This window comes from Acinonyx jubatus, chromosome D2 (genome assembly GCF_027475565.1).
Source record: "Acinonyx jubatus isolate Ajub_Pintada_27869175 chromosome D2, VMU_Ajub_asm_v1.0, whole genome shotgun sequence".
NCBI lineage: Eukaryota > Metazoa > Chordata > Mammalia > Carnivora > Felidae > Acinonyx > Acinonyx jubatus.
Window position 1 is genome coordinate 29,798,654 of NC_069393.1, and position 141,633 is coordinate 29,940,286.

General features: G+C 53.7%; 1 protein-coding gene across 1 annotated transcript; it reads left to right on the top strand.

Annotated features, from left to right (window-relative positions):
* Positions 1–31,060: 31,060 nt before the first annotated feature.
* LOC106967193 (collagen alpha-1(XIII) chain) lies at positions 31,061–110,624 on the top strand. The gene is made up of 38 exons (XM_053207058.1): positions 31,061–31,081; positions 33,849–33,884; positions 36,402–36,428; positions 37,991–38,041; positions 44,882–44,917; positions 45,723–45,749; positions 46,754–46,780; positions 51,300–51,326; positions 51,423–51,449; positions 52,246–52,272; positions 55,259–55,324; positions 58,893–59,000; positions 61,320–61,346; positions 61,958–61,993; positions 71,479–71,523; positions 72,390–72,422; positions 73,135–73,161; positions 75,647–75,700; positions 76,520–76,606; positions 78,215–78,268; positions 79,415–79,459; positions 79,838–79,903; positions 81,071–81,094; positions 82,785–82,847; positions 83,900–83,944; positions 84,326–84,478; positions 85,090–85,188; positions 86,702–86,746; positions 89,247–89,288; positions 90,202–90,228; positions 91,158–91,238; positions 94,726–94,761; positions 97,558–97,611; positions 98,627–98,680; positions 99,688–99,723; positions 105,555–105,632; positions 108,552–108,590; positions 110,489–110,624. Exons 4-38 carry the CDS (start codon positions 38,012–38,014, stop codon positions 110,489–110,491), a joined length of 1,728 nt encoding a protein of 575 aa, XP_053063033.1. The 5' UTR covers positions 31,061–31,081; positions 33,849–33,884; positions 36,402–36,428; positions 37,991–38,011; the 3' UTR covers positions 110,492–110,624.
* The last annotated feature ends 31,009 nt before the right edge of the window (positions 110,625–141,633 follow it).

Below are 141,633 nucleotides of genomic sequence, written 5' to 3' on the forward strand. Positions count from 1 at the left end.
CCCCACATAGAGGGCCTGGGTCAGGGGCAGGGAGAGACGGGCAGCCTGTCCTTAGGGTTGTGGGAGTACAGCGTGTTGGCTGATGAGATGCAAAGGGCCCCGGAGTCAAAGATGTCCTGAGTTCCCCTTCCCACCGCGGCAGCTCATGTGCGTTTCTTTCTCTTCCCACTCCCGAAATACGAGGATCATGGGCCCCCCTTTGAAACTTGAGCGAGGTAAGTTTAGGACAAATTAAAGGAAGTCCCGCTTCTCACAGTGACTCAGGAACTCAGGGGACCAGTTACCCCGCGAGGTGGTCCAGGCTGGGAACGTCACAGGATCCCAAAGGGATCTGGGTAAAAGGACAGATTGGAGCCCTAACTGCTCCTGAGAGGAAACCTGGGATCTGTGTGACCTTTGAGTTGACGTCGAGGCAACCAGTCCCCTGAGGCTTCTGCTGGCAGTGAAATCCGGAACCTTCCCAGCCTAGCCCCATGAGCCTCATACCCCCGGGCGCCGGAGCTGGAGGGCCCCCAAACTCAGTCCTCTCCTTTTACGCAGGACACTCCTCTGTCGCCCCTCTGCCTCAAGCCCCACAGTGGCGCCAGTGCCTTCACAACAAAGTCTGACTCGGCCGCCTGGCCCCTTCTCTCCCCACTGCTCCCCGTCTGCCTTGTGGCCTCACTGCTGCACAGCCGTCCTTGGGCTCTCCCCCTGCCGGACCTTTGCCCGTGCTCTGCCCTCGGCCAGCGGGCCCTCCAGCATAACCTTGAATCAGGGAAGTCCTCCCTGATTCCCAGCCTCACCCCCTCCAAATGCCTCTGTTAAACGCTTGTAGGTCTTGAGCAAAACCTTATCCTGCTGTGTCATCATGGCCTGTTTACTTGTCCGTCTTCCCTCTGGATAGTCAGTTCTGTGCCCTTCCCAGCACCTGGCATAGAGTAGATTCTCAACAAGTCGTAATTTAACGTATCGGTCTCAGAGAGCACAATTGCCTGGCACAAAATGACAGCAGCATCCTTTCATGCATTCGTGCAATTCATGTTACTGAGCACTTACTCCATGCCAGGCTTTGCGAGGTGCCGGGGACCCCACGGTGAGCAGACCATGACACCTGACCCTATGGCCCTTAAGGTTTAGTGGGGGAGGCAACCTGCATCGACTTGCACCAGCAAATGCACCATTGCCATGGTGACCAGCCCTACCGAAGGGAAATACGGGCTTCGTGAGAAACTAGAAAAAGTCCTTAAGGTCTCTGGGAAGGCTCCCTCTGGGAAGTGATCCTTGAGGAGGAGAAATTAACCGGGCAAAGAGGATCAGCTTGTGCAGGGGCCCTGGGGTGAGAAGGAACGTAGCAAGAGTGAGGCACAGAAGGAAGAGCAGGGTGGCCAGAGCCGAGAGCTAGGGAGAGAGTGGTGGGAGACAGGTGCCGAAGGTCAGCTTAGCTGGAAGGCACGGGCTTTGCAGGCCGTGTTAAGGTTTTGGTCTTTATCTTAAGAGCAACGGGGAGCCAGTGAAGTATAGTGAGAAGAACCCGTTCGGATTGGGGTCACGAGAAGCTCCCTGGCTTCTGTGCAGAGCAGGGATCAGAACCGGGTGTCCTTGCACCCAGGCCCCATGTGATGCTCATATCTGTAGCCCTCCCCCTCACCGCAGGCCACTGCTTCTCTAAGGACGGCATCCCACTCCCCCCCACCCCTGCGGCATTCATCTGTCCGGGCTCCTGCCGACACTAACGTCATCCCCACCCCAAACACTGGCTTCCAATGATGCCATAGTCTTCTCTACACCCTCGTCTCCAGCAGCCGGGACAGGCTGTGGGCCCCCAGACGCTGACCTCCACGTGCTGCTCCGGGGGTGCAAGGCAGTGTCAGCAACGGCACCCGCCAGGCAAGGACTGCTTCACTCTCGTTTGCTCCTGTGGGGACCAGGGATCCCAGCCCTGGGGGCCAAAGGCCTCTTGCAAAAAGACTGTGGCTTGTGGGATGTCAGCGAGGGAGGATGTGGGGTCATCTCCTCCGGGGCCCACTGTCACAGCAGGAAAGGGGACCCAGGAGGGTTCCATGGTCTCCCACAGGTCCGCCCCAGTCCACAAAGCATCCGAGGGCTCAACGGGAGGCCGCGGAGGTCGCGGAGGTCTAGCTCCTCCCCACTGTACCCACCGTCGAGGGGTGAGGCAAGGATAATGGAGGTACGGCATGGGGGGGGTCCAAGTCCGGGTGTCGGGGGTCCAACACCCCTGGGCACGAGTCCTACCTTTGTCATTCATCAGATGCAGGCTCTTGGACAAATTACCTAGCCTCTTGGGTCTCCCTTCATCTATGACATAACCACCATGTCTGTTATGACCACCCTTAGTGATCTGTGGCTCTATATTTAAATCAATTAAAATGAGATAAAATTTAGAATTTAGTTCCCGGGTCACAGCAGGCGTATTTCAGGTACTTGAGTGGCGAGGGGAAATTGTACTGCACAGCACAGACGTAGGACATTCCGTGACTGCAAAATGTGCCACCGGACAGCTCGGATCTGGAAAGCGAAGACCAGGGCAGGGCTTCCAGTGTGGATTGTGATGTGAGTGAGATGATGAATACACAGCAGGCCGCGTGGGGCCGGGCATATAGTAGGTACACGACTAACGTTTACCGGGACGGCGAAGGCGGTGACGAGGTTGATGACGGTGCGGTCACTTCCACCTGTGTCCTGCTGCGTCCACCACGAAGGCTGCGGTCAACCAGCACATCAACAAACCCGGATTTGTGCGTCAAAGGCGCCGAGCATGTGCTCTGGGCCAGGCACTGTGGCCGGTTTGTGACCGATCACAAACCTAGACGAGACGCGGTCCCCCTCCTCCAGGGGAGATGCCCACAGACACACAAGTGAGGTGAGAACATCCTGCCATCGAGAGCAGTCCCTTCACAAGTACAAGGCGGTCTGAACTTTGTGCTCAGTTCTCATCTGAAAAATTGGGAAATAACAAGGGCGCCTGGCTGGCTCAGTCGGTCAGGCGTCCGACTCTTGGCTTTGGCTCAGGTCGTGATCTCGAGGTCTTGTGAGTTCGAGCCCCGCATCAGGCTCCTCGCGGGCAGCACGTGAAGCCTCCTTGGGATTCTCTCTCTCTCCCTCTCTGTCTGCCCCTCCCCTACTCGCACTGTCCCTGTCTCTCTCAAAATAAATAAGTAAACTTCAAAAAATTGGGAAATAATAGTAGTCACTCCGTCGGGTCGTCATCAGGATTGAGCGGGTCAATGCATGTGGCGTGCCCAGCACGATAGCAGACACGAAGCAAACACTTTATATAAAAGGGTCAGCTGTCAACGTCGGCAGGATGAGAACAAAGATGGCCACTTTTGTCTTGGAGAAGGGAAGCGTCGGCTGACCTGTCTGATTCATCTGAGAAGGACTTAAATCCTTTAGGTTCCTAAAATCATGGCAGCCATGCCTTACCTACCTTAAGGGTGTTTGAAACCCTAAGTACGGACGCCAGGTGATCGCCCCCTCAGAGAGGAGTCCCCCAGACTGTCGATTACAGCGTGCTGGGGAAGCAGATGGGATTAAGTCTCCGTTCCTGAGTTGACATACTGGTTTTGTTCTGGAGCGCCTGGGTTTCATTTTGGGAATCCCAAGGGAAGTGACTTCATCTGGGTTTTGAGAGATGAGTAGGAGTTTACTGGAGAGGACTGCAAGAGAACCATGTCACCTAGTCACCTCATTAGTCATGTGATTCTCTGTCCCCCAGTTTCTTGATTTGCAGAAGAAGAAGTTTGGATGGTGCCTAAGATCCTTTCTGAGTAGTATCTTCTGTTTTATTCCATGGAAGGCTTAGGATTTCTCTGGAGGTTCGTCTCCCAGAAGGGACCAGCCTGGGGCAGGCCGCAGGCACTTTCCCCCTCCCATAACTTCTGGATCCAGTGGTACACGGGCGTCAGGGAGGATGGAGAAGTCACAGGTGGAACAGTGTGGGCCTGTGTTGGAAAGGAAGTAGGTGATGCCGAAGGGGCCACTGGCCCCTCTCGAGAGGAAGAGAGAGAGAGGGAGAGCGAGAGGGAGAGGGAGACAGAGAGAGAGAGAGAGAGAGATCACCTCCAGTCTCCAGCTCCCCATACCTTTCCAACATTCAGAGACCAGGACAAAGTCCCTGATTTCTGTACCCAAGAACCACTCGGTCCTGGAGGATCCGTGGGAAGTGGATGGGAGATCGCTCCACGCCCCTGATAACAGTCTGTCCTGTCTCATGGCTGAGCTCACGCCTACTCACTCCTCAGGCCTTAGATGAGAGTTTCCATGCAAGGGGAGCTGCCTTGAACCCTCACCCAGATTAGCTTAGGTCCCCTACGTTCTGGGCCTAGCACGATGTCCGGCACATAGTAGGCCATTAGCATATGATAAGTGCCGCAGCTGATGGGGGACCAAGGCCCTTGGTCCTCAGCACACATTCCCACTCAGCTGCAAGCAGGTCTTGGTGTGAACAGGGATGCGAGTGCATATCTCCGCACGGCTCTCCTTACGCCTAGAGAGGCCACGTGCACGCTATAGAGATGGGGTAACAGAGGGGTGGGCTGGCAGCCCCTCACAGGCCATGGGGTGAGGAGCGGAGATAGGGAGGAGGGAGAGTCCTAGGTCTCCTTAGGCGAGGCCCTGCACCTCCGCAGGCCTCAGTTTCCCCACCTGTAGCATGCCCAGAGTGCCTCTGAGACCTCGTCCTGTGCTCCCCTTCCCTGAGTCCGGGCCAGAGGCCAGGGCTCTGGGCGCTCCTTGGCCATGCCCTGCTGGGTCCCCGCTTCACACTTCATGTTCGGTGACATCTCTCTGTCACCTCCTTTCTCCTCTCTTCCAGGACCCTGTCTCTCCTGGGTTTGCTTGTGCCTCCCTCCTCAGTCCACTTTGCTGCCTCATCTCCCTGTGGTGTTGGGGTTCCTTGAACCCACCCTGGCCCCCCAAACCCTCCCGCTCGTGGCCTCATTCACTGCAGTGACTCCCCTTTCCACGGAGATCAGTGTTTCCCGAATCTCAGTCATAGCCTCTCAGCATACAGTCAATTTAGGGGGCTGTGACTGGCATTTTTTTCTGATGTAATGAAATCAAATAAAGAAAAATGAAGTCGAAAGTATCAAGTGCATTGCAGCTGGGAGGGGAACTACTGCTTCACAAAACTTTTTGCTTCTGCGGGGGACTGACCTTCTTATACTAGGTCCGTTGAAAATTCGAAAGCCACAACGACTTGGGCCCTGCGATCTCCAAATCCACACCTTTAGTCTGTTTGTCTTTCCCCGCTCTGGATCTGTAATGTCCCCTTACTTGCCTGTCCAGGGCCCGTCTCTCCCAGGAGGGCCCACAGAGAGCTCCCGGTTTCCGGGTCCAGAACCAAATGTCCCAACTTCCCCTTGAACCGGCCCATCCTCTCGTGTCCTCAGCCTCAGGGGGAAGCAGCCCTCTCCACCCACCTCTGAGACTAGAAACTTGAGAATCACTGTAGTTTCCTCCATGGCCCTCCCCCTCAGTCCACTAGGCACCGTGTCCTGTGGACTCAGCCTCCTTGGCATTCCCCGTGACTGTCCGCTCCCCCCCCCCCCGACCTCCTGCCACCCTCTTCCGCACCCCACTCTTGGCCCTCATTGAGATTCTTGCCCTGGCCTCCTAATAACTGCCCCCTCCCCCGTTCTGGCCCTCTCCACCCATGCGACTTTGCAGCTGGAATGTTCTCTAAACTGCAACCTCAAGCAAGACCTCCCTTGCCGAAGACATCAAACTCCCCCGGGGGGGGACTTCCATGATTTCACTTCTCGCTCAGCCTGGGCTTCTCCTGGGTTCCAGCCGCACCAACCTAGGCATTCTGCGACCCACCAGCCTGCTGCACCCCTCCTCTGCCTCAGCCTCCCCTTCCTCCCCAGCAGGAATCAGCTCAGGTTACCAGCTCTAGAAAGCCTCTCCTGTCTCCGGCACCCATCCCTACACCTCTTCTCGGCACTCCCCCCCCCCTCCCATCCCCTACATTTCAGCCTTCCTCCAGATCAACGCTGACATCCACCTGGATCAGTATCACCCGCTCTGCTTAAAAATGCAGATGCCCAGGTCCCACACCGGACCTCCAGCATCAGAATCTCCAAGGGTGTGGCCTAGAAAGCTGCATTTGGATAATCTTTCCAGGCCATCCTTTTCCTGTTGCTTTCTGAAAGCCACTGTTATATATACCTTTCATTTTTGCGCATTCTTTTTGTTCTTCTCTCTTCCTACCCCATCCCCACCCCTGGATGGCGAGTTCCCGGGGGCAGGACCTAAGGCAGGGACAGGAACAGTGCCTTGCTATCTGCTTCCCAGTGCCCAGCACAAGCCCTGGCACAGAGCCATGCCCAGGCTGTTCGGAATGAACCATTCCTGCACAGGGCACGGTTCCATGCCCCCCTCTTCCAGCCTGTGCCGGAAATAACCTTTTATGAAGGCCTTCCTGAGTGGTTTTCCATCTCTCTGGGAGGCCGGGCACGTTTCCCTTGGTTACAGGGGAACCTGGATGAAGAGTGGCCCAGCCCTTAGTGACAAGGGGCCCGAGGGTGGCCCCAGAACAGGGAGCCTGAATGAGGAGGGGGTCTGGTCAGGCTGGAGGGGTGCTGGGGGAGAGCGTCCTGGTTCCTAATCAACAGGAAGGGCCTTCTTCCTCCAGGATCACTTTTCAGCCCAGCTGCTTGGACATAACCTGAGCTGGGGTTGGGGCAGTGGGGGAGGGGCGACGACAGACAGACAGGCTGATGGGAAGGCCAGCGTCTGGACCCACGGCCAACCACCCCACACGCCTGCCCGGCTCCCACACACCCCCAGTGCCCGGGGAAGGCCTGTCCAGGGAGAAGTCTCAGCTGGTAAACACTTACCGCCCTCCTCTTCCCCTCCCCCAGTGCTTTTCTCCCCTCCTCTGCTCTCTCCAAGCTCAGGGACATTCAATCCTTCCTTTGATGGACAGCCAAGAAAAGACTTCTTCCACATCCTAAATTTGTTAGCACCAGCTAATCATCTTAACCTTCCTCCCTCCCGCGCTCCCAACAGGCGCCTCCTTAAAGACACAGGGTGCCTTTTTGGTTCTCAGCAAGGAGCCCCCCCCCCCCCCCGGGCGGGGCGGGGAACCAAATTCCCACCCCCTGAGGTCCCTCTGCAGTGATCAAGGAATTTGAGGAGGGGGCAGCAGTGACAGCTCTGCTGCTTGGAGCCCTCTGGTCCCCCCTCCATCATTCTTAGCTGGGGCCTTCCCAGCGGGATCTGCCACCTGCCATCACCTTTCCTTAGCGGCCCATCCCCAGGATGCTGCTAGAAAACGGAAGCGAGCCAAATTCCAGGTGGAGGCGAGCGATGAGCTCTCAAGCTCAGACACTCCACCTCACCCTCTGCTCTTTGTTCACCTTGTCTGTCACCCCCGTCTGCCCTAGCCTCTCCTCCTCACGACAGCCAGCCACCGTTGCGCTGCTCACGTGTGCATGCGAATGAGCGACCTATCGTAATCTGTTCCAGTAAACGCCTGTGAGCACCTCATCCAAGGCCAGGCACAGAGTAGGCCCTCGATACGTGAGTGCCCTCTCCCCCATCCCATCCCCTTATCTCTCTCTCTGCCCCTTCTCCTTCCCTCTCTGCTTACAACCCAGGTGAGAAGAGCCAGGGCAGAAGAGAATGTGGCCACAATCTCATCCTGGCCCTAAGCCTCTCAATAAATAACCGGTCTGTGTATAAACTTCTGGCTCTGCAGCATCTCAGCTTGGGAGGACAGGCGTTACGCAGGGAGGGATTAGGAGCCCTGGGAAGGAGGGACAGGGGCCTTTGGCCAAGGTGGGGGAGGGGCTCCTATTCCCCCTTTGCCTTCCCCATCTGCGACCCCCAAAAGCAATGAGGCAGGCCCCGCAAAATCAGCCAAGAAACTTAGAGAACGTTCAATAGCTTCTTCCCAGCAAGGTCCTCTGTGGGCGTGGGGCTGGCCCACCTGGGAGAGAGGGAGTGGGGGAGGGGACCCTCTCCCTGCACCAGGCTTGACGGAGAGGAACAGAGTCAGGAAGCACAGCCCCGTTCTTGCCCCCTGGCTTCCTCTACCCGCCTGTCTGTGTCCTTTAGTGGGTTATGTGGGTCCCTGGGACTCTAGGTGGGGGAGCCACGGGAACCAGCTGAGAGGAGGGGCTCCGGGGGAGAGGTGGCCAAGCAGATGGGATCAGCTGGCTGCGTGAGTGCCACGAAGCCATAGGCTGAGGCCACTGACAAAGTGCGAGCGAACTGTGCCTGAAAGAAATGAAAATCACCCTGTGGCGAACATCCTCAACCCACATGATGGCTTGCTAACAAGAAGCGAAGCTGGACTTTATTTTGAGTCCTTATGAAGTGCGAGACCTTTTACGTCCATTATGTCCTGCCCTCCCGATAGTTTTGCAAGCTGGTGCTGTTGGTCGGTTCTGTTTCATAAATAAGGAGACTGAGGCTCAGCGAAATTAAAAGGAACTTGCGGGGGGCTCCATAGCTCCTGAGTCGCTGGGATTTGAACCAGAGTCTGTTTGCTTCCAAAGCTTAGGTGCCTCTGAGGAAACGTCTGTTCTGGTATTGTCAGGGAGTGTAAACAAATCGCTGGGAGTGTAAACAAATCGCACTGTGAAAGGGAGGTCAGCCGGCAGGCGAGCACTGACTTTCTGTGTCTCTCAGATGGCATCTGACTCATCCTGCTTCCCTGTCCCGGACTCCTGTGGTGTCTCTTTTGGGAGACATATGGACAAGGATGATTCCTTGGACCAAAAAGGGACCCCCATCTCCTTATGAAAATAGAACGAGGGGCGCCCAGGTGGCTCAGTCAGTGAAGCGTCTGACTTCGGCTCAGGTCATGATCTCACGGTTCGTGGGTTCGAGCCCCGCCTCGGGCTCTGTGCTGACAGCCCGGAGCCTGGAGCCTGCTTCAGATTCTGTGTCTCCCCCTCTCTGCCCCTCCCCTGCTCATGCTCTGCCTCCCTCTGTCTCTCAAAAATGAATAAATGTTAAAAAATTTAAAAAAAAAAGAAAGAAAGAAAAGAGAATAGAACAAATCACCTCCCACTGAGAAAACAGCTGGCACTATCAGGAAACTTAAGGACGAGCAAAGCTGTGCCGTCACCCCTGATATCCCCTCTCTGACAGCTCACTTCTCCTGGAGTGCCATAGGCAGGCTGGACATTTGTCCAGCCAAGGGCTGCCACATCCAGCCAACATTTACTCCTGCAACACTGTCCCCAGGGGATTTCCCGCCGTTGCCACCAGGCCCAGCAGCCCTCAGTTCCTTGACCCCTTACAGCTATCGTCTCCACATTCTCTCCAGCTCAGATGGACTGGAATTGCCGTAATGGTTTTACCAAAACAAAGAGAAATATCAAAACCATTTTTTAAAACGTCTCAGAATTCCGACAGTGCTTTTTAACGTTTATTTATTTTTGAGGGGGGCGGAGAGAAAGAGAGAGAGAGAGACAGAGCGTGAGTGGGGGAGGGGCAGAGAAAGAGAGGGAGACACAGAATCCAAAGCAGGCCCCAGGCTCTGAACTCTCGGCACAGAGCCTGATGCGGGGCTCGAACTCAGACTCGTGACCTGCGAGATCGTGACCTGAGCCAAAGTTGGACGCTTACCCGACTGAGCCACCCAGGTGCGCCCCCCCCCCCCAAAAGGTTTTGAAATCACAGTGCTTACAAACAGTAGGTTTCTCCCATCCAAGTACTAACCAGGCCCGGCCCTGCCTAGCTTCCAAGATCCGATGTTCAGGATAATATGGCCATAGACTCAAGCAATAGTTTCTGGCTCTAAACCAAAGGAAGGTCATTTCCAGGCCTCAGCCCCATTCTCTGGTCCCAGCAGAGACAAGACAGAGTTTCCCTCCCCTGGAATCCCTTTCCCACTTCCTCTAAGAGGGCGGCTGGAGGCTGGTGTTGACGCCCTGGTGGCCTACCCAGACCCTCGAGGGGGACTCAGTAGGCAACGCCAACCTCGGCCCTTCCCTCTACCCCACCATGGAGGCCCATGGTTGGGACGAGGCTCAGCAGCCAGGTCAGTCCTCTCTCTGCCTGTCTTTGGGAAGGGCTGTGGGATGATTCCCTCGTGATGGCAGGTTTCTATTCTTATTTCTTTTTAATAAGAGGAAAGAATGTTGTTTCTCTTTTTTCTCATCTCCTTTTGATCCTGGCCCCAGCCCTTCCCATCACCGGGCCCCAATTCTGAGAACTTTATGACCCTAGTAGATGGGAGGAACTGTTTCCTCAGAAGCCTTGTGGAGCTTTTGCATAGTCTCGTGTCGTGTTCAGGGCCGGCAACAAGGGCAGTCAGTGTCTCTTGACATCTCCCCAGGCTGCCTCAACTGTCCCCAGGGCAGGCCACCACTGTCATCCCCAAGTGACTTTTTTATGGATGTTTTTTCCCATTTGCTGAAGTCACAAATGTTCCTGGCCCCTTTCCAGGCCTTGCCCACTGTGGGCGGCCTCGCGGATCGCAGCTTCCCTGAATTGTCCTGCCCCAGTACCTGGGATAGACAACGGTCCCAGAGCCAGCTCCTGAGTGAGGTCAGAGGTCAGGAGAGTAGCTTGGGTGGACCATCTTGGGTTCCACTGAATGATTTATTGGCCTCTGTCTCCGTTAGGGGCTGTTGGCACATCAAAGCAGTATTTGTAGAGCCTGGAAAAGTAGTGACTATGACAGACGGTAGCTGGTAGCTGTAGCCTCCCCATCAAGCCCACTCAGTGAGCAGGGGGTGAAGGGAAGAGAGTGTCTCACGGACTGTCTCAAAGCCTGGGCCTCGCTTCCGGCGGGGGGTCGATTGCAACACTGCTCCTAGAGGCCCGGGGAGGGGACCTGGACCCGCACGTGTAACCTGTGTGGCAGGGGGGACTCGGAACATAGGATTTCTCAGAGGAGGACGCCCCCTCTGGTCAGGGCTGGACTGGACTTCCTGCTGCCCTCGTGGCGACGACTTTGTGGTCCGACTCCTCAACTGTGTCCCGCCCGTGTGCTAAAAGACAGGCTGTTTTTCTGTGAGCTGAGGGGCTGAGGCGGACTGGGTGCCCTGGGAAGCTCATGTCAAATGTGCGAGGGGGAGGGAGGGAGCAGGAGCGGCTGAGCTGTGATGGAGCCTCAAGGAAGGCCTCCACCCACCCCAGGTAGCTCCTGAGCGGGGACTGTCCCAAGTCGGGCATGGGGTCCGGGCCACTGAGGGGGCCCTGAGACAAGGTGGCTCTCTTCAGCCAAGGCCGTTCCTGAAGGGAACTGCCGACAAAGGCTCTGTGCCGGCAACACTTTCAGGGTCCAGGGGACTGTCTTTCACCCTCCGAAGGGGCGTCTGGGGGGCACAGCACAGCTTCCACCACTGGGGCCTTTGTAAGGTGCCAGGACATAGCCAGGACCAGGAGCTCCACCTCTGCCTCCGCGAAGGGGAGTCACTCACCCCTTGGGAACATGCCAGCCGCCTGGAAGTTTCTGTGGCATTCCCGTTTACTCTTCAGAACTGGGAGGTTTCTCATACTCGGTGAACACATCTGTTCCCCTTCAGCTCTGACGTGGAAGGATTCCGCAGGCTCAGACACGTGGGAGAGTCAGCGGGTGCTCCTCCTCTTCCCCTAAGCCGAAGTCTGCACCCCCAAAAGTTTCCCAGTGCACTTGGGACGATCCGAGGCTCCTTGCTCTGGCCTCCCGGATCCTTTGAGGTCTGGCCCCTGCCCAGCCTTCCTGCCAAATCTTGTGTCAATCTTTCCTCTTCTCCCAAAGCTCTGAGGCAGAGCCGCTTAATAGAACTTTCTACAGTGATGAAAATGTTTCACACCTGTGCTGCCGAATATAGGCGCCATTAATCACAGGTGGCTATTAATGCTTGAAATGGGGCTGGTGAGACCGAGGAACTAAATTTTTATTTTATTTCATTTTAATATAAATGGCCTCAGGTAGCTACTGGCTACCATATTAGACATCACAGTTCCAGCCACACAGGCCTTTGTCTACTCTCCGGGGACCTTAAGCTTGTACTTGCCTCAGGGCCTTTGCACTTGCTGTGGTTTGTGTGGCACGATCAGCCCTTGGGTCCTCTCAAACCAGCTCCTTCTCATTTTGTAAGTTTCAACTCCAATCCCTTGCTCAGAAAGGCTTTTGCCTACCACCTAGGCTAAAGCATCTTCTCCAGCTCCAGGCCCCCTCCAGGGGGTACACCACGGACTTCTTCATGGCAGTTATCAATGCCTGAATGTTCTCAGTTAATTGTTTCTTTTTAACGTGTGTTGCTTGCAACCAGAAAGAGTAATAACGATCAATGTAGAACGCAGTAATTCACACGGACTTACTGTGTGCCAGGCACGGGCTTGAGCGCTTCACATACGTCACCTCACGTGGTTCCCACCACACCTCTCGGCGGCAGATGCTTGCGGCTTCATCCCCGTTTTACCGATGGGGACGCCAAAGCTCAGAGGCTGACTTGCCCGAGGTCACACGCCAGGACTCACTCTATCTTTTTCGCCTCTGCCGCTCCAGCAGCAGCTTAAGACAGTGCCAGGCACCCAAAGCAAGGGTTCCATAAGCATCTGTGACTATGGGCTGGCTAGGACTCTGCTAGGTGAGGAGGCTGGGCCCACGTGGGCCCAGGAAGGCCCTGCAGCTCTGCGGAACGCCAAGCTGGAACAAGGAGTTGGGGACAAGGTCCGGGGTGGCGCTGAGTATGACCTAGAGTGACGCTCATTCAATCCTAGGAGACCCCAGCAGGCGGAGTGGGGAGAGGAGTGCGGCCCGGAGGGCTAAACTGACAGACCTTTCTCCTGGGCAGTGAAGTGTGCTCTCAGTCAAGGGGGACCCTCAGTGGCTAAGGCTGGGCTGGGGCTGGGACTGGGGCAGCGGCAGGGGCAGGGGCAGAGGCAGGGGCTGGGCTGGGTCTGGGGCAGAGGCAGAGGTAAGGCTGGGGCAGGGGCTGGGACTGGGGCAGAGAGGCAGGGCTGGGGCGGAGTCAGGGGTTGGTCTGGGGCCGAGGCCGGCGCTGGGGCAGGGGTTGCTCGGTCTGTGTTTATTGTACTTTCCTGGTGCCTCGGGCAGAAAAGGACCAGAACTTGGGAGACCACCCAGCCTTTTCCTCTGTTCTCACACTCGCCTGCCCTCCCCACCAAAGCCCGAGCCTGGGGGCTGTCCAGCTGCAGGAAGGTGGGGTGGAGGGGCTCTGTGCAGAGATGCAGTGAGTAGAGCCTTCTCTGTTGTGAGCTCCTTCATGCGAATCAACACCTGATAACACAACCTGGTGTGCCAGGGTGACCCCGCCCCCCCAAAAGTGTTTTCTCTTAATTAAAAAGTCGTATGGGGGGTGGCACCTGGGTGGCTCAGTCGGCTGGGTGTCCGACTTCAGCTCAGGTCATGATCTCCCGGTTCATGAGTTCGAGCCCCGCATCGTGCTCTGCGCGGACAGCTAGGAGCCTGCTTCGGATTCTGTGTCTCCCTGTCTCTCTGCCCCTCTCCCGCTCCGAAAACTCTCAAGAGTTTGCACGCGTGAGGTCAAAAGCCAGTGCAAAAAGTCATAGCGATGCTCCTACGGAGTTTTCGCGCTGACCCCACAGCTCCACTTCCTTCGCTTGAAATAAAAATAATCTGTCAAAAGAAAAGTGCTCCGTGCACAGAGGTATTCGTTGTAGCGTAAAGCATAAAAAGCACAGAAACTTCCAGATCTAGCAGCCAACAGATCTAGGCAAATCATGATGTATTGTGCAGCCATTTGAAAACTGTCATCTGGAAGGGCTGCGCCGTGTGGGGATGTGTTTACCTTGTCACGTTTAAGCGAAAGAGGCAGTGCGCCCTATTGCGTGCGTGCTAATTTCCACCCTCTGCAAATGTACGTATGCACGCGGGGGAGGGCCGGAGGCAAGAACAGAAAATGGAAACAGTTGTGGGAGAGCAGGGCGCTGCGGGGTTAGGGACGATGCTTTTCTTTCACAAAAATGTCCTTCAATGTTCTTAAAGGGCTGTTTTAACAATAAATAAACGTCAGAAAAACAAACCGAACTATTTTTTAGAAAGCTAAGCCAAATGTGAGACCCAAAGCGTTCTCACTTTTCGCGGCTCAGATGTATCCAGTTCCTGGGCTCCTCGTTCACCCCAGCACCCCGCAGCCCCAACACGAACGCGCGGGGTCCCATGCCAGCCCTGCACCACCCCCCCCCCCAGCCTGTCCAGCCTGGCATATATGCTACAGGGCCTCACTTCACCCTCTCCTTTTCCTTCTGCCCCTTTTCCTGTCGCATGTCTAAGATGGCAGTTTCCGTCTGTCTCTGCTTGCCACTGGACTCTGGCTAGAGTTTCTACATCCTACGTTACGGAAATTCTTTTACTTGCTGTGCTGCTGAGACCCTGGCCAAGGAAGGCAAATATATTTCGTCATAGGTGCCAGCTCTAATTGATTGGTTATGGCTGCCAAAATTACAAGGGGCAGTGCTGAAATCGACTGGTTATGTCTGCCATGGGCCACGGATAGAAGTTCGTGGTATGTGTCTCAGGTATTTGCAGTCTGAGTACTAAAAATAGGGCTCCCACATCTGGGTTTCGTCTCAACCCTGCCAGTGGTTCCCTGGAGAATGGTGGATGCTGTAAGGAAGAGTGGAAACACCCGGTTCCCCAGGCAGTGCACTGGTGTGGAAAGAGGATAGGCTTTACAGTCTGATAGACCCAGGTGAGAATCCCAGCCCCACCATTTAGTAGCTATTTGATCTTGGACAATCACTTTAACTTTATCGAGCCCTTGTATTTCCATCTGTAAGTGAACATATTTGTAGAAAAGTTGTGTTATGAGAATTTTAAACTGGGAATGAAAAGTACCCAGTCTGCTGCCCGGCATGTAGTGGGTGTTTTCATGACCACCATGAGGTTCAAGGGCTGGACTGTGGTGGTGCTGTTCAGGCAGGTGGTATGGCAGATGATGCATCCAGGGTCTCCAGGCTGCTGCCCATGAGCCCATGTATTTCTTTATGGCTCCCTGGCCCATACCTGCACACACATGCCTTAACCATGGTCTTATGAGCAAATAACACAGCTAGCTGCTTAACACATAATTGGTGGAGAGACAGAGACAGGCAAATTTTTCACTTGATTATGCCCCTATAAATTAAAGCACTCTGTATTATGACCAAATGTTATCATTTATTAATTACTAATTATGGTATACATTTAAAAAAATTTTTTTTAAGTTTGTTTATTTTTGAGAGAGAGATGGAGAGAGTGAGTGGGGGAGGGGCAGAAAGAGAAGGAGAAAGAGAGAATCCCAAGCAGGCTCTGCACTGTCAGCACGGAGCCCGACGTGGGGCTCGAACTCGCAGACCGTGAGATCATGACCTGACCCGACACCAAGAGTCAAGATGCTCAACCGGCTGAGCCACCCAGGCACTCCTACGCTATATATTTTTAAATGTGTACAATGTAAAGTAAGGTTTAAGAAAAATGGATATCCAGGGCAGTTAAGTACCTAACTGATTGTTAATTTATCCCAGTCACTGCTCAACATAACCCTGCTTTCCCTCCAGGCCCGAGTAAGGTTCAGCCTTCTAACTCAGCTGACATCCGGAGACTGGGGCCTTGGTCATGCTGGTCTTCGGCTCTGGGCTTCCATGCGTGGTAGACGGAGGGCGAGGGATGTAAGCACGCTTGAAGGTGGCATAGCCGAGCCATTCCACACTGGGTTAAAACTCATGCTCAAACACAAGTTCAGTTTCCAGACTCCGTTACGACATCGTGTCTTCACAGCTCCCTAGCTCAGGTGCTAGCCAGCGGACCTACGTGTACTCATTCGTGAATTTGGCAAGGATTTACCGAGCCCACTTTCTGGGCCAGCACTTCTGGGCTGTGGAGTTGGAACACATCAGGCCTGGAGAGCCCCCCAGAGGCTGTGTGTTGTGAGTTGGCAACTTGAGGACCAAATGCAGCTTCCCTTTTGGCTTGCAGACTAGTTTCTCTATTTTCTGAAGCGAATAGGGACATATAGAAACCAGAGGATTTTGAATAAAATCTGCAATCTTTCTTGAATATTTTCAAGATCCAATAACAATGAGTCTGCATCCCAACCTGGCGGTATTTGGTTGGAGCTGACGAGTGGTAACTCCATTTTAGGCATGCAGTCTAGCCCTCAGCACTTTGCCACAGTCTCTATCCTGCCCTATCACCTGCTTCATTCATTGGTACTTCCTTGGCTCTTTGCAGGCACTGGGGTTTGCAGCCATCTAATCTCCCTCAACTCCTCTTGGAGTAGTGGCTAAAAGATAAATGACCACACCCATCAGAAATCTTACGTTCTAGCAGAAAAGACCCGAAAGGAAAGATAGGGAATTAACATCTGTACATAAAAATGAGAACGACAACTAACTGAATATTTGCAGGGCTTGGGAGAGATCCGAGCGTGGTACCACGGCATTGTGGTCAATCAAAGCCGACTGCTTGGAAGAGGTGATGTGCCCCTGCCCTATTTCTGCTGCCACTTTTGCCGGAGAACCGTTCCTGGCAGGGGAGCCCCGTTTATTTGTTCAATGGCTGACTTCCTCAGCTTCTCACTTCCTGGGAAGGACCTGAGGTGAGGGGTGGGGGTGGGGCAGGAAGTGACTCTCCTTGAGAGATATCTCCAGGTCATTCGGGCCGACGTCACTGCTTCTTGGAGATTCCGTCAAAGGTGACAAGTTCAAGTGAGACTCCAGATCCTTATCAAAATAGAGTCGGGGCGGGGCGGGGGGGGGGGGGGGGGTGGGGGTGGTGGTCAGAGCCACCAGATCTTGATGGGAGCCTCATCCTTGATTCCTTGATTGACCTCCACTCTGACTACCCCGGGGGTGATTTGATGGAGAGCCTCTCCCCAACCCCCTGCCCACTGCCCTCATCTGCACTCAGGCAGCTGGACCCCTCTGCCCTGAGCCTGAGGCTGTTCCGGGAAACCAGCCAGAAAACAATGCCTGCCGCCCCTCTTCCTGAATCTGCAGAATTGGTCCTGTAATCTCCACCCCCAAGACCTACCCTCCAGATTTCCTTACTCAGGACTTCTGATTCTGACCCCAACTTGGAAGTGTCAGGGGCCCAAGGAAGCAAGAAAATGCGTACGCAATTCGTCCCACTAGTTCAGAGCTGGTGACTTTAACCTGTACTATTTTGGTCAAATGGTCACCCGACTCCATGCTGCTCTGCTTATCTCCACACCCTCTGACCCCTGCCTGTTTGTTCTCCGTGGTTTCCGGGGTTTCGGGGGCTCGTCTGAGAGGCAGTGAGTGCGACCAACAGACTAACAGCCTGGGCCCTGGAGTCAGCGTGCTGCAGCCTGTGACCCCAAGCAGGAGATACTGTGCCTCAGTGTTCTCGTCTGTAAAATGAGAGTGATGAAGGTGTCCATCTGATAAGGCTTAGTTAGGGTTGAATATGATAATAGCCCTAAAACGTTAAGAACAGAGGTCTCATCTACTGAGTGCTTACTCCAAGCCAGGAACGCTGCTAAACCCTTTACCAGAAGTCTCTCATTTACTCCTTGAACTCCAATGAGGTTGGCCCTACCATTACCCCGTTTTACAGAAAAGGACACTGGCCCTCAGAGAAGTTAAGCAACTTGCTCAAGGTCACCCAGCTCACAAAGAGCACACTTGGGATTTGAGCCAGTGGCCGTTTGTCTCCAAAACCAATGCTCTTACCCACCGTTCTGGGAGGGAGACCAGTTTGATAAGCAAAAGACCCAAGGTGTCAAGTCAGGCTTCTGTTCCATTACTTCTAAGCAAAAGAAGGAACAGAGAAACCATGAGACCATGTATGAGTGTGGCTGGGCCTAGTTCCCCCTCAGATGCGCATCGTCTGGGTGGCGCTGGCAATCAGTCCTCAGTGGGAGGGCTCAGGGAGCTGGACTTGAGAGATGACAGTGGTCTGACATAAGCCCGTGGGTGAGGTCGCGAAGTTCTCAAAGGGACTAGAAACGACCTACTGCCGATTATCTTTCTCTACCGTCTGCCCTTCTGGCCCCATCATCTAAGTTCTGTTGACTCTTACTTGCTTCTACAGTTGAAGCAATAAATACGGAAGTTAAAAAGAAAAGCGTTAAGGGTGCCTGGGTGGCTCAGTCAGTTAAGCATCCGACTTCAGCTCAGGTCATGATCTCACGGTTCGTGGGTTCGAGCCCCAAGTCGGGCTCTGTCCAGCTCAGAGCCTGGAGCCTGCTTCAGATTCTGTGTCTCCCTCTCTCTGTGCCCCTCCCCCGCTCATGGTCTGCCTCTCAAAAATAAATAACCATTTAAAAAAATATTTTAAAAAAAGAAAAGAAAAGGATAAAGCCCTTTCCCCAGGAGGTTAAGATAAGACCTACGGAGCCTGTGGCCTGTCCTGGGCCTCTGAGGGAAGCTCCTGTCCTATGTGGGGGCAGGAGGGGGAGTCCTTCACAAGGGTCCTGGCCCCCCCATGGGGGGTCTGGCCAGGACCGCGAGCCCTGGCCAGGCCCCCCGCTCCTCTCCTTCCAGCAGTGGCCTGGTGGGGCCCTGCCAGGGGAGCGGTGACGTTTGAGCTGCCCCAAGCAGGGCCTTCCACGGGAACATCGGATACAGTGGCAAGATCCGGTGTCAGGAAGAAGGACCAGGGTCAGAGGTGTGGTGCCTCGGAGGCTTATCCTCCTGCGGGGACCCACGTGACACCCCAGGGAAGAAAGTAAGCCCTGGCTCGGGGCTGGGAGTGGAGGTGGAGGGTCTTGTGAGGACCCTGGCCCTGCGGTGCAGGCCGATCCTCACGAGGCCGTGGGCAGCACGTCCCCTGCCTGTACCTTGGTTCGCCACCCAGAAGGGGGCTGCTTTTACCCAGAAGGGGGCCACCAGCTCTCAGGGGTGTGTGTGTGTGTGTGTGTGTGTGTGTGTATCAAAGGAGGAAAGGTGAAACAAGAGCCTGGAGAAGGCAAAATCCAGCCACATAGCACGACGGGCAGGAGCTCCCCAGGGAGTGGGCAAGCCAGACCCACAGCACATCTAGGCCTAATCTGGATGGCACTCAGGGCTTAGGGCTGAAGCGGGGGCACAGCGCAGGGGCCCCGGTCTGATTTGGGTTTCTGGGCTCGGTCTCGGAGGTCTGCGGGAGGCAGTAGGTAGGGTGACCGGCAGGCGGCCTGCGCCGGAGGGAGAAGCTGGCCGGAAGCTCAAGCCCGGAGACGGAGTGTCGGGGGTGGGGGTAGGGGGGGAGTCACTTGGGGTGGGGAGGCATCTCCTGAACTAGAGAGGAAGTCCCCCAAGAACAGCGACAGTGTCTGACTCTTAGCACCCCCGGCACAGCTGGCCACGGGGCTGGCGTTGAGCAGCTGTCTGCGATAACAAACATTTGTGCAGCGAGCACGGTGGGGACGCGGCTCCGGTGAGCCAAGGCATACTTTCCCTTCACCCTCCTCGTACTGCGCTCGGGCTGCCCTCAAGCCTCTGCCTGTGCGGAGGGCGGGAAGACCAACCGGGCCTAACTCAGCCACTTCCTGCCCTTGCCAAGCCTTCCCGGCACCCTGCTCTCTCGGGCTCCCAGCATCGCAGCTGTGGTTGCACTGTTGTGGACGGGGACACAAGTGTGGCCGGGGGCCAGCTCTGGTCTGAACTGTTGTCCCTCCTGCCTGAGACTGAGCACTGCCCTCTGCCCCTGGGCAGGACCCCCACGGCCAGGTCCTCCCTTCTTCTCCTCCCTGCTGCAACCTGTGGCCACCCTCTCAGCCACCCCCCAGGGCCTTGGGGCTACTTCCCCGGTGACAGGGGAACAGATCCCCTGTCCCTTGGTGTCCTCAGCCGTGGCTTTCCCCCTTGGCCTGTTCATACTGACCCCACCAGAGCCATCTTCACAAGGGTCCTGGCCCCAGGGACAGGGGCCCCTCGCCCCTTCCTAGTGCTTGGCCTGGGGTTGGCTTCCCTGCAGACATGGGGCCGTGTGGAGAATGGCAGAGACCTGAGGAAAACAGGGATCACGTTGGGAAGGAGGAAGGGAGAACAAATGTGGGGCACACAACCGAGAGAGTCTGCTACCCAGGTGTGCACTCGGTGTCCAGAAGTGCCAGGCGAGGCTCTGAGCCCCCCCTCGTCCCACCACCCTCTGCCTGTCCCCACGCACTCACCAAAGATGGGAAGGAAGGACACGAGAGAGCACAGCCTCCAGATCGAAAGGAAGGGTTTGCCAAGGGCAGAGTGTTCCAGAAACCTCTGGAGTTGGCCTGAGGCCCCGCCAGGGACAAAGGCCACTTCCATGGTGTCTGCAGGAAGGTGGCCACTTGAATTGCCCTCTGATAGCTCCAGATGGGGCAGCATTAGGTCCCGGGGCCCGGGGACATCCTGGGGCCAGAGCATGAAGTGAACTGGGGGTGGGGGGGGATCTCACTGGCTGCTCCTTTCCCTGCTCAGGCTCCCCACTCCCAATGCCATTCTAGACAGCTGGGTGGGGGTGGGGAAGAGGGCTGCCGTTAATGCTACTCTCTACCCCAAGTGTGCGGCGTGTGTAGGGGTCCTGGAAACCCAGCCTCTCCTCCTCCATCTCGGCTATGCCCCAAGGCTAGACCCAGCTCACCTGAAAAGGCAGAAAAGGACCCTCAGCTTCTCCTACTTGCCTCCCTGTGTCTCAGCCCCCAGGTGGCTCTAGTTCCAAGATGACTAATAGGTTCCATCTCCCATGCCAGTTCCTGCTGATTTATAGTGGTTGTGTTGGAAAGAATTCCGAAGCCTTGTCAAGGCTCATTGGGGAAAGACTAGCTGTGATTGATTAGCAATGTCTGCAGTGAGTGTGGAAGTAAAGCATGTGGCGTGTGTGATTTTAACTGCTGCCCACTCCTCCCAGGACCTGTTACTCTCCACCAGCCCCAACTGGAAAGGTCTGTGGATGTCTTGTGGCCAAGAGATATCATGGGACAGATCTGAGCTGCACCGTGCTGGGAAATGATTAACAGATGGCTCTTGGGGTGGGGGTGGGGGGGGTGGGGCTGCTTTGTAGCTTTTGCCAATTTCTGTGGTGTGAATACTCCCATAATGGCCAATTTCCAGCTGCCAATGTGAAGTCCCTGAACAGAGTTGGAAAGAGATGCACACGGCCGGCTCTCACAAGGCCGTAGGATGAGCTGGCTTCAGCACAACCCCGTCTGAGTGGTTGTGTACTTTTTGGAAGAGACGGAAAGCCTCCTTCCTCCGCCTCAAAGCTCTGCCAGTAGTAGGCTGCTGTGGGAATAGCACTGGAGTAGGAGTCGGGATCACTTACCTGCCACCACCCACAGTCAAGTTATGTCCCCTCTGAGCCTCAGCGTCCTCATCTGTAAAATGGGAGCTGGGTTGTGGTAGAGCTCAGTGAGCATGCTCCCAGTCATAAAGTTTGACTTGTCAGACACACTCCCAGAGCACGGCACCCGGAGCGTCTGCCCAGAAATCTGCCTTGGCCCTCTCTGTCAAGTCCGTGTTCCTGCCGCGGGGCTGTGAAAGGAGACAGCCTTGTTGTTCATTTTGATGTCAGCCTCAAAGGACAGAGGCTGCCGGGAGGCTCCTTCAGTTTCCCTTAACCGGCCATCACGCCCGTCACTGATGAATTTCTCGTAATGGTTTTGGAAGCTACTCGTGTTTCCCTCCTTGGCCACTCCTTAAGACAGAAGGGGCTCCATTTATTTCCCACGCGTGTACCTTCCGCAAGCTTCAGGGACCCCCCGGTCCTGCAAGGCTGCACCAAGCTGTGCTCGTGCCGCGGTGGTGCCGGGAAGATCCGTGTGGGAGGGCCAGCTCAGGCATGCGTTAGCTCTGGACCGTGAGCATAGGTCTTAAGCTCTTCCTGGGCCACAGCTTTCTCATCTGTAGAATGGGAAGAAGAAGAATAGTATCTATTTCACTGGGTTGTTGGGCGGACTGAGTGCAATAAACTATGTAAAGTTCTTTGCATAGTACCAGGCACAGAGTAAATGCTCAATAAATGAATTATTTGTCCTAACAAGGTCTTGCGTGGAGGTAGAACAGGCCAGCCTTCAGAAGAACGGGATCCCCAAAGCTGGCAAAGCGCCAGGTTGAGGGAAGGCTGCAGCCTCGACATAGGGCCACAGGCGGGACTGTAGGCACACTGGGAGCCCCAAGGCAGGACTGGTCCCTTTAGTCTGGGGCAAGTTTTCTCACCCGCAGCGGAATTGACATTCTTTGCTGTAGGAAGCTGCAGGAGACCAGAAGCAGATTGTTGTAACAATCACAAATGTCTCCAGATATGTCCAACTACTCCCCTGGGGTGCAAAACTGCCCCCCGCTGGAGAAACCCTGCTCCAGCTGGCACGGCATGACCAGCAGGGGTCAGGACCAGGACCTCAGCTGCTGGGAGCACAGCAGTCCCGCAGGATCAGATCATGGCTCATAGGACGTTGAACCTGGGCTCACCCTGTGGCTCTTGGCTTCCCCATCCAGGACCAGGACTGGACCTAGGGTCTGGGCGGGGCCAAACCCTCCGGAAAGGGGGAGGGGGCTTACCCGCCCACATGAGAAAGGTGTGGGGCTGAGGGCCGGGCTGTGCTACCCCTGATGACTTTCGTGACCACTGGCTGGAGAGCACAGGCTTCTGGGTAAGAGAGACCTGGTTCAAATCTAGGCTCTGCTGGACAGAAATTAAACCTAACACACACACACACACACACACACACACACACCCCAGACACCGCAAGAAGACCACCTTAGGCACCACAGCAGGCACTCAGTAAATGTTGTCGACTGATTAAATGAATGGATCCTGTGGCAAACCTCTGTCCTGAAATCCTTGTGTTCATTTTCTCTTGTCTGGAATTTTGCCAGCTTTCTAACACAGGAAACTGTTGACTTCTCAAGGGGAGGAAATGAGTGATTCATCTCCATATCACTAGAGCTTAGCCTGGGGCCTGGTGGATATTAGGTGCTTAGCTAATGAAGTTTTCCTTCCTCAAAGGGTGATGACTATGCCTTCTCTTTCTGGACAGAGCCACAGCCCGACACAGCAAATGACATATGGCAGGCAACTGTCAAATGTTTGTTGAATGAATGAATGAATGAATGAATGAATGAATGAATATACAAAAAATGGTTGAAGAAAGGCATGACCTAGAACACTACCCCAGGATTCTTCTTAGAAGTTCATTGCTACAGGTCCATTCAAGAGGAGCATTGCTGTTTACTTGAAGTAGGTCAGCCACACCCTGGAGAGGACAGCAGTGTCTTCACAGAGGTGGTGGGTGACAGAAATCAGGCGGGAGGAGGAGGGTCTCTGCCGTGGACCTACCCTGGGAACCTCACCACAGGCTGCTGGGCTCACCCCAGGACCTTGGCACAATCTTCATAATCCTCCCTGCTGCAAAAGGCCCAGGGATGGAGTCAGGTGATTTCCCCCTCCCTCCGGCTGTGGTAGTGTGAGCGTGGGATTTATTAGGAAGACCCCTGGCTGGGGAGTCAGGAGACCTGGGTTCTGGCCCCATCACGATCATCTACCCACACAGTGACTGCATGGTCACTACCTTCCCTGGGCCTCTGTTTTCCCATCTGTACAATGAGGACTTGGGGTTGCCTTGGGGTGACCCTGTCCTGTGGTGCCTGGGCCGTGGAACAGGTCAGTCGGCATCGGTGTTACTGAGGAATGGCCAAGCGGCCACCTGGGAGGCCCATCTATAACCGCAAGGCACTGCTGGATCTCGCAAAGCCGTAGGCTCCCAAGCCACCTTCTGACTGCTGGGCACCGAATGGAGCACTCGCGGAAGCTGCTGCTCTGAAATCCAGTGCTGGCGGGGGCAGGGCCGCAGTGAGGTTTTCCCAGGGCCTGAAGAGTTCAGGGGAAACACTTAAGGATCATCACTGACCGGAGAAACATGTCATTTTTATACAACTCCCCTAACCTCTTTCCCTTCCTAAGGTACAGAATCGAGTGACAAACCTGGGTTCTTCCCATTCCTGAAGCCTCGGGTGGGGGAGTGGTGGTCGTGGAAGAGATTGACCCAGCCAGCTTCCTTTCTTGCATAAGAAAAAGGAGCCCAAAACAGAGAGATGGGAGGATCTAAAGAGGGGAGACAGAGGCTGAAAAAAAGCTGGGCATGCGGCTGAGGGAGAGGTGTGGAGAGGGGCACTGTAGTGAAGGGCCTGGGTGGAGTAGCTCTGACTTGCTGTGACTCAGTTTCTTTATCTGCCAAGTGGGGGTTATAGAACCTTCTCCATAATGGGGAACACTTAGAATTGTGCCTGGCACCGAGGGAGGACCATGGAGGCGTGTGCCGTGATGATGGCAATGAGGATGATATAAAAACTCCTAGGGCGCCTGGGTGGCTCAGTCGGTTGAGCGTCCGGCTTCTGCTCAGGTCACGATCTCACGGTTTGTGAGTTCGAGCCCCGCTTCGGGCTCAGTGCTGACAGCTCAGAGTCTGGAGCCTGCTTCGAATTCTGTGTCTCCCTCTCTCTCTGCTCCTCCCCGCTTGTGCTCTGTCTCTCTCTCTCCTTCAAAAATAAATAAAAACACTAAAAAAAAAAAAAAAAATTAAAATAAATAAATAAAAATTCCTGAAATCTTTTCTTTTTTAATTTTTTTTTAATGTTTGCTTATTTTGGGGAGAGAGAGAGACACACACAGAGTGTGAGCAGGGAGGGGCAGAGAGAGGGAGACACAGAATCCAAAGCAGGCTCCACGTGCTGAGCTGTCAGCACAGGGCCCGACGCGGGGCTCAGACTCATGAACCATGAGATCATGACCTGAGCCAACGTCAGACACTTAACTGACTGAGCCACCCAGGCACCCCCAAAACTCGCGGAATCTTTAATAGAATTTCTATCGCTCCGGGGTGGACCCAACAAATGGCTCTCCCGGGAGCTGGCTGAGTGCCAGCCTCATCGGGCCTGCCTCATGGGGCATACACATGCAGCAGAAAGCCTGCTAGCAGCGGGCTGGGCCTTCGCCGGAGCCTGCAGCGCTGGGAGCTGGGGCCCTGTCAGGCCCGGAGGGTGCGGGGCATCTGCCCTCCATGTGGCTAAACCATCCCCAAATTGCCGTGTACTGAACTTTGTCACCAGCCTGCTTCTCATGAGAATGCTTCCCCCAGCCAGGAGGCACGGACTTTCCAGCTGGGCTGGCCCCTCTGGCAAACTGCACTCAGGGGATATTTTCAGATTCTGGGTGACATTCCCCTGCCCCTCTGCCTAATAGGTCCCAGACGCTCCCCTCCTCCCTCAACCTCCCTCCCTCTCGCTGTTCTCAACCACCCCGGCCTGCCTTGGGCCTCTCCGCCCGGTCACTACTCCTCTTGACTTATTATTTTCCTAATTTAAAACATTTTGTTCCCCCTTAACGGGATGGCTTGACAGGGGCCAGGATGAAAGAGACTGTATCCTCCTGGCCCGACGGACAGGCAGGCAGATGAAGGCAGAGAGAAGGAAGCCGGCTTTGGGAATGTGAGGAGCAAGGGGAAACTTAAGGAGTCTTTCTTGGCCCAGCATAAAAGACGCAACAGAGTAGCAGCTGTGTTAACGTGGCCAGGTCGCTAGGGGCCCGGCGGACACACCAGGCCCAGCTGCGGATCCCACCGGCCCTGGGGGTCTCATGACTCATGTTCGGCAGACATGCTTTTAGCTCCCTAACTTGCTGCTGCCTCTTCCCCACCTTTCCTCCGCACCCATCCTGCCCCCTCTGTGAATTTGCAATTCTTGGCTGGCATGGGCTATTGCTGAGGGGGGGGGGGGAGGGGGCGGACAGGAGAAGGAGACAAGAGATAAGTGCAGAGGGAGGGAGACCCCCGGGCACGGGAGGGCGGGGAGGAGGAGGGAGCGGGCAGCAGACCCAGGAGGGTAGAAACGCCTGACTCACCCGCTTAACAGAAACCAGGCCAGAGAGACATCAGGCAGGGAACCTAGCGAGAAATGTCGTTCGCCCCTGCTGCTTCCTGCTTGTTGTCCCTTGCATTTCATGGGAGGGTGGAGAGGACAAGGAGCCTGCTAATAACCATCATCTCCTGAGGTTCTGTCGCACAGCTGGCGTTTGGCCGTGTTGCCTTGGTGCCCACGGCCCTGTGTCCTGGAAAGCAGCCGCGTACCCAGGTTGGGGCGGGAAGCGAGAGGGGACTATTCTCGGGAAGTTAGGGCCCCAGCCGGGCTGCGCCTGGGGCCCAGACCTCTGGATTTCTCATCCAATAATGCAAATATGGAGATGAAATAAAGGGGGAAGAGATTATATCGGTGAAAGTGGGCCAGGAAAATACAAACTCCAAAGACCAGATGGAATCCCCTCGGCCGAAGAATTTTTGGATGCTGCTTCTAAGGCAGCTCTGCCTGTCCTTCCAGCAGTGACACTGACCCTGGCCTTTTCTCTGTCTCTTTCAGGACCTCCTGTAAGTAACTCCAGCCGCCGCCCGGTCTTGCACATCTGAAAGGCCCTGCTCCCTGCTGGTAACCCGGGCCCCGGGTGGGGGAACCGACAGCCGGCCCCACTGTCTTCCAGGGGCGCCCCTGGATCTTCCTCTGCAGAAGCCTGCGGGGTCCCTCCAGAATGTTGACACAGGGAAGGAGGCCGCCATTTTGCCTTCCAACCACTTCTGCACCTCTCAGGGCGAGACAATGGCGGCTCCGGGGGCAAAGTAGGTCCCAATTTCAATCTGAAAGGCTGGCTTGCCCCATTGTCAGCCCAGCTCCTTTGTCCCCAGAAGAAGCAACTGGACTCAAAGAAGCTCCAGGTATTAGCAAGAAGAAAGAGATAATCTCTTCTCAGTTCTGGTCCTTGAAAGGTCTCCCGGCCTTTCGGTAAACAGGCCAGCGCGTGGCTCTGAGCGTGGACTTCTCCTGAGGACGTGCTGTCCACGCTGCTGTGTGGCAGCTCCATTCTGGCCCACTTACCTTGCGCGGGTGGTCGTGGCTGTTGGTGGTGGTGTTTTGATGTAGGGGATCAATTTCAGTGGGCTGGGTTGGGAGACAATACCAGTTCCAGCTTGTCAGGCTTCTTCCCCTGGCGTCGCCCTAAGGCCCAGGGCGGGGCAAGGGAGCCCAGTCATTTCCAGAGAACCTGAGAAGAGCCCAAAGAGACTGGCTCCCCGAAGTAATGGATCCAGAGAATAGGAGCACGTCTGCTTTGAGGGCAGCATCTGATACCTGGACAAAAGGCCCAGAGGTTGCCGGGGGGAGCTGGGGATTGGAGTGGAAAGGGTGGAGCCCTCACATCAGATCTTTATCAAGGTTCCCGAAAGCTGCTCTATGCTCACCCTTCCTCAGAGCAGCCACTGCCACACCGGTTTCCCTCTCGGTCTGTCCTGCGAGAGCGGCCGGCCCGATTTGCCGTAAGACCATTATTTGCTATTCCGTCGGGTCCCGAAAGGCACATTGAACCCGTGCTGACGGCCCTGCCCCGCTCTCTGACTGCCGGGTTACAGAGGGAGGAAAATCATGTCAGTCTCTGAAAGCAGGGGGATGATTTATCGTGGCATGTTTTAGATGTCAGATCTCAATTCCTGTCATCAATCTTCCAAAATAAACTCCACCATAGGAAACTTCAACAGACCACCTGCTGGAAATGGGCTGCTTTCCCCCCTCTTCTTTTTGACGAAGCCAAAAAGAGTCCTCACTTCCCCCACTCCTCGGGCCTCCCCACCCCACACCCGGCCCCACGGCTGGGCTGACCTGCCAGCGGCAGCTCTGGGTCCCTGCCCTCACCAGAAAGGCCGCTTTCTGAGAGCCCCTGCCGGCCTCGCCCCCAGACCGTTCCCAGCCAGAGCACGTGCTCCCACCCCCGGGGGGGGGGGGGGGTCTGCACAGCGTCTGTGTGTGTCTTACACCTTCACTCAACTCTGGTTGAAACCACAAGGAGGAAATGGGAAGCTGGCCAGGGTGGGAATTGCCTCCTAGCCCTGTTCTGTCTGCTTCCTGCAAAGGAAGAATCCTGTTGAGGAAGGCAAGAGATAGGGAGATAGATGGCAGCTGGTCACAAACCTGTCCCCACCCTCTGAGTGTCTCTTTGGAACCCCTCCTGGGGTCGCTCTGGACTCCAGTTGGAAGACCCAGGCTCCTGTGGGCACGGGATGGCCAGTGTCCGGAGAACACAACCACAGAGGATGGATTTAAGTAGCAGCACGAGTCACTTAATTGGTAGAAACCTTGTAGTTACTGCTACTCCACTCCTTGTGTCCATGGCAGACATTGCTAATCAATCAGGAGGCTTCTTAGCATAATGCTTGACTCAGTCACTACCAATCCACTGGAGTCTGCACTCAAGCTGACACCTGCTGGCCATGCCTGCTGTGGATTTCAGAGAGAACTTCTTAATGGAGACTGTGAGATCAAAACAGATGACAGAGGGAAGTAGGGAGGTGTCTTTCTCCAGAGAAATACAGGGAAATATGTGATGGCCAGCTGCTACCCTGACTGAAGGTGATCCTTGCTGAAATACTAGCTAACACTTAGTACACGTTTGTAAGGAGGCAGCCTAATATAGTGATTACAAGCATGAACTGTGGCACCAGACTGCCTGGGTCCAAATCCTGGCTCTTCTAATCATGTAACCTCGGGCAAGCTGCTTCACCTCTTTGTGCATTGCTTTCCCCATCTGTAAAATGGGGATAGTAATAGTATGTGACTCTTCTAGGAATTGTGAGGAATATATATGTAATTGTACGCGCGCGTGTGAGTGTGTGCGTGTGTGTGTGTGTATTTTCTTCCAGTTAGAATATATTAACGCATCTAAATCCTCGGTGATCCACAAAGATTCCAAGAAACTGTTAATTTTAAGGGGGAAATGATTATTCTGTGAGCTTTCATTAATTTATTTATTATTTCATACATGTCCACCCACCTTATTCTAGAAACTGTTTCAGGGTGATTTACAAACTGGACACGGAAATAGTGGAGGAGGGTGGAGAGCAGAGGCAGGAAAGCAAAAGGGTCCAGAGCTGAGGCCACCACAATACCCTGGGCAGGACGAGCCGCTGACTTGGCTTCGGGCTTCCTGGTGCTCAGAGCAAAGAGGAAAGCAGGGTTGTTGAAGGCACACGAGTGAAACACAGCTTTTCCTGGTACTGAGACCCAAGAGAAGTCCCTTCCCTGTTTGGGGTAGATCGTGAGGTCGGAAACCGTCGGCCCATTCCCTCCCCTGGGGTGTGAGGCGGCGACTGCCCGGCTTCTTGTGACATCAGGCCCAGGCAGTGCAGAAGTGACAGGAAGAGGGTATGGGCTCAGGGCTAAAAGCCCTGGGGTGAGGAGGACATTTGGCGGCTGAGCTGTGTTTGTGGGGGGCCCGGGAAAGAAGGAGGCGGAGTTCCCAGGTTTGGAGCATCGCCCGCAGGTTCATTCATCCACCAAGAACTCGGCACTCCTCGAGGCACGAGAGACACATCCGTGAACAACACAGAAAAATCCCAGCCTCGGGAGCGTATGTTTTAGTGCCGTGGGGGCAAAATCAAGCGCAGTGAACACATGGGGACAGGCCCTGCGCCCGTGCGTGCCGTTACCCAGCATTCCCCAGGGACTCCCTGACTGGGCCCCTGACCTTGGTTCTCTAGGAGGGAGTCACTGCCCCACCGCCTCCGGGATGTCCTCAGGAGCAAGGGCCGGAGCAGGTGACTTACTCCCAGTGCTGCCTGGGTTTGTCCGAGCCCTGCAGCAGAAGGATTCGTCTTCCAGTGGGCACCCTGAGACCCACCCCTGGTCATGCTTTGGGTTTTGCGTGAAGAGCAGGATGTCTAGAAGGAGAGAACCCACATCTGGTAGCTAAGTCTCGGCAGGGAGAAACCGAAGCCAGCTCCACGTACCTCCTGCCCGTGCTCTTCTCTAATTGTCGTAATCGCCAGCATTTATTTAGCACTGTTGTGTGCCAGCCCCTGTGCTATACATACATTATCTCATTTAATCCTAAGAAGTAGCTATAATTGTTCTGCCATTTACAAGGTGAGGAAACTGAGACCCAGGGAGGCCCGGCAGCTCGCTTATGGCACCGCCCGCGACGTGGCAGAACCGGGATTTGAGCACAGACAGGCTGACTCCGGAACCCATGTTTGTGACTCAGTCCTATTGTCTCTGTTACCGTCTCTCCTGGACTCCGTGTCCCAGCCATGCCAGGGCCGCCTTTCAGTTCCAGAAGCCCTCTCCAGGTGTTTCCTTCCCTTTACAAGGTGCTACGTGATGCCCCGAGACAGCTACTTGAGCAGTTTCTCTGCCACCTTCTTGTAGCAGACCCATCTGGAAGCTGAGTGCCAGAACAAAAAAGACATGATTTGCTTGGAATTTGCTTCGTTCCTGAGCTCTGCATATTGCTACTATGGCAATTATTAGCACTAATATACATGTCGTCGAATGTCTCCCGCTTTTCAGTGGGATTTCGGATCTATTGCATGGAGCCTTTAGTCTATGCCCCGAATTGTGCTAGACAGGAGCACTAGGAAAATAGGAATAAAGGGCTTGAGAAGGACACTGATGTGGTCCGTGAGGACAGGCTCCTGGAGCCACACGGGGTCCCGTGTATGAGGGGGACCTGCCTCATGCCCTGCCCCGGCTCATCATGGAGAGGTCTGATGCTGGTTGGAGACATCAGAGGAAGGAAGTCCTGCCTCCTCCGCCATCCCAACAGAGGGGAAGAGGCCCCCCGGGGTGCCACCCCCTCTCCCACCCCCTCGCTCCCTGGTCATGCTCCCTGGAGCCAGAAGATGCATCTCCTGGTGGACCGGCTTCGTCGGAGCAGGCATCTGACTTCTTCTGTGTGGTAGAACGGGGAAGAACGAGCCCCGACCCCCTCGGGCCCTTTCCCAGGCCAGAGCCGGCACGCAGGCCTGGCCGACAGCATATCGCACTGACTGAGACCAAAAGGCTCAAAGGAAGGGGATGTGGTGGTGAGGCCCACAGCCTTAATGATCCTTGAGTGATGAGAGGCAGAGACACGGGAGGTGACATTCGTGTCTTTCTTTTCCTTGCACCTACCCTGGGCCTGGAGGAGACCTCTATGAATGAGTGAATGAATGAATGAATGAATGAATACTAGAACTGAAAGGAAGCTTAGTAATCAAGGCCCTACCTTCATTTTGTTCATAAAATAACAGAGGTTCCTAGAGCACGAGTGACGTCAAGGTCACACAGCTGGCTGGGCAGGGTGGAATGCTTAGGTATTACTATCCCTTGACCTTTGTAAACCTCACTCTTTCCCGCTTTATTTCAGGGTCCCGCTGGAAGACCCGGCCTCCCAGTAAGTAGTTTGCATTTCTTCCTTCCTCTGTGTCTCTCTCGCCTGCTCTCCTCCACTAAGGGCTGGCTAGGTTGGGTGGCTGCTTTCCTTCAGGCGTATCTGGGTGAGAGGCCTCTGTCCAGTACCTCTAACCTCGAAAACTTCTCCTGGGGCCCCAAGCAGGCAGATGACAGCATGAAGGCCCTTCTAAGGATGGACCCGACCTCTAGACTGAAGGCCCGCTAAGGGGGTGCTGGAAGGGGAGGCAGCTCACTGGCCTTCCTGGGTATCCTGCATACCAGCTTAGCTTAAGACCACTGTCTCTCCTTTGTCCTATGACCTCTGGTAAGAGTAGACTCAAAAACTTTGTTTCCCCTCCCCGCCAGTTACCATTTCTGAATGCTAGAGAGGTTGTGCCAAGGAGCCCTGGGGACTTTGGAATAAAAGGGGAAGAAATACTAATAGCCCTCTCTTACTGAGATCCTAATACATGCCAGGCACTATGCTAATCACTCTTCATACATTTGATTCGGTCAACGACTCAGTGAAATGGCTATTAGTATATCCATTTTATAGCTGAGGAAACTGAGACCCAGAGAGGTAAAATACCTTGTCCAGTTGTCCAAGCTTCAGTGGAGACCTGTGGGGGGGCCCATGTTATCACACACCATTTCATACCTGTTTCCCGTAGTCTCTGCTTGACATTTGAAAACAATCTTTGAAGTCTTCACAGACATTGCTCTGCGCGATGTAGCCTGGGGCAGAGATGCGTTGAGTACTAGATATCATGGGGCCTCAGATGTCTGGTGAGTCAGGCAAGATGCTGGAGCCAGGCAGAGGGCCAAGGTGGGGTATGGAGGGTGAGCGAGGGCTGGCACCGGGCTGCCCTCTCTCCCTTGCGCCAGGGGCCGCATCCGTTGGAGTCCAGACCCTCCTGTGCATCCCAGTTTCTCCTCTTTTAGACATGAATTATGCTGTAGCCTCTTGATAATCTAGCAGCTTCTAGGATTCATGTCCAGTAGTGACTTTCTTAATGAAATGCATGTGGGAGAGTGTTCGGCCTTGAAAATGGAAACTCTCCCAGTTAAGTGTGAGCCCCGGAGCAAAGAAGGACGGGTCAGTCGGTCCCATGAAACCCAAGGAGGGGAAAAATCAGATGACTGGGGAGAACGTGGGCAGACTTTGTTTTTTCTGACAACTTCCACCTTTAAAAAGCATTTGGGGGCAGTTCACAGAGCAGGGGCTGCTTCACAGAGTTCCCAGTCTCTGGCCCTTCCATGCCTGTCCCTAACCCGAGCATTTTATGGCCAGGACTGCAAAGAACATTAGTTTTAAAAAAGAAACAAAAAGAAACCAGTACACATGTCCTGCAATATCACTCAAAAGCCCAAGAGTGAGTGGGCCGTGGGGGGTGGCACAGCCAGTGTCCAGCAGGCCCTGGTGTCCTCAGCAGGAAGGGCGGGCCACTCGTCCACGGAGGGAACCTGGGAACGACCCACGAAAAGATTTGCTGCTCCCAGCCCCTTGTCAAATGCAAACAGTGTGATGTACCGACACGCTTATAAAATTCCCTTGCCCGCGGCCATGCTGGGCTCACTAGCTGTAGACTCCGTTTATGCGACACTCACCAGGTGCCACGTCCTGGGAGAAGGCTTTCCCGGGACCCCATTTCATGGCGTCCTCCCAGCAGCCCCGTGAGAGACAGACACGGGTGTTCAAGGAGGCTACAAAAACAGATCCAGGCTTATAACCAACACTGCTGCCCCACATGTCTTGCAAAGGGTGAAAGTTTTACTGGAGACCCTGTTGGCCTGTGTGTGTGACAAGGACCTGACTTCAGAGCCGCATGCTGTTCTCTGTGCGTCCACACACATCTTGAGATGCTAGCTGCCCCTCAAGGCATTTTGCCTCGGTGGGGTCAGCAGATGCAGAATCACCCCAGAAATGCCCACCCCCTTCAAGGAAGCCGCAAGCCCAGCTGTCTCCTGCCTAGGAAGCCGGGGCAGACACCATCTAATTTTTGGCCCCCGTTGCTTTCCGTCCTTCTGGACTCGTAGCAAACCGCAGGCCCCGCCCCAGATTTCATGATGTCTTCACACATGCGACTGCAAAACAATATTTTCTAGCAAGAAGGAGAGGAACAAAACTTACTAAGCAGATTTCCAGAGTGAGAAGATGTAACCCCTGGCTACAAAACACAGTGGTTCCCTCCGAGCAGCTCACATCTGTGATGCAAGCACATCCCCATGGCTCACCGTCCTTCACGTCCCTGCTGGGGGTGCAGGAAGGGCATGGAGAAGGGCTCCCTCATAACCTTCTCAGACAGAGCGCCTGGGGAGGAGCCGGGGGACATGGGCACTGCGCCCCAGCTCTAGCACAGATAAACCACTCACCTGTCACGTGGGGCCACCACTTACCCTACTCTGGGCCTTGGAGTTGAACTGATCAAGGATATGGCCCATTGTGGCCATAGCTGGAAGAGATTGTGACAGCAGAAGTCTAAGAGAGGAAGGGCCTTAGACCCCTTATGAAACACATAGGGAAACGGAGGCTCAGGCCAGGGACCAGACTCCTGCATTAGTGCGCTTTCCACAGCACCGTGCCCGATGGGGTGACTGCTTGCCCAACAGTCCTTGGGGGCTGAATGGGCAACTTCACCCACATGACCCCTGGCCATCATCCCAGTTGCCTACGTAAAGCAGGTCTGGGGTGCACAGCTGGCCCACGGGGTCCTTTATATGCTGGCCCGGCTCCAGCCACATCTAATCGTTTCTGCCTCCTTTGTCAGGGGGACAAAGGTGCCATTGGGATTCCTGGACGTGTGGTGAGTTGGCGCATTCGTACCTGCTTGGGTGGCCATTGCTTGCTTCTTCGTGGTGGCCTGTCCTCCAAACCATGGCAGTGTCCCCAGCCCCAAGGAGGGGGTCAGGCCTCTGTCTGCCCCTACCCAGGCCTGCTTCAGAGAGGGACAGCAGGGAAGAAGGGAAGAAGTTTTATTCCAGTCCTTCAGACCTTGCAGTCTGACTTTCCTGAGGGCTCCCAGGGCAAAGGAAAAACCCAAGAAATTGCACCGATCAAGTTCTTGGTCCATCGCCTCCTGGGTGACAGGATGAGGCCCAAGCCCCTCTTGACATCAGGAGGACTCCCACCCACGCCAACCCCCACCCCCAAGGCTCCCCAGAGGCTCCACACCCCCCAGCAAGAGCAGCAGAAAATGGTGAGAAACGCGGCCCGAGATGCCCCACGGAAGCCGCTGTGGAGCTGGCTTCCTGAGGCGCCTTCCCTAGACAGAGACTAGAAGCTGGCGGGGACAGTGTCTCCAAATCCTCACAGGGAAGCTGGGAGTTAAACGCTGAATGTTTCCCGCTGAACCCTTAGGTGAAGAAAGGGAAACAACAATGTCCGGCAGGGAAGGTATGGAGCTGAGGAATGGGAAGGCCGGCACTAGGCCGCGGGTCCCAGCACCAGGGCCGTCCCTGCTGGCTTCTAGAGGCCAGGAAGGGCAGCTGAGGCACCGCGGGCGGCCCAACGTAGTGATGGCCACATGCTGGCCTCACCGCCACCCAACGGGTCTAGAACATATGTGCCCAAGCTACTCTCCCGGTCTACCCCCGACTCCTCACCGGCCATCAGCCCCGAAGTCCACCCTGGCTCCCCCGTGCCCCCTGACTACCCCCATGCCATCCTTCCGCGCCACTCACATGCCTTGCCTCGTCGTAACCTCACCTCCTCACCGGCTTGGCCTTGGGCCTCGGTGTGGCCTACTTGTGCCTGGCGTGAGCTCAGAGAAAAGGCGGCCACATCACAGCTAACACCCGAGAGCGCTCACTGCGTGCTGGGCGTTGATGTGCTGAGAGCCTCACCGCATTAGCGGGCCCCACAGGCGCTGCCTGAGGCAGGCGCGATTTCCACCCCCATTTTTCAGATGAGAAAATCAAGGCTCAGATGTTAAGTGTCTTTCGCAAGCTCCCGCCCGGCCCTGTCCCTCTGCTTCAGTTCTCTACCTCCAAACCCTGCCCCCCCCCCCGCCCCCCTCCGAGCAGGGAAGGAACAGCCAGCCAGCCTTTCTCCGGAGCTTGCTGTGCGTGGGCCTGCGCCAGCACGTTCTCCACCATAGCCCTGCAAGAACCCATTCTATTGATAAGCATGTTGAGTCTCAGTTTGCCCAGGATCGGGGAGGAGCTGGGGTTTGTACTCAAGCTGACTGTCAGATGCCACAATCCTCGCTCCTAACAGGCAGGTTTCAGGGGTCTCTAAGCCAAGTGCCCCTGCCAGCCTGCAGGGGGCGACTGCAAAACGCAAAGTCCTGCCCTGCTTCTGCCCTCCTCCTTGGGCCCTTGTGGACACGTGCCCCCAGGAAGTGTCCATCCGAGCCTAGTTCTGATCCTCCGTGGTGGGGGCAGAAGGGCGGGCCCCAGGAGGTCTCCCCATTTCTTTCTACACAAGGCTATTTTCCAAGCCAGTTGGGGGCTTTCTTGCCACTTGTGCTACTTGAATGTGACAGTGGACCCATTTGGCTGCCCAGCAGGCGTCCTAACCTGAGCCACCTGATAAGGACAGTCGGGGGGGGGGGGGGGCGGCCAGTGGGTGTGAAATGCTTGAGCTGCTCCCAGGGTTCCACAGAGCTGGCGTCACTGGCTTCAGTGGATTGGAGCTGCCTACCTGCCAGTCACTGTGGTTACAGGGACCCGTGGTGATTCCCCAGTTTCCTCTGCCTCCCGGACCCATCCCCCATCCACCCTGATGTTTATGTCCTACTGTCTGTCCTCCTCCTCCCACCGTCTTACCTGGCCGGCCCTGAGGACTCTCAGTGTGTCTAAGCTTGGCAAAACTTTGTGCTTCGTACTCGGTTGGACCTTCAAACCAACTAAACTCCGGCTCACAGCACTCTGCCTCCTGCCTATCCACCCCCCCTCCCCCACCTCAAGTGACCCAGGCCCTGGGGACATGGCTTCTCAGGCAGATTTTCTGACCTAGGTGGGTTTCTCTCTCTCTCTCTCTCTCTCTCTCTCTCTCACACACACACACACACACACACACTCTGAGAGGGCCTTAATTTTAAGGCCCCGGCCACTGTTTCTCTCGGTTATCCAGAACGGCTGGCTGGGGCCGGGCCCAGGGGTAAGGCAGTAGCCGTCCAGGTGCTGTGCCTGTTGGACGCGGAACCTGTCATGTGTCAGCATCTGTGTTTTGTTTTGTTTCTTATTTCACAGTGATTTCTTTTGTTTGGTCGTTGTGCCGTTAACACAGATTCTTGTGTGTGTGCCTCTCTCTTATCCTTTCTTTTTTCTCTCCCCGCCTCTCTCTTCCCTACACCCTGTGTTGCATGTGGCTGCCCCAGGGAGTAAAGGGCCAACCAGGCGAGAAGGTGAGTCCTCACTTTCCCCTCCATCCTTCCGTCCCAGTCTCTTCCCCTTGGACTTTCCGGGGGTGTTTTCCGAGGCCCCCATCTCAGCCCTTCCCGTCCCCCAGCATGCAGGCCGCAGCACTCTGCTCTCACAGACTCTCCCGGCCCAGCTTCCAGGCCACTGACTCCCGGCTTAGGCCTCAGCTTCCGGGCTGAGCCGGTCTCCCTAGCCACCGAGGCTGCCTGTGGCTTCGTACTCACCCTTCCCAGAGGGAGGGGAGCACCGATCGATCGCTGTTTGGCGCAGCTCGTTCTAGTCTCTCCCCAGCCCACTCCTAGTGCCCTCACATGTAGAAATTCTTTGTGCTGCCCCAGAGGGAGACCCCCCGGGGTTGTAGAGTAGAGCCCCCTCGGAAGCCAGGAGCCCAAGAGACCGCCCTGGAGCATTAGCCCTGGTGGATCCTGAGGGGGTCAGAGAGCAGCACATCCAACCAGTTCGCTTTACAGAGAAGGAAACTGAGGCCCAGAAAAGGGCTAGGGCTTGCCCAAGGTCACACAGCAGAAAGCGACAGAGCTGGAGAGGAGTGCCGGCGTGTCTGACTCCAACGCTGGGCTTCCTAACTATTGTGCTGTGCTGTCCTCTGCCTTTCTGGCAGAGTAAAGACCCAGAAGGGGGGCCCTGGGCATCTCTTCCACCGGAAGGGGAGGTTCCTGGTGGGAAGCAGCAGCCGCCCTCCTCCCAGCAGGGCATCACCTCTCACCCCCATCTGTGTCCCACGCACCTTCATCTTTCTGTCTCCCATCCCTGCCCCCACCACACACACGTGCGCACACACACAGGCGTAGACATCCGGCAGCCCAGTCACCCTCGGACGGCACCTGGCGCTCCCCATCCAGCAGCGGCCACCATCCCTTCTGTGTGACTCTCACAGCAGGACTAGGAGGCCCGAGGCAGCTCCCACCTGCAGGCTCAGGGCCACGGGACCCACACAGCAAGTGTGTGTCTTGTCCCCACCTCTGTCCTCAGCTGCCCCGTCCATGGGGCAGCCGGGTTCACCAGTTGCGGGGTGTGTGTGCCACATGGGCGTTTGGGGGCTGCGCTGGGCTTAAAAGGCCACGGGGGCTCTGAGACTCGGGTGGGGCTGGGCAGATTGGAGGGCGCCAAGCAGGGCACGCGGGAGGCCTCTGGGGCCTGAGCGGTGTGGCTGAGCCGTGTGCCCTCCCTGTCCCCATGTCACCTGTGGCTCATCCCTGCACTGAATCCCTCCTTCTCTCTTCTGCCTGGGGTCCCACCGCTTTCTGTCCCTGGTCCCATATGCTACCGCTAACCTGTCTTCCCTCTTTATTCCTCCTGCTTCTCACTCCCTCCTGGATGCTCCACACACCCTGTGTCTCCTCTCCTCTGATCCCCCGCCTCCCTCCACACCCTCTGTCCTCCTGGCCCCTGCCTGGGCACCCCCACCCACCCTGCTCCCCTTCCCCACCTGCCAGCTCCTTTCTTTCCCTCCTCCGTTGCCCACCTCTCCCCCCCTCCTGCCTCTGCCCCTGTCCCTCTCCCTCTCCTCTCTCTCTCTCTCCCACAGGGGGCCCCAGGAGATGCCGGCATGTCCATCATTGGTCCCCGCGGCCCCCCTGTAAGTGGTTTTTACTCTTCTTCAGGGTGGGGGGACGGGCGAGTTAATAACAAGGGCTCTGGAGGGAGAGCAAATCCTGGCTGTGCCTCCGGGCCTGGTGGCCACCGCCCATAATGCGATCAACCCGGCCAGGCCTGACTAAATATCCCTAAATTACAGCCCCTCAGGAGGGTTCGCAAGGGCCACCCTTTGGCCAGGAAACCAGCAACTGTGAGGCGGCCCTGCTGTTTACAGGCGGGGGGGGGGGGGGGGGGGGGGGGGGGAGAAAGTACTCGCTCCTCCTCAGATGGGGCGCTCCAGCTTTCCAGGGGACAGACCTTGTTTCTGGCAGCTTCTGGAGCAGATCCCCAGCATCCGGATTCACTGCCCCAAGCACCCACTCCCGGTCTTGGCAGAGGCTCAACCTACCACTCGTCCTCAAAGGCTCCCTGCCGGGCAGACTGCCGGGTCCTGCTTCTTGGTAGCCTCTGCCCCTTCGCAGGGGCTTGGGAAAATCAGAGCCTTCCCCTCAGATGCTTCCTCAGGGACCGAAAGTGGACACGGGTGATGATGTGGGAAGATATTGGGACTGCGGGAAGGAGGGCCCAAACCGCAGAGCCTCAGCACAATCACCAAGTGTCAGGGTAGAATGGACCTCAGCGAAGGTCTAACACAGCCTCCTCAGAAGGGGAAACTGAGGCCCAGAGAGGGACCAGGATTAGGGAGGCCCAGAGGCTGGGGCAGGATTAGAACCCAAGACCCTTGGCACCCAGGGTTTTCACCATAGACCAGGCCACCATCCCCACGCCCTGCCGTGCACTTTTCCTGCCCCGCCCTGCCAGTGAGAAGCCGAGGGGAGCAGAGGGCTAGCCTCGGGGAGTCTGAGGCTAGCCCCATGCATGGGTGGGGTCCAGCCTGCCTATGCCCCTGCCCTCACCGGAGGGAGCCAGTGGCAACTAGGAGTCTCTCCTACCCACAGTCTAGGGAGAAGGGTCAGAGAACACATTGCTAAGTTATGTCCAAGGGGGAGGGCTGTGTTGAGAGCTGGAAGCTGAGAGGGGGGCCATTCAGGGCCGCTTGGAAGCGGGAGCAAGTCAGAGGGAGCCCAGAGGACGGAGCTGGCGATCGGGGGTCAGGTACTCGGGGGTCTACGCTGGAGACAGAGTCGGAAGGGTCTTGGGCTGCACAGACATGGCCTCACAGGCAAGACTTCTGGCTCAGACCACAGCGATGGTGTTAAGAGCTCACACTTGGCCCTTAACTTGTGGCAGGCAGTATTCTAAGACCTTTCCGCACAGTGACTCGTCGAATCCTCATGAGAACCTCACAGGTAGGGGCCATTAACACCTCCATCTCAAAGGTGAGAAAAGCCAGGCTGGCACGGAGAGGCAGTGTGACTTGTCCAGGACCGTTCACTAGGAACGCTCGGTCACTCAGCCCGGGCCGCGCGGCTTCGAGTTCGCACTCTGCACCCCCGCTGCCATAGCAGACCCCCAGGCCGCGGGGTCACTGACATCCGGGCTTCTGGGCTCACGTGGCCGCGGCACCGTTGGGCTACGAGCTTCTGTGTGTCTCAGAGGAGCCCCCGCAGGGACGCCCTGAGCCCGCTTGCTCCTGGCGAAGGTGGTGCTTAGCCAGGGGGCCACTAGAAGATGAGAAGCTCACAGAGAAATCTCTGCCTGCCTCGTAGTCTGACCACAGATTCCGTCGTGTCTATCGTGCCGGCCCTCCAACACCTCTCTGGCGATACCATAACAACGAGCTCTCTAGAAGTCGTTGACGAGGCCCCACTTTGGAGAACAGGCCCCGGGGGTGGTAGTCTGCCCCAGCTCCCCTGGCTTCTGGCCCAGCCGTGCCTAGGCCTCGTCAGGAACCCCACCCCCTGCACTGCATTTGACTCCAGTGGTGAAAAGGACCCTCTATTCAGGTAGCAGTGATGACTTCTGTCTCCTGGGCACCTGTCTTATCCTAGTTCCTATGCTGAAAGCCCCCCTCTGCCCAGGCCTCTACCAGCCCTCCCAACAAAGCTGGGAGGCAGGCCCGTCTGCCCGTTTCACTGAGAAAGAAACTGAGGGTTTCATAACCCACCTGAGGTCTCTCGGCTGGTCGGTGCTAGAGCGTGGCTTGGGCCAGGGAAATTTTTAAATGTTCAAAAGGGAAATTTTCCTTAAGGAGAAGAACAAGTTCTCCCTGTGGGTGCAGTGCTGGTGGTGGGAGAGGTTTTATGATACTTGGAGGCTTGACCAAGCCCGGCCTCCTTCTACTTTGGTCTGTGGGGGTGACCATCACCCGGATGACGGTGGTCTCCCCTGATGGGTCCTCACTAGAGACCGGGGCAACCATCTCAGCACCACCTGGAAGTCACCCAGATCTGGTGAGAGCAGGGGACAGGGGAAGACAAAGGGGATGTTTATCATTCAGGGGTAGAGGTTAGGCAGGCAAACCCTCTGTGGCCAAGGATTATGGGGCACATGTGGCTTTCTGTACAGCCAGAAAGGGCTCAGAATAAATGCTCCTAACAAGAACCAGCCTTGCCACTCTCAGGGACCACCTGCCTCTTCTTTTGATCTCTTCCTAAATAGTCCGAGCAAAGGGGGAACCATCCAGACACCTGGGAAAGGGATGGTTCACATTCCGGTGAGGCAAGATGCTGGAGTGGCCGCCCCATTAAACTGAGGGAGAGGCCGGGACATTGGCTGGCCCAGCAGACCCTGGTCAGGTCATCTGCCAGGCTAGGAAACACACCCCATCTCAAGGGGAGCTCTCTCCTCCCCGAACCCCCCAGCTTTCCTTCAGGGTCCAGGAGGAGCCGTTTGAACGCCCAGCCCTCAGGTGCAAGGAGACCCGCCATGCTGGGTCGATACACCTGTTGTGTTTCTTTGTTTATTCATTCCATTAATAGTTGTTAGGCACTGACTGGGGGCTAGGTGCTGGGTAGACAATGACAGTCTGACCACAGCCTGTTCGCCCCTTGGCAGAGAGACCAGCAACCCCATGGTGATTATAATACAGACGGGGGGGGGGGGGCACCTGCCTTGGGGTGGGGGCAGACCGAGAAGCGAGGATGACCAAACTGTGATCAAGGTTGAGCAGAGGTTCCCAGGTAATGAGGCTGGGGAGGAGCCGCTGAGGCAAGAGAGGTTCTTATAAACCACCGGGTGAGGGACAGCAGGAAAGTTCTTTGCATAGCAAAGCAGGGGTCAGGCTAGCAAGGGGAGCGGGACCCCAGTTGTGAAGGACCTGGATAGGGTGTTCGGGAGTCAGGACTTTGTCCTGAGGGCAGTGGAGAGCCCTTGGTTTGCGTTCAGCGGAGGATGAACTTGATCAGATTTGCGGTTTGAAAAGCTCCCCTGACGCTTCCCCCCCCCACCCCCAAGTCACCATGTGGATGATGGTGCCTTTCTTCAGAGAGGGGAGCACGTTGTGCCGGGGAAGAGGAGTCTAATTGGAACAGGATGAATTTGAGATGTCCTTGTAACGTCCAAGGGGAGATGTTTGCCTGCCTCATCGACTGGCTCACAAGAGCAGGTCATGTACCCCCCTCCAAACCCTATGTTCAGTGGCATCATGTTGGTAGCTTAAAATCAGCTGTGGTGGGAGGTATAGTTACACCACAGAGATTGGCAAATACTGAGCCAAGCAGGACTCTCCTCTCCCACTCTCTATCACCTCAGCCAGCGATTAAACATTGACCACGCAGGATCTTGTTTGAAAGATAGTCAGCACATGCTTGGAGGGGGAGACTGGCTCTGGGCGGATACAGGACTGATCCATTTTCAGGGGTCAGACAGAAGGGAAGGGAGAGAGAACCTCTGTCTGTCTATGTATGTCTACCCCGCACGACTTGCAGGTAGCAGGGGTCCACTTCCAAAAAGCGGGATCCTCCTGGCTCCTTCTCTACCCCGACCCTGAATTAAGGGAAGAGATGTTGGAGAACAATGCAAATAAAACGTATTTCCCTTGTTCTTATATGGAAGGACATAGTATTAATCCATAATTAATCTATGGATAAACTTATAATCCATAATTATAATATGATCCCAATCCCAGTGAATTTTTGATGGGGTTGGGAGTCCAACAGAATAACGTTCATAAAAAAAATAAGCTTTCAACAACAACAACAACAACAACAACAAATAAGCTTTCATAAGGATGTCAAGAAAATACTGAAAAAGTTGAGTGCAGGAGATAGGGGTGGAAGGGACTGGCTGTTTTACTACATATCAAATGTATTGTAAAAACAGAGCAGTTAAATAGAACAGAATGGGGAGGCCAGAAATAAAGCTAAACGCATCTGGGAATTTAGTCCGTGGTAAAGGTTTCATTTCACAAAGTAGATGGTCCAGGAGATGAGGCAGGGACAAGCCATTCACCACAAGGTAAAGCTGACAAGCTTTACGGGGACAAAGCTTTACGGGGACAAGCTGACAAGCCATTCACCACAAGGTAAAGCCAAAAAAAAAAAAAAAGCTTAAAAAAAAAAGAAAGAGCTGCATATGTCCACCTCACTTGTTAGATCAGAATAAATACCAAATGGATAAAATACTTAGATATAAAACATGAAACCATAAAATACAAGGACAAAGCGTGAGCAAACATTATTACATCCTCACTGAGGAAAGCCCTTGGACACATGACACGAAACCCCAGAAGCCATAGGAAAAGATTGATAAGTTTGTCAACACACACGTAAAACTTCCATCTGGCAGGAAACACAGCGTAAAAAAGACAAATGCCAAGTTGGAAGGAATATCTGTAGCACACATGACTCTCAGAGAGTTACTGTCCTTGACAAAGAGCTGTACTCAGGTCAATGTGAAACAAACCAGCTAGGGGAGCTTGCTGGTAAGGAATACAAACAGGCAGTTCACGAGTAAATGACCGGCCATTAAACACTGGAAGAGACGTCCGATTCCAGCCTGAAACTGAAGAGACATAAATTAAAACCCAGTTCCAGGCCTCCCTGAGCGCCTTAGCCAGCCCAGCATCTCCAGGAAGTAGAGTCCCAGTTTCCATTTGGTCAGTGACAACATTCTTCCCAAGATCCTTGAAAAAGCTTTGGTGAGCCCCAGATTTGGCTCTGCGTCGGGGGGGAGGCATCCTGCTCCCGGACCGGCTCTGCAATTAGCAAAACATGTGATTATCCCTACCATGTAAACATTATCCCCAGTGGGACTTGAAGATGTTTCTTGGAATCTTCTCCTCCTGACCTTTGTCCTCAGGCCTCTCAGCATTCAGAGTAGTTGAAAGTTTACGCTGGGAGGTTCCAGAGGCCACACCACACAGTTTCCGGGTTTTCTCCTCAGGCCTATTCTTAGCATCACTTATCCTTGAGAGGAGAGAAGCCCAGGTCCCTCTGATATATGAGTGGCATCTCCTCGCTCCGGCCCTTTGGCTGCCTGCCACAAGCCTGTCCCACCCTGTCATATGCTGCGGCTCCCTCCCGACTTGACTGGTGCTCCCACCCAGATGGCAGGGTCCCCCTCCCACTCAGCTGTGTCCCCTGAGCAGAGGCCTCCGGGCACTGCTGTCCGTGGCTTCGAGGAAGCAGCCTCCGGCAACAACCCAGTTCACTGGGATTGGGATCATATTATAATTATGGATTATAAATTTATGCATAGATTAATTCTCCAAGCAGCCTGGAGAATTCCAGGAACCTGGAATATTCCAGGTTCACGGCAGATGGATGCAGAGAAATCTGCCTCCGAATGGGGTCTGATTTTGAAACCACCCCTCGGCAGGGACCATCCTCCATTGACCCGAAGGCGTACCGGGTCAAAACAACCTTGCTTCATTCTGGTGCTCCTAGGTTCCATTCAGTCCAACAAACAGCTACCATTTCAGCCGGCTTTCCCAGTGTCATCGAATGTAGTTCAATGACCCTATGAGGTTATCCTGCGATCCCCACCCCCAAATGAGGAAAGGGAAGTCCAAGGAGGTTCGTCCACCGCGGGTGGAGGCAGGACTAGGACTCAGTCTGCCAGGCTCAAAAGCCCGAGCTTGAGAGGACTTTGTAGCCATCTCAGTCAAAGGGGGATGCCAGGCTGAAGGCTAACCGTGTGAAAGGTGCGGTGTGTCCAGGGAAAGCAGGTGAGCGTGTGCCTGAGCAAAGAGTAGGGAAAGTGGGGCCGGTGGTGAGACTGAGGTCGGCTGTGAACGATACGTGAGGAGAAGAGACCGCTAGCCTTGACCTCCTGCTCAGCCCTCCTCAGCCCCTGGGTCCACGTGGCCTCACGCTGTCCTGAGCCTTGGCCACAAGCCACCGGGCTGTGACCAGCCAGTCCTAGTCTCCAGCCCAAACACCTACACCTCCAGGAAAGTGGGCTTGAATGGGCACAAAGATTGGGGGACCCAGAGGTTACCCAACCAGGGAGCCCTGCCGGCCAGGGTGGATAAAAAAAATCCAGCAATCTGACCCATGTGGGTCAGGAAATACACATTCCTAAGGTTAGGTTCTGATATCTGCTGATATCCAAACCAACCTCACATAAGGGGCCACAGGTGATGACTGTGTCAATAAAAAGGACGCAGGAGATCACAGAGCAGGAGTTTGGGGTGCTGCAGGCTGGTCCCCGCCGTCCTTGCTCTCCAGCCACCTGTTCCTATGTCGGGGTTCCAGAGCATGGAGGCAGTGAAGCCCCGCCCCGGGAAACCCCGAAGGGTGCTGGCATCTCCTTTTCCCTGCTGCCCCCCCTCCCCCGTCCCTGAAGGAGGCTTCTCTGGTGTTCATTTCCATCCTTGTCCATCTCCCACAGATGACCCCAGAGCAGTGGGAGGGAAACCACAGACCCCCTTGGGAGCGAAAGTGAACTAGGGGACTTGGTTTAGCTCCCATCTTCTCTCCTCTCCTGCTCTTTCCAGGGTCAGCCGGGCACTCGAGGTTTTCCTGGATTTCCGGTAAGTAGGGAGGGCTGAGATTGGCTGTGTCCCCGGTGACCCTTGGGCCTGGCTGGGTTCAACTTCATGTGGGGCCAGCCCTCAAGCTGCTCTTGACCTTCCAACCCTGGTCAGTAAGGACCTTCTCCTGCAGCCTCTCACGGAGAGCAGCCGAGGAGAGCAGCTTAGCACTTGGCCCCGAGTGCAGGGAAAATCGCAGGGAGAGGAAGACACAGCAGGACAGGGACAGGCGAGTGAAGTCACAGGCTGGGTGAGCCCCAGCAGGACACTGGAATGTGGAACAGACGATGCGCCTCAGGGAAGCAACCTCCGACCTGGCGTGGAGAGCAGATCCGCCTGCAGGAGGCTGTGTGGTGGCCATGGGGATGTCCTGTGACCCCTGCCCGAGGGGTCTACCATAGGCTCTAAGAGGGAGCTGGCTCTCCTTTTCCCCAGGCCCCGGTGCTGGCCAGCCCCAGGCGTTCTAGGAACATAAATTTCACTTTCCACTCGGAGCAAAGAGGAGGTCTGTGATCGCAACGGCGACTGTCACCCATCAGGTTGTCCTTCATGCACTGGACAGGGGGCATTTCATTCACTCCTCACAAAGACCCCTCGTGGAAGACTCTGTTAGTCTCATCCCCATTTTAGGATAAGAAACTGAGGCTTCAGCTTACCCATGGTCACCAAACCAGTAAGTCGCCGAGCCTACTCTTGAGCTCTAACTTGGAGTCCAGAACCTGTGCCCTTAACCACTGCCCCGAGCTGCCTCTTTGGCAGAAGACTTGTGATGCTATCCTCACATTTGGCCTCTTTCTTCTTTCAGGGTCCCATCGGGCTAGATGGAAAACCGGTGAGTACACCCTCTCGGGGTCCTTAGTCCTTCTGCAAGACCCTAGCTCCATGGGAGGAGCTCCAGATAAAATGAAAGTTCCTGGGGCGGGAAATTGTTGCCATGGGAGGCGGGGAGGGGCCATTAGAATGAAGTACCCCTGGCCCCAGCGGGCCTCCCCTGGGCAGAAGCCCATGCACAGCCCCCGAGCTGAGCTCTCAGATCCAGAGCAAGAGCCACTCCTAGAATTTGGTGATTCTGGAGTGCCCTTGGAAGGGGCTGCAGTAGGGAGTGAGGCAAGGAGGTGGCAGGGAGAGAAGAGGGGTGGAGAGCTCAAGGCACTGACTCTAAATGGAGCCTGGGCACCTGCTCCCCAAGGCCCCTCCCCTTCTCCTCGGGTCTCCCATCCCGGTTGAGCCCCCCACACACCCAAGTTTCCGTACCCCCGTCCATGGCTCCTCTCTCTGTCCATTTCAATCCTTTCAACGTGGGCCCGAGACCCAAATGTTTGTGGGGGGGAAAGAGACCCCTTCTCACTCCTGGGAAAGAGTGAGCTGGAGGAGACCTCGGCACCTTTGATGCCCTCAGAGATGACAAGGGAAGGCAGCAAGTGCCCCCACGCGCTCCCTCACCCCCGAGTGGCTGGCATCCTCCACATGAGGGCCTGGCCGCCCACCTGGTCAGTCCCCCACTGCAGGCCAGAGCTGAGTACAGCGAAGGGTCTAGTGGCCATCTGTCTCCTCTCCCAGAACTGGCGTCCCCCAAAGCTTCCCCAGCTATGTGCCTGGGGCAGGGCTCTTGAGGGGCTGCCACTGCTAAGTAAAGACCCAGCAAAGGTGGCAGGCAAATGGCCATGTCTGAGCCAGTGGGTCCAGGATGGGGTGCTAGCTCAAGGGAGCAAGAACACAGGTGAGGAGGAAGGACGTGCAAAATGAGCAGTGGGTGATGGAGGGAGCAGCCCCGCAGGGCAGGCTGGGGGCTTCTGGGGTACCGTGTACCTGGCACTCACACTCTTCTCCTTCCAGGGCCACCCCGGACCCAAAGGAGAGATGGTAAGACCCCCAGCTTTCCTGCCTTCCCTTGAGGGGTGGGGGGTCAGCCCAGGCCTCATGGGCCCCAGCCAAGCACCGCCCGGCAGAGGGGGCCCACAGGGACAGGCAGGTGGCTCCCCAGCTGTACACAACACATCCCCTAGGTCCTGACATCAACGCAGCAGGGAGAGCTGGGCGGGGGGCTTCTCCACCTGATAAATGAGGAAAGGGAGGTCCAGAGAGAGTCTGAGGTCGCCAGTGTCCCACGGGGGCAGAGGCTGGTGCTCCCAAACTCCCCAGCTGCCACTGGTCTCGGCCTCGGGGCTCAGTTTGCATTCACTCACATGGGCGGGGAGCCCATCTGGCACTTTCTCTGCAACCGGCTCTGGAGTCTGGGCGCTCCTGCCCCCGTTGGGCACAGAGCAGACTCGGAGAAGCAGACTGTTACCCGCACCTGCTTCTGGGTCCCTTCCACCTTCTACAGAGCCTTTTAAAGGAATTTCCCGTCTCTACAGTCTCCCCCAGGCCACTCCTTCCAGAAGGGAAAGGCCTCTTCTTGTCAGGGGCCGCCCACTCCAGGGGAGGGGGCCACTTTGCAGCGGAACTGCTGGGCCATTAAGAGCAGATGGGCCAGCCCGGGGCTGGGATCCGTTCCAGCCTCGCGGGGTGGTCACCTTTACTTTGGGAGCAACCCTCCTGCCACTGGCCGGAACGTGCAGGCTCCCCGCCTCCCCGTCCAGCCCGGCTCTGGTGCGTGTCTTGCTCCAAGCGCAGACGTGAAAACACTCTCCACTCACAACTGGGGTGCGCCCAGGGCACGGGAGGCCAGAACCCTGCCTGCTGGAAAGGTGCATAGCTTCGGGGGTGGGTAGGGAGACCTGTCCTTTGCCCCAGCCTCTCCTACAATGCACAGGACCCTTGAAAACTCAGCTCCCTCAGACCCAGCTAACGTTAATTGACGGTTTTCTACGTGGTGGGCACAGGGCTAAGCGCGATGCGTGTGTTGTCTCATTTATCGTCACTATAACCCTGTGCTCCAGATCCTACTAGGAGCTCCGTGACGGCTGTAGAAACGGAAGTTCAGATAGCCTAAGTAACTGGCCTCAAGTCACACAGCCAGGGAGCATCCAAAAGAGGGTCCAAACCCAATTCTCTAACTCCTTCCCTCCACATTTCATTGCCTCTCTCCCTCCTTAGTTTCCTCTCTCCTTCCCTATCTCCCTGCCTCCTACCTTTCTTTAACACATTCTTGTCGAGTGTCTGCACTATGCTGGGCATGGCGCCAGCTGCCGGGGATATAGACAGGAGTAGGAAAGACACAGTGCTTGCCGTGCTGTAGCTCACACTCTAGCGGGGGAGCATACGCTTAAATAATCACTCGAGTCATTAACAATGACAATCGGTGCTACAAAAAGGCAGTGCCAGCGACTCTGAGAATCCTTGGTGTAACAACATCTCACCCAGGCTGAGGATCATTGAGACCTTCTGAGAAAGACTTGAACCAGGGCCTGAGGGATGACGGTCTAACTAAGAGAAAAAGGAATGGGAAGGAGCACCCTGGACATGGGAGAACAGCATGTGCAAAGGCCCTGAGGGAGGCAAGTCCTTAAAATAGCCACAGAACTGGAAATAGAACAGTGAGGCCCTGGAGGCTGTGGATGGAAGGGCTGGCATTGAAATCCAGGGGCCCAACCAGCTTTCCTGTCCGTCACAGCCACCTCCCCTTCAGGTGCATTTCTTGTTGTCCCCCCCCCATCCCCTCCGCCTCCCCGTTCCAAGCGTGCTGTGCACATGCATGAAGCAATGGAGACCATGGCAGGAATACACTTCCATGCTGCCATTGTTCTAGAGGCATAGGGGCTTAGATGCCAGGAGTTCGGGGTGCTTATTCCCTCAACCCTCTCCCTGCCACCTTCTTCCCCTTCCTACTGGCCTGGATGCTACCATAACATAGTCCGTGGCAACCCAGAAGTGGTAATGATGGTCAGCTAGGCACTGTTTTGTAATCCTCATAAAAGCTTATTATCCCCACTCTACAGAAGGGGAGATCGAGGCACAGAGTGGTTGAGCGTATTGCCTAAGGCCACCTAGCTTCTAAATAAGAGGGCTAGGATTGAGACCCATGGGGTGAGATCGTACCTGTCCACCACACCTCCTTTCTGCTGCCAGGGCCTTCGGTCTTGAAGGAAAGGAACCCTTCTATGGGGCTCTTCCTCTGCCATCCCTCTGCCCCCTCCCCTTAACCACCATGAGTCTCCCTTGTCTGTTTGGGGGTCAGAAGTAACTTGGGGGGAGGCGGAAAGGTGAGGCGGTCCCATCTCCCATGAGCCACATCGGTGTGATAGACCCCCTGCCTGGGTCTTAGCCATCCATCAAAATTGGCCAGACCACAGAGCCATTAAGCTTCTGTTTGGCTTGGCCCAGGGATCCCGAGCTACTAATTCAACACTGTCTAGTGTAATTATTTTGGCCTGCTTATCACCTGTCTGTCTCCCGCTCACCTCCGTCCCCAGATGGTTTCCCCTCGGCTAGGTATCCCATATGGGGGGGGGGGGGCTCACTCTCATGTGCTTAGCCTGTGTCCCCACCTCAAAAGGGGACCACCCCTGCCCCGGCCACCCCACAGTAGCTCCGAGAACCTAATGTAAGGTGTAGACAGGATCAGGGATCCCACGCGTGCCATTAAGGAGAGCCAGGACTCTGAATTCACGTCTTATCCCACTGCTCAGGGCCGCCCGTCAGGGTGGGAGGAGCTCATTCACACCCAGTGCTCACAACAGTGCCTGGCACAGGGGAGGTGTGACAAGAGCCTTTAGCACATCACCCACGACCTGTCTTAAAGGGGCAGCCGCTGTCCAGCTAGATTTCATCGGTGCCATCTATTGTTGGACCTTGAAATATTTAGAGAGACTTGAAATCCAGGTTTGTGTTGTATTCTCCTTGCTCTTAACTGTTAGCAGCTAATTGAAATAAAACATCAACACGATACCTCTGGGACCACTGTTGTCCCACGGGCCACCGTCTGGGATATCTGGACCGGATGCTCCAAGTCTCTGCGGTTCCCAACCTTGGTGTTACTTTCCTCGGCCCCCGGCCCTCCCCTTCGTCATATGCCTGTCTCTGTCGTGAGAGGGAGTGGCCCGGCCACCTGCAGTCTGCTTCCCTGCCGGATGCGTCGCATTTTGCTGGCCTCATTCTGAACACTTGGTCAACCGCGTGGGCTGGATGCCACATGGATTGTCCCGAGGCCACTTGTCCCCTCCCATGAACCTCCTGGGAATTTCCCAGTTTGGCGGTTGGTCCACTCGACAAGTCAGGGGCCAGAGACGCTCCTCTCCCCCACGTGGACCCGTCCCAGGGGGCCCTGAGTTCTTTAAGCCCCAAAGAGACCGGTCCAGCAGGTGGATCCTCACAGGCCCTCAGGATGGTGGCTGGAAGCGACCTCAGGGCCCCAGGGCCTGGGGCACTGCTGTGGCTCTAGCCAAGTCTAGAAGCCCTGCCTTCTGAGCCCCAGCCCAGTTCAAAGAGTGTGGCAGAGTGGAAACAGCTGGACCTTTGCCGTCAGCAAACCCGGCTCTTGTCCCAGTGCCCCCACTCACTAAGCCGCAGGACCTTGTCTCCGTCACCTCATCTGGGAGGCGGACCTGACATGAGCACCTTCTTCGTGGGCCAGCGTGGGTGCGGCATGCTGAAAGCCTGCCTCAGAGCGAGCGGGTCCTCAAAGCCTGACGCGCCCGTCCTTCCCTCTAACCTCCACGCCGGTCGTGCGGGCTCTCCAACACCAGCCTCTGGCCAGCTCCTGAGACAACCAGCTGAACCCTGTGTCCTCCTCAAGGACCAAGGGTCCACCCTGAACCCAGGCTTCTTTTTCAGCCGTGCAAACTTGACAAGACACCCCAGGAGGAGCCCCAAGGCCCCTTACGTTCCTCTGAGGGGCCCGGAATGTGGCTTAGGTCGCCAACATCCTGCTTCCTGTCTCTCACCAAACGTTTCTCCAAAGCCCCCAGTGTCCACAGCGCTGCCCCGGCCCCCCACACGTACCCAGAAGCCCTTCTGGCTCCGAGGGTTTCATGCTGAGGCAGTGGTGGGCGGAAGATAGAATGTGCCGGTGTCTCCTGAGAGGCTTTCCACCTCTACTCTTTGGCTCCATGAGGAGATGGGCATGCGTGGGGCCGGGCAGCCCACATGGCAGAATACCACCCGGCGTGTAAAAGCAGCCTCCTTCCCAGCCGGCCCGTGAGACGGTGATGGCACAACGCCTGAGGGATGGCGTCTGTTCATCGTGGCCGCACGCGGGGGACAAGGCACGCCTAGTCACACCCGCTGAGGGACCGAGAAGCCGACGCTTGGTGTAGAGACCGCACCACCATCTCGGGCACAGGAAGACCAAGCCATGGGTGGTGGAGCCCAGCCTTCAGGCCCCTGCATCCCAAAACCCACCTGGGGGCCCCAGGTCCTAGCTCGATCCCCACCCAGGCCCGCATCCCTGAACCCGCCCACCCTCTGGGCGCCCACTGACCTGTGTGTTTCCTCCCCGCAGGGCCTGACGGGTCCCCGAGGACAGCCGGTTAGTACCTGGCCCTAAGGGCCCCCAGCGGGGAGGCTTCGGGCCCCCGTGGCCTCAGCTTCACTTTCTAACTCTGTCGTTTCCGTCTTTTCCTAGGGACCTCAAGGACAAAAAGGAGAAAAGGTAAGCCTGATGGAAATTTTCCAGAACCTTCATCTCAGGAAACAGCGCCCCCGCCCCCCATGTTAGAAAGCAGTCCAGAGCGGCTATTTTCAAAAGTTAGCAGAACGGGGACATCCCCGGCGGTGCTGCCGTGTGTGAGAGAGAAGAGAGAAGCTGCCTTTGGGAGGTGTTTCCTCGGCGGGAGGGGTGGCTCGGAGCCCGCCCGGCCTTTCTCAGACTCCCCTGCCCGCCCGCCACCCCCAAGCGCTTCCTGATGCGCCGCCGTGAGCTCTAGGATTTTGAGGTGTCAGTTTGCAAACTGGCTTGGCTCCCTTCCTGGCTGCCTACGTTCTCCACCTCCTTACGTTTCTGATGGAGGCTCTGCTGGGCTTGCCTCAGGCGAATGGCACAGGAGCCTGGCACCCCCACCTCAGAGAAGGCGTCTCCGAGGGCCCCGTGGCCCCCAGCCCTCTTGGTGTCTGGAGTTCCCATCCACGGGCTCCTGCTCAGGGGCCACTGGGGGGACGCACCCAGAGCATCGACCTTTCTGGAAGATACCTGCAGCCAGGCCAGGAGCATAACTCTTGAGTGCGGTCGTGGCACGCGGGGGTATGGCAGCGGAATCCTGCCTGGGGTCCGTGGGGCCAGAGCCAGGCAGGCCCTTGGGGCTTCTTCTCTGCTGCCAGCCAGGGGCGAGGGAGGGAGTTGGTGCAGGACCAGAGCAGGGCCGGTGGGCGATGAGCATGTGCGGGGGACCCCTGAGGGCACGATTCCCCCTAAAAGTGCCTAACGCCAGCCTCTTCTCTCCCTTCCCCAGGGTCAGTGTGGAGAGTACCCACATCGGGTAAGTGAACCCCTAAAACTGAGCCTCCCTGGGGCACAGCCCCCTGCTCAGCCTCACCTCCCTGGGCCCCCAGCCCCTACAGAGGTTGGGGAACACTCAGCAGCCCGCGCGGTGGCCGTGGGGATGGCTGGCCCCCAGGAAGGCGCCCGGGGGTCAGCGGTGTGTTTGTGCAGAGCTGGTCTCCAGCGCCCATGTTCTCCCCCCCACCCCTCCCGGGTGTGTCTTTGTATGTTTGTCCCTGTGCTGGAGGGCCTGCCAGCCTTCCGGCATATTTGTGTCTGGAACTCCGGGCGTCCAGCCCTGCGTCTCCTCCGCACATCACCTCCTCCGTGAGGCTGTGCAGCTTGTGCAAGTGTGCGTGTGTGTGTGGCTGAGTGCGTGTGTCTGGCGGCCCGCCCGGGCTGAATCAGAGGGACTTTTGGGTTAGTCATTATTTCAGATGACCCCAACCTCAGTGGTGGGAGACAACTGGGAGCTGGCCGCATTGATTCAAGGATAAAATCTCCGCTGTGCCTCCTTAGGAACAGAGGAGGCCCTCTCCGAGCAGGGTGGGGATTTCTGAGCTGGGAGGGTCTCCCAATCGCCCCCCACGCCCCAGCTCCTTCCTTTTCCTTGCTCTGCCCCTGAATACAGAGCCCAAAGCCTGCTGCAGCCCATTAGGAAGCTTCAAATGGGTGCACTGATGGCAGGGGGTCATTCTTGGGACAGGGAGGGCAGAGACGTGTGCCCTCCATCGAGGGCCCCGGTGAGCTGGGACCAGAAAAACGCCACTCTCGGACCCCAGCGGTAGGAGTAGGGAGGGCTAGCATCTTTAGGTGCCCATCCCTGTGCCCTGGGCCTTATCGTGCCCAGAAACACACACACACACACACACACACACACACACACACAGTGTGGCTTCCCTGGCTGCCCAGCCCCACGGGGCAAGGGGACTGAGGGACTGCAGACAAGCACAAGTCAGGCTCAGAGTCTGTCTGGCTCCAGAAGGCCACTGGAAGGGCCTCGCTAGCAGTGGTCAGCCACCCGGACTCTGACCCCTGGGTTCCTGGGCCTGGGAGAGGATGCAGGGGGTCCACAACATGGGCAGCTGGGCCGGGCCCGGGCAGGGGGCACAGGCCGGTAGCAGCACAGACAGAACTAGCCCGTCAGTGGCATGATCTCCGGGGACGTGGGGGCCCTGGTGTTCCGGCCAGCCTGATCCTGATACAATAATAGAAGGTCAGCTGTGTTTATTTGAAACGATGGGCTCACAGGATTGTTATGTTACCCGAAAGAAAGACAGCATCCCCCAGCACCAAAGACAACAGGGCAGCAGACGCTTTGGCAGTGTTTCCTTAGTGAACGTGTGGGGGTGGAGGTGGGGGAGGGCTCTCTGCCCCTCAACCGAAGACAAGAAGAGGGAGAGAGCAGTAATAGAAGGCTCTAGAAGCACCTTGGCCACGGAGTGCAGCAAGCCAATGATGATGGCAGTGTAGGGCACAAGTCAGGCCGGGAGGAGAGTGGATTTGGTTGGGGGCTCAGCTGACGGACAGGGAGAGGCAGCTGGAAGTTTATCTGGACGTGGGCAGGAAAGCAGGGGGCATCTAGGGAGAGTGCTCTGGTGGTTCTCCGAGGGGCTTGCAGGCATGGTGGGGTGGCAGGCCTCCAGGCCCACAAGATAATGGGGGACCTGGGCTGGTCCCTGCCCCGGTTCCAGCCTGCAGCATCCCAGGGAGGGAGGGAGGGGAGGGGTAGGGAGGGGAGGGGTGGAGTGCCCTGGGGCGGGGAGCAGGGCCCCTGGTGTGTGTGGACTTCAGCCCTCACGCCCCCATCGCCCTGTCTCTGCCACCTCGGTCCCCTCCCATACCAGGAGCACCCGAGCGGCACTTTTTCGTCTCTGCGCTCCAGTCAGATCATTACCCTGAAGGTTTGTGGATTCTGGAAGGACTCTGGGCCCCTCTCTGCTGAGAGGCTCCCTGGACGCAGAGCCCAACATTGCACGTCCCCAGACCCCACAGTGGAAGGTGGCTGGGCTCTCGGGGCGGCCGCAGTCCCTCCAGGCAGCAGTGACCTAGAAGGGCCACAGCTGGCTCCCCTTCTCAGCCCAGGGAGCCCCCACTTCTTAACACTCATCCCGGGGGCTTCGTGTGAGTTAAAATGCCTTCAGAAACGAGAGGTCAATTATGTGCCATCTTTGCTGTCACACGGGTTCTAACCACTTCCTGAAGCCATGGGGTGCTCAGTTTTGATTGGTAGGGAGACTGAATGCAACGAGAATTTCCAGAAATGAAAATCACATCAGATAATGTGATGGAGAGTTGCCTCCCCCCAAAAGTGGTTGAACATGCTGGAGACATCTTTGCCCAGCCTTTATTTTCCAAACCCACCGGCCCCCGGGGGGGGAGACCTCAGTAGCACTTAGCCTGCGCCCACACCAGCCACACCCTCGGTCGGCTCAGCCCCTGGGAGCCCAACTTGGCACGGCCCCTGACCGTCCTCCCCAGATTTGCTGACACCAGCCCTTCTCGTTCGACCCAGAGGTTGCCACAGACCAGCTTGGCTTCGAGTACCAATGTAGCCAGTCCCGTGGCTCCCCACCGGAGCCTCTGTGTGCTCCACCCTTGGCCAGACAGCCCCCATCCACCCCCAAGGACAGGAAGGGACAGCAGTGCAATGGTGGGCTGTGTGTCACGAGGCCTCTACAGCCCAGCCGAAGAGGCCCACTCTCCCGGGCCGGGGGTGCTGCTGGCCAAACCCCCGAGGGCCGCTGCCCTTCGGGGATGCTGTGCCATCCAAGGGCAAGCTCGGTGCTGCACCCCACGAGCCGCGAGAGGGCCCCGTCCACACCTTCCCTCACTGTGCCTCATGCTCACTAATCACTCTTCTCTCTTCCTCTCCTCCCCTCCCACTTGGCCACCCTGCCTTCCTGGCGACATTCGGCATCCTTCTGAACATCTGCGATCTTTGGCCTTTGCCCTCTGGCCTTCCAACTCATCTTTCTCCTCAGCTGCTGCCTCTCCTCAATTCAGTGCGACTGGCTCCACCCCCAGTCATAAAAAGGCGGACCTTCCAGGTAGACACCTTCCCTTTGTCCAGACCACGAGTGGCTTCCCCAGGGGCTTGGCGGGTCTCCCGGCCCCGACGGGCCAGCGGGGACGATGGACTAAGCCAGAACCTCACTCTACTTCAGTTACATTCGATTAGACAAAGACGGACCCACGAATGTCATGGATGTAGAAATACACAACACCCAAGCCCAGGAGATCCACAACTGTCACACACCTCTGTTCCTCATAACAGTCACCAGCGACAGCCACCACTGGGCTTGTGCGTTGTACAGATGTGACTTCATTTACTTCTTTCGGCAGTTTTATGACTTAGGCATGATCATCCCTGTTTATTACTATTACTATTATTATTATTATTATTATTATTATTATTATTATTATGAGGAAGTCACGGTTCGGAGATAGTAAGTCAGTTGCCCAAGGTCAAGCAGCCAGTAACTTACAGAGCACCCAGCTTCTCGGACTCTTATGAGCTGTGGGCTTTGGGGCAAATTGCTTAACCTTTCTGTGCCTCAGGTGTTCATTTGTAAAACGAGGATAATAGCAGTTCCTACTGCGCGGGGGGTATTGTGTGTGCAAAGCACTCGGCATTGCTCCTCGCATTGTTTCAGTGCTATGATTAAATCGAGGCTCTGAGAAGTAAATTTGTGCCCAAGGTCACGCAAACAGCAAGTGGCAGAATGGGAGCCCGGCAACCGGGTCTTCAGACCCCACCCTCCCGGCTCGCTCAGTTGGACCCACACCCTTTATATTTAGAAATGGGTCACTTAGCACCTGATCGCTTGTAACCTGAGTCTGAGGAGTGAGGGAATTTGGAGGGGGAATGTGGCCCACGACCAACAGGTGTAATGGCTATGAGCAACTGCTTCCTTCTTCCTGCCTTATGAACCCAAGGCGGCTGGGAGAGGACCAGGTGACCAAGAACGGAAAACAAGAGACCACAGAGCCAGGAATCCAGGCAGAAGCATTGCAGCTTGATTCCAGGCCAGGCAGCCCGCGGCTGCCGCTGATGCCCCTGGCCTTCCTCACGCTGGGCAGGAGCTACCCCCAAGGCCGTGGGCATGCTGGACGTGGCAGGGCTCTGAGATGCTCCCTGAAAGCCTGACAGCAGGGCCTGGAGCCACCATCTGGCCATATTCAGGAGTCACGAGCCCAGAGGCCAGCGTGTTGAGGCACCTGGCTGCACGAGGCTGAAAACTCACTCCAATTAACAACTAAAAATACAGAGGGACACGTGATGCATGTGCCACCCGAGCCCACATATCCCATTACAGCGGCCAAATCCTCGAGAGTCTCCATGTGCTCCCAAGGCTTACTCCAAGCGTGACTCTTCAGGGGGCCCCCCGGCCGCTCAGAGAGGCACCAGGCCCACCCCTCTGTCACCCCCCCGCACCCCAATGTCAGACCCCATTCCAGAAGAGCTGTCTTGCTGTCAGAATGGCCATTCGCCTCAACCCCCGAGAGCCACCTCCTGGCCTCTGTTGCTTTAGCTGCTGTAGGCTGAGCCCTCGCCGGGCCCCAGGCACTGCTGTAAGAATGCCACACGGATTAGCTCTTGTAATGTCACACCAGTCACCCGCCAGGGCGGGTGCCGTCATCGTCATCCCCATCTTACAGATGAAGAAATTGAGAGGGGCCCAGGCTTCGATCCAGGCCACTGCGTGTTACTGCCTCCCTTTTCAAGAGCAGGGAGCGGGTGAGCCAGAACTTTCTGTGCTGCCCTGACCTGGTTTCCGGAGTAGGGAGGGAAGAACGGGGGCCTCTCCTCTGCCTGGTGCAGGTTTTGCCCGGAGAATAAGATTTTTATGCTGTCGGCCCTCATGGGACATAGAAAGGCTTGTCCATTTCCTATCGATAAACCAGTATTGATTTTACAGGCTCTGTAAGAGGCTTAAACGTTGGGTCTAACATCTGCTGACAGAGGACACTGTATGAAATACGATGTACTTAGCAGATGGCGTTGGAGGTCACTCCCAAAGTGCAGAAAGTTGGACAGTGAGTCGTTTTTCTGGGGGGGGTGGGGTGCTTATTTGGAATGAATAAGAATAGTCCGGAGTTCCAAGTTTGGGTCCTGGCTCCCCACTGAATTCTCCACGTGGCCTCCGTCAGGGAGTTCCACTTCTCCGAGCCCGTTTTCTCTTCTGCAAAACGCGACTTGTGACCCATCGCTGCCCCTGCCTCCTCCACCATGGACGCTCCGCGCCCTCCAGCGGCTTCTCAGAGCGGGCAGCAGGACGAAACCCCGGGTCATCTGCGCCAGCACGTCCCGGCCAAGGGAGGTTGAAGCAGGTGCTGCTAGGATCCCACAGTCCTCCTTCTGAAGCTGGGCGCCCCCACCTGTACTCATCATTTCCTCCTGTGGGAATTGCCGAGAGCACACTGAAGCCGCACCTCCGGCCGCCTGTGTCCCCCTGCCTCCCAGCCTGGAGCTCTCGCACACCTGCCCGGCCATCTGCAGGGATGGGCTCCCTCTCACAGGAGCTGGGCCCAGATGGTCCGTGGGGAGGTCGCTTAGAAAATAATATGACAGCATCGGTCTAGATCTAGGTTGATTCGGCTTGGCCCACACTCCCATGATCTGGGTCACATGGCCAGGCTCTCTCCTCCTCCTGAGGGGGACCCGATGCCACCCCTAGCTCCCTGGGCCTTCGGTCCACCCTGGGCACAGGGACGGTGGGTGACAAATGCTGGGCTCAGAGCAGCTGACTGAGGAGTAGGGGTGGGGCAAAAGAACACTAACCGAGACCCATATAGGCATAAAGCACTTTACGGTTTCAAAACTCAACCAAGTTCAGGGTTGCCAACTCAATTGTCCTGTGAAGCCAGGCACAGATCATGTAGGTGACAGAAGCAGGCCTCACGCAGGAAGGATGGGGGAGGGGAAACCCAGGCTACCTGGACCCCGGGCTCAGTCTGTGATCACCCGTAGGAATGTGGGCCTCGAGGGACAGGGCTCTCCCTGTGCCATCAGAAGCCCCCAGCCCAAATGTTTTACATAAAATCACTCACCCAGTTGTTTAGTGAGCCACACCAACTTCTGCGGCCTGTGACCTAAGGCCCTCCTTTGACCGTCCGAGTCAGACAATCAGACAGCAAAATCCTGCGGCAGGAAACGGAAGCAGGAATGTACTGCTCTCCTTCGATGCCCGGCGGGTGGGTGTAGAGAGAGGATGTGACCGTTCACACGGAGGGAGGAGCCGAGGCAGGCCAGGCTGAGGACCACCTGGGCTGGACCCCGGCCATCTGACCAGGCCACAAATATGCTCGAGGTCAGGTGGGGTCTTCTCGCTCACTCCTCTGCCTCTGGTCCCGGCAGGGCTCCTGCTCGGGGGCCAGCCGCTCGTGTGGCAGATCCTCTCTGGACCCCTCCTCTTGGGAGCCGAATGTCTTGGCCGTCTCCTTGCTGCCACTGGTCCCTGCATGCAGCCACCACCACGGCATCATCACCGTCACGCCCCACCACCTTCCCACCAGAGCCCACGATAGGGCCCTCACCGGGTGCATGGCACTGGGGCGGGAGCCGTTCCCCAGCCCTGAGGGTCTCCCTCTAACTCTCATTTCCACCAATCTCAGGGCGAACAGGGCCAGGCCGGTATCCAAGGACCACCGGGGCCACCAGGCCCCCCTGGACCGAGCGGACCTCTGGGGCCCCCGGGACTGCCAGGGCCCATGGGGCCCCCCGTAAGTATCTCCTTCCTCTCTCTACCACCTCGTCTCCCAAGGTTTGTCCCAAGAATTCTCTGGAAGCATCCCAACTTTGCATAACTGACAAGAATCTGGGTCCCCGCCTAACAGGCAGAAACACCTTGGCAAGGCCATTGGACGTAGGCGGGTCACGCAAGAAGCTACCCATCCCTGCCCAACTCAACTGTTGAACTCTGGTTCTGAAAACCCAGCTCCTGGGGCCAGGCCTCAATTCCAGTCATTGCTTTCCAGGCAGGGAATCACTAAGAGGTTGCCCCTTTCCCAGCCTCGGCAGAGAAGAGCTTGGAAAGAAAGTTCCCAGGGCCGCCTTTGAAGGCTGTCCCCTGACCCCTGGGCTTAGAAAAACCTGAGTTGGGGGCAGTGGGTTCTGAAGAAGGTAGCTAAGGGCCATCTGACCACCCGGCACCCTAATGAATATGCCTTTGCTACTGTATGTGGGTTTTGCACCCCTGGGCCGCCTTCCAGCCAATCTGGATGTCTGGTAAGCCAGGGGGACCCTGAATCAAGCCTGAGGATTGGATCACTGCTGTAGCCAAGGGAGGTCAACAGGTGCCCCCTCCAGACCAGACCACGCTCAGGCAGTAGGTCAAGCCACCAAGGTTTCCAAGCCTTGGTCAAGACCCCGCTCTCCTGGCCTATTTAATGCAACAGAGAACCAGGGCAGAATAACCTGGACTTCTTTGCAGAAAATGGGTCCTCTCAGTCTTCGAGGTAAGACTAAGGCCATATGTTTCTGAAGGGACAGGGTTAAAGGCAACATCTGTTCAACATGGTTTATTCACATGATTGAAAGAAACCTTTATCCTTCTTATGCCAAAAGCATCATACATTCATTGAGAAGAATTTCGAAGACGGACAAAGTGTTTTAAAGCGTCTATTTTGCCCTATGCATAGAGTTCCCCGTTATTAACATTTCGGAGGGCCCTTCCATTTTTCTCCTTAGACGTAGCGGCACTCACGCATTTTCCAGGTCCGCAAGTGTGCTGAATAATATAACGGTTTGTGTCCTCTTATGTTTTTTACTTAATATCGTAAACCACTCCCTTTCCTACGGCCGAAGTCCCCCGTGATGTGGGCCTATTTACAAATAGTTAATGAGTTCCTTCTGTAATATATAGCCTTGCCCATAAATGTGTGTGTGCGTCTCTGATTCTTTCGCTGCAACAGATTCCCAGAGGTGGGGAATTGCTAGGTCCGCGATGTCCCTGCCAAATAGTCCTCGATGACAACAGCTACTTTCCAGGTCACTCGGCCACAAACCTGGGCCCCTCAGCTGCTCTTGCCACCGATGCCGAGGTCCGGTGTAGCTGAGGTTGCTACCAATGCCGGGCAACAGCCCTGGCCGCCCAGGGCACCCAGCTTGGCACCTCAGCAATGTGAAAACCTAGCTTGCCAGCTCTCCCGCCCAGCTTGACCTCCACAATAGATTTTAAATATTTCTGTTTGGGACCCCGGGGAGAAATATTAGTCTCACTTCTATGGGTTTGGAGATGGGAAAATGGAAACCCTGAAAGGAAGTGAAATTTAGGGACCTGAACCCAACCCAGGCAAGAAAACCAACAAAGTACTCAAAATCTACTTCTTTGACGACCCCTACCCCAACGTATTGGGTTCCTACTCACTGGACCCGAGCCAGATGGTTTTCTTTGTTAGGTTGTTTATAAAGAAGAAAAACCAGGAAGCATGTTTTGAAACCAATTAAAACAGACCAGATTTGGGCATCTTGGTTTTCTTCAGCCCACGTTTGCTGCCCACACCTACGCCCCAGACCACAGTGGAGCCACAGCCTTCCTTTGCCTCTCCCTTGGGCTCCCGCGGGCCCTGGGCCCACACCACCTCCCCACGGCTAACTGCCGTGGTCACAGCGCCCTGGGGCAGAAGGAGACAGAAGGCTCTTCAGGAAGCTGACAGGGCCAAAGAAAGGCAAAACCGAGGCTCTGTTGGGCAAGGTCGGCTTCCCAGGGAGGGGTCCCAATTAGGAGGCGGGTGGGTGGGGACCTGGACCAAACCACACTGTCAAATTAGCAGGATGCTTATTTTCCAGTGGGCGGGCACAGCAGAGATGCCCACGGTGCCCACATGGCACCAAAGAGGCCCTCGAGCCTGTCGTCCCCGTGTGCCCTCGGCAGGTTTCAGATACCGGTCCAGGATCTTCTAGACCCGCTCCCTAGCACATCCAGAACTCATTATCGCTGCTCGGGCCCTCCCCTGGCCCAGCCTCCACTGCGCACACGCCTAACCTGCACTGTCTCCCTGCAGAGCCCATCTCCACTCACCTTGCTCTTGCTTCCACAGGGCTTACCTGGGCCTCCAGGACCAAAGGTGAGAGCCCTTTGGGGTGACGCACTGAATGGGTGGGAGCGCTGTCTGCGGGGGGAGACTCAGCGCCTAAGGCTGCCGAGTAAGGATCTGAGAGGGACCTCAGTGAGGGACGGATCACGCCTGGCTCGCTCCCAAAGCGCCACTCCCCTCTTGGGAATTGCCTGGGTCCCCTAGGCAGGCACGATGACGAGTATGGGAGCCGCGGCCCCACCCTCCGAGGAGCTTAGAGTCTGGCTGGAAACTCCAGGTTGATGCCCGGGGCACTGTCACAACGTCCCAATAAAAGAGCGATTCACCTGGAGTCAGAACCGGAAGGGACCTGCAGGGTCATCGGGTTTCTAGTGAGACCTTGTGTGGAGGCCCAAAGTGTCAAACAGACTCTCCCTCTGAAGCCGGGGACCCCGGGGCTCTGGGGACAAGAAGTCGCAAAGCACTGACCGTGCCCAACCACGTCGCACGTGTGTTTCGGAGGAAGCAGAGCTATTGATCCAGGGTTGGCTGGAAGTCGGGAGGATTCACAGTCGTTGAGAAGAGGAAGGGCAATGTGAGGGCGACAGCGCAAGCCAGAATTTGGGAAAGTCCCACTAACGGTCTTCTCTTTGTTCCCCCAGGGAGACCCAGGAATCCAGGGTTACCACGGCCGAAAGGTAAGGAGGAGTGGGAGGGGGAAGGAAGGATCTTACCTCCCGCCCCCCCCAGTAACCCAAGTGGGTCTTCACCATGACGCATGCGGGGTCAGGACTTGTGCCCATGCGTGTTTGCACACACACTTGCCCAGTGTGAGCCTCACACTTGTGAGGTTGGCTGGACAGGAGTTTGCGTCTCCACTGGGGGGAGGAGGAAGCTCAGAAGGGCAAGACCTTAGGTGATGAGTGGCCCAGCCAGACCTCAGACTCAGGTGGGTCCCCTACCACCAACTGGGGCCCTGTATCTGTACCAAGGCAGTCAGGTTCTCACTGGCCCCCTGAGGGCCTGGTAAATGGGAACAGATTACCAGGGCCCGCCCTGGGCAGAGCTCCATGCTGAGCATGGTGGGGAATATGGAGGTGGGGTCCCAACCCCGCTCTCTGGCAATTTGCAGTCCAGAGAGACAGAGATTCCTGTACAAATAATCCTGGTGAAGGCAGGTTGTGCTAAGCTACCATCACAAAGCACTGTGTGAATATGGGTAGTGGGGTAGAGAGATTCATCCCAGGCTGGGAGGGGTTTGGGAAGTCTTCTGGGAGAAAACAGCCTGTGGGCTCAATCTTGGTGAATGGGTGGGCGTATCGGTTATCCGTAGCTGTGTAGCAAACCGTCCCAAACTTCCTGGCTTCAAGTGGTAATTTATTTCTCACTCTGGTTCTGTGGATTGGCCATCTGGGAGTTCTGCTGGTCTCCTCTGGGCTCGCTCGGGCCGTTGCGTTAGATGATGGGTGGAAAGGCCAGAGAGGCCAAGACGGTCTCATCCACACGTTTGGGGGTTGGTGCTGGCCGTGGTCTGGGTGTCTCTGTTCTCCCCCGTGTGGCGTTTCAGCCATCGGTAGGCTACACAGGTTTTCTTACAGCATGGCAGGCCCAGGGCAGTGTTCAACCCGCAAATATTGAGAGCACAAGAGCTTTTCCAAAGCGGTCAAGGCATCACACTTTCTGTTATCCTATTGGTCAGAGGAAGTCACGTGGCTAAGTCACGCGCATCAGTGGGGGTGCTGGAGGACACGCCGCCTCCACTTCTTGTGGAAGGAATAGCAAAGCATCCATGGCCGTTTTTAATCCACCACGGTGATCCTTCAACCAGCAGATCTGAAGGGACATGGCACTTTAGACAGGGAGACAAGTTGAGCAAAGGCCCAGGGGCAGTCATTACAATAACGATAATAACTTACAAATGATGTTAATAATAGTCACCACTTACTGAATGCCTACCATGTGCCCAGGCTGTCCTTCAATGTGACCTGCGTTATTTCTAATCCTAAAACCACGCTGCGAGGCTGGTACTCTTCTTTTTTTCTTTTTTTTAAATGCTTATTTATTTTTGAGAGAGAGAGAGAGAGAGAGAGAGAGAGAGAGCAGGGGAGGGGCAGAGAGAGAGGGAGACAGAATCTGAAACGGGCTCTGGGCTGACAGCAGTGAGCCTGACGCAGAGCTCGAACTCATGAACCATGAGATCGTGACCTGAGCCGAAGTCGGACACTTAACTGGATGAGCCGCCCAAGCACCCTGAGGCCGGTGCTACTCTCCTGTTTAACAAATGACACTGAGGCTTGCCCAGAGTGTCATGGCTCCTCAGGGACAGAGCAGGAACTCCAGCCCAGGCCTGGGTCCTTCCCGTGGTACCACCTGCCACAAGGAGCCTCATGCAGCCCTCTAGACCCAGCGCCAGGAGAAGGAAGGACGCAGGAAGGAGAGGCAGAACGAGAAGAGGGAGGGACTTGGGAACGGGAAAGATTGCTCTGGAGAAGCACATTCCTCACACTCTATAATCGGGCGGCTGCCATCACCGCACTGTTTTATGGGAGCTTGGCGGGGGGGCAGGGGGCCAAAATGGCAAGACCTGAGAGACCTTTAATTAGTTCTGCACAAACTGAGAAATTTGTGTTGTGTCAGGAAGTAGAAATTATAGCCTCTGCGGTTGCTTCCATCCACACACACAGGCTTACAAAATTTGCTGCCTCCTGGTTCCGTGCAGGCAGCCAGAAGTTCCCCCAGAGTCACCGCGATGCCAGCGGCGGGGAAACCGTGTGCCACGGCAGGCATCTGCATCCGCGGGCCCACTGGAAATCTGGCTCATCCAGAAAGGAGCTTGGGGGTCTATTTTTCTGAGGAGGGAATAGCCTCAGCTCAGGGCCAGGTGTCAAGGGACTCTCAAGAGGCTACAAGTGCCCATCCCACTGCCCCAGACCCACTGGGGCTGTGGGTGTCTCGAGCCAGTGACCACCATATTCAGGCAAAAGTTTGCTTCCCGTCGGAGCGCCGAGACAAGGATGCTGGTGCCCAGGGACTTCCCATCTCTGGTTTAGCCAAAGTTCACGTGCTCCCTATCCCACCGGTCCTGACCGTGGCCCGTTAGAGCTCTGTATCCCCCCGCGTACAGATGAGAAGTTCAGAGAAGTCAGTCCTTTGCCCAAGGTTGCACGGCTGCCGAAAGATCATGCTGGAATCGGAGGCCAGGTCTCATGAGTCCAAGCCCAGGGTCCAGTCTTCTGGCCCAGACACAGAAGTGAGTGTCTACTCAGAGGGTGTCGGCCTAGGCTAAGCTAGCTGTGCACGGGCTGTCCTCCCTGTGCCTTCCCTGGAATGTGGAGGCTTATCCCCCGAACTCCTTCTTTGTCTATCTACCTAGTCTCTCTTTTCCTCTCTCCTCCCCTCTGTACTTGGAAGGGGGCGTGCAGAGGAGACAGCTGGATGCTGGTAACAGGCACCCACCCCAGCACCCAGGGAGGAGTGAGCGCTGGCGGTCGGAGCACCATACCGGGGCAGAGGCCATAGGACGGCCCCTGTGTTTCGGGTGCAAGGGGAACCCATGGGGTAACCGACAGACCCACGTCTACTTCAATTCTCCGTCCTGGCGACCTGATACACAGGCAGGGAGCCTTTCTTTCAGCATGGGTGGAACTGAAGTCTTAGCAAAGATGTTTCGTGGCCTGCAGAGTTTGCTAATGATCGGTTCTGCCCACCACCGCCACCCCTGGGTGGCTGGACCAGGCCTGGCATCGCTCTCAGTGACCAGCCAGGCCAGCAGGCAGTCTCCTTCCCTAGCTCCTTAGGATCAAAGCCCAGGGTGCCAGCAGGCCCCATGCTGCCCCCACCCCGCTCGGGACCAGCCATGCTGCCTAGACACTGTGAGTATTATCGTGTACCCGTGTGGTACCGATTTGATCCAAATTTATGACCACCGATCTACTTTAAATGTGTCGTACGATGCAACGTGTGTTTAAAACATTGCAACCTTGGCTCTCTCTCAAGGGGATCGACGGGTATTGTCAGACGGTATGTAGGTCACAAAACCTGGTGAGAGCCTCTCTCTAAGCGTGTCGGAGCTGGTCCATCTGACCTGGCAGCAGGGGGTGCACTGGCGCGGGGCGGTCAGCGGTAAGCCTTGGGGTCTGCATGAAGGACCAGGACTGAGGCACACAGTCCCTCCCCGCAGGCTAGGGGCTGTGCGTTTTCAGACCAGGGGAGGCAGGCTGGGACGGCCCCCTGTTAGAGCAGCTTCCAACTGCGGTCACTCCTTGCGGAGGCTGTGGGGCTCCCAAGGGACATCAGCTGGGCCCTAAGGTGGGACGTCTAGGGCGCTGGGGTGAGGGCGAGAGGAGCAGACGCTCTCCTACCCGGTCCAAGTTGGGCCCCCGCCGTATGGCCACGCCGGCCCTTCCCACACTCCTCCAATCCCTCTCCGACAGGGTGTGATCATCCCGATCTGCCAGTCACAGCAGGGGGCCGTGTGGGTGGACACATTTCTGTAGAAGGACCGCTAGTATCATTAAGCTGCCTCACCGGGTCTTTTCAACACGCCAGTCTGCGTACGTGGCACTTTGCATACATCATGTTCCTGGATCCCTATAGCAACCCTGTGAGGAAGGTTTTATTCTTAACCCTAACTTACAGATGAGCAAACTGAGGCCCAAAGAGGTGAGTTCCAGAAGGTCCACAGGCAGGAAGTAGTAACCCAGTTCTGTCTGATCCCCGCGTCTTTGCCATCCTTGCTCTGAATGACTTTACTACCTGGGCCTTATGGCAGGGCGGTGGGGGGCAGGGGTGGGGGGTGGCCATGATTTCCGCTAGGCCCTCCTCCCCCAGAAGGAAGACGGGTGGGGGTGGGCTGATCTCCTTCCCATGAGAAAAGGCTGTGGCTGGATTCAGGCCTTTCTCTGAGCTTCCCAGGCTCTCTGCGAGCAGAACTCGGGGGCCTTGGTGCATTTCGGTCCAAGAGCCCAGGAAGTGGAGCGCTTTTTGTCCATTGGCCTTGATTCCTCCTCCTCCCCCCCCCCCCCCGCCCCCGCCACCCCGAATGATTGCCCCAAGGAGTTAGCATGGTACCAGGCCTTCAGTAAAACCAGGAGAAGGCAGCTTGTCTCAGGGCCCCACCACAGCTATGCCTGAGACCCCCCCTTCGCACCCCTGTGGCTCTCAGAGGGCCTGAGCAACCCCAGGCTCCACAGGGCACTCACGTGCAGCCCCGGGCTCCATGCCGAGGGCAGCCGTGGCTGCAGGAGCCTTCTGGGGTGGGGACAGCACTTTCTTTCACAACCATGAAATCCCAGTGGGAACATCCAGACTGTTTCAGTTAAAGCAGATCAGGGATCCCCGACATAGGCCTCAGATCTGAGGCCTCGCGAGGACTGGGAGTCTCACCCCGCCGACCTCCAGCCCCTAGCCTGTGCTCTCTGGGCCCTGTTTCTCCCACACTCCAAAGTCCACAGATTAATTAGAGCTGACTTTTCTTTTTGGAGCTAACTACAAAATCAACCGATCTCAAATCGAGATTACAAGCCAGCCGCCCTTCCAAAACCCTGGCCTTCAATGGGGCGCCTGACCCCGGTAATTCCCAAGATCACTTCCTGCCGGTCCTAATTACCGGAGGGCCTGGCATCCCCCTGGTTCCAGGCCTCTCCTGTCTGGAGCTGGCTAGAGCAGCGAAGAAGGAAATGAGCTGCCTTTTCCTGGAAGGGAGTCCTAGGAACCCTTTAGAGGAAAGAGAGACATTAGCCCTCCTCACCCAGCTTTCCCAGCCCGGGAAAGGGCCCTGGGCCAGGCCCGAGGCCTGAGCCGCCTGCTGGCCTCCCCCCACACACCCCCACCTCCTCCCTTCCCTGCAGCCTTCCACTCCCCACACTCAGACAGGCCTTCCTCCTCCCTGCAGAGAACAAAAGAGTCTGTGTGTGGAGCTGCTCTGCCCGGCCCTCCCGCCCTCCGGCTGCAGAGGGAGCTTCACGCTAGGGAGGTCCCTGCATCACCCCACACTCCTCTGGCCTGACCTGCGCTTGGCTGGGAGCTGACCTTGAAGCCCCCCACCTCCCTCCAGCCTATGTCTTCTTGCCAAGTCCCTGCCCCGCTTGTTCAACAAGCAGTAAATCACCAATTAAGAGGCTGCTCCCACGGGACAGGAGCGTGGCCATTTTGTGCTCCAAGGAGCCGGCTTTTATCCTGTCGTCTCAGTAAATGATGGGTCCCTCCACCTGGAAGTGGGGACCAGAAAAGAAACCCTACTGATGCCACAAGGCGCTCCTGTACAAGGCCCAGCTGGAGAGTCAGTGGCCTCATAAAAGTCAGGGCTAGGGCAGGCCTTCAAGGTCATTGCAGGCAGCCCCTGCTCTACCCACCTGTGCTCACCCAGAGCTCTCTAAGCCACAATGATTGGAATCTACCCCTTCCCGGCCAGCAATCGGGCATTGGTTCTTGATAGCCTCTTGGGTCAAGAGCCAGCCTCCCAAGTGGTGGGATGTCCCGGCCTGGGGGTCGCTGGCCTGCTCCCACTGCAGCCTGTGCCATCCATGCTTTGTGCACCTGGGGCAAGACTTGGGGTGCCCGCCTCCGCAGCTGCAGGGTGGCCCAGCAGGGGTCTCCAGGAGCCCGCTGGGGGAGCTCCTGGGGCCCCCTGGGAAGACAAGAGAAGGCAAATATAGAGGAGTTAAATTGGGGATCTTGGACTTGGACACACTTTGAGGACTCCCTCCGCACCCGAGATAAAGACACTAGTAAGTTAGTGAATCGAAATTTAGCACAATTCCAAACTTAAACCTTTTGAAGGGGAATACTTTTAATTGGAAAGAAGGAGCTTGTAAATCTGCCCCCACAAAGACACATGGAGGGGAAAAACTGTGGGAACAAAGGTGTCATGGTCCCCCTTTTAGCGATAGCCCCCAGAAGCTCGCTTCTCACTCCCTGCAAACAGGTGCCCTTGCCCACAGCCACCCTGAAGTCCTTGACAATGACTCACCCCTGTCTCACCTCACAGATCCAGGAATCAGTGCTTCCGAGAGTAGGGCCAGGCCAGTCCCCAGGGCAGAGGTCAGGCTGGGGTAGGCCCGGCTTGATGAGAGTGGAACGAGCCTGCAGGGTGGGGTCAGCGGGGGCGCCCCTGCTTCCTGCCCAGCAGAGGGGTGGGAGTGAGGGAGGCCTGAGAATGGGATCAAGGGAGCCTGGGTCGCCTGCAGAATTAAAAGACTTGACCCAGAGGGGAGGGAAGGGGCAAAGGTCAGCCACGCTAACGAGGAGGGCTGCCTCCTTAGGCTCCAAGGGGCCCAGATTTCCCTGGAGTGGATGGTTTTGTCCTTTCATACGAGCTGGCACGGGTTGAAGACAACCCCAATTAGCCAGAAACCTTCACTCGCTGGTGTCACTGCTTCTGCTGAGGTTGGAGACAGAAGCCCAGAGGCGGGGTTTGGGCAGACCCGCCACCCCCCTTCTTGAAGCATCAGCAGGTGTCCCCCACCCCCAGGTAGGAGGGAAGGAAAGCAGAGACCCACTGAGACCCCTCCTAGACCAGCATGCTAGACCAAATGCTCCTAGACCAGCATTTTCCCCCCACAGCTAAACTCCCACCCCGACAGCCTCATTCTGGAGATGCCAACAGACCCAGGGGCCCCTCCCCAGCTCTGACCTCTCGCCCCACTGAAGGCCTCACTTAGGCAGGGCTGGGGGTGATTGGAGAAAGTGGGTGGGGCAGGGGTAGGTGGGAGATCTCCAATCTAACTCACGTTGCAGGTGAGGATCCTGGACCCAGAGAGGGAAGGTGGCTTACCCAGGGTCACACGGCCTTTCTTGACTCCAGCCGGTTTCCCCAGATCGGGGTGGGAAGAGGCTGGCAGGGGCATTGAGGAAAGGCTGAGGGAAGGACAAGGGAAGAAGGGCTGAATAGTCAGGGGCACCCAAGCCGATCTCCCACCTGTGCCTCCCGGCACCTGGTGTCTTAGGGCCAGTTGGAATGTTAGCAGGAGATTCTGGTTCTTTGAAGGAAAGGATGACAGGGGCCCTCAGCTGGCGCTACTGCGGGGAACGGGCTCTGACACCATCATGGTCACAAGCGCCAGTTTTCTGATGAGGTCCTGTGGCACCCTCTGCTGGCCACAGAGCAGACCTGTGCTGGCAGGTGGGGCCCTACCCAGCTCTTCCCTCTGGGCCATGCCTGTGGTCAAAGACCCAGCCCCCCAGTGAGCTACCCAATGAGCCCCCCAATGAGTTGACCCACTCACCCCTATGAGGCACAGACCTGAGGGGCCTCCAGCAGAGAGGGACTATAGAATCAGCCCATCTGATGCTTGGGGTCAGCTTAGAGAAATGGGTACCTGGGCTTTGGCAGACAAAAGACCTGTGTTCCAATCCCTGCTCTGCACGACCTTGGCGATCATACCTGGCCTCTCTCTCTGAGTCAGTTTGCTCACCTGGGAAACAGGAATAGCATCAATTCCCACGTCGGAGAAGAGTCTTGGAGATTGAATACAGGGAAGCTGGAAAGCACTTAGCCCCATGCCAGACACAAGGCAGGCACAGTAAATGGCCCGGAAGAGGGATTTCCCGGAACTCGGTGGCTGGGGCAGACCTGGGGCGCTGACCCGTCTGCTGTGTTCACTCTCCGAGTACAGCTCCGCTGACCTTGCCTGTGGTTCAGGGGTCCTGGTGGGCCAGGGTGAAGAAGGGCTCCCGCGTTTAGAGCTAAAGATTCCGGGCCTGTTGCAGAATACAGAGACTTAGGCCAAAGAGGATGGAGGTGAACCATCCCAGGCAGACACTGGCCGTGCGTGCACATTACAGATGCACAGTGGTCCCTGCCATGCTGAAGAGCCAGCGCTGGGTTATAGTGCATAGCAAAAGCCTTCACAGAGGACGTGGTATGTGACCAGCTCCCCCCCCACCCCTGCCGGCTGTTTTGAAGTGGGGAGAGTTATTGTCCAGCCTGTGCACGGGGGAGCTTAGCCGGAGGCCCGCGTGGAGGCCCGGTCATGCAGGACAGAGGTTGGAAGACGTTCTAGCTTTGGCGAGCAGAAGGGTGGGCAGGACTTCCCAGAAGATAGCGGAGACGGGGTGAGGGCAGCGGAAAAGACGGGGGCCGGGTGGGGCCAGGTCACCCCTCGCCCCGAAGCCTGTGTGGGAACTGCAGCCTGGCCCGAAGGCCACAGCTCTTGAGACCCGAGTGGGGAGGCTGGGCCGGGACAGGGTCTGTCAGGGCCCCGCGTTGCCCTCCAAAGCCTTCAGATGTGCTCAGAGGCGAGCAGCTGCCGCAGGCTCGTGGCTGTCACCTGTCACTGCTCGGCATTCAGAGCCCTGGCCGGGGCTTCATCTCGGGTTCAGCTCATGGCGACAGGAGCTGCCTTCCTTCCTCTCCTGAGCACCCCCACCCCCGACTTCACTGACCCAGTAGGTGAGTCTTGACTCATCGTCTCCGCTTGACCTCCATTTGTCGCTGGCTGTCATCTCCAGCCCCATCTACCTCCTGTCCTTCCTGAGCTCACAGCCCGGCCCCACAGGTGTGGCATTTTCACGGGGAAGGTCAAAGAAGCTGAGGAGAAAGATGGGACGCTGCTGAGATAGTAGAGCAAACCCCACAGTGTCCTGAAGCCACAGCCCCCTCGGGGCCTCTGGATGGGTTCCAGGCGCAGCCCTGCCCCCACCCACAGTCCCCGCCCCCCAAACCAAGGCCCACCCTCCGCCACGCCCTCTGGAGGAGTTAGACCCCAGGAGGCCGGGAGGAAGTGGCCCAGCCAGCAGGCACCAGAAAATAGGGCCAGAAGGGCCAGGGGGGACCTGGAGGGAGGGGACACCGGTGATGGCCAAGCAACCCCTTCCACCCATGGCCCTGCTGCACTGAGCTCCGAGCCAGTGGGGCCCCTGGCTGGTGGCAGATCTGGAATAGCTCCCCCCGCAGCCCCCTCAGGACTCAGACTCGGCTGGTGAGCCCCGTCTCGCTGGGCGCCTTTCCTGCACCGTGATCTGCGCTCTGGGACTTGGGCCCTTCCGTGAGCTCACGTGGCCTGTGGTGGCCGCCGGTGGTGGCAGGTCCTCCAAGCTCAGCGTGAGCTGCATGGCCGTCCCGGGCTTCCAGACCAACCAGGATGGACGCCTCGTTGACATCCTTGCAGGCCATGCTTCAAGGGCCGAGGGCCTCAGGCGAGTCAGGCCCTCTCCTCAGCGTTTCTTCTGTTTCTTCCTTCAGGGAGAACGAGGCATGCCGGGGATGCCGGGCAAACACGGAGCCAAGGTACGTGCCCCTCACCCCATCCCAGGCAGCCCCTGCCTGAGCCCCAGCTCTCTCTCCCAAGCCCTGGGACACCTCGGAGGCCCCACTCCTCCTGCCCATGTGCCGCTGTGAAGACGGGAAGGCGGGTACATATCTCCCCAGCCCTCTCCCCTTGCTGTGCCAGCCCGTTCTTCCCGTGAGCCGACACTCACCAGTGCCCTGAAGTGGCCAGGCCACCTCCTGGGCATCTCTGGGTCGTTACAAAGCTTCCCGGGTCACCCCAGCCCTGGCTGCAGTCCCACGCGGGGGGTAGGGACTCCCTAAAAATCACCTCCACTTGGGATTTACTGAGGGGTGCCTTTGGCAGCCTGTTTACCTCCAAGTGGTTGGTCCTGGGCTGATGTGGAAATGGGGTTCGCTCCCGGTTGCTCCCCAGTCCATGAGGGCACAGGCCCAGAGAGCTCTCTGTGAGAAGAACCCCACTTGCAGGCTCAGGGGTCAAATCAGCCACGTCCCATTCTCCCCTGCCGTGCGGCTTTCCCTTCCACCCTCCTTCCTTCCCATCTCCTCTTCCTCCTCCTTTCCTGTCCCACGGAAGCCCTCCCCACATTGCATCCCAGAGAGACCCCCATCTGGGTCCCCCTGGGCCCCCTGAGCAGGCGGCTGGGAAGCCTGGGGAGCTCACCGGCACAGAGCCTCCTCCTTCCTCGGGGCCCGCTCTCCCTGTGCCACACTCAGCCACCCACCCCTGCTGAGGGTCTGGACAGCGGGCAGAAGCCAGTGGTCTGGCTCCACATCCCCCTCAAGGGGAGGCCGGGAGGCGGGCCGCTCCCTCCGTGCCTGTCCCAACTGCAGAAAGTCACCACGCCTCCTCTTCTCTCTGCCAGGGGGCTCCCGGAATCACCGTGTCGGGGATGAAGGTCGGTGGAACGTTGTCGCTCAACACACAAGGGGCAGGATGGGGGGAAAGGGGAGAGGAAGACAGAATCGGGCCTTCAGGGACTCAGTGGGTTGGCCGCTGGACCAAGGAGGGGGCAGACAGGATTCAGAAACACTTCTCTTAAGGCCACATTTAGGCCCTTATGCACAACTTGAGCAAGAGAGGCTTAACTAAGCCTTGCAAAGTAAGTAGCGAAGGTTTACCAGCCTCAACTAAAGGTCTCACCCCCCTGCCCAGCGTTTTCCTTCGTCCCTCAGAATTCAGCAGCTGTGTGCTTGCCAAGCTTCAGAGCAGGGAACAGGAGACCTTCTCCTGAACCCCACCCGAGCCACCCGTTGGGTTGGTAGGCAGATGGTTGCGGACCCCCAAAGCACAAATGTGGATCTCCCGGCAGGTCCACTCACAGGGGGCACCTTGTCCAAAGCCAACGCCCGTTCCTTCCCCTCCCTCCACCTGGGGTGCCTCGCTGGCATTCACATTGCCACATCGCCACCGAGGGGAAGGGTACGGAATCGTCCGGGAGGCCTCCTTTGGCCTGGGACCTGAGGCCTGGGCAGAGGAAAGCCGTGGGCTGGCCAGATGCTTCACCTACCCCATGAGTACCTTTGCTTAATGGCTCCTACACTAGCTTGCTCGCTCTCTCTCTCTCTCCCTCGTCTCTTTACCTGAGTCTTCTTTTTTTTTCCACGCAGGGTGAGCCGGGGACCCCAGGAGCCAAGGTACTGATACAGAGGGAATGTCCTGGGCTGCACGGAGCATCAAGCATGGGGTGGAGGTGACAGTGGCTGCCGTTGTTATGCTCCTGGTCCCCCTGAGGCTGACCCGGAGCTGGGGACTTGGCTGAGCGGAGGACAGCCCACCCAGGAGGGGCCTGCTGGGCAGGATTGCCTCCCACTCCCTGCATTCTGGTCTGGGAAGCTCGGATAGCTTGCCTACACACCAGCTCCAGCAGGCAGTAACTATTGTCCCCTGTGCCTGCAGGGCTCTGTCTCTCTTGTCTGGGACTGTAAGAGACGTAACATGAAAAAAGCTTCCATGGTCAGATGTGTTTGGGAAATACAGACGTAAAAAATAGTTCACAGGTTGCTTTACTGCAGGCCTTCTCAGAACCTTTAAGATGCCGTATGTGTGTTGGGAAGCTCTAAAACTGTAATTTCTGGTGCAGCATTTTCCAAACTTTCTTTTGACTAGATCATCCTTTTTTTTAAGAGTAACATCTTATGGGACTAGTATTCTGGAAACACTGGTTTATGATCACTGTCCGCCATACCCCTCACCACGCCCATCCTCTTATCAGTGACTTTCTCTTCTTACCCCAAAGGGAGACCCAGGAGCAGCAGGGAAGCCAGGGCCCCCAGGTTTGCCGGGGAAGAGGGGGCAGAGGGTAGGATATTGTGTCTTTGAGCGTGTGTCCCCTCCATCCTGGCCTCTGCTGGTCTCCCACTCCCTGCCCCACCCCCATGGCTGGTGTGCTGCCTGCGGTGTGCTGGGGGGGTGCATGTGTCCCCAGAAAGAGGGAGTGCCGGGATGGCCCGGCAAAGCTTCAGAAATCCTGCACTCGGGAACACACCCTCCCTCCTTGAAAGTGTTGGTGACCCAGGAGGAAAGACCAGCAGAAGGAAGGCCTTCCCCCCCTTCCATCCCCCAGGACCTCGTGGGGCAGCACCTGTATCATTTCCCTTCAGACTCGGCCTGTGGCAGGGCAGACCCCAGTTAAGGCACGGCCCAGGCAAAGCAGGACCTGCTGGGGCCCCAGGACTCCCTTTCCTCCCAGCACGTGGGCCCTTCCCCAGCATTCCTCTCCTCCCTGGAGCAGCTTCTGGCTATTTTGTCACTCAGCTTCTATGCGCCGTCAGGTGGCAAGGGGAGGCCACCTGAAGACTTGGTGCAGCATCTTCTGTGGCTCCAGCGGCAAAAATCATCGAGACATCTGGCGAATTATGACCCCCGGGGCCCTCAGTGTGTATTATTACCTAGGAGAACCAGCAGCCACGGGGCTGTGGAGAATGCGCCCTCTAGCGTTGGCCTGCAGGGGTTCTTTTGGGGGTGCCCTCCCCGTAGGAGACACTCTGTGGGCGCAAAGTGCCGTCTCCATGGTGTAGAAGGCGGAGCTTCGGCGGACGCGGGGGCCCGACCTGGCTCTGTCACTGAGGCCGCGAGGGGTCCCGCATAGCCACGGTGCCGCTTCACCTGCGCAGCGAGAGCAGGGCCCTGTGACGCGTGTCATGGGAAGAGTTCTTCGTGGCGGAAGAAGATGCTTAGCCAGGGGTGTTAGTCTGCTAGAGCCGCCCTGACAAAGGACCACAGACTATGTGGCTCAAACCACAGAAAGTCACTGTCCCGCAGTGCTGCAGCCCGGAAGTCTGAGATCGAGGAGTCAGCAGGGCTCACTGCTTCTGCAGGTCATGAAGGAGGGTCTGCTCTGTCCTTCCCTCCTCTCTGTTGGTTTGCCGGCAGCCTTGGTGTCCCCTGGCGTGGAGAATTATCACCCCGGTCTCTGCCTTATCCTGACATGGTGTTCTTCCTGTATGCATGTCCGTGTCCAAACTTCCCCTCTTGCAAGGACACCAGTCGTACGGATTAGGGGCCCACCTCACTCCAGTATGACTCTCCTAGCTTGGCTAATTGCATCTCTGATGGCACTATTTCCCAAGAGGGTCACGTTCTGAGATTCGGGCAGTTGGAACGTCAACATACGAATTTGGGGAGGACGCGAGTCAACCCATAACAGGAAGCAAACTTCTCAAAATATGGTTAGATGGTTTTTGTCTTCCCTGGAGGCAGGGAGGAGGGAGGCAGAGACCAGGGAGCTCTGAATGCTGGACGTTTTAAAAAATGAAAAGAGCAGAGTACTTAAAAGAGCTTCCCCGACTACCGGCCTTCTAAACCGTTCACCTGTCCCCAGGAGACCCCAAAAGGGGCTAAGTGCTCTTGGTCCCTGTCGCTTCGTGAATGATGAGGGCCCAGCCCGTATGGGAACAGGAGACCAGGGAGGCAGGCCGTCACCAGTATGAAGTGGCCCAAGGGAGGAGTCAGGTGCAGATGGGGGTCTGGCAGGAAATGGAGTCTTTCAGGAAATGGCCCACAGAGGGGGAGGGAAGCAGGACAGAGAAAGCCTCAGCTCCATGCTGGTGGGGCCGGTGCCTTCCCGGTTGTCCTGGAGAAGCAGGTCCTAACCCTGCACTGTCTGCATTTCCTCCACAGGGCGAAAAGGGGGCTGCAGGCTCCCCCGGGCTGCTCAGCCTCCTGGGGCAGAAGGTGGGTGTTGGCAAGCTCTGAATGGTGGCTCCGTGTAAAGGCCTTGGTGTTCATCCGCACCTGACCATTCACACGGGCCCCGGCACGGGAGGTGTCCCTCCCAGATTGGGGGAAAGCGACTGCAACGCAGCTAGCTTATTGTGTGGGGTACCACGTGGGAGGCCCTGATTGGTAAACAAAACAAAACAAAACAAAAAACCGCCTATATTCAAAGACCAGTAGCTATGACCTTGTCAGATCTCTTTGCACCAGCTCTGAAAATGCACCCCCTAGTACATGAGATCCATCAGACGGTCCATTTAAAACAAAACAAAAGACTAGAGGTCAAATACGTTTGGAGAGAGCTGCATAACACAGGCCCCTTGGGATGGCACAGGGCACCCTAGCCCGTCAGGGCCTCAGAGCACCCTGCAGGGAAGGAGCCTGCCCTGCTCCATTTCACTCTGCCTTTCCTGACATCCTTTGGCCACCAGACTCCTTTTTTCACATGCCAAATATTCCCCACCCGCTGAAGGAAGTGTCCATGGACACAGTCTGAGAAAGAGTCTAGACCCAAGTCACGATGGGTCTCCTGTTTTAGCTCCCTACCTGTTCCCCTGCAGTAGCTGGCTCCATTGTCTGCTCACATCCCACGGCCCATAAGACCAAGCCAGGCTTCTGAGGGCCTCTGGGCCCGGCCTGGACCGAGGGGTGGTCTGCTATCTCCACCCCGTGGAACCATGAGGGGGGAAAAGACAGGGATCAGCCACCAACTTCCAGAGCTAGACGGACACAGTGATGGTTAACTTACCTCCCATCCTCCCACCCTTCCACCCCCAGGGAGAAAAAGGCGACGCTGGCAACTCCTTTGGAGGGGGCAGAGGGGAGCCCGGCCCCCCAGGGCTACCTGGGCCCCCAGGCCCAAAGGTGAGTTTCCCTGTGGGATCAGCACTCAAGGGGGATGCTGTCTGTGGCCTTTATCTTCAGCCCATTCTTGGGGACCCTGTCCTGAACACCTTGCCCTCTCTCATGCTCCAGATGTGTGGGGTTTCCAGTGGATTCTACAAAGGCAATTTGGACCGAGGGCCTGATTCCAAGTGGTGACTGTTTGACCATGCAAGGGAAACAGTCAAGAGGGCGGATAGATGGTCCCATTGATCCAAATGGCTATGATATAACTGAGTCAGGAACCGATGGCTACAGAACCTCAGGATAGACAGAAAGGCCCCTCACCCAGGCTCAGAATAAGTCAAGATCAGGGATCAGCTGGGCTCCACCACTGGGTGCTGGCACACGGGGTGGGGGGAAGGGGCTGGGGGGCAGCAGTGGGGTCATCTGCAAATGGGACAGCCCTCACCTTCCTTGCACTGGGTGGAAACACAACGGTAAGATTGGAGTTTCCCAAAGCAGGTGCCTTTTGTGCTACTTGGTTTATACCAGTAGCATAGGGACATGGGGACTTTCTTTCTCTTGGCCTGTAAGGAAAGGACTCATGACACGATTTCAGACAACACACACATTCATCCCACCAACGTTTGTCAAGGGGTGGCTGTGAGCAGGGCCCCGCCTGGGCTGCAAGGCTGCAGAGAATCTGCCCTCCACTTGCTCACAGTCTAACAGGAGAAACAAACCCACAATTCACACGGATATAGTGTAGGGGGTTGGGGGCAGAAGGAAGCCCATAGACAGGTGAGATGAAGTGGCAGAAAGGGTCTCGGGCCCACCCCCACATGCCCACCTGACTGTGGCTCGTGCCCTGTCATGATCACCAGCTTTGCCAAAGGTGGCCCTGCCACCTGGGCTCTGGGATCCCCGGGGCCGGAGTCTGTCCCCGTCTGTCCCACCGACCCCTCAAGGAGTGGATACCTGGCATGTCTTGGGTCTTGACCTGGGGTCAAGGATGTCTGGGGACTATCCCTGCATCCTGGGACAAAAAGGAGGAAAGATAGAAGGCTGCTCCCAAACCTATGTCCTCCTTCCAAGTCCAGGCAAAATGTTGACTAGGGGAAGTATGTCCAGTGGGCCTCCTCCCATCTCTCTCTGCACCTCCCCTCCTAGGCCTCCTGGCGCCCCTCCCTACATGCCCTGGGCCTTCTCGGTCCCCTCTGCCTCCCAGGCAGGACCTGATGAGTTGTGCCTTGCCAAGTGTCCCGGGTTCCAAAGTGACCTGCCCCCCTGCAGCCAGGGGCGGCCAGCAGTCCACACCTGGGGGCTGCCACAGAACTGGCCTGTGTGTGTTAATCAAGAAATGAGAAGGGCCCGGCAGGGCGGTATGGACCCCAGAAAGCCGTGCTGAACTCAGAGGAGGAAGGGAGTAGGCAGGGAAGGCTGCCAGGAGGAGGTGAGACCCCGGTTGGCTGGGTGGGAGTCAGAGAAGTAGAAGGAGGTGAGTTAGCAGAAGCCAGTGCAGACACTGACGGAGATCCGAAGACACTCAACACCCAGAACGTCAACAGCAAGGCCCTCGTGTGGCCCCTTAGGCAGCCGGCCGAGCTGCCCTGCACACCCTCAGCCCGTGTCTCTCCTCTTCCCCAGGGAGAAGCTGGTGTTGATGGCCAGGCCGGCCCCCCAGGACGGCAAGGAGACAAGGTACAGAGGCCCCCAGTTCCAAGACAAGGGGCAGCTTGGGAGCTCAGGCCCCAGCAGAGAGAGAGAAAGAATCATGGCGGCCATTCCCACAGCTGGACCCCCAGGGCACAAGGCTGATGGGCCGTGACTCCTGGGGCCATCACTCCTGTAGGCTGGGGAGAGCCTTCCCCCGAGTCAGCAGTCATGCAAAGGCTGGCTCGGGGGTGCATGCTTGGGCCAGGGAGCCTCCCAGAGCCTCTGCTTCTGTGAGCTTACATGCGGCTGGTAACGGTGGGGCTCCCACTCCTCTCCAGCTCCTTCCTGTGGGAGGGTGAGGTCGGTGCTGCCCCATCCCTCACAGGTGCTCAGCAACTGAAATGCTGTAGGGACAGGGGGGTAAGGGGCAGGTTACCCGCAGGTGGCAGTGACTCAACGCTCCATGAGCTGGCCCACTGCAGGGTCACCAGGAGCTGAGTTCTATTAAAGGGCCTGTTGTCCCTTTATCTTTACTTTGTATCTTGACTTTTGAAATTTGTCTTGAATGTTAACGTTGTCCCAGAACAGTTGGAAGTGTGGTTTGTTTTCATTTCTTCCCCCATAGCTCTGTCCTCTGTCCAGCAGGAGCAACCCCCACCCCACCCACCAGGGAGGTTGAGTGGTCCCCTTACGCTGAACTCCCTTTTTCCATCCTGCAGTTTGGGGCTTTCACACTCAGGCCTCTGGAAGAACCCACGGTCCTTCCGTGGCAATTACGACCGCCCAGGCCATTGGCGAAAAGTTACTGAGCTCTTGCTGCTTGAGCTGACTGGAAATACAGCGAAGCAAAGGGCCTGGTCCCTGCACCCAAGGAGGTGGCTGACTTAGGGGCTGGGGAGAGGTGGCCAGGCAGACAGGTGGAGTCCCTAACAACTAACACAGGACAGAAAGAATGTCCTTCCAGTGAAAAGCAGCGGAGCCCAGAGGCGCTGGGAGGCACAGAAGAGGGCCCTCGGGTGGAGACGCTTCCTGGAGGGGTAGAGCCGGCACTTTAATGCACAGGGGCGTTTGCAGCCTCTTGGCCTGAGCTGAGATGAGCCTCCCGGCCCCTCCACGGACCCTTACGATGGCCCCCAGCTTCTCTCTTACCCAGCCCTGACTGCGTCTCACTCCAACTTTGTCGTATGACAGGGTGAGCCCGGAGCAGCCGGAGAACAGGGACCGGCTGGCCCCAAGGTACGTGCGTCTCTCGCCCAGAGTCCCAGTGCGACGTCTCACTTCCCTGGGCTCACGGCACGAGGTGGCTGGACTCTGGGTCTTGACGGAGAGGGAGGGAAAGATTGTGGCAGGAGGTTCACGACCGCAGCCGTGACTGGACTCGGTCTTCTCCAGGCCTGGCTAGTCCCCAGCTGTCGCACGGAGTCTTCTGTGTCCGTCGTGGAACCTCTGGGCACCCTGCCTCAGTGTTGGGGACCCGCTGACAGGCTCCCCATCCTGCTGCTCTAGATACACCCATGTGCAGCCAGGCATCACCCGTGTTGGCTACAATCCCGTCTAACAGCGGGCAGCGGTTGCTGGGCCCGGGCCGGGGGTGAGACCACGTTTGTCTTGCAGGGCAGCAAGGGGGAACCAGGCAAAGAAATGGTGGACTACAATGGGAACATCAACGAGGCTCTCCAGGTGAGTGGGGGCTAACCCAGACTCTAGAGATGTGGAGATGCCCGGGGGCCTCCAAGGCTCTGCACCACGGCCCTGATGAGGGAGCGCCCCAGCACCCCAGTTAGTGTCCTTGAGGCCAGGCTAATGGGCAGAGCTTCCAGAAGAGAGGCCCCCTTGCTCTGTCTCCCTTGGCCTCTGCCTGCAGCCTCCAGGAAAATGCCCCTCCCTCGTTTGGCAGCCGGGAGGCCCAGCCCTGGGTGTGGCCCGGCTGGCGGGTTATCCTGGCTCTGGGGAACTGAGAGCCGTAACCGGAGCATCCTGGCACCCTGTGGGATGTTGACCTATCCAGGGTTCTGGAGCCCCGTTTCTTCAATAGCCCTTTCACATGGTAGAATCTGTCTTTCTGAAACATATCTCCTTTGCGTGTCTATTTAATCACGTTTCAAGTTCATATGGTACCCACCCTTTGAAGCAGGGTATTGCCATGAATGGCTAGAGCGTGCTCGTTGGGAGTTGTGGGGGAGGGGTGCCCTGCATGTTGTAGGGTGATTAACCACTAGATGCCGGTAGCACCCCTCCCCCAGTTGTGACAACCAAAATATGTCTCCAGACATTCCCAAAAGTCCCCTGGGGGCCAAACCTCACCCCCGGGGTTGAGAACCACCGCTCAAAAGAAAGTACCTCTGTGAATCCATCTGGAAGGTGTATAATCCTGACTTCATGCCAACGCTGTCCCTCTGATTTCTTGAGTGGCTCCATATCGTCCTATACGGTTCCATATCTTGAGTGGCTCCCTTGTTTACGAGGAAGTATGTCGGAGGCTGGAAATCTGGGCTCGGGGGGAAGAGGAAAGAACAAGGGAGAGTCCCAGTCGGTGATTAGAGAGAATAAGAGATGTGCTGTGCCCTCCTGCTTTGGCAAAGTGAAGGGAAGTCTGCGGTCCATTTCGGGACTTGACTGAGTTTGTTGTGGGACAGTGTCAGAGCAGCATTTGGTGAGGTGTAGGGACTTGTCTGCCCAGTGCGAGAGGTAGGGTGGTGTGTGTTGGGAAGCATGGGGCCCACCAGCAGGGCCTACCCCTACTGTGCTCCTAAGGGGATGCCCAGCTCCCTCGTTGCCTGGGCCAAGGGGTGCCTCCAGATGGCTCTGGACTTGTTCTTCAACTGATTGCATGGCTTTGGTTTTCAGGAGATCCGAACGCTGGCCTTGATGGTAAGTCTTCCCCTTTCTGTTGGATACAGGGCTGAGGGCTGGGGGCTGGGGGCCAGGGGAGGGCAAGGACTTGAGGTCTAGCTTCCAGAAAGCAGGTGCTAGGCATCTGGGTTTGGACCGACCGTGAAGTGCTGGGGCAGAGGGTGAGGGGAGCCCGAGCAGGGGGGTCTCAGGAGCCTCCCCGACCCGGGGTCCCAATTGTCCTCTGGACAGCCGATTCCACCGCGTGCTCCTATGCTTCTCCATAAAGCTGTGTCAAGGAGATGGAGGTAGAGAGGAGGCTGCTCTTTTTTAAGTTTATTTATTTATTTTGAGAGAGAGAGAGAGTGCGAGCAGGGGAGGGGCAGAGAGAGAGGGAGAGAGAATTCCAAGCAGGCTCCACACCGTCAGTGCAGAGCCCGACTCGGGGCTCGATCTTACGAACCGTGAGATCATGACCTGAGCCGAGATCAAGAGTCCGACGCTTAACCGACTGAGCCACCCAGGTGCCCCAAGGAGGATGCTTTTAGGCTTCTCATTTTTCTCAACCTTCAGCCAATAAAATCCATAACCCTAAAAAATCAGTAGCAACTCAACCTCCGCATTTTCACCTTCCCTAGGAATCAATTTCATTTTCTGCACTCAGAAAGCCAGAGAATTCCAAGCCCAGGTTTTACTTGTGCACCTACCAGTGACAGGCCTGTGCATTTTTGTGGTGAATATTTATGGAGATCACAAAGTTCTCCAACTGTTGGGATTTCATTTCACTTACTATTTTTCACGGCCACGTGCCACAGAAGGCTTAGGGGGTGTACAGATCCAGAATCAAGCACCAGGCACGGCATCCCCTGACCCCGGAGGTGGGTATTAACATCACACGATTCTGGAATCGATGAGCTTCGTTTGGGAACATTAACGTATATTATTTGAAGTAGTATTCGGAGCAGAACTTTCATGGAATTCTTGGTTCTTTTAAAATCAACCTCAAAGTATGAGTTACACACAATAAAACGTACCCACTTTTGGGTAAAGCTGGCTAAGCTTTGACGAATGCACATACCCACGTATCCTCCACCCCAGTCACTCCAGAAAGTTGTTTTATGTGCCTCAGGCGTCAATCCCACACTGACCCTCAGCCCTGGGGCACCACGGATCTGCTTTCTGTCACAGTAGATTACACCTGCCTTTCTTGGAGTGTCATTTGAATGGAATCACACTGTATTCTCATCTGTGTCTGGCTTCTTTTACTCAGCATAATGTGTCTGGGTTTCATCCGTGGCCTGGCAGGAACCAGTGCCTGCTTCCTTTTTTACTGCTAAGTAATATTTCAGTGTATGGGCGTCGCAGACCTTCACCTGCTGATGGCTATTTAGACTGTTTCCTGGAGGCATTTTTAAGGCCCCGTCAGGAGAGGTCAGAATCATGTTCTTGGAGCCCAGGAGCCCCCAGGGGTGTTCAGAGGGAGAAGAGGGAGAGGCTGTTAGGCGTGGCTCTAGGTCGGTGGGGAGGGGGAGCATCACTCTAATCCAGACACACTCGGGGCTCATCTGCCTTACACAGTGGGAACCCCATACTGTTTCCTTTGCGAAAAGGATGAAATGTTTGAAAATGATTGATCTCCGGAAACCAGCCTCCACACACACCCCTCTGGCAACAGGCCACCCCTCCTTGGTTGGAAAGTTCCTCCACGGGTCTTTCTTTTCTTTCCTAGGGACCCCCTGGTCTTCCCGGGCAAATCGGCCCACCCGGAGCCCCGGGGATCCCAGGCCAGAAGGTAACACTTGTCTTGACAAGGGGGGGGTGGGCCCCACTGAGGCACTGCGTGTGTCCCTGGTGCGGAAGCCAATGGGTGACGCTCTAGTGTTCCCTGCAGAGCCACCATGGCAACTTGGCCTGTGACTCCTCCCGCTGCTCCCAGGCGCCCCAGGCCCTACCTTGCCCACATGGCAGCCACCCCCACACCGGCCACCTCGGCTCTGCTGCCTGACTTGGGCTCCTGTAATCCACAGGCTCCTTTGATGTGCTGGAGCCTGGGTCTAGACAAGCCATGCTCCAGGCAAAACCATGTGGGGACCCCCAACCCACCCATCAGGCGACGTGGCACTTAAGCTCCTCCCCGATCTCCCTCCTCCCTCACTCCCTGCCTTTGCTCTTTTATATTCTGCCTCACCCCTGTGATTTTCTCAGAAGACCCTGCACGTTTGCCCCTCTGTCCTCTGCTCATGAGGGCCCCTGCCCTGAAGCTCCTTCCCCTCTTCCCCTACCTTTCCCACTCCTCATAGTGTGAGCCCAACTCAAAGGCCACCTCTTCCTTGAAGACTCCCCTGATCTACCAGGCAGAATTCACTGCCCTTTCCTCTCTGCTCCTCATAGCCTCATTTTGCCTTGGAGACGTGGCTCGTTGTTTACTGGCCTCAAAGACAGAGACTAGGCCTCCTTTATCTCCCTCCCTGACCTAAAGAAGAGGCTTGGGTTGACATGAAGATACAGGGAGCTCCCCCTGGGGCAGGCGGGACAGGAGGGCTGGGTTGGGGGACACTGGGAGACAACAGCCCCCCAGGGAGTACCCAGGGCCCTCAGTGGCAGCACGCAAGGTTGTGGCCAAAATGTGGCCTGTGGGGCCAGGAGGCCCGGACTCGGACCTAGCTCCACTCTGCACAGACCGCAGGCCTTGGGCACACACCTCCGCCCTGGGGTCCTCACCTGGAAATGGAGGCAGTGCAAGTACATACCTCCGGGGGACCCTGGCACATAGGAAGCGCCCCATAAATGACAGTTATCATTCGTCTCTGCTCTGAGAGTGACCTTTAGTTGTCCTGGTCACAGGGGGAGATTGGACTTCCAGGCCCTCCAGGACACGATGGGGAAAAGGTAAGAACAGACACTCCCAGACAAGCCTCCGAAGATGGACCTTGACCTGGGCTGGCAGGGGGACCGGGAGGGGGGACAGAAGGCTCTGGAAGAAGCCCAGGTGTGAGCCTTGTGGGGAAGAGAGTAGGGGAGGTGGGGGCCAACCCTACACAAGCCTGAGCCCCACACTGCTAGCCCCAGAGGAGCCAGGAAGACCCGGCTGGGCTGGGCTGGAAGTTTCTAGAATTCCCAGGGAAAGTGGACAGGCTCTTCACCTGGGCCAGTCAAGCACTGAAGAGCCACATCCTTTGGACCTCCCATTCTTTCCTGTTCCCTCCCTCTCTCTCTCTCTCTCTTTTCTCCATTAGTGTATATAATAAGTATTGCTGATATTTTCTAAAGGGACCTCGAGGCAAACCAGGCGACATGGGCCCTCCCGGTCCCCAAGGCCCCCCAGGAAAGGCTGGGCCCACAGGAATGAAGGGTGAAGACGGACACGTGGGGAGCCCGGGAGAAAAGGGGGAGAAAGGGGAGACGGGGCAAGCAGGCCCTCCGGTGAGTGCTGGGCCGGCCGGGACCCTACCTTGTGACACGTGTATGCCTGCACAGTGTGCCACCCCAGCATGGCTTCCTCAGGGTCCCCACCGCGGCCTGGGCTGGAGACCTGCAGCCAGGAAGTGGGGGCAGGAGACTCAGCTGGGTTTCCCTTCAAGCCCCCCTTTTCTTTTATGAAGGCCAGTTTCCTATCTCAGGAGAACTGGTCCTGTTCTGTCATCTCCTGTGTCCTCGGGAAAGTTGCTGAGCCTTGCAGAACCTGTTCTGTCATCTCTAAAATGGGGATAAGAATGCTTCCCCTGGACCCTTCACTGGGTTGTTGGGAAGGCGATGAAGTCGTAGGTGTAAATGTGCCTCTTTGGAAAGTATGCGGAAGCCTGATACCCCGGAGAGGCTGCAGGTACAAAGAAAGGACCGTACCCAGTCCAGCCAGGCTGCCGACTTGACCTGGGAGTCTTCTCTGGGCCTCAGTGGTTTTTATCTGTGAAATGGGCACCATCCTAGACACCTGCCCTTGGAGGAAGGGAGCCATGTGTGCATGCCACGGTTGGTCGCAGAGGCCCACTTGATGACCTTCCTCTTGACTAACAGAAATCTTTGTCGATCTGTAGGGTCTAGACGGCCCAACTGGGGAGAAAGGAGAACCAGGTGGCCAAGGGAGACCCGGAACAACAGGATTGCCCGGCCCGATCGGGCTCCCGGGATTTACAGTAAGGCGAGAGGGCAGGGTATCAAGGTTGTCAGCAGGCAGCTGTGGACGAGGGCATGCGAGCAGGGGCGCCCTCGCTGTGGTCACCAGCCCAGCCGATGCCCGGCGCTATAACGACGCTGCCTTAACCCCCGCCCGCCTGGCTGGCCTCAGTGCGGGGCGGGCGTGTTCTCTTGATGAGCAGCTACTCTGTGCAGGGTACTGACTGGAGGGTGAACAGTGGTTCCCACTTCCTCCGCTCACGGCACTGCAGCCCCTGCCTTCAGGCACCAGCCTGGTTCAAAGGCGCTAGAATCTTAGACTCAGAATTCTCCTCTTAGAAGTATAAAGAACCTCAGAGGTCAACCCGCCCCACCTCTGACCCAGCGCAGGAGTCCCTCGGGAGCCACTAACTGGGGCTACCCCACCCAGATGGGACAGGGGGACAGCTCACGGCCTCCTGACGTGTCCCCTCCAGTGTGGAGCGGGGGACCTGCTCCTGGATGTGGTGTGGGAGCTTCCTCGTCGCCTTCCCACCACGGGCCCTTGCTCTGTTCCCAGAGCCATATTCATTTCTGCAGCTGCGTTGCAAATCACAAGTTCAGCCGCTTAAGACAGAGCACCTGTGACCTCAGAGTATCTGTGGGTCAGGCGTTTAGGCCACCGGGTCTTCTGCCCAGGGCCTCACGAGGCTGCGGTCAGGCTATTGGTCTCTGTTCTCACCCAGGTCCTCATCCAAGCTCTCTGCTGTTGGCATGATCCATGCCATAGTAGGACCACGTGCCTTGCCATAGTAGGGCCGCGTCCCTCAGCTACTCCAGGCTGCCAATGCGGGCTGTTCCCCATGACAGACAGTTCACATTAGAGCAGCTTGCTTCTTCAAGGTCAGGGCCGGCAGGAGTCTCTCAGTGCCTGCTTCCAACAGAGTTAGTTGTGTGTGTGTGTGTGTGTGTGTGTGTGTGTGTGTGTAACATATTTCTAACATAGCCTTAACATGTGTATGTTATAGTTTGTACCGTGAACTTGTAACATAACCACAGGAGGGACATCCCGTCACCTTTGCCAGGTGCCATATTCTGTTGGTTAGAAACAGGTCTCGGGTCACTGTAGGGTCTGTGCACGGCAGGATCCACGCACAGTATCGGCCTCTCCTCCCGTGGGATGGAACCACAGAGTCTTTTTTTTTTCTTGATGTTTATTTTTGAGGGACAGAGCATGAGCAGGGGAGGGGCAGAGAATCCCAACGTGGGGCTCGAACCCACAGACCGTGAGATTGTGACCTGAGTCCAAGTCCGACGCTCGACCGACTGAGCCACCCAGGCGCCCCATGGGACCGCAGAGTCTTGAAGACCGCGATCTCAGGGCCCTTGCCGGGGCATCGTCCATCAGGCTGACTGCCTCCTCAGCCTCCGAGATGTTCCCCGGTCACACCTAGGCCTAGTCTAGCGCTGGTTGGTTTGTCACACATTTGAGGGTATTCCTGTGCCAGCCTCCCTGAGGGCCGGCATCCACACCGTGGTGTTTTGTGCCCACAGGGGGAGAAAGGAGAGCCCGGGGAGAAGGGAGACCCAGGAGTGGAGGTAGGTTGTACCTGCCCTACCTTCTGTGTCACGGGGGTGGGGGGGGTTGACAGGGGTCTCATCACACCACAGCCCCTCCAGGGTTCCTGTGCTCTAGAAAGAAACCCACAACTGCCCGGCACAGGGACCGAGGAAGAAGCTGAACATTCACTGAACATAGAGGCTCGGCCTCAGAGCCCCGGTTCACGGTCTCCCCCTTGGTGTTCACAGAGCACCCGCCATACTTCGTTCCCGGTGCTAGAGTCTGGAGGTAGGAAAAGAAACAGAATCATCTCTATGCAGCCAACAGTCCCAGCAGCAAGCATACAATGGTTAGCAGCTCAAGGAGTTAGGTGAGCATCCTAGAAGACGGGGCATTTGAGCAGGGTCTTGAAGACTTTGTAGGAGTTTGCCTAGAAGCTCCGGAAGCAGGCTTTCCAGAGAGACGCGTTATTCTCTGAGAGATGTCTGGTGAAGGGAGGAGGACACAACAGTGGAGAGGAACTCAGGATGGAAGTCAGATTTTCACAAGATGAGAGGGATTCGGGCCTATTTGTAGGCTCAGGGAAAGAGCCAGGGAAGCAGCAGAGCTCAGTGGTATGTGAGGGAGAGGACGTTTGGTGGGTGGGCCTAGGCCACCCAGCCAGAGCCAAGGAAGAGACCACCAAGGCTTCCCAGCCCCCAGAGAGGTCCCCTGCCCCTGGTCACCTTCAGTATCACCAGCCTCACTTAGGGAGACAAACCTGATGATATGATATGGTTACCGAGGTAGACGTGCATGGTCTCCTAATGGAATGCTCCGAAATGCGGGAAAAGCACCACACATAGAAATGTTCCTTCCAGAAGTATTTAAAGTACAAATTGGAAACAGGCTACATTTCTAACAAGAAGGAAATGATTCAATAACTTACGGTTGATAATACTACTGGTAATAAGGGTCCCCATGTTTGAGAATGTTTGTGCCAAGCACTGTTCCGAGCCCCAGCTGGGGAGGAACTCATTCCGTGCCGTGCAGTCGCCATGAAAAGGACGCTTGTGGGGAACGTACTCAAAAAATAGAAAAATTTTTTCTATTTAAATGAAAAACCAGCAGAGAATCAAATTATATATATATATATATATATATATATATATATATTTATGATAATCATCATAAATATATATATATCATGTATATGTATCATATATATAATCATATATATATAATTAATGATAATCATCATTAAGTACGGACGTATTCAAATACATTTTACGCCGCATCAAAAAAGCGTGGAAGGAAATAAGGCAAAATATTAGTATTCAGATGTTTATTCTTTTTCGTTCTTTCAATCCCTTGTAATTTCCAAAGGATTTTAATGGGTCTGTTATTAATTATTTTATTTTCCAAATTATCATTTTACAGACGGTAAAATCGACGTCTGTATAGTTCGTGAATTTTATTCAATACATAGGTTTGGGTAGCTTCGACCACAATCAGGATACGTGAACTACTTATTTATAATAAGAAAAAAAGCAGTAAACTTTTTCACAAAAGAAAACCGAGTTTCCAGAGGTTGAGCCGAGAAGTCCACAGACCCAAGAGACATTAGAGGTACCAGTTCTGCCCGGTGTAGGGAGCTCCTCTCTGATGGCCTGGCAGAGAGGTCACACCCCAGCCACACTCCGTGGGATTCTAACCCTGGGAAGACAAGAAGAGCTTCAAAGTTGAAATGGGGTGAGCAGCTCAGAAAGGAGCAGGCAGGACTTCCCCTTGCCTCCTGGGTGACTGACTGTGGGCAAATGGATGTCCATTCTGATCAGAAACAGAATCTGCAATGAACAGCATCCTCCACAGAGAGAGAGAGAGACCCCCTGGGTCCCTCCCCCTTCCCTGCCCAGTGTGAATCTGTTCTACTTCACTGTGCCTTCAAGGGAAGCAGAGACCAGTGGTCTCTCTTACAGACCTGAGGAGACTTGAGGGACATTTTTCCAAAACTGCTCAGCAGCTCCCCCATTCCACATAACCAATCTCTGCTCCTTGAAGCCAAAGATCTCAAATTCAAATGCCTGCAAGGACCAGGCATGCAACAAATGAAGGTAAAGGTCGAGGTCAAAGACAATAGGGGGTGGTGGGGACTGGGGTCGTTGGAAGATCTCATGCCCCAGAGGGGAAACCTCTTATTCAGCTCTAGACAATTGTTGCCATGCATGAACAAGAGTCTTAGTGCTGCCAGATGTTTTTTTTTCTTTCTTTCTCTCTTTTTTTTTTTTCAAGAAAATCTGGAAGTCTAGACGTTTCGACAGCATTTCCTGGCAATTTGGGTTTGTTTTTTTTTTTTTTTTTTTTAATATTGTACAGGTTAATCAATTGCTGTGAGTTTCTGCCCTGTTCTAAGCCTTCTTTTGGGAGACAACATGCTGGGCAGTTCTGTCTTCCTCTGGCTTTGCAGTCAGTCCCCAGCTGGACCCTGAGCCATGTCAGAAGGAGAGGCCGCTTGGAGCGTAACAGGCAGTGGGCTAACCATCTCCCTTTGGATTCTAGGTTCCTGGGCCCCCAGGGCCAGAGGGGCCTCCCGGACCTCCGGTAAGTTTGGAGGGCTTGTCAGTGTTTCAGTCCACTCTAACCGGGCCCCTGACGTCCCCTCGCCGCAGCAGTCACTGGGGTCAACCTCAGAGGCCTCAGGTCACTGTCACAGCCTCCTCCCAGGGTGGGATTTTCTCAACCGCAAACCCCTCCCTACTCCTTTTCCTTCCCTTGCTAAACAGGCACCACCTCAGTGACACCAAGGAACCTGGGTGTTGCCGGGTTTCCCGGAAATAGTTGAGTGGCCGGGCAGCCTTGGGGTCTGGTCCCACGGCCCTGCAGGAGTCCCTCTGTCACTAAGCTCTGCCCTTGGCCATCAGGCGTCTGCTCTCCTGCTTCCTCTTTCTGCTATCTGGCCAGCAAAATGATCTAGATTAATAGAGACAGTGATTTAAGACCAGCCCCAGTGGATCGGCCTTTCCATGGTTACAGGTGATAAGATGAGGCCTTTATAAGGTCCCCAAGCATCCTCAACCAACAGATGCTGGTCCTTCCTCTGTGGGGTTCACAGTCCCCAGGGCACTGTGTCACCCATTGTCACTGGCAGAAGTAGGAGTAGTAATGATGAGAGTAGCCAACATTTCTTGAGACTTATTGTGTGCCAAACACTGCTCCAAACACTTTGCATATGTTAGTTTATTCCACTTTTGCTGTGTTCCTTCCAAATCTTCCCTTCGTGAGACTCTAGGTCAGCTGTGGGGGTTACAGAGAGACTGTCAGTCCCTGGCTGGGGAGCCTGGATCAGACCCCACCCCAGGGAGGCCCAAGCACAAACCCCTTTAGCATCCCCTCTGCTTCCCCTGGGCAGGGACCCCAGGCCCTTGCTCTTTTGTGGTCCAACTTGTAGACAAGGTATTTTTGACTTAACCAGAAATGCAGTTCTGAGACACCCCTGTTTTGCTTCCAAATGCAGGGACTCCAAGGTGTTCCTGGACCAAAGGTAAGAAGAGGTCATGTGACAAGTGCTGGAGCAGGGGAAGGGGCAGGGGGTGCCGGTGAGGGCTGCAAAGGAAGAAAGTCCTTCAGAGACAGGTGGCCCAGCTGACCCCCTCCCTAAAAGGAATCGCGTGACCCTCTAGCCAGTGGCTACAATCAGGACAGAATGAAGTCCTACAGTCCTTTTCACATCCATCATTGACACTGGGCAGGCTTTGGATTTAGAATTTTCCCATCCATTAATCCACCCAGTGAGTGACAGGTTAGATTCTTAGCAGATGATGAAATCCTTTTCCGTGTGACCCACCCCAGATCTTTCACTCTCCTTGAAGTTGGGTGGGAGACAGAGAGGGGTGTAGTGTGGGCCCCCTCCCCGGGTCCAAACCCACTGGTCTCTAGCCTGGAGGTCTCCCAGGCTCCCCTCTCAAAAGCATTCCAACTGGGTAAGAGGGGCTGGGCGCTGATGGCCTACTGGCCCTTACTTCCTGCCCCAGTATACTTCAGGGGACTGTTGGGCAATTTCTTGTCCCAGTTAGTTCGCAAGCCTCGGGGTTCCCATGCTGGCATTTCAGGCACCTGCCAGTGTCTGGAGGGCCCCACTTTTGCTGCTATACAAGTGGTCACTTAGGCCCAAGCCCCACCTGGAATTGCCCTGTGGGCTTGTGTCCACTCCACCCCCTTTTCTTAGGGGGACCTCCCAGTCACCACAGGCATACTGAGGACTCAAACTGAGGGAGAGTCAGGCTAGGAATTCAAGGACTCCTGGAGTCTCCAGCCTGCCATCCCTGGGCCAGCCACCTCCACCGCCTCTCTTCTTCATCCTCTACCTGCCCTCATCTCCCCAACCCACCCCACCCTCCAGGATCCCAGAACGCAAGACTGAGGTGGCTGAGACGTGCCCATCTGTGATCTTCCCCCCTCCCTTTCCTTCAGGGGGAAGCGGGACTGGATGGAGCAAAAGGAGAGAAGGGTGTCCAGGGAGAGAAAGGAGACCGAGGGCCGCTGGGATTACCCGTAAGTATCTCAGAGCCAGCAGCACCGTGAGGAGCCCAGCTGGGTGGTCCTGAGGAGGCCGGGTGGTGTACGGGACCCCAGGAGAACACTGCTGCAGGTTCTCAAGCTCTGAGCATCCCTGAACTCCGCGTGGTTTTGCTTTCCTACCCCGGGCGAGGTCATAGCCTCTAATTCCCTTACCGAGGGCTCCCTCTGGGCCAGGTCCTGGCCTGGGTGTGGGGGGAATAGACAGCTACATATGACACCCCCCCCCCCCCCCAAGGAGCACCCAGCTGGAGAGCCACAGAACAGCCTGAGAACAGCCTCTGGCCTACATGTGCCTGATTCTGAGGCAGTAAAGCTCTGCCTTCCTGGGAGCCCAGCGTGAAGGACCTGGGGGCAAGGAGACAGTGAAACGTCTTCGTCTCTCTCTTATTTTCCTACTGAGACCCGAGCAGAGCCCCCGCTCTCTGCTCTTAAGCACTGGCCACGGCAGAAAAGCCTGTACAAAGGCAGATTCTCTGGTCCCAGCAGGCTAAGGCCTTTCAGATCTCTCGTCGCAGCCTGCCCTGAGATCAGATCCCAGGTCAGGGCGAGGGGCCGCTTGGGAGGCATCTACATTTCCAGACGTGGGGCCCGGCCTGGGCGAATCTTTTGTCCCAAACTCCAGGGGGCTCATGGCCTTGTCACCGCCTCACCCTCCCTGGAGCCCTGGGCTTCATCCTCCCTCACACCCCAGAGGGGCTGGCACTCTTCGTGGCTTGGTTTTCTAGAGCTAGCATGGTCATTCGCGGTCCATCTCCTCATTTTACTGATGGCCCCAGAGAAGAAAGAGCGTCACTTGATGGCATATGTGAAGTCAGTGGTCAGGCCACGCCAGAGGCTGCTCCTTCACTGAGGCCACAGCCTCGAGAAGGGGCTCATTCCAGCCACTGGGGCTTCCTCCGTCCCAGGCACAAGGCCAGTTCCCACCCCGGGAAGCCGGAAAGAACAGCTTTGTTCTCCAACAAAGAGAAACCCAATTACCCCAGCTTGGCAGGGCTCGAAGGTCTGATTAATATAATCACAGCAACCAAACAGCAAGAGCGAAAGGTATGATTCCACGCTCATTAGCGCATCAAATGTAGGACCATTTAAGGAAGGAGCTGATGTACCTGAAAGAAAACTGATGACTTGAACAGACGTTTTCCTATGTCTCAGGCTATGTCTGGCATGGTTAAATGCTCCTTACTGTTAAAGAGCCTTCCTGCCCCCGCTCAACCACAGATCTCTCCTTGCCCGCCTTCATGGCCCCAACACCCTAGTGAACACTGGGGACCGGAGCCAGGGGTTGAAATGCAAACGGCACAGAGACCAAACAGGTTGTATAAACAAAGAAAGTGCCAGAGGAAAGACAAAGTGCCAGTCTACCTTCAACCTGTCAACTTTCAATAGCGAAACGGGCACAGGGAAATACTTTTGCTAGCTTAGGAAAACAACAGAGCAAGCATATTCACAGCTGGCAACAGACGGGGACTTCGGAGAGACAATAGAGAGGAGTGGGGACTGTGGCCCATTGGAGACCATGGGTCCCTTCTTAAGGAAAGCCGTCCCTCCTCAGTTCAGCTGACTGTTGCCTTGGGGGAATAAGGGTCCAGTATTCTGGATAGTCTCATTTTTCAAAGGAAGCTGGACAGCTGGCATTTTACATGAAATCTCCCCATTTTCTAACGTGAAGTCAAAATTCCTTGCAACTCTGCAGATTGTGCAAAATATGTCAGTGGCCCACATATGCCCTGAAAACCTCCAGTCTGTGTCCACTGCTCCAGATCTCTCAAGATAACTCAGTATTAACGCTGCATAGACAAAGTGTGTGGATATTTAGTGAAAGCTCTGATTTTTGGCTTCACCGCAATATTGTATGCCATATGGTAGGAGTCTGCTTTTCTAGGACATCCTATTCAGTTCCTCCTGTTTGCCCTACAGAAGTGGTTCTCAGGGCTGGCTACACACTGGAGTTGCCTGGAGCTTTCCAAACATGCCATTACTCCCAGCCTCATTCTTGGAGACTGGTTGAGTTGGGGTGGGGTGGGACCCAAGCATCTGTATTATTTGACATGTTCCCCCAGGAAATTCTCATGTGGCAGTGGGGTTGAGAACCACAGCTTTCTAGGCTGTGAGTCAAGATCATCCTGGAACTTTTGTGATTCTAATACTGAGAAGGAAGGCCCTGGAGGACCCTACTACCCAGCACCCTTTCCCCTGCCCTTCCTTGCTGGGGGGCATCACCCCACCGTACAATCCTGAGGCCTAGGCGCATTTCTTTTTCCTTTTTTTTTTAATGTTCTAAATGTTTATTTATTTTTGAGGGAGAGAGAGAGACAGGGCACAAGTGGGGGGAGGGGCAGAGAGAGAGGAAGACACAGAATCCGAAGCAGGCTCCAGGCTCTGAGCTGTTACCCCAGAGCCTGACCCGGGGCTCGAGCTCATGGACCGCGAGATCATGACCTGAGCGGAAGTCGGACACTTAACCAACTGAGCCACCCAGGCACCCTGGCCTAGGCTCATTTCTGAACTGCTGGAAGCAGTTTTTGAGAACTCAGTCCTTACGGGGCCAGAGTGTCTCCACTGCCTTCTCTGTGGTTTGTCACATTGGAGTCATTAGACAAATTCCCCCCTGGTTTTTCTAGGTGGGTCTCAGGGGCAGCTTCCCAGCCTATTCCCCTCTCATATATCACTGGATGCTGCATTGCAAATGGTCTTAATAGCATCCCACCCGCCAGCCAGTTTACTCCAGGGCGTACGTGGCCTTAGACCTTTGTCGCACTCAGCTGCCCCCAAAGCCTTCTTCTATAAAAGGGCCCTTGTTTGGGACAACACGAAAGGATCGAGTTCGTGCTGAGTCTTGCAAACTGCAGTGCCAGAGAAAGGTCAGGCATCGTTAGCACTAACATCCGAGCCCCAACGCTGGAGCAGAAGCAGGCTGGCTTCTCCCCCAGGTTCCCAACTCAGTACTGATTTCCTCAGGGTTCCCCAGCATGGCCTGGTCTCAGCAGCTGTGCCAAAGACGCTGGGAAGACAACCCACCGTCCACACAGGCTTGTCCCTCTGCGGTGAGACTGGTCCTGGGGAAGGGATGCACTACCTCTGGTTCCAGACACCTTCCCACGAATTCTCTTTCTGCGTCCCTTTCTCCGGGGCACTGGAAGCCCCTGGGAGAGGGGTTTCTGAGAGGGGATAACAGGCGAGAGGGAAGCAGGGGACGCTGAGGATCAGAACAGCCATCTGCACGGATCTCCACCGGCCTGCTCAGCGGTCGGCCACACTGCACCCAGTGTCCGTTTTTGTTGGTTTCCGTGTGAATACCATTACCTGTCCTCCCAAGCCTATTTCTCCCGTTTTGTTTGATTGCCAGCATTTGTGTCTGTCCAGAGTCACTGCTTCACTCACCTCTTCCCTCCCCGGTCCCTTTTTCTCCCTCCCGTTCCTCCCCTCCCCTTTTCTTGGTCAAACTGTTCCCTTCGTCCAGGGAGCTTCAGGTTTGGACGGCAGGCCTGGGCCACCGGTGAGTGTCGCTTCTCTGTTACCCGTCATCCCACCCCACCCCACCCCCGGTCTGTGACCCCTCTCGTCTGTCCCTGTCCCGCTATGGCCTCGTTTTCCCCGTGAGTCATGCCTCATCCTGCCACCAACACCAGAAAGGTACCGTCTGCACTCAGTTCAGAAACGCTTATTCGGGTCTCTCGGCCAAAGACGGATTGGCCTTCATCTGAATTCCCCCGGCCATCGTGTGAACCCAAGGTCCTCAAATCTGAATTTCCTGACTGCCGGGCACGGGGTGGAAGTCTGCTCCAGCGGCATAGACTCTGTTTCTCGCGGAGGGCCGAGTGCGGCCTGGGAGCCCAGCCCCAGGGGTCGGGACCCTGACTCACGCCCACCAAACACAACAGTGTCTGTATGTGCCTGTCATGCCGTGTTGTCTTCATGCTGTGAGCTCTGTCCATCTCCTGTCTGCCCACAAGGGCTTCCTAGTCCTGTGCAGCCCCTGTGGAGTGTACTGGGGTGAGGACAGGTGTAGCATCTAGGATCACGTGGGGCGGTCCCAGCTCAGTGTTCGGCAGGCATGTTATAGCCACTTCCTGTGGTGCCGCAGCGGCCCCGCGATTCAACAGGGGGCTTATGCAGAGCAAGTCAGGAACATTCGGGTCCCCTCTTCATTCTTTTCTGATTCCAGAAAACAGGCATCACTACTCATGACTAGCAAGCGCCTGGCCCTTCTTCTCGTGACAAACAGCTGAAGCATCAGAAAAAGAGTCTCTCCTCTCCTCTCCACCTGCCAGGCTCCTCCCAGAGCACCCCGGGAGGTCTTTAGGGAAGTGGCTTTCCCACTGAAGCCTGTCACCTTCCCAGGGTGTAGGGATCACTGACCACCGAGGGCCAGGAGGCTGAACTTCCCTGCCCGGGAGCCGTCACCAGAGCTGTGGGTACGCCCGGCCCCTTCCAGCCAGGGAGTCCCCGCCCTGCCTTTGCGGGACACTTGTGAGGCCACGGCTGCATGGTCTGCCTAGAAGTCGAGGTTCTAATGAGCTGACTGGAATGGCCCTCAGGGGAAAGCGAGTTTGCAGGCTTTCATTTGTGGAGGTGCAGGATATCCACTTGGGGTACAGGCCGATGTCAAAAGCACAAAGGCAACAGTGGGCCTTCTCGGGGCCCTGGAGGTGGACCTCACAGCTGGTGCAGTGGGAGCCCAGAGAGCTTCGAGAAGGAGCCGCAGAGCCTCGTCCTAGTGCACGTGTCCTCACCAAGCGGAGGCGGTGACGTGGCTCAGCCGAGACCACGGCCCTTCCAGAGCCCCTCTCCACCATGCGGTTACGGAGGCGACACTATACCTGCTCCCATACGGAGACTAGACCTCTTTTCCAGGCATCATTCCGGCTTCGCTCCTCCCCAGTCCCTCCCTTTTCATCCTCCTCACGCCTAGCGCACCTTCCCCAGGTGGCCCGTCAGGCGAGGGGGATGATCTGTGGCTGGAATCAGAGAAAGCAAAACCGTCCTCACAACGCGCTCCGTTCTTCCTGGATGGACGGGGGAGCAGTGCAGATTCAGAGATGCTGTCCCCTTTGGGCCCCAGGTTTTATTTTCCCTCATTAAATCAATATCACAACCTTAAAGGAAAAGTTTTATGGGGCAAATAACCCTGCCCAGCCAATACTGACGTTTATTGGTGCCGAATGCGTGACATACAGTCAACCGTTTTAATGGGCGGGGGCCTCAAAAGCAGATACTCGTATCATCATCCCCATTTCACAGGGAGGAAAATGGACCCTCAGAGAGCCCAAGAAACGTCTCCAATATCGCAGAGCTGAAAGGCCTGAGAGGCTTGACTTGAAGCAGGCCAGGGACCCCGGAGTGCCGTTCTGAGCCTGATCGGGGCCCCTTCATTTTTGAGGCGCCCTTGTGCCACCTGCCCAGTCCTCCCCCCGTAGTTGCAAAGGGGGCACCGAGAACGTCTTAGCGCTCTTTTTCTTTTCCGCGTGAGGTCAGTCAGCGTTTCCCCAATGGCTCGTGCCCCAGAAAGCCGCGCACAGGCCAGCCCCTCGTCCTCAAGTCCTTGTCTGAGCAGGAAATCTAAACACCGAGGCCGAGCAACAGGAAAGCTCTGAGATGCACACTTCGTCCAGTCCGGGTGGAAACTGGCGAAGATAATTGTGTCACAGCCAGCCCCGCCCCCACCCCCCGGCAGCCCCGATTCGGGAGCCAGCAGGGCACATCTCCCGGCCAGGCCAGCGCTGGCACCCGTCCGAGGCACACTGCTTCACTGTCCGGTGCAGCCTGCCCCGCGGGGCCTGGGAGCGGGTGCAGAGGCCCGGCCGGAGGCGGGAGGCCGGGGCGGTGGGGCGGGTGGGCTAAGCGGTGGCTGAACGACCCTCCCGCGCCTGCCTCTGTGTGTGCGTCTGCATCGGTCTCTGTGGCATGAAGCGCCTCCCGCTGCATGTGGAGCTGCGACGGCAAGCAGGTGCCAGCCCGCGCCCCCACCCCGGGGATGGCACCCACCCCTCCCAAGCGCTTCAGGGAGCAAACTAAGCAACAGTTCTACCGTTTTCAGCCTTGGCAAGCTTGGTGGTGAAGCGAAAGGGTTTCCCCCCTCAAATCTGGCCCTGAGGCAGGGGGACGCCTCTCTCCCCGAGGCCCCCCACCCAAACAGGAACCCGCCCCAGTCGAATGACTGCCCTGAACGAGCCTGGCCTCGCCAACCCTGAAAATGGGCCTCTGGACCTTGCTCATCTCCAGCGCCGGGCGGGGCTCCCGGGGCTTCCCCTGGCACCGGCCCCCTCACGTCTGCTTTCTTTCGCCTCCCCAGGGTACTCCAGGACCAGTCGGAGTTCCAGGCCCAGCGGGACCAAAGGGCGAGAGGGTGAGTGCTCGGGAACCCTGCACACCAGGGGGGTGGTCTGCACACCAGGGGCAGCGAGTGTGAACACCTGGAGGGGGGCCAGCGCCCTGGCCCGGGCTCGGCCGCGGGTCCTTAGCCCCCACCCATTCCCCCTGGAGCAGCCGGTACCTCCTTGTCCTCTCCCAGTGACCTTCACAGCAGCCCGTGGGGGAGCCGGCCGGCCTGGGTTGCTCACTTTATAGCTGTGAGCGGACAGACGGACAGCTTCCCGTGCTAGGCTCCTAGTCACCTGGCATTAGTCACAGGCTCAGTCTGGCAAGGTCCCCGGTGCTGCTGGGACCAGACACACCTAAACCCGGTATGATTGAGGAAGACAGCATAGAACGGAGTGCCAGGTGGCATAAGAAAATCCTGGCAGTCAGGAAGATGGGCGTTAGGCCAGCTCCCACAGTCACGTCTCCCAGCCGCAGCCGGGGGAGTGGGCATGTGCGGTGCCGGTGGGGGGCTCGGCTCAGGGGACGAGGAGGGCTGCCCGTCCCGTCCGTCAGCTCTTCCCCAACCAGGCCCGCGTGGGGCGGGTCACCGGAGAGCCGCTGGGACACTAGACCTCCTCCCTAGGTCACAGGCTTCCCTGAGATCACAGCCACTTTGGGAACCAGGATGGCTGCTCTCAGAGGGGACAGTTGTGGCTTCAAAGAAGAAATCAAAGCTCTTTGCCTCTTCCCCACCTTCGCTGTCCATGCTCATGTCCTGCTTCTTGTTCCCCTCCCCGGCTTCTGCTTGAGGGCCAGCAACTACCTTCAGGACAGTGTCCGGTCTTTCCAGAGGGCCTCGGGGGATGGGCTCTGCTGGAGGGAGGGAGGTGCCGAGGCACAGTCCACACCAGTCAAGCCCTCCGCTCAGCCCTTGCTTTGCAGTGACGGCTCTTTGAGGGGACTGGAGAGGTTTCCTGGGTTTCACACAAAAACAGAAAACGGTTGATGGAAGGTTGTTGCCCCGTCAGGGAGGGCTCATGGGTTTCTCTCTCCTGTTCCAGGGCAGCAAAGGCGACCTTGGGATGACAGGACCATCAGGAGCGGCTGGGCTTCCTGTAAGTGTCGCGGGACGGGAAGTTTCTCTCCGCCTATCCCTACCCCCAACAGAGCCCTCGTCACAACAGAAAACCCAGAGCCCGGAGCAGACATCCAGAGCTAAGCCAGAACGCTGATTTCTGTGACAGAGGAGGCTGCCAACAGCCAACTGGCCGTGGAACTTCCCTGCCGGGCACTGCTCGAGGCAGTGCTTGGGACATGTGGCCCCTGTTGGGCCTCAGGTCCTCAGGCATGAGGCAAACGCATACGAGCCCCTCCAGCTGCAAGCCTCTGTGTTCCGTGCAGTGGGGGCCTCACAGACGAATGTGTCAGCGGCCCCTGCCGTCGAGGAGGGGCAGAATCAAATCCACAACATCGTAATGCCAGAGGGAGAGGTTTCATGAGAGGGGCGGCTCTCCCAAGAGACAGCCTTCCCAATTACGGCAGATTTTCCCGTTGGGTTGTTCTAAAAGTTGGTCGCCCAAGAGAGCCAGGACCTTTGTTTCCCACCCACTGGAAGGTGGGAGGTGGCACATCTGTTCACCAGTTCCATGCCTCGGGCTAACCCTGGCCGGTCCTTGCCTTGTGCCGTTCCTCTAGCTGAAGACAATGCAGAACAGCCTGTGCCTTGAAAAGAGGGTATGAGCAGCTTTGGGGTCATTTCTCTAGCAAGAGCCTGGCGAGAGAGCCATGCAAACACCTCTTCTGCCAGGAGAGTTCTCTGTGTCCAGGCCGTGTCCTCAGCACCTGGCACTCATTAGCACGAGTGAGCTAGAAGAATAGAGCCACCGGCCCGGGGCTCGGCTGCAGCGAGAGAAAACCAGGACCGTGTTCTTGGCTTTGCCCATCACTCATTATTTGTCTCTAGGTCAAGCCCCTTTGTCCCCCTTCTGTAAAATGGGGATAATTAAGCCTGTCTCTGATGAATCAGACATCAGTGAAGACCTTTATGATCCTGGAAGGAAGGACGGGATGGCCATCCTGCCTTTTCTCATTAACGCGTCTTCGTTTGTGCGATTTATTACAGGGTTTACATGGACCACCCGGGGACAAAGGAAACCGGGTGAGTCTGAGCCTTTGCACTCTGGCTCTGCTTACTAATGTCTTCATGATGTGGTGGAATGATCAATTGGGGATTCCTGACCCAACATGGGCAGATACAGTTTTTCCTGGCAAATCATCCTGAATTAAAAGGCTTTATAGTGAGGGGCTCACTGTGTAGCACGCAGGCAGCCTGAGGCCTAATCCTGAAATAGAAGCATGGATTTTTTCCACAAGACAAGGGGAGACTGAATCCCAGGGTGGCCATCAGATTAGCATTGCCATCCAGCAACGGGAGTCACGTGCCCAGCTCTCCCTAGGGTGCCCTGATAACGGACCCCTAAATGGTATTTTCTGAAACTTAGTTTCGCCAGGCGTCCCAGGCCACTGGTGAGAAAGAAATAAATTCCAGTTCCAAGCACAAGCAGACAGCTGTTGTAAGCAGCCAACCCTTTAAAAAATCATCACAGCCATTATTTCTCTTGGAAAAAGTCAGCAGGACCATGAAATGAATTGCACCTCCCGAGGTCCTTTGCTGTCCCTTTGGTTTCTGCCGTCATCAGCAGGACACAATTACTGAATGTCCACAGCACCCATGGCCATATGATGGTACACGGTGGATGACACAAGACGCCTCTGGGCCCAGCAGGGACCATTTACCTACATCCGACCGAGAGATGGCCACCGGGTCCCTTCATAGAACGTCTCATCTGCTGTTTCTTCCCAGTGGTTCTCGGAGTGTGGCACACAGCTCTTAGAGGCCCAAGCGCATCTTCTAGTGGGTCATAATATCCAAGGGTCTTAGAGGTAGACGAGAATGAGTGGGGGAACGGATGGAGAACAGGCCAGAATCACGACAAAATATACTGAGCTCACGCAGACAGAGGCACAGCAGATAGCTTTCAAACCCTGGTCTTCTGGCTGATCTTCGAGCACTGATAACCGTGTTCATGGCTAGAAAGTGCCAGAATCTGTATGCTTATATCTCGCTTATATCTTATATCCTGTCATTTCAACTCAAGGTGTATTTACTGAACTCCTTCTATCCCTAAATTGTCCTTTCTGGCAGTGGGTCAAAAGCAACTCAATTTGTTCTGTGGCCTCTATAGGTAAGAGGAAGCAGGCAGAGGGACCCCTACTAAACTGTCCGCGGAAAACCAAGTTTAGAAATCCCCGGAAGAAACAGACCTACTTCCAGAAATGTGCTGGCTGTTCAGGCAGGCTGGGAAGCCCACCTTCCTGACTGTGACCACCAAAAAAAATTGATCATTCCACCTCTTAGCTGGCACACTAATTCCCTTTCTAATTTATTTCTACAGTGCTCTGGTTGTCTTTGCCATACTCAATTAATACTTTTTGAACGATTTCTTAAGACTTTTCCAGTTGGCTTGAGGCAGTGAGCCATTTGGAGGCTGCAAAGCCAGTCCTCCGGTGGCAGTGATCGTGTTGCCCTAGACGTGGAGACAGGCAGAAAGATGCCCTTGTCCCAGCTGGAGGGGTGGCAAGAGGCAGGAGGTGCTGATGTCAGGGACTGGGGTTGCTGAATGCGCCAGTGAGGTCCCAGGAATCCACGGGGGAATATTTCTCCTCCACGACTCCTTCCTAGCTAAAAGTTTTACACACTTTCCCCTGCCCCACCCGTAAATTAGCAATATGCCACTTAGTAAAAGTCAAGTCCGGCAAACGGTCAAGTTGCACAAACCCGCTTTCGAGCATACTGTACAGGACAACTGACTTACTCCGAAGAGCAGGTCTCTGAATCAAGGAACAGCTTGTGTCCTCTATTCAAGAGATCTGACTCTCGGGATGCCAGAATGTGCTGGAAGAGCTCCCCCTACATCTCACCTCCTCAGACAGACCTCTTTCTACCCCAGACCCTAATGGACCTTTGGGGAGAGATGTAGAGGCTTGGTGATAAAGCCTTCAAAACAAAGGAAGTTCCAAGCACAGTCAATGCTTTGCCACGGACAGTTTTTTTCCCTTAGGCTTGAAGCTCAGAGTATTGACACTTCGGTCAAGGGAAAAGCCCAGAGGGGCTTAGATGACATTCTAGTTAGAAGCCCCACTGTTGCTCATGAAGCTGAAGCTGCAGGTGTTCCAAGCCCCGCCCCCCCCACCCCCGTAGGAGAGGGTGGCTACCTGAGGTAGCTCTCAGGCTTCGCCACACGTCATGCCTGGGCCTCCGAGAGGCCCCCGGTCGCTGCACCGCAAGCCTGTTGCTCTGACTTACGGTGAACCAAGGCGCCATCTTAAAACTAGGCTTGCCTGTGTCCCACCAGGCAACGGCCTTGGAGCCTCTTTCCTGTTCGTGGAAGGAAGAAGGTCCTCGCAGTAGCCGGCAAGGCCCAGAGCCCCAAACAGGCACTTTCCTAAGGGGGGCACACAGGGCAATGGAAAGAATGTTCTGTCCTTGTCGCAAGAGACGGTACTCTTCTCAGCCTTTAGCGGCCTCGTGCACTGGGCCCAGGAGCCACGTTTAGGATGAAAAAGGCGGTCACAAGATAAACGGTGGCACGAATTTGGCAATCTGGCGTCAGGAAAATTGGGTGCCGCGGTGGGACTGCCTGCCACCCAGCCAGCCGGAAGGTCTGCGTGCACGCGGGGAGGCAGCGGTCACTGCGAGACGCGCCGTCTGGGTGTGCATGTGCTTGTGCGTGCGAGCGGCCTGCTCCCCCAGGTCCCCTTGCCTCCTTACCTCTCCTTCCTCCATTATCTCTTTTGGCCCGGGCTGGACACTTCCTTCCTTCACTCCTTCAGTATCTCTCCCCCCGCCCAACATGTTCACCCCATTACCATAACCCCATACCCCTCATCCTTTTCTTTCCACTCTCCCAGCTGCAATTTATTTCTTCTCAGGTCAATTCATGCATCCCTATATTTTACAGAAACCTCTGCTCCTCGACTTTAACTTGCCCTTTCCCCATCTAGAACCCCCTCTTTGCCAGGGCCTCTTTTTGTCACTCTTTGGGGGTGGGAGGCAGGGGAAATGTAGGTAAAGCTAGTACTCTACTATCTCCAGAGGGCCTCCACTGTAAAGCCATTTCCTGGGCCCTTAGAACATGGCGCCCGTGGTGCAAGCTGCCCACCTGGAAAGTCAGGACCACCGCCGACCCTCTGTTGCCCAGAGGCGAGTCATCAGGGACCTGGAACCCCACCCCCGCCAACCCCTCAGGAGCTTTGCCCACCCTCTGAACATGGGAAGCTGTGTTTGCTTTTACACTGACCTGACCCAAGGTGAATAAGGGACCACATTGCTGAGAAAGTTGACCGTGGGCTTCCCATCCAAGCAGCCGGTGGTTTTGCTTGTCCACTGCTCGGGGACAGTTCACGCCATCATGTTCTCACTGGTGGGCATAGCTCAGGGCCAACACAGGCACACCTAACGCGCATATACACGTTCCCTCCTAAGCACAGCATTTTCCAAGTGAGTATTTGCACTTCAGAAAACTCACTCAGACCAGTGCACTGGCCATCACAGGGAACCCCTGGAATCAAGAAATGGGCGGACTTCCCAAAGATTCGGGGAAACATAAAAACTATTCTCGTCCTTTGCTTCCCTCCGAGGAACCTTGCAGCCCTCCACTGCAGGAACACAGTAGACGTGACAGGATGGTGTCCGGAGCCTCGGCTCCAATACTGGCCAACAAGAAGTAACAATTGTCATTGGCATCATTGTGCGGCAACTCTCACCGGCTGAGCACGTGCCATGTGTCAGTATTAAGCACTTACCGTGCACAAAGACATCACACCAAAGTTTTGAAGCAGGTCATATTATCATCCATGTTCTACAGGCTCAGAGAGGTTGAGTAACTTCCCCAAGACACGTTGCTAGTAATAAGCAGAACGCGCTCTGGCTCCAAGCCTTTGCTCTGATCCCGCGCTGCCCGCCTTCAAGGTCTTATCCACCTCGGGGAGCACAGTGGAAGCCCCCAGGCATTACGCCATCGGCCTTCTGCGGCTGAGGAGACCCGTTCCCAAGAAGGCTCCCCACGGGCACACTCGGCCCCTTTGTCAGGAAACCCAACATGTGAAAATCCAAACTCAAAGTCATTAAAGAACTCCCCATTGCCCCTTTTTAAATGGAGAGTGATCCTGGCGCATACAAAGTGGGGTTCAATTGAGAAAGAGGATGCTTAGGGAAGTTTTGCAGAAACAAATGAGCTCCTTGAACCAACCTGTCAATATACAAATATACAAATAGCTGCCTATGATCCGGACCAGGACGGGCCAGAGACGCACGTACAATGAGAGGACCTCACAGAACCAGGGGCCACCATGAGCCCTGGACACACACGTACACATGGACGCTTGTACGCTCATGTGCAAGCACACAATCGTACATGCACACACTTGTACACGCATGCCCAAGCACATCTTCACACGCTCACACACACGCATGTGCACACACACACACAAACACACACACATATCCCAGGGTTCTGGATAAAATCATTTTGCCTCCTAATAGAATATCAAAGGGATGAAAACCAATTGGGACAAAAGTTGCCATGTCAAAGCCTTTCAAAAATGGACCCTCGAAGAGAAGGAAGTGGGTCCTCTGTTCATCACAGACCGCTCTGGGCTCGGTGTTAGCAACGCTGGCCACAGATAGATTCCATCGACACTTCCCTCCACCTCCAGCTTTGAGCCCCACTGCTCCCTGTCCCCGGGCCTCAGTTTCCTCCCCTGCCCCCTGCCCACCTGCCTGAACCAAAGTCTCCAGTTTCTAGAGGAGTAAGGATGGGTGCTGGCCTCAAATCCTACTGGGAAGAAGATCCTAATTAAGAGACGGTATTTTCCCTCTTTGATTTTTCTTTTTTTCTTTTTCTGTTTCTAACCTTAACACGGGAATGATCCTAAAGTTTTGATGTTATTTTTTTCTCTCGGACTAAACCATTATTTACAGGGGGAGAGGGGGAAGAAAGGCTCTAGAGGGCCTAAAGGGGATAAGGGAGACCAAGGAGCGCCTGGATTAGACGCCCCCTGCCCGTTGGTATGTCTTCATTTATCACTTGCATTGTTCTGGTGTGTTCCTTGAGGTTTGCCAAGTTTGAAACCAAGAAGGCAAATATCCGCTCACTCGGCCAGGGAAACTCTGCCTGCTGTTGGCTTTGCCTTCAAACCACAGCTGCAGTCATTCTGGTTGAACCCCTTTCCTTCAAAGCTGTAGAACAGTGGACGTGTGCAAATGAGAACCCGCTCCCGAGGAAAGGGATTTGGGGAGCAGGCCTTGGCCGCGAGCTCCAGCATGGCTTTGGAAGCCGCTGTAGCATTTGTGAGCCCCTCGTTTGCCTTCTTCGTTTCACAGCCCCCTCTGTGGCCAGCAGTTCAAGCTGTTTTGGGATCCTCTGTCAGGATGCAGGAGACCGCCCGGGTTCATGTCCCCCGGGGGCCGTCTATACCCCAGACTGGGTAGAACAAGGCCGGAGAAAGGGGGCTCTTAATATACAGCCTCCCGATGCCCACTAGCCATCCAGCTAAAACCAGTAGGGAAGCACCCCCAGACAGGCTTCTGAGGACTGATTTGTGGCACATCAGCCGGGCTTCTCAAGTGCCTTCACAATCCATGGCTCTGAAAACGATGCTACGCTACCTTTGAAGTTCATCTGCGCTGTTTCCAATTCAGTCTTTAAACGGGGAGGGGGCTGGTCGTACATGGCTCAGCTCTCGTGGCAGCCAAAGAGAGCGCAGAGGTTGAATCTGGGACAGGAGGATCAACGGGGATTTGGGCCCTGCTCGTAGATGCCTCAAGGCCCTGCATCCTGGCTGGGGTAAGACTTGGGCCTCTCCACTCCACAGTCGGAGCTGGCCGGCCTCAACCTAAATAATCATCGTGGTTGGTTTTGTGAACAGGGACACCGAGGTTTTAAAGGAGAGAAAGGGGAGCCGGGGTTACCAGGGCTGGACGGACTGGATGCCCCGTGCCCATTGGTATGGCATCACCCTCCCTCGCCTGCATGGCCGACTCAGGCTTCCCCACGTGTGTGGTTCTTGCCCGCATGCCTCTCCAGCCGCCCTCCTCACGCCTCCTGCCCCATCCACTCAGTCTCCACTTCCTGCCCCTTCTCTCTGTAGACGCTAAGGGTCACCCTGCCCTGGCTGGTCCTCAGGGCCTCCAAGCATGCCCCCTGGAGCACGCAAAGCTTGCCAGATGTTTTCTCGGCTTCTTCCTCCAGCTGCTGCAAAAGCACATCCCCTTACTGTGAGCCATCCCGCATCCGACCCTCCCTTCCTAGGGGCTTCTAGGCAAACCTGCCCCCAGAAAGTCAGGAAGGTGAGATCCTCTGGACAGGTTCTTGGCAACTGTGACTTCTCTTCCTTCACACACTGCGGTTGGTTCAGCAAGCATCAGCTGAGCCCCAGGCGGAACATTTGAATGAGATGCCTGAGCCAGTCCCACACCCCTTCCCGTTCCGCCATCTTGTGATGTGGCCGGGGACAGACGGGCATGCTCATAAACGTGGGTAGACTGAGAAGTTCTAGAACTGAGGTAGAAGAGGGGGCCACTCTGCCCGTTCTTCCAGGCTGGCTCTGGGGTCGTTACCCCGGTGCTACCACCAGAACTAAAGGATGGTCCAAGGTCAGGATTTTAGATACTAAACGATTCATCCTTTTTGCTTCAACCCGGGGAGACACTACAAGACCCTCGCTTGGCTTCCCTCCCTTTCATCTGCAGATGACCCACCACCGGCAAGTCTGGAAGAGAATGGAAAGGTCGAGAATGTAGTTGAGGAAGAGAAGAGGGGAGACAGGGAGGCTCTTAGGAACCCTCCCCATGCATGTGCTGGCCGAGTGGCCACAGTGCTGCTCACACCTGGCTCAGGGTCTGTCGGGCAGGGACGTTCTAGCCCCATAGCCACCCTTTCACCTCGCTGCAAGGGAGAAATGGACGGCACCTCACTCCAAGGCAATTGGCTTAGAAGGTTCCCACTCTCCTAAACTTCCCCAGGAGGTCTAGAGTGCACGTAACTATTTTCATACAAGTAAGAGATGAGGACTCCAGGTCCCACGTCTCACCCCGGGGTCACACGAGAATTATCTCTGAAGAGAAGAGAAAAAGTTGTAGGAAAATATGCTGTGTGCCCCTGAGAAGTGACCACGGAGCCCCGTGAAGGGACTTTTTAGGACCAGTATAGACAACAAAGGAAGACTGCAGGGTAGCATGCTCCCCCTTCCCCCCACCCCTCTGCTGAAGCCCCTGCCCACTGCCCCCACCTCCCCACCGCCTGGCCTGATGACCCCCGAGCATGCAGCCATAGGACCCCCGGTCCCCCCAGAGCACCTCCACTAATCACCGGCCAGGTCTCCTCTCGACCACGTGCCTTCCGTGGCCTGAGTACCTTGAGTTCCGCTGGCCCGCGCAACCCTGCTCCTCTCTCACACACTCCCTCCGCCTGCCCCACTCTCCTCTGTTGCCCTGCCACCATCACGTGCCAATGGGAATGCCGCCGTGGCCCCGCGGAGGCTCCTCTCCCTTCCAGAGTCCATGTGAAGTGTTGCACCACGGCGGGCTGGGGAAGGGGGCAGGTCTCCATGAAGCCCTGGAATGCACCACCTCCCCCTGCAGACCCTCCCTGACCCAGAGGGGACAATGAAGGGCATCTTTATTTGGTCCTTAATGCAAAGCGGCATTTTCTGCAATAACATCCCATACCGATGTGTCCTTTGTCTATGAATCCCGCTGGGGAAGTGTACGTATCTTCCCTTTCTTGTTTCTCGTCGTGGCTCTTTTCCCGTCCCCTGCCCTGTGTCGTTGTGGACATGGGGGCAGGGGGAGCTATCTCAGTTTGAGATAACTAGGCTTCTTCTGCCTTCCGCGGTGGGCCGGCTGGCTGCTACCTGCCAGGCCAGAGGTTTAGGCACCTGTCGTGGTGGATGAAATCCATCTGCGGCACAGAGGGCTCCCATTCAACCACCTCTGGGCTAACCGCTTGCTCCAGTCATCTGAAACCCTGCATCCATCCTTCTGTGCCCTGGAGCGTGGAATTCTAGGATCTGGGCTGCAATTCTAGACCAGATCTAGGCCCCGGTTCAGCCTCACACTCCCACCTTGTCTCACAGTTTCCAGATCCCCCCAGGGTATGCCAGAGGGGGCCAGGACATCAGGGCCTGAGAAGCCTCAGAACGTCCTGGGGCTACAGGTGCTCTGTGGGTGCCACCGGCAAAGGGGACAGATGGGGCACGGTTGATCCCCATCCTCCACTTCATCTCCGCCCCCGGCCCCAAATTCCCAGTAATGGCTGAGGCTGAGCCCGAGGACAGCGTCACCCTGCTGAAGGCACCTCGAGACCATGTTGCAATTCCCATGAGGTTGCTTGCCTCTTTGCACCCCGCCCTCCTCCTTATTGATTAACAGATGGGAACCGCCTAGATCTCTTCCTCCTGCTGCTCAGGAAGGGAGGAAACTAAGATCATAGGAGAGCTGGGGACACCTTAGTGATCACCTCATACAACCGCACCTTCCCCAGGTTTCACAGAGGACGAAACAGGCCTCCAAGCGCTGAATGACTGAGCTGTGAGCACCTAGCATTCAGTACAGCCAGAGCAGAGACCTGCGCGGCCGAGGGCTGTTCCTAACAGGACACTCAGGTCACCGCTGCTCGCTGACCCCACAGGCTAGGGCATCCCCCCCCCCCCCCCGCCTTGGCCTTGCACGGTGACTGTGTGTGACCCTAGTCAGTGGGAAGTCCGGCTTGCCTCCCACCCATTTCGGAGGCTCTGCCCTGAAGCAGAGGAGAGGGATAGACAAGAGGCGGGCTGCCACAGTGTTTGTGGCCCTTGCTCCCCTGTCCTGCCTGCTCGCCGGGCTGTCCCAGAGTCTGAGCCACCTGCCTTCCTTCCTCCCCGCAGGGCGAAGATGGCTTACCAGTCCAGGGCTGTTGGAACAAGGTAAGGCCGCCCGGTGGTTTGCGGTGCCTCGGGGGACACAGGGGTCCTTGGGGCTCCATTCTCAAGTGACATCATGCACGCACACTTTCCACGCTGGGCCTTTCTGCAGATGAGGTCGCAAGGCATGGGTCGAGAAAGGAATGATCCCAAAGGCAGGGTGCCCATTAAACATCCCATTCACTGCACGCACTTAGAGAACCTTCAAAAATGTTTTTTGAGGCATCCGCGGACCCCAGCGTACGGCGGGTCCATGTAGCCCCACAGCCGATCTCTTCATGCTTCGTGTGGTTAATTTCTACAGCACCTTTCCTCCAAGGACTACTAGACCTTGGGGTTTTTTGTTTTGGGTTTTTGTTTTTGTTTTGTTGTGTTTTAGAAAGAGAGAGAGACAAAGAGAAAGGGAGGGCATGAACGGGGAAAGAGACAGAGAGAGGGTCTCCACACTCAGGGTGATCCCACAACCCTGGGATCTTTGTGAGCTGAGCTGAAATCAAAAGTTGGACGCTTAACCGACTGAGCCACCCAGGGCGCCCCTAGACCGTGTTTCAAAATTAGTTATCGGCACCTATTCTCGCAGCGTTCACGCGAGGTCAGGTAAGCCACATGATGACATTTATACAGATGTCGGGAATCTAAGTTGCTTGAACTACAAACTCACTTAGCTTCTGTACCTCCTCGTAGAGACTGACCGGCTCACCACTCTACCCTTCCCCTTGAACTTAAGCTGCCAGAGCTTCCTGCTGGCACACGGGGGACCTGCTGCCCAGCGTCTCCTGGGCTCCCAGAATTCCCATCAGCAACGAGCTTTCATTTGCTCATGCTAGCCTTGGCGTTGGCATCATTAACACCGTCTAACACCACAGGGCTGTGCTCCTGAACCCAATCACCCCGCTCAGTCCGGGCCCCCAAAGCACAGGGCTCCTCTGTGCTGACTTGATGACAGCCATCAGGTCACTAATCCGGAAGCCCACCCGGGTCCTCGGCAAAGGTGGCGGCCGCGATGCTGCCCACCCTCCCTCCGCAGCCACCCTCCACCTGGCTCCCACCGAGACTTCTCACAGCCCTCCCTACGCGGTCTCCAGGTGTTGGTCTGTCCTTCTAAAAGGAGAACCCAACGTATCCAAGAGTTTGTGCGTAGCTAACCCAGCCCTGTCTCAGGGACAGTAGTGGCCCGCTTAACAATGAGATGAAGAGTTCCTCTGTGCTAAATGCCCGGAATCTCCTTAGCTCACGGGATTGAGTTAAAGGTAGTGAAACCACCAAGACACCAGGCCCAAGGTGAAGTACATGTACCCAAAGCATCCCTGAGCAGAGAAGGGAAAAGCTCAGCTTCGAGGGAGATGCCCCCCCGAGAATCCGTCTCTCCAGCCATGCCTCGTCCCTTTGGTGTGTCCCTTGAGACCTAGTTAAAACTCCACAGGCGGAGGGAAGAGACGTGTCAAATGACGTGTTTCCAAGATTTCCTTCTTCAAGGTTGCCGCTGATGGTTAGGAGATGGCAGTGGTTGAGGTTGGCAGGGGGAGAACAGCCATTGTCCAGAGCTACGGTGTCTTGGGGAAGTAACTAGAAAGCCTCCTGTCTGTTGGTCCACACCAGAAATTCAGTCCGGGACAATGTGGTAATTCATCAACAGCCAAGCCCCCAAAGGCCACATAGAGAGCAAGTGCCCTCTAGTGGCCAGGAAGGGGGTGACAGGAAGGCGAAAGTAATTTCCTGCCTCTGCCTTCCTTCGGGGTGCAGACAGCTCTGGGGTCTTCCGCCCAGGGGGTCGCGGGGCCCCGTTCCAGAGCTGCCCCCTCAACCCTCCAGAGAGCACACTCCTTCCCCACCAGGGAAGTAGACGCCCGCAGACCCACTGACACTAACTCTACGTTGTTTTGTGTGTTTTTGTTTTGCAGTGATGCCTCTAACCTGGGATTGGCCTGTGTGTGTGTTTGTACATAGAGTATTTATTTTTATACAGTTTTCACTTTTTGAAAATGCCGGAAGTATGATGCATCTTACAGATTATTATTAAAAAAAAAAGAAAGAAAAAGAAAACCTTGCATATTTTGTACAGAAAATGCCAACCTCTTTCCTTTTGTTTACAAGATGTTTTGTATACGTCTACGACTCTAATACACTTTTTGTTTGTGAGTACGGGCATATGTTTGCATGATATTTGTGCACACTTATTAAGTATTGAAGCTTAATAAATTATAGTGTTCTGGTGCCGAAGGGGGCCGGCCAACACTAAGGTGTTGGCTAGCTTACGTGTGGACTCACGGGGATGTGGACATCGGTGGTGTTTTTGCCAAGAATATTTTAAGCTCTTATGGATTTTCATTATTAAAAAAAGTTAAACGTGGCAATTCCTGATCCTGATCAATCATTAAATTAAATATGTTCTTTCTTGTGAGAGCAGCAAGTTCCGAAGCAGGGGTCCTCAGAAGTAGACAGCAACTGTATGAAACTGTGAGGTCCAACAGAGGGAGGGAGGGGACTCTGAAGCAATGTCTATTGTAAGATATCCCAAGTTCTTTCTAGAGCCATGTGAACATCTCAGATTCACTTGTGCTGAAACCCTCTAGGATCCCCAGGGCTCCAAAGGGCTATTTGTTACTGCTTTTGGTTTCTTGGGGGGGTTTTTTTTGTTGTTTTTTGTTTTTGTTTTTGATGATTTTGTGTTTTTCTTCCTTTTGAGCGACAGTCACTAGTCACAGCTACCGCTGTTGGTGGCCGTTCGTTTGACACAGATTTGCAAGGCCCACGCACCACTAGCAGCTGGAAAGCTTGCCTCGTGGCCATTGCACTCTGACAAAGAACATTCAGAAAACACTCACAAATCTAGGCCAGACTGGCACTCCGAAGTTGTGTTTATTTGTTAATAAATAGAGGGTTACAGAGTTCTGTTCACAGCACACGGCTTAGGAGAGGTCTCAGGGAACCTGCCTTAAGTACCCCCTATGTGTGGCACACAGGTTTACTGTTCGATGTTTTACAACGTACATTGGTGCTTCCTCGGGGCTTGAAAATAACACGCTGCTGTAGGCACAGTCACACGAACGCTACGTTAGGGGGCTTCACGTTCGTGGGACCCTTGCCACATTGTGGTAAGGGGACCACCGGCTGCCCCGACCCAGGGGACCAACCATATCAACATTCTTACTCTAGACGGCCACTCATGTGTTTTGGGAATCCACTTCCTTCTCTGCATCTCAGCTTCTTCGTTTGAAAAGCAAACGAAGCTACTGAAAAGTAGACCTGGAGCTGACCTCCATGGTCACTGACCGGTCGCCTGTCCCCTCCCCACGGGGCAGAGGCCCACGCCGCCCGCCGGCACTGTCGTTATTCCTGTGGCGGGAGACTTCCAGGATGTGGCCCTTCCCGAGGGATCCTGAGTCCGGGATGTTATCAGCCCCAGCAAGGGCCACCTTCTTCACGCACAATGCCGCGAGCCCGGCCCCACGGAACTTTCAGGAGCTAAGAAAATATTTGCCTTTTCATTTCTTTTCAATTCAGGGGGGAAAAAAGAATGTCTAATAATGAATCCAGCCAAGGTTATATTCATCTTTCTGCCAGAGCAGTCATAAAATGTAATTGTGGCCATAAAAGGGACTACGGGCCCTGAAAGTCAGAACGCTGCCCTGCCCACATCCTCCACTCCCGGAGAGAGTGGCCGCCTCACCCGCTCCTTTTACTTCCTCCCACCCTGGCCGGACTGAGGTCCTGAGGTATCAGTATAACCTGGTTCCTGTAGACCCACTCCCTTTCAGGCTCTCGTTGGAGCAGTCCGACCCCACTGATGGCTTCAGGCCAGAGTCAAACATTAACTGGAAGGCTCCAGAACCTGAGCTTCTGTGTGAGCTGAGTACTCGGGGTAACTGTCCCCAGGGAAAACCCTCGAACTTTATGTCCATCCTGGTGTTCACTTCCTTATTACACCCCCCCCCCCGTTGATACCACAGGGATCCCCTTCACTAGAACATAGAGAATAGCCTAGAAATATGTGTTAGGGCAAGTTTAAAAGTCAGCGTCAAGGAGAAATAAGTTGGCAGGAGAGCCCTGGATGGGCAGGGGAAGGTCCTCCACACATTTCACTGCAAGCTGCCCGGTGGTCGGAGACAAAAAGAAACAACCGGCCGGGGGCCACCCTGCCCTCCCCGGTGCGTGGCCGTCCACTGGTTTGACCCTCACGTGCTTCAGTGCCTCGTGTATCTTCAGCCAGGACCTCCTCCCTGCAGGGCCTCGAGCTGCACACCTGGGGCCCCCTGGCCCCAGGTGACTCAACTCATCTCTGTGTCACACGGGGTGCGGGGACGTTAGAAGCAGGGAAACCGATGGTGGAGCGGTCCGCAGAATAGATCAGGACTGACACCGGCAGAGCAGGTGCACGAGATGCGGGAGCATTGCGGGAGGGCAGTGCCGGGGGCCGGTGACCAGAGAGGGTTCACAGAGGTTAAAGACACTCACTCCGTCCCTGGGACGTGCAGCCCCTCCTGCTGAGACGTGCCTGCCCGGGAAGTGAGTGGCACACCCAAGCCCCGCCCCACGGAGCCCATTACAGTCCTTCTGGCAAATGTTCTCTAGGAACTAAGTGCTGGGTCTTGAGACCTATTGCCTTCTGGGGCTCACGCCCCTGCCTACCTGGAGGCTTACCAGAAGACTGACCCGGTGCCCCCCCCATGGTTGACAGTGGAACAGGGTGGTCTAGGCCCACATAATCGCTCTCACCAAGGTCAGTGACTTGTGCCTCTGCAGTCACGTGGGCCAAAGGAAGCCCTCCACCTCGCTAAGGAAGAAACGACTCCCTCCACACCTCACCCCTTCTCAGCCTCCCCCTGTGCTTCCTCCCTGCCAGGCCGAGGACTGGCCTCCCATCCCCTGACCTCATCCGGCAGAATGGAGCGCCAAGGACACGGGGAGAGTTGGGGTTAGCCCCTGAACAGGGAGGGCGCTGGCCAGCAAGTCAGGAGGCTCGGCTTCCAGTCCTTTCTCCGTTGTCAACTATGTGGCATGGGGCACCTTACTCCTGCTGTTTCCCTGAGTGTCAAATAAGGGAGTTGACTTAGGTGACCTCTGACAACCCTGAAACCCACTGATTCCACTGACCGGTCGGCTCCTGGGTGGACCGGACACTGGAGCATTCCCTGCCCCCTCCGCCTAGAGCCCTCTGGCTGTGACAGTAGTATGCATGGGGTTGGCATTGCAAAACTGTGTGCTGCATGTGTGTGCTCCATAACCCTAAGCAGAGGACCCCAAGCAGCCCTGTGCTGGTGGGGTAGGTGAGCGGGGTCGGCTCTCGGAGGGCAGGGATGGCCGCAGAGGCACTTGCTCTCATCGGTATCTATACCGCTAAATTAATCAGAGACAAAGCTATAGGGGTTTAACTACCTGGCACACAGGGAGGATCCCCAAAGCCCCACAAAGGCTCAAGGACACAGTGCTGCCGTGGTAAGGTTCGCCTTGCCTCCCCCCATATCTGGCTCTCTACACCCCTGACCTTACACCACCCCTGCCCCCCGCCCCAGCCCTGCGCCTGGATTCACTTTAAGGCACCCTGAGAGTCGAGCACCTAAGCTAGAAAAGAGAAGGGTGGGCCGCCGGTAAGTGAACCAGAAAAGAGGACGTACACAAAGAGGGAGGCAGGGAAAGAAGGAAGGACCAGGACCAGGCAGGGGCCGGCTGCTCGGTTCTTCAAGGAGCAGAGTCTTGAGGTGGTGTTTCTTCGAGGCTGCCTGCTGCTCACTGTGGTGGGGGGGGTTGGGGTGGCACAGGGAAGGAGAGCCGGGTTTCATTCGCTAAGGCGGGATTCCACGCACAGAGTGACTCCCTGGTCCCTAGAAAAGCCTGCCCCTGAGCAACACCCAAGCCTCTGTCCAAGAACAGGGTAGACGGAGGCGAGCAGGACTGGGGACAAGCCTCAGCACTGCGGGGCCTTCCCCGGCAAGGGTCGGCTTACACGGCCCACACACATCTCCGCTTCTTCTCCACACCCTTGCCCACGCCGGGTCCTCTGCCTGGAATGCTGTCCTTTCTCACCTGTCAAAATTCAGCTCTCACCACCAGGGCCCTGGGAAGACGTTTCTGGGTTCCTAAGTTAGGTGAGTCTTCCTCCTTGGAACAACCCAGAACTCTGTGTCTTTTTCTTCCTCCGCCTTCTATTGGAGGAGGAAAAGTCAGTCTTCCAACCCAGACAGTGAACTCTTAGAGGGGAGGGACTGTCTAATGCCTTAGGCACCTAGAGACCTAGCTCAATGCCTCCCTCCCATGGCCAAGGTTCATAAACATCCATGACCTGCCGAGCTAACAGTCTACTTGGTGAAGCACCTACTATGTGCGGGCAGTGGGGCAGGAAGGCCAGGGCTCCTATGGACTGTGAGACACAGCCTGCCCTCCAGGATTTAACAGGGGTGCCCAGCAATGCAAAGACGTATGCGCTAAGTGCTAAACGAGGGCACAGCCAGAGGACTCTGTGGCAGCCAGTGTGGCCAGAATGAAGGGAGGACAGAGTTTGCCAGGGAGGGAGGACAGAGGACAGAAGGAGGAGCTGGCCCCGCGGACAAGCAGTCTTCCCCTTGCCTTGCCCGCCATCCCAGGCACAATCTTCCATTGAGCATAATCCCGGGCCATACTTGCTTCTCCAGTCAAGGGAGGGCAAATGAGATTTCTACAGAAGAAAGCCGGTAGGAAGGGGGGCCCACGCCGGGAGTCTGCCTGGGTCGGCCAGGTCTGTGGGCTCCCCCTGGTCCGGAGAGGTATCCCCACGTGCCGATCACTGGTAGGACTCCTCCTCAACCTTCCCCTTCTCTATGCCTCCTCAAGGGCCAGAGTCCATGGTTGGTGGCCAAGAAGTGAAGCCAGCCAGCCCAGAGCCTTGGGGAAAGCACCTTGCCCTGGAGGAGGGAGAAGAAGGAGAGTCTCAGGCCAGACCCTTCCCAGGGGCCTGGCTTGAGGGTTGATCAGAGGGTGACCACAGGTGACTATGGGCCGTCTGCCCTTCCTGAGGGCCAGCGCTCAACCGGAAGAGTGAAGGCTCGGCATGCCTGTGTCTCCAGCTCTCTGCTGGGATTTCGGCTACAGCCACAGCTGGGACCGTCTGCTGCTGTGCTGCTACACCTTTAAGGGCTCTTGGATGCCCCTTTCTATTGGACAATTTCAGTTCTCTGAGCAGCCTCTCCCGCCAGCATTGTCATTGTCCCACCTCGGAAGACCTCCCCTCCCCGGGAAGCTGGGGCCGGAGACCTGTCACCTTCCTAGCTCCTTCTCAGCATGTTTCCTTTAACTTCGTTTGGTGCGTCACTGTTAACCCTTTTACTTCCTGGGTTCTCTCAAATGTCATCGGCTGATGAGTGTACCAAGCTGGAAAACCAGAGAGCATTTGTCTTCAAGAGGAAAGAGCGATGATGTCATAGAGGAGAGAAGCCTGGGCAATGAGGTTGGACGCCTAGGCTGGCCCTCAGAGCCAAGGGCCTCGCGCATGTAGCCCAGTGTCCTGAGAGGCTCCAGCCGGCACTGAGCTGAAATGATGGAGAGAGGCAGCAATCGACGTATTTTCAAGAGGATCTGGAATAAGCCCTCTTCCTTTCGCGGAATTGTTGAAGGGACAGAGCTTGGTAACTACCCGCCCACTGCCTTCCTTCTCCCTCGGTCACCCTATGCAGACCACTTTGCCACCTGCTTCTTCTGTGAATAGGATGGCGATATTCTCTTGTCCCATCGAGGACTTGTTGCAAGTAAAGGAAGGCACCGTTGATAACCGTGCGCCGTGACGACAGATGTCAACCTGGCCAACCAGGAGGTGTGGTCACACTAGGACCCAATTCATGAGTCACCCCCCAGCCCCTCCAGGGCGACCACTGGCAAGGATTCAACACCTCCTGTCTCCTTAGAGCCACGACCATGTACCAAGGCCTAAAGTGTTGGGACCAGGTGGACATTGTGTAGAGCACAAAGATACTGCCCCTGTTCTCACCTCCACTCACCTCTGGTGGGAGATAAGATCAGAACGGAAATGAAATGACGCCCACATCTGAAGGGCGGGTAGGCCAGAGAAAGGCAGAAACAAAGGGCGGTGGGTATTCAAAGGCAAACAAGGTCCTTCCTGAATAAACCGACAGCTCCGAGAAATTCCTCCCCAAGGCACTTTCAGGAGGGAAAGACTGGATCACCCAGGGCACACATTCTGACCTTAACTCCATGACATCTTTTCTCAGCCCTGCAAGCCAAAGCAAATGCATTACGAGTTTATTATTTTTCCCATTCACAGTGCCTGACCCACAAAGGTGTCGATCCAGTCCTGACCCTCACTGATAACTGATAACTCCACGTTCTCCCCTTTTGGATGCTTATCGTAAGTAGGAAGAGCGGCCTCTTTACCTGAGTCGGACGAGCACATCCAACATCCAGGGACTGCAGACAGACAGCTTGAGTCCATCCCGGACCCCTTGGGGGTCAAGGACCCATGTGTATAACTGAATATGTCATAACTAATAGACCCAGATGGTGATCCACACATGACACGGGGCTCAGTAAGTACTGCTGGGTTTTTACAGCCGGGTGAACCAGCCACCCAACCCCCCTGCCCTCTGCATGGGGGCATGGGAGAAATAAAAAAGCATCCCTATATGACGTGACACACAAATGAATGGGTTTGAGGACTTTCGATGACTCACAGGATCCTGGACATTTGTATACAGACAAATGGTCTTCCGCACCTCCCAGCAAACCACTCTGAGCCAATAACGGTGGAGGAAGACAGATCCATCACAGCCACCTTTTAAGAGAGGAACCTGCCAATCCTGGGCTCTCTTCTCTGTAAGAAATACAGTGACACTGCCCGCCAAGAGACATTTTTCTTGCACTCCGCTCATTCCAAAGACCAAATGTTTTATTGCAAATGTCCGCCAAAATAAACAGGCCTGCAAGTCCCACAGCCAGTGGGACAGCGCCCTGGCCCAGGGAGGGAGGTGCGCGTGCTGGCCCTGACTGCCACTTGCCCCCCCCCCCTCCCCGGGGCCACCATGGGCAAGCCCGCAGCGCTCCGTTCCCTCATCCCTGACCGGGGATGGGCTCCGCCCGCCTCACGGGCAACGGAGGACCGTCCAGGGAAAGGACTCGGAACACAGAAAAGCGCCATGTAAGGTTAGACAATGCAGTGGTTCATGTTCACCGTCCAGGAAAAAAAAAACAAAAAACAAAAAACAAAAAAAACCTTGCTTTTCATTGTCAAACCTCAACTAACTGGAGTCGCTTGGAAAAGATGCATTAAAATTTCTGGCAAATCAGGTTCAAAGCAGGCCCTCTTGCGTCCACACAGGGGGCCTGGAGGACAAATGTTAAGTGTGCTGAATAACAGTGAAGCGGAAACGTTGGGTGGCCGGTGGTGGGGGGACAGGCCGATGGTTGTGGACTGCCCCATGGGAAGTTGCTTTTTAAAACTAAATCCCATAAATACTGCTAAAGTTTTATTTTTCTTTTCCCTAACAGGGAAAAATCAGCATTTTTTGAAATCCTTCTTTAAAATTCCAGTTACCCATATTCCTGGTTGAGGAATGAGGATTCTCCTTTTTATTGACCCCAGCAGAAGATGTTTCCTTGGTGCTGGGCTGGCTCCCACCCCCCAGCAGGTTCCCACCCTCCTTCGAATCCCACCCGTGCCCTCTTAGACGCTGTGGGCGAGGCGCCCCCAGGCTGTCAACCTGTCGTCTTAAGTTGAACAATCGTTACCTCAGTAATTCACTAGATAAAGCTCTGTTGCAGGAACCTTCAGTGCGTTTAATTGAGCTTTAATGCATTTTTTCAAAGCAGGTCAGAATGTAAGTTTCAGAATTGCATAATGAAGGTCACAGCTTATCTGACCACTGTATACATTAGGCACTGGGGAGGGGGGGTGGAGTTTCCAAGAGTAATCCCTAGATGATAAAAGCTCCAATTAATTACTTTTTTTCTTGCAATTATTTTTGGTAAGGACCTGTCTATACTGCAGGCAGTGGGTCTTTTATATGGAAGAAAACATTTACTTGTATATAGTTTGCTAACGATTGAAGTTTTTCTATCATTTCTGTTTTGATGTTAAAGCGAGATGTCTTCTTTTTTACTAACGGTATTTTTCCTATGACTTTTAAAAAGTTATTTCCCCTGAGCTCTCCTTTGGGTCAAAAGCGCCTCCTGTGAAGGCACCTTGGTGCTAAGCCTCCTGGAGTGAGCCAACCCCTCACCCACTCTCCTCATCCTGAGTGTCCCCAACAACGTGCACAGCTGTCCTGTGACCCCTGCAGGAATCCCTTTCACGCCTTCGTGCCGTTTACCAAAAAGAGGTCATTTTTTAACATGCAGGACCTTTCCTGGGCTGCAGGTCAGTCCCTGATTTCCGAGGGGCCCCGTTTTTACCTCCATACAGTGCCCGGGGCTGGCTCTTTCTCACCATGTAAAGTAGATGGTGAGAGGCCGAGAGGTTTCTACATTTTTGACATTTGTGGCACTTTCCCAAATGGTTACCAAACCCCTTACTAATCTCTGACCCTCCCCCAAGGGCTAAGACCCCCCAGCCCATCAGCGATGGTCTTCTAGCACCCCTCCAGATTTCTCCCCTCCTTATCTGGTCTGTTTTCTTTTGTTTTCCATTCGACCCTCGACCCTCGCCCTCAGACCACTTGGTTCCCTCCTGTGTCCCTGTCCCCATCCCTTTCTGTCTCCATTCCCATCCTCTGTCCCCCAGAGCTTCCTGCCATTCTAGCTCACCTTCACACAAGGAAGTCCTGTGTGAGGTGGGAGAAAGATTTGCCATCTTGTCAACTTGCGTGACAATTTTGTTTGCCTACCAAACACGCCTGGTGCCTTTCATCGCGATAGCCTTTGACAGGGGTACCGTTTATCTTATTATGTTCCCGATGAGTAGGGAAATACACGCTTTCTATTTCTTTCATTTTTGGTGTTTATTCTCATAAAAACATTGTTATTAGGACCTCCTGGTGAAAAACTGCTTTGATCTCTTGGTTGTTTTGTTTTGTTTTGTTTCAGGGTCATAAGCAAATCTCCAGGGTTTCCTATTGGTTTTAAGTTCAATACGTCACAGTGAACTTGTTAGTACAGACCTGTGCGTTCCGTGTCTCCAGGGGAAGGCAGCGGGCCACAGAGCAAAGAGTTTCAGCTTCCCTATCCTGAAAACGAACGGGTGGTGCTAGGTGTAATATGTTGTGATTCTACAGTTCCATAGCTTTTTTGCTGATTTCGACAGGTCAGATGCATTTGTCTTTACGCCTGTCAGGGATTTGCTTGGTTTGCTTTGCTTTTTAACCACATCAGTGTCTATTTTCTTCTGATTTGAAGAGGTGTTCTGGTTCCGGTCTGAGCTGATAACTGCTTCCTCTCCAGCAAACCTGGATGCAAAGCTGCCTGAACAAAGAGGGGCTAAAATTCCCTGTGCTGGTTTCCTTCCTTTGCCTTTGGGAACTCACTCGGATTGCTCCCATGTGTGGATTGTGGGCATCCGGGATGAGGTTTCTGATATGTGATGAGATGTTCAGAGAAAGCCAGTGCCAGGTATTTGTGGCCAAAAATAGAGGAACTAACCTTTTTCTTAAAAGCCAGCTCTGTTCCATAACTTAGCCAAAAAAAGCCAGCCAGTTCCCTGGCCATCCAAGACCTCCGTGAAAGACCCTCAGTGTTTCCCATGAATGAGCAGAGGTCTGCAGGGTTCCCATCACCGTGGCCACTAGAGTTCCGTGTGTGTGCTCTAGAACGATCCGCATAAATCTCGGAGGGGCTCTGTAGCTGCCATGTGGCCAAAAGTGTTTATAATACCTGTCTTTAAGAGAAAATTAGCTCCCGTGTTGTGTGTGCTTCTGGAAGGCATCCCCACAGGTATATGAGGGAGAAAGAGGTGGCCCTGGGAATACGGTTGGGGTTACTAGACCAAGAGCCATACAAAGCTCACCAGCAGGGATAGAGGCAGGACAGAGTAACGTTCCACTCTACTGCATGGCCAAGAAATATGCCGTCAACCTGACACACAGACTCAGAGGAGTGGACTAGTTCTGTGTTGGGGTGCAGACTTCAGTTCCCCCGTCCAAACACTAACCGTAAGGGGAGGGTGCCCCTCTCAGAAGGGGCCCCTGAAGGAAGTGTGGTTTCTCCAGTTAAGGTTTTCTTTTGTGAAACAGCCACTCGTATGAGTGCCCCTCACCAAGTCCTGAGGTAGTCACACCACGTCCCTCACAATGAGTGTGGTTCTGAAGGGCCGCGCTCACAGCTTTCCACGTGTCCACCCCAGCCTGCTGGCCGTGGGAAGATGAAGCCTTTCTGGGGCACCTGGAGACCTGGGGATTCTTGGACTCCTACTAGGAGCCTCAGAAAGGCGTTCCACTGGACAGTGGTGACCCAAGAGCGTGACAGCATTGGCCTCAACCTTGGCCTCTCCCTACTGATCAAAGGGACTCCTTCTGGACAGAACCCCTGCCCCTCAGACCACAGCTTTTCTCCAGCAACCGGACTGTTATCCCAGACTCCACTCTCTGAGCGCTGTGGCCTCTCCCATCAATGATCTAAAAAAGGGTTCCAAAGAATTTTAAATACTCCATAAGTCTGAGAGCTTCTTATGAGGAAAAGTATATATTATAAGATTTTTCATAATTCAGTGATTCAGTAAAAATGCCATTTACCTGCAAAACCATATTAGGGGCAAAGGTGCCCGATTCCTTTATTCCCAGCAACCTCCTTTTACCCAACTGGACACTGCAACCTTCCTCCGCAATCCCAGGCTGATCGTTTTATTGAAGCAACTGGACTTTATGCATTTGTTACTTTCACTTTTTTTTTGTTTTAAGTTTCATTTATTAAAGTAATCTCTACAACCACGTGGGCTCGACCTCATGATCCCAAATCAAGAGTCACAAGCTCTTCCAACTGAGCCGGCCAGGTGCCCCACTTTCACTTTATTGAAGCTTTTTTTTTTTTCTTGTTATTTGGTACATTTGGTGTGCAATGTTTAAATGCACATTGTTTTATTTCTATGATGACCTCGATAATGGAACAGAATTTTTCTTGCCTTTCCTAGCCTGCAGATAATTTCAAAAATGTTTCCATTTTACGATACCCATTTTATATATGTTGTGCTGTTGCTAACTTCTTATATGTCATATCTTGGTGTTTTAAGAACTGTCTCTTATTATTGTGATCCGTGTCACTATTATTCTATTATCATTCATAAATTTGGATCTATTTTCTGGTGCACTCAATTTATTTTTCCAGGCACCTTTGATCGTTTGGAAGCATGTTAGTTACTTGTATAAGTAGACATAGGAAAGCACCTTGCTTAAGCAGTGAGCAAGCCTTTTGGTAGATAGATACTGACGTTAAAAGATTGGTCCTTTTCAATGCCACCTATGTGGTTTTCTTCCCATTATCAGGTGCTATTTCAACAAAACTTGTTTCTTTGCTGGATTTTTCTGTCCTTCCAGTCTCTGACTTTGATTTTTAATTGGCCACGATTCAGTTTTCCAATGCCTGAACATACCAGGTCAAAAAGAGCTTCCCCGCCTCCCTCCGGTGGGCTCTTTTCTCCATTTCAGCAATGTCCAAGCTAAAAGTGAACCAGAGGGAGGACAGCCCAGGCGGTTGGGGTTTGCCTAAGGACCTAGGAGTAGATGGCTTTTGGCAAGTGCCTTTTCAAGTGTCTTTGAAATAGAGGGCAGGGCCTCCAGCTAACCCATACCCACATCTCTTTGAAACTTCTGGCCTCCCATTCGATAGAATAAAATCTGGGATGCTGAGCTAACTCCATCCCAGGCAGTGAGACCAGAGTAGGGGCGCTGCGTGGGGGTCAGAAGATCCTGGTTCCAGCCTCAGTTCTGTCACCAGCGCACTAAATGACAGCCCCTTCTAATCCTCGGCCCTATACGATACGAGGATGGGTATTCTTTGCAACGCAAATATCCTGCAGAAGACATAACTGAAAAAAATCTGACTATTCCTTGAAATGTAGCTTTGCTACTCCCAGATGGGAAGAACTTTAGCAAATGAGTACAACTGCCATTTTAAGGGGAAGGCTCTGCCCCCTGGGGACCCCACGAGGGCAGTGTCCTGATCCACGATGACAGAACAGGTATCCTAAGGATGAAACCCCAAAAAGCAGTGTGGAAACTCAGTTACTAATTACACTGAAAAAAAGCCTGTTTAGGAGAGGCCACCAAGCTAGAAAAGCGAGACAGTAACTGGCTAAATTAGCAAAATGGTCAGGCAACTGTTAGCCTAATGCTTCCATTTGTTAAGGAAAAACATAGCCAGAAAATTCCCTGTGGAAACTGTGGTCCTTTCTGTCTGTGTCATCCTAGAATTTTCTATGCAATTTTGTACTTAATATCTATGGTGTAAATACTTTCCACTGTACAAATGTAAATATAAATTATATATTTTATTTCTGGTTTTTTTTTTCTAAAATGGAAGTTGATCTAAGTAATAAATTACAAATCATCTACATCTTGGTTTTTTATTTTTTATTATTTTTTTTTAGGAATGATATACCTTTATTTTAATATCTTTCAGAAGGAAAAAGGGTTTCGTGATTAAAGGGAGCCCTCATTCCTAACTAACGAAAGTAAGATAGTGCTGTATAAAAAGGAAAAGATTAAAGGTCAGGAGAGTGGGTTTTAGTTCTGACTCTTGTTAACAGATGTGAGACTGACTAGATCACTTAAGAATGGAGATTCAACTACAAATAAAAACAGCTGCTCCCAGGTGTTTTAAAATTCAAAAGATGCACGTGGAAATACAAAGTCTTAATTTTCGTTATGTCAATTGGTTGGAGTATGAACATTTTATATAAGGGAAATTTCTTTTATATATGTATATATATAGATTTTTTTTTTTTTTTTTGAGAGAGAGAGAGAGAGAGAGAACGAGCATGAGTGAAGGAGGGGCAGAGAGAAAGGGAGACAGAGAATCCCAAGCAGGCTAAATCCTGTCACTGCAGAGCCCAACACGGAGCTCGATCTCACGGCCATGAGATCATGACCTGAGCCGCAATCAAGAGTCAGATGCTTCACATTTCATATAAGGGAAACTTCTGTTTCATATTTTATTTTGCATGAATTCTATTTTGGGACAAAACCAAAAAGAAATGGCATGTGAAGTTAACTTTTACTGTTGATACTTCTAAAGACCCATGATTAATAACCATCATTATTTTATTAGCTTTAAGAGCATTTGGGGAAGAAATCATTTTCAACAAGTTTTAATGAAATACTCAAGCTTTGAATATCTTCTTGACCTGCCCCAAATTTCTTCACCCGTGTCTAACAACCCGCGAAGAAAATTTGTACCGAGGCAGAAATATAATCAAATGGCCTGGAATTGACAAGCCAACCAAAGTGGGCAGGAGTCCCAAGGAGTGGCTCAGGCAACCTCCACTGTGGAGCCACGGAATGCCTGCAGTAACTCCATTGGACTGAGACGTGCCTTCTTATCCTTTCTGAAAGACCAAATGAAGCTGAGGAATTAAAAAAAAAAAAAAAAAAAGCCTTGATAGATAGCAGGTTCCTTCCCTCTTCAACACACCAAAAAGGCTTGACCTTGCCTTCCTACCATATCAGAATAGAAACAAGCCTGTGAGATCATCTGCACCTTGCTCATCTTCTACAAGAGACGCTGAGAATGTTTATGACTCTCCCGAAGTCACCTGACACCATAGTCCCACCAGCTCTTGAGAAAACCAGCTAAGGATAAGGGGACCACGGAGGCCCTTCTCCGGAGCTGTGGTCCCTCCCTCTCCCTGCTGTTCAAGGAAACCCACATGGAGGGCAAGTGGAAGGGAATTTCTGCATTCGCTTCTCAGTAATCTAGGGGCCTCCGTCTTCAGATTAGGGCATCAGAAATACAGTTCTTGCGTTATACAGTTTGCGGGGCTGGGTGGGGAGCTTCTAAACATATAAGCTTCTACCTCTCTTCTTGTTTTCCAAAGAGCAGCGCAGACCTGCAAGATACGGGTTCCAGATCTGGGTCTGTTGTTAGATGCAACCAGGAGCCCTTCCTGCTCCACGATGGTAGCGCTGCGATGAAGCATATAAAAGCATCACTTCCGTTTTCTGTTCCTTGACATTTTCTTTCTCACTGTCCTCCCCAACCGCCCATCAACTTCTCTTAACTCCTTGCAGCAAAACTGGTAAAACAGGTAAGTACTTTAGATACATAGTCCTGTGCTGTCAAATTAATAAACCCAACAGTGCATCAGAAATGAAGAAAAGAAAAAGTTTCAGCTGTGTTTTGTTTGAAAATACTGCTGTTTAAAAGTTCCAGTCAAAAAATCTCCAGAGACCCGGTCTGCATAACCAACTCTTAGACGGGAAAGAGGAGCGTAGCTGAATTTCTTCACAAGCCATCAGGCTGCAGAAGAATTTTGTGTTAAAAGATAATATTCAGAAAAAGATAAAATTGGGGCGCCTGGGTGGCTCAGTCGGTGAAGCGTATGACTTCGGCTCAGGTCATGATCTATCTCACCGTTCGTGAGTTCGAGCCCCGCATCGGGCTCTGTGCTGACAGCTCAGAGCCTGGAGCCTGCTTCAGAGTCCGTGTCTCCCTCTCTCTCTGCCCTTCCCCTGTGCATGCTCTGTCTCTCTCTGTCTCAAAAATAAATAAAAACATTAAAAAAATTTTTTTAAGGTAAAATCATGATTCGCATACAGATATAAAAATGAATGCATGTTAAGGATTTTGACTCATGCGATGAGGAAACCAACCGTGTTTTAACCAGCCCAGCAGAAAAGTCAAAAGAGCACAAATTTATATGAAGTAAAGAAAGTGGCGATGAATTGCAAATTACGGTGGACTATCACCATCAGACACGACAGAATTTACGTATCGTTCAAAGACAATGGACAGATGGAGAATCCGATAACCCAGGGAGGATATACTACAGATGAAACATCATTTTCTGTTGAACCGCAAAAAGATTTTCTACAATTGTAAAGCAATGCTTTGCTGTATTTAATACCCAGACCTATTTCACAGACATTAAAACCCATCATCATTTTCAACTCATACATTCTGCTGGTAAATGTGTCATCAGGAAAACCCTTGAGCACGTATTGATGGAGCCCTGTATTTGAGTATTAACCTTCTGATCCCTGTGAGCTCCCGTGCCCTTCCTCTCCTCTGTTCACTGTCTCTCCACCCCACCCCACCCCACCCCCACTTTGCTTGGGGCTAAGAACTCTTGACGTAAATAACTAACTCTGCAGAGCTTATCAAAAGCAGATGTCATGAAGGATGTTGACCCCCGCGTCTCCTAACACTCATCGCTGGGTGAGCAATAAATCTCTATGTTTATATGGCTAGAGCCTTTCCTCTGAATTAAAGACCCCTGACCCTTCACATGTGTGGCTGTTAACTGGGAAGGACCTCTTTGCTACTGGCCCCTTAATTCAATGTGCTGACAGTCAAGATGCTCTTAGAATAATGAATTGCAGTCTCTCGTTTTTGACTTCATAGAGCCCCATGCAATGACACCTTATGCATATTATCCACCCATTTTTAACGGAGCTAGCAAATGCACAGCATATTAGTCCTGGAGATGGGAACTATATCCATTCCCCACTCCTTCCCAGCATGAATTCAATTTATGTGGCCACTGTAGGTTTGCCACTGCTGAACAGTGGTTTCTTTAGGATTGCTGGGTCATTTCAAGTTGAAATAATAAATCAGAATATTAATTCAAGATGTGGCTGTGGCACTAACAAGCTATGTGGCCGTCACCAGATCTTCATCTCCCAGAGTCCCTACTTCCTCATAAAATGACATCACCGAACTCTAAATCTTTCCGAGGCTATCACAGCCTACAGTGATAGCGGGAGGTACATTGTAAGCATTGGTGTTTTCAACACAATATGACAATAGTTGCTGTTGACAGCCATAAGTGTGCTTGAAAAAAGTCCGTGTACAACCTCCTGGAGATTAAATCTGTAACGTGGGAACTGGGGAGACATTGGTTTGGATGGCGCCAACGCACAGAGATCTCTTCGCCAACTCATGCTCCATTTGAGAAAGCAGTACATTCCCCCCAAAATGAGCCATTACATGGCATCTCCAGGGATTCTGAGCTTCAACAGGCCTTGAGGAGCTTGGGTACCGGATATTCCCAAAGTCGACTGTATATTTTCCTGACTTTTCAAGAGTGAGGGTGGAGTATGCTGAGTTAAGCACACTCTCATTCAGTCTCTCTACCTCCAAACTCTAGCAACATTGGATGTAAGAATACAATGCAATGGAGGGAGATTCGACAAAAACACTGGCCTGTACTCTTCAAAAATATCAGTGTGGGGAATGACAAAGAGAGATGGAAGAAATGATCCAGATTAACAAAGGAGAAAGATTAAAGAGACATGAGAACCAGATGAATCCTGGACCAGAAAAGTAATACCATCAACTTTTCTACAGGGCAATTGGACACACTTGAGTAGAGCCTGCATATTAGTACTATTGTATTCACGTTAAATTTCCCATTTTTTATAAGGATATTATAGCTCTCAATGTGGATACTCTTGCCCTTAGAAAATACACATTGAATTACTTAGGGGGAGGATATCTACAACAGCTCTCAAACAGTTCAGGAAAAAAATAGAAAGTGACAAAGACAAAAATAAAATAATAAAACAAATGTGGGGAAATGTGAACAATTGGTAAATCTGGGTGAAGGGTAGGCAGGAGTCTTTATGCTATTATAAGTTTCTTCGTTTGAAATGATTTTTTTTTTAATATAAAGAAGACAATGGAGGGGCATCTGGGTGGCCCAGTCAGTTGAGTATCTAACTCTTGATTTCAGCTCAGGTCATGATCCCAGGTTTGTGGGATCGAACCATGAGTTAGGCTCTGTGCTGACAGTGCAGAGCCGGCTTGGGATTCTCTCTCTCTCTCTCTCTTTCTGTCTCCCTCTGCCCCTTTCCCCTGCTCATCCTCTCTCTCTCTCAAATAAAAGATAATGTAGAAATAACTTCAAAGTTGAGGCAAAATAATTGTGAAACTAAATTCTATGTACAATAAAACTAGTGTTCAATTATTAGCACAAAATGAAGACATGTTCAGATATGCAGGACTCAGAGTATTTCTTAAGCTGTGAACTCTCATTGGAATTATTACCAGAAAGTGTAACCCAGCATAAAGTAAGCCACGGAATATAAGAAACTGGAATGCACAGAGAAATGAGTAAAATGTATAGTTAAGCCTAAATGATTGTTGTTTTACTGTTAGTAATCTGGAACAAAGAAAATTCCCAATTTTTAGAATTTCTCTCTCAACAAAGTAGCAACCTAGGGAAAGAGAAAATAAACTCATCCCCATGCCATTCCTTATCCTGAATAAGAGGAAGATGAAAATGCTGATTAACTGTGGGCATACAAAGGAGATGTGGTGTGCTAAACATTGAAAACTATCAGGTGTCCAGGGTACCATCAGTGAGAATGGTAGAGTAAGGAGTTCTGAAAATACTTCCCCTCTCAAAAGCAACTGGAACAATGGCAAAAACTGTCAGAATTAACTTTTTCAGAACTCTAGAAATTAATGTTTGCAGCAACCCGGAAAACATTTATTCAAGAAAACTAGCTGACATTTGATTCGCCTTCTTTCCATAACTCCCTCCCCAGCTCAGCAGTGGACAGCCTGAAATCACAGCGAAAACCAAAAGCCCGCCAGAAACTTGGGATGGCGAATGGGGGAGCGGGGAGGCGGCAGGCAGAGCCAGGTTGGAACTCATTCAAGGCCATGTTTCCAGAAAACTGTCACTACCTGACCTGCCTGGTCATTTCCTAGAAGGAGCTCTTGACAAGTTTGTCTTTATTTGACATGACTCAGAGTTATCCCAATGAAAACTGTCTCTTCTCGAGGGACGTTAGTCAAAAACCATCCGCGGTGGCTGTTTAACTTTGTGGCTACGTGAGTGTGGATAACAGTCGGGAAAAACAACAGTCTAACCAAAAAGTTTACAAGGAAAAATTGGGAAATGAAATGTCCATGGGGGACTTCTAAAAGCTCCAACATATTCCTAGTAATCTAAAAAGCCACATGCATACGTGGGACTGTGCTCACGCTCAGGAGAGAACTGAGAAGCCCTGGCTATCACCTCTGGCTGACCTTGAGACCCCGTACAAGCAGTAAGTGAGGGCTAAGGCAGAGTTGTCAGCTACCTGGCTGAGCGTTGAAGGCATGTTCCAACACATACACAGAGCCCTTTGGCAAAGAATAGGAGACTTCTTAGCTCTAGCCATTAGAGCAATCCTTTTGTAACCATTAGCTGATGTCTGAGCTAACTGAGCACAGACTTCAGTGACTACACAGAGCAAATAAAAATTCTGGGGTTAAAAAATACAACCAAAAAGCAATAAATCTGAGCGGGGAGGAGACAGAATTAGCAAATGTGAAGCTAGTTCAATTGAGATTATCCAGTCTGAGGAACAGAAAGGAAAACCCAGGAATAAAACTAAAAAAGCCTTGGGGACACGTGGGACACCATCAGGCATACCAGTATGTGCGTAATAGGAGTCTCAGAAGGAGAAGAGAGTGTGAAAGGGACAAAAAGCACACTTAAAGAAATATTGACCCGGGCGCCTGGGTGGCTCAGTCGGTTAAGCGGCAGACTTTGGCTCAGGTCATGATCTCGTGGTCGAATTCGAGTTCTAGCCCCGCGTCGGGCTCTGTGCTGACAGCTCGGAGCCTGGAGCCTGCTTCGGATTCTGCGTCGCCCTCTCTCCCTCCCCCTCCCCCATTCGCGCTCTGTCTCTCTCTGCCTTTCAAAAATGAATAAATGCTAAAAAAAAAATTTTAAAGAAATATTGACCAAAGGGCAGATGTAAATAGTACCTTATCAATAATTACATTAAATGTTTAATAGATTAAACTTGCCAATCAAAACACAAAGTTTGTCAGAATGAATGAGTGGGAAAAAAGTATGATCTAAATACATGCTATCTATAAGAGACATTTTCCATTCAAAGACATAAATAGATTGACAGTCAAAAAAAGGAAAAAAATACACCATCCAAACAGTAATCAAAAGAGAACTGGAATGACTATACTAGTATCAGACAAAATAAACTGTAAGACAAAAATTCCTACTAGAAACAAAAAAGGACATTTTATAATGATAAAAGGGTCAATCCCTCAAGAAGATATAAAAATTCTAAATACATATGACCCTAACAACAGATCCAGGAATATATAAAGTAAAAATTGATAGAATTGAAGTGAAAAACAGACAATTAAAAAGTAATAGTTGGAGGGATGGCTGGGTGAATCAGTCAGTTAAGCATATGACTTCGGCTCAAGACATGATCTCAGGTTTCCTGAGTTTGAGCCCCGCATCAGGTTCTGTGCTGTCAGCTTTGAATCCTCTGTCTCCCTCTCTCTCGGCTCTAACCCTGCTTGGACTCTCTCTCTCTCTCTCTCTCTCAAAAAATAAACATTTTAAAAAATAAAAAATAATAGTTGGAGATATCAATACTCCCTTTCAAAATGCATAAAACAAGGCAGCTGGTCAATAAGAAAACAAAAGATTTGAACAATAGTATAAACAAATTAGAACTAATAGATGCCTATTACTACCAACCTTACAGAAATAAGATTATAAGAAATAAAAGGGATTAGAGAAATAAAAGGAATACTATGAGCTATTATATGCCAACACATTACATAATCTAAATGAAAAGGACAAATCTAGAGACATAAGCTATCAAAACTGACTAAAGGAGAAAGAAATAGAAAGTCTGACTATACTTACAAGAGATTAAATAAGTAATTGTAAAACTTCCCACAAGGAAAGGTCCAGAGCCTGATGGCTTCCCTTGGGAATTCTATCAGGCTTTTATTTTATTTTTCTTAAACCTTTTTTTTTTTAAAGTAAGCTCTACACCCTTCCCACGTTGATAGAAGACTTAATATTGTCAAGATGGCAATACTCCCCAAATTGATCAGTATATTCAATGCAATCCTTGTCAAAATCCCAACCGCTTTTATCTTGCAGAAATTCACAGCTTGATACTAGCATTCATATGGAATAGCCAAAATCAGGACATAAAATAAACAAAAAAATTCTGAACAAAGTTGAACTCACCCTTCTAATTTCAGAATTTGCCACAAAACCACAGTAATCAAGATTACGTGGTATTGGCATAAAGATAGACATTCCAATAGAAAAGACCAGAAATTAAACCTTACGTGAACTGATTTTCAACAAAGATATCAAGACAATTCAATGGGAAAAACAATCTTTTTCACAAATAGTGTTGCAATAATGGAGATATACATGTGGGGGAAAAAATGAATTTGAACACTTACTTCACGCCATCTAAAAAAATTCAATGACCATGGATGATAGAATAGAAATCTCTTAGAAGAAAATATAGGATTAAATCCTCATGACTTTGGGTTAGGCAAAACCTTTTTAGACAGGACCCCAAAAGCACAAGCAACCAAATGAAAAAAATAGATATAATAGATTTTATCAAAATTAAAAAATTTTGTGGGAATGCAAGCTGGTGCAGCCACTCTGGAAAACAGTATGGAGGTTCCTCAAAAAATGGAAAATAGAACTACCCTACGACCCAGCAATTGCACTACTAGGCATCTATCCACGGGATATAGGTGTGCTGTTTCGGAGGGGCACATGCACCCCCATGTTTATAGCAGCACTATCCACAATAGCCGCAGTATGGAAAGAGCCCAAATGTCCATCGATGGATGAATGGATAAAGAAGATGTGGTATATATATACAATGGAATAGTACTCGGCATTCAAAAAGAATGAAATCTTGCCATTTGCAACTACGTGGATGCAACTGGGGGGTATTATGCTAAGTGAAATTAGTCAGAGAAAGACAAAAATCATATGACTTCACTCATATGAGGACTTTAAGAGAGAAAACAGGTGAACATGAGGGAAGGGAAACAAAAATAATGTAAAAACAGGGAGGGGGACAAAACAGAAGAGACTCATAAATAGGGAGAACAAACTGAGGGCTATGGGAGGGGCTGTGGGAGGGGGGATGGGCTAAATGGGGAAGGGGCACTAAGGAATCTACCCCTGAAATCATTGTTGCACTATACGCTAACTAATTTGGATGTAAATTTAAAAAAATTAAAAATTAAATTTAAAAAAAATTTAAAAATTTTGTGCTTCAATGGTCACTGTCAAGAATTAAAGGGCAACCAACAAAATGGAAGGAAATATGACTTGTATCTACAATAAATAGAGAACTCTTCAATTCAATAATAAAAAAAGGCAAATAACCCATTGTAAAAATGGGAAAAGAATTTTAATAGACATGACTCCCAAGACGATGTACAAATGGCCAATAAGCACAAAAAGATGAACAACTCAAACCAAATCCACAGTGAAATACCACTTTACTCTTACCAAGGTAGCTATAATAAAAAAGACGGGGGTGTGCCTGGGTGGCTCAGTTGGCTGAACCACTAGCTTTTGATCTTGGCTCAGGTCACGATCTCATCTAGTTTGTGTAGGGCTCCGTGCTGACAGCAAGAAGTCTGCTTGGGAGTCTCTCTCTCTCTCTGTGCCCCTCCCCTACTATCTCTCTCTCTGTCGCAAAACAAATAAATAAACTTAAAAAAAAAAAAAAAAGAAATGAAGTTTTGATCCATGGTACCATATCAATGAATATTGAAAACATTACGCTAAGTGAAATAAGCCAGATCTGTTATAATGCAAAGAAACACAAATGAAAGCGATAATAAAGCATTCCAAAGTTATCAAAAAATTATGTTTTACAGTATGAAATTTGACAAGAATAAAAGACAACAGACACCCCGGGATACTATTAGAAAGGATATAAATTCAAATCAGTTTGACAATATGTCTCAAAAATTTTAACATGTCTCCTATGTGAACTTGAAGTTCAACTGAAAAGGACCCACCACATAGAAATTCTCACACATGTTCCAGAGAGGAATGTACAAGAATATTCACTGTAACATTGTTTGTTATAGAAAAAAATAGGAACAAATCTATATGTCCATCAATAGAAGAAACATTTTAAAATTCCGATATGATCCCTTCTAAAGAATATGAAATGGCTCCCCTGTAAATTGAAAAAGCAAGGTACCACACAATGTAGAAATGATCCTATTTGTAAAAAAGAAAAGAAGCTGTATATGTATTTGTATGTACGTAGCCACAAAGAAAGAAAATTGGAATCATGCTCACCAAATATTGAATAGAAACTTACCTTCAAAGGGCGGGGAGGTTAGTACGCTAGAAGGAAGAGCAGCTCTATTGTGTCCTTTCCACTTAATAATTATTTTGATCATGGGGCGCCTGGGTGGCTCAGTTAAGTGTCCAACTTTGGCTCAGGTCAGGATCTCGTGGTCTGTGAGTTCGAGCCCCATGTCGGGTTCTGTGCTGGCAGCTCCAAGCCTGGAGCCTGCTTCAGATTCTGTGTCTCCCTCTCTCTCTGCCCCTCCCCTGCTCGCATGGTCTCTCTCTCAAAAATAAATTTTAAAAAATTTTTTTTAATTTTAAAAAAAAATTATTTTGATTTTTTACAGTAAGAATGTATTCATGTATTCTGTATGTTTTTAAGGCGAAAGACAAAGAATAAAAAAACTGGGGGGGGGGGGCAGAGAATGTACTAATATAAAAGCCGAAGTGGAAGGAAATACTACAGTGATAGTATCAAAGGTGAAACTAGGGCTGATTTTTCTTCTTTTTTTTCCCTCCCTAAATTTTTTGAAGCAAGATTGATTTGCTTTTGTAATGAAAAACTTTAAAAAAAATTTTTTTAAGTTTATTTTTCAGACAGAGAGACAGAGCATGAATGGGGGAGGGTCAGAGAGAGAAGGAGACACAGAATCTGAAACAAGCTCCAGGCTCCGAGCTGTCAGCACAGAGCCTGACGCGGGGCTCGAACTCACGAACAGTGAGATCATGACCTGAGCCAAAGTCGGACGCTCAACCGACTGAGCCACCCAGGCGCCCCTGAAAAACTTTTTTAAAAAAATTGTCGCTGAGCTGGACTGTAAGTTCCCTGAGCACCTGGTATTTCTGTGACTGGCATCCCCCAGAATAGCCTAGAGCTTCTGACTACCCACCAAAAGACCCATGCATCTTTGGGGACAAGTAGGAGGAAGGAGGGGGAGCATCTCTCACGATTGCACTTTAGAATGGTTTCCATTATAACAGCTCGGTAAATGTGCTATTTCATCTTTTGAGATTATCGTGCAATCATAAAATCATATGATAATGATAAAGGTAATGATGTAACTACACAGGGAAACATTTGTGACAGTTTTAAGTAGAATAAAATAAGCAGAAAACAAAATTGCAGACTCTAATTATATATGAACAAAACTAACAAATGGAACTTACCAAAAAAAAGTGCCTTGTGGAGAGTGACGGGGTTTGATTTTTTTTTTCAAGATTGCTTTTAAAATTGTTCTACCAATAGATAAAAGCTGAAAGGAAGAAAGGGAAATGGGAAGGAAATCGATGGGAAATCATTTCTCTGAGAGACAAGTATTCTCTATTACAAGTAAAAACAGAAAAATTCTGATCAATTGCTCCAGAAACTGCCCTTTATGTGACTTCAAAATATTTGGCAATATATTCTATATACCTTATATCATATATATGCACAACTTCAAAATATTTTTCAACATAGCCTAGATAAGATATATATGTGTGTATATGTATAAATATATACTGTATTCTATTAGAAATGTGGTATTGAGAGGCATTTTCTTGAAATAAAATTTAGAGGCACGAGATCTGTTATGGACCGTTTGTGTCCTCTCAAAATTCATATGTTGACGCCCTTTCCCGAAATGTGATGGCATTTAGAGGTGAGGCCTTTAGAAGGTAATTAGGTTTAGATAAAGTCATGAGGGTGGGAGCCCCATGATGAGGAGTGGGAGGGCAGATCCTTATAGAAGGAAGAAGAGAGCTCTCTCTCCTCGGCCATGTGAAGACCCACCATGGAGGCAGCTGACTGCAAGCCAGGAAGAGGGTTCTAACCAGGAACCAAATCTGCCATCACCTTGATCTTGGATTTCCGGCCTTCAGAACCACGAGGAAAAAACATCTGTTGTTAAAGGCAGCAAGTCTATGGTGCTTTGTTACAGACCAAGACCAAGACCTAAAAATGCTTTGTAATAACACACTGAGATTAACCAGATAATTGCATTCCCAAAGGGAGCCTATGAAACATTTCCTTTTCTGGGAGAAATTACAACAGAATACAGTCCATTCCTGAATCACAAGAATCTCGTGGGGTTTTTTTTTTTAAGTTTATTTATTTTGAGAGGGGGGGGGAAGAAAAATGCAAGCTGTGGGGTGGGGGAGGTGGGGGGAGCAGAGAGAGAGAGAGAGAGAGAGAGAGAGAGAATCCCCAGCAGGCTTCGCACCGTCAGCACAGAGCCCAATGCGGGACTGGAACCCACAAACGGTGAGATCGTGACCTGAGCCAAAACCAAAAGACTGACGCTTAATTGACTGAGCCACCCAGGCACCCCACCGACGATTTTGAATTGTTGAAAATAACATCGGTACAACAGGCGAACAATTCCAAAGGTGACTGAAGAAAGCGGGTGTGATAATTTTTGTAAAATAAACCCTAAGGATTTGGAACTTTAGAGACAAATCTTTCTGAATCCCTCCGACGCTTAGAGCAGGAAAGCATCAGCCACCACCATTGAGAGAAACAATTCCCAGGTGACAACTAATGGGCCATTCGGTCTCCACAAGCCGTTCAAACATAAAACGCTCATTTCCATAAAGCGCTGTCCACCCTTGTCCACCTTGTCGAAAAGTCAGCTCTCCCAGCACTACAAGGGGACAGAGCTGACATGATTTCTTCTTCATACACGGCTCCGAAACTCCTGAAATTCCCTGACATTTTTTCTTAAGAGGTACAGTTTTCCAGCAATGATGTTCCGACTCCGTAACCTCTGTCACTTCTCAGCCAACTACTAAACAATACCATTGGTAATTTACAGTCTTTCAAGCAGACTGAGAGCCACGTGACCGTGTTTCTCATTCCAAAGCATCTTAAATTTTACGAGCAAAATTCTCAAACACTGAAATGTGTTGCTAACATTTATGCATAGAATATCTACTGCGTCTCCTCAAGTTTCAAAACTATCAAAACAAACTGCACGGTGTTGCCCAATATAACTCCCCCCCCCCCCATCAGCCCTCCGTGCTTAAAACTCACAGTTTTATTATCGTGCTGGCCATTAGCCAGTTCTCCCGACTTCCTTACTATTCATTTAAAAATATCAATATTAGTTTTATCCATGCTTATTAAGATAGCCCTCATCTTCTCCACAACTCCCAGTGCTATCTTCCATGATAGCAAAGGAAATATTCACAAATTTCAGGGGCTATTTTATTCCAACTTCGGCCCATCACAGGTGGGCCAGGGGTGAATCTTAGGAGTGGCCAAGGGAGGACAGACAGAGATATGTCCCAAGACAGTCAAAACCTGGGAAAGAAGAAAAAAGCCAGCATCCTTCGAGGGGAGAGTCTTAAACCCAAGCCAGAAAGGACAGCTGCCAAACTCAACCCCTTTGGGAATAAAAATTAAGAGACGGATCCGAAAAGTAAGACTGAACAAAACTGAAGTTTCAGTGACTCCGGAACAAGTGAACAGATGCTAGAATCACCTTCAGGGGAGCCTGGGATTCAGCTTTATGGGTCACTCGGTGCTCGGTGTATGATTGAGAAGAATATGATTTAAGCGATAGACAAGTCTCGGGGCACCTGGGTGGCTCAGTCGGTTAAGAGTCTGACTCTGGGTTTAGGCTCAGGTCATGATCTCACAGGTCATGATCTCAAGCCCCGCATCGGGCTCTGCGTTGGCAGCGTGGAACCTGCTTGGGATCCTCTGTCTCCCTCTCTCTGCCTCTCCCCCACCCATGCTGTCTTTGTCTTTCTCAAAATAAATAACTAAACTTAAAAAAAAAGAGAGAGATGGACAAGTCTAATCTTTCGTATGAATTACACCTTCTACAACTGATAAGACCTGCTTCACGAGCTTCACAAGTTTTGGGGGGGTTGGGGGGATTCTACAGCACCCCTGAGAAATTATCTGGCAATAGCTATGGACATTCAAAATGTGCATACATTTGACATGTAGGGTCCAAAGGTCCCCAAGATGGGCCACTTTGGTGTGGGGATGATTTTGAATTAAAAAGCATCGCAGCCCGGCAGGTTCAGGAAAAGCTCTTTACCTCCCTCTCAACTGCCTAAAAAGAATGTAGACGGAGAATCGGCTCCAGGAAGACACAGGTAACTACACTATGACATAAACTAGGTACGGCAGACAGGGGGGAACCTAGCAAGGCCTGTTTGATCCAAGTCCTCTTCGTCCCTTTGTTCCTCCAGGGGCCCAGAAAACAGTTCTTTATCAACCCTTTCGTCTTTTTCAACTTCTTGTGAATTGCATGGATTCCCTTTGAAGTCCTAGACCTCCATCCCTTTCTCCTTAGTTCAGAACGACACGCATACCCCGTTTTGCCTATCTTTGGAATTTTCACATCTATGTGGATTCCCCATATGTACGAAATTAAATTTGATTTTCTCTTGTTCATCTGTCTGATGTCAATTTAATTCTTAGTCTGGCTGGAAGAACCTTGATGAGCAGAGGAAATCTTCCTTCCTGACAGATACAACAGTCCCACTTATTGGACTCAATCTTAAAAAAAATAATAATAAAAGTATCATCTCATGAGAACACAGGTACAAGGCTGTTTCTTGCAGGGGCACCTGGGTGGCTCAGTTGGTTGAGCGTCTGACTCTTGATTTCGGCCCGGGTCATGATTTCACGGTTTGTGAGTTCAAGCCCCATGTCAGGTTCTGTGCTAACAGTGCAGAGCCTACTTGGAATTCTCTTTCTCTCCCTCTCTCTCTCTCATAAAATAAATTAAAGAAAATAAGAACTTTAAAAAAAGTCCTTTGAACAAAAAGAATGTTTCTTGCAGTGTTATGCGTAGCAGCAAAAACAGAAGTGTTAATCACGTGGACTGTAGTGACACTACGATATATTAACCAACTTTTCAAAATGATTAGCTAACCTAAAGCAAGAGAAAAAAAATCCCTGGGGCCAAAAATGAAAAAAGAATTCAAATTAGAACGTTAAGAAGGAAGAAAAATCCTGGTGACTTAAAGAGGTATTAGACTTGAGACATAAGAGTTTGAGGTTGGGATTTTAATACCCACCAAAGACAGGAACAAGTCCTAAGGCTTATAGGAGGCAAGAGGTAAAATACGAAACCCTTGAACAGCTGCTTTGTCTTTAAATAAGGACTAAAAACTACTATCCACAGGCCCAGAGGTGCAACAAAGAAATTTCTTGTCCACCTGGGCCTTGGGAGGCTGGGGGAGATGTGTAGTCTGAATTTATATCACTTGCATGTAGAGAAACTTGGATTTTTTTTTTTTTGTTTTTATCATACAGTTCACATACAGTAAAGTTCAAACCACTTTCAAGTGGTTTCAGTGCTTTTAGTTCATTCACAAAGTTGTGTCAGCATCATCGCTATCTCTTCCAGAACATTCCACCGCCCCGAAAGAAACCCCATTACTATTAGTAGTAATTGCCATTTCCCCTTCATCTGTACACCTAAAATTAACATTAAAATTGGCTGGAGATAGTGAAGCCCTTAGAGTGCTACCAGAGGCAAATGCAAACTTCCCCCTTAGAAAATTCTGCAAACCATATCAGAACTCCAGCAGAAATGACCCTTGGTAGAGATTAGCTCACAATCAAAACGTAAAGGTCAAGAGCCACAAACTCCTTCAAGGAGAAATGACATCCTAAGAAACAAAGGCGATGGAACACTAAAAGGTAGAATACAAGTATATTCTTTAAAACACTTAGATATTTTTTAAGTTTATTTATTTATTTTTCAGAGAGAAAGAGAGAGAGAGAGGAAAGGGAAGAGAGAGAAGGAAGCAGAGAATTCCGAGCAGGCTTTGTGCCGTCAGTACAGAGCCCACTGTGGGGCTCGAACTCATGAGTTGCAAGATCACGACCAGAGCCAAAACCAAGAGTCAGATCCTTAACCAACTGAGCCACCCAGGTGCCCCCATAAAATGCTTAGGTATTTTTAAGTGCAGAAACTATGCTGCATGTACAAGACACTATGAAACAGGTCAATTTTTTTTAATGAGCAGTTAGAGACCCTAGAAAAATAATTTAAATATTCACCAAAAGTCGAACTCCGCAAAGTGGGTCCTGTTCTGGCAATGAGGGACTGGCTCGTTTCATTCCACTGAAAACAGCTATAAAAGCTAGCCTAATAATTTTTAACCTATTTGGAGGTGTTGGGGAGCTAGGAAAGTGTTAGCACTTACAGAGCCAAGAACTCCAACTAATAAAGGAAAGCCCAGAAAGGGGCAGCCATCTTTCCCTACTTACATATTTACCAAGGCCGCCTACATTGCTGGAGGCTCCGTGTGGACACGTGTGAGTTCGCAACTCCAGTCACAGCTTCCCCCAGGCATTTGTGCATTTTACCTCCTCCAGGAGCCCTATAAGGTCCTCAGTGTGAGTCTCAGAGAAAAATGCCATCATGTTTCTGGCAAGGGACGGGGAACCATTTTAAAATATGCCAGAGCACTCTTCTCTTCTTATCTAGGCCTGCTCTCAAGAGAAAGCATTCTGCCAAAGCCTCACTAACTGGGTTTTTCAGCACCTTACCAGCCTGGAGAAAGGGAAGTGCCCAACTCCAGCCCCCTCTAGCTATCCTGTCCCACCTAAAGGGAGCGGGGGAGACTGTGGAGCGTGGGTGAAGCTCACAGCTCAGGGACATAGGCTCACCAAAGGACGAAGACTTAGTCATAACATGAGAGAATGCTTCCCTTCCCACTCCGTCTCCCCACCACATTACTAAAGACCCTAGCGATGCACTTTCTTTTCCTCAGTACCTCACGTCCCCCTTTCACCAAAAATTTACAAGGCATACTAAAAGGCAAAAGCTGTGTAAAGAGACTGAATAAGCATCAGAAGCAGAATCATGGGGCACCTGGGTGGCTCAGACGGTCGAGCAGCCAACTCTTGATCTGGATTCAGGTCATGATCTCACGGTTCTTGAGTTCAAGCCCCATGTGGGGCTCCACACGGACATCTCAGAGCCTGCTTGGGGTTCTCTCTTGGTGCCCTTACCTCTCTCTGCACCTCTCCTGCTCTCTCTCTCTCTCTTTCAAAATAAATAAATAAACTTACAAAAAAAAAAAAAAGAAAACAAAATCAGATAGGACAGAAACTATCAGAATTATCAGACCAGGAAGTTTTAAAAACTATAGCATATTATCAGAAGGTCAATAGTAGCCTGACCCCATGTCACAATGACTGTGTCATTCACCTCATTCATTTCATCATGTAAGCACTTTACCATCTTATATCACCACAAGAAGAAGGGTGAGTGCCATACAGGAAGATCTGCTGAGAGAGAGAGACCACATTCATGTAACTTTTATTATAGTATATTGTTATAATTTGTTCTATTTTATTATTAGTTACTGTTGTGATTCTCTTCCTGTACTTAATTTATAAATTGCACTTTATCATCAGTACCTAGATATTGGAAGGGACATAGAATATATAGGGTTTGGTGCAACCCATGAGTTCAGGCAGCCACCGGGGGACTTGAAACCTATCCCCTGTGGATAACAGGTGAACGCTGTATGGGGAAAGACGATTCAATACATGAGTAATAGAAGTCTCCAAAGAAAAAAACTAAAACAAGGGAATGAGTAAACGCCCAAAACTGTAATTTAAAAAACTTTCTTGAAATAAAAAAAAAAAGTTTTGAAACCGCATTTGAAAAGAACACACTCCTATACCTAAGATTATTGACTCAGAATGACTCATATCACAAAATATTCTAATGAAATTACTAAACTTTAAAGTAAAAGAAAAAAAACCACTTTGGGCATCCAATCAAAACAGCAAACGAATTATAAGAGAAAGAAAATTGGATTATCATACAACATTTCTACGCTAATATTTCTTGGCAAGCAAATGCACAATAATTTTAAGATACTCAAAGAAAGCAGAGTCGAGGATCTTAGAGGCAACAAAAATGCCATTCAGGTGTAAAGGGACAAAAAATGTTTTCAACATGCAAAAAACACAAGGATATTGGTCCCATAAGCCCTCCCTGAAAAAATCTATTAAAGAAAGAACTTCAGACAAGACCAATATGCAGAAATAAAATAGGCTAGGGGCCCCTGGGTGGCTCAGTTGGTTAAGCATCCGACCTTGGCTCAGGTCATGATCTCGTGCGTTATGAGTTCGAGCCCTGCGTCGGGCTCTTGCTGACAGCTCAGAGCCCGGAGCCTGCTTCGGATTCTGTGTCTCCCTCTCTCTCTGCCCCTCCCCTGCTCATGCTCGCTCTCTCCCTCTCTCTCTGTCTCAAAAATGAATAAACACTAAACAAATATATTTTTAGAAATAAAATAAGTTAAAAGAAAACAAATTAACTTTAAGTCCAGCCAAATGACTAGAGAAACATTTAACCTAAGAAATGGTGCCCAGTGGTAAACATGGAGTTATTGTAACAATAACGTTAAATGAGGCCTAAAGGAAAGAGTTTTATAGTATGCAGTGGTTGGCATTCAAACAAGGTAGATACGGTGCATTATTTTTAAATGGGGGTAGAATGGTGAGACTCTCCCAAGAAAGTATTTTCACTACTCTTAGTAATAACACTGGCAGTAGAAGCCTTATAGTTACTTTTCTGAAGGTGTCTTGTTTGAGTGAAGGATAAAGTCCATGAGTAATCGTGAAATGTTCTAATGCTATCATCTCTTGTGCCCTTGAGAATCAGGATTCGTGGTGGAAAAGAGAGGAGAGACAGGTGTAACGGAGAAGACGTCCAATTTCACAACCCTGTGGTTATGAACTGGAAGAATCCACAGGAAATCGTGAGATGTTGGGAAACGATCCAAATCTCTCTTTTTTTTTAATTTTTTTTTAACGTTTATTTATTTCTGAGACAGAGAGAGACACAGCATGAGCGGGGGAGGGGCAGAGAGAGAGGGAGACACAGAATCTGAAGCAGGCTC

Bases quoted from the DNA above. Each gene is read 5' to 3' on its own strand.
- LOC106967193 (XM_053207058.1), top strand. From the start codon at position 38,012: ATGTCCATCATTGGTCCCCGCGGCCCCCCT. The intron at 71,524-72,389 runs GTACGTGCCCCT...TCTCTCTGCCAG, and splicing joins CGGGCAAACACGGAGCCAAG to GGGGCTCCCGGAATCACCGT. The intron at 99,724-105,554 runs GTGAGTCTGAGC...TTTTGTGAACAG, and splicing joins CCGGGGACAAAGGAAACCGG to GGACACCGAGGTTTTAAAGG.